The 143,835-nt window shown below is 40.5% G+C and overlaps 5 protein-coding genes and 1 pseudogene across 10 annotated transcripts in view; 3 read left to right on the top strand and 3 right to left on the bottom strand.

The window, feature by feature from the left end:
• Window positions 1-15,360, top strand: part of NMT2 (N-myristoyltransferase 2) — a 35,143-nt gene extending 19,783 nt beyond the window's left edge. The window contains exons 5-12 of the mRNA XM_076331608.1: window positions 99-190; window positions 297-413; window positions 1,077-1,247; window positions 2,596-2,704; window positions 6,334-6,504; window positions 9,142-9,309; window positions 13,512-13,649; window positions 13,852-15,360. Of these exons, the coding sequence (XP_076187723.1) occupies window positions 99-190; window positions 297-413; window positions 1,077-1,247; window positions 2,596-2,704; window positions 6,334-6,504; window positions 9,142-9,309; window positions 13,512-13,649; window positions 13,852-13,872 (987 nt within the window). The 3' untranslated portion in view covers window positions 13,873-15,360. The remainder of the gene's footprint in view (window positions 1-98; window positions 191-296; window positions 414-1,076; window positions 1,248-2,595; window positions 2,705-6,333; window positions 6,505-9,141; window positions 9,310-13,511; window positions 13,650-13,851) is intronic.
• A 3,631-nt stretch (window positions 15,361-18,991) lies between these two features.
• RPP38 (ribonuclease P/MRP subunit p38) lies at window positions 18,992-22,436 on the bottom strand. 3 transcript variants are annotated; one of them, XM_076331600.1, is made up of 3 exons: window positions 22,385-22,436; window positions 21,918-22,063; window positions 18,992-20,043 (listed from the first exon to the last, which is right to left on the bottom strand). In XM_076331600.1, the coding sequence occupies exon 3, from the start codon at window positions 20,010-20,012 to the stop codon at window positions 19,161-19,163; it is 852 nt and encodes a 283-aa protein (XP_076187715.1). In that variant the 5' UTR covers window positions 20,013-20,043; window positions 21,918-22,063; window positions 22,385-22,436; the 3' UTR covers window positions 18,992-19,160. The 3 variants fall into 3 exon arrangements, with proteins under 3 accessions (XP_076187715.1, XP_076187717.1, XP_076187716.1); XM_076331602.1 differs by lacking the exon at window positions 21,918-22,063 and having other exon boundaries at window positions 22,385-22,406; XM_076331601.1 differs by lacking the exon at window positions 22,385-22,436 and having other exon boundaries at window positions 21,918-22,098.
• A 107-nt stretch (window positions 22,437-22,543) lies between these two features.
• On the top strand, window positions 22,544-33,278 carry ACBD7 (acyl-CoA binding domain containing 7). 2 transcript variants are annotated; one of them, XM_076331605.1, is made up of 5 exons: window positions 22,544-22,697; window positions 24,069-24,293; window positions 32,621-32,738; window positions 32,848-32,910; window positions 32,997-33,278. In XM_076331605.1, exons 2-5 carry the CDS (start codon window positions 24,282-24,284, stop codon window positions 33,068-33,070), a joined length of 267 nt encoding a protein of 88 aa, XP_076187720.1. In that variant the 5' UTR covers window positions 22,544-22,697; window positions 24,069-24,281; the 3' UTR covers window positions 33,071-33,278. The 2 variants fall into 2 exon arrangements, with proteins under 2 accessions (XP_076187720.1, XP_076187721.1); XM_076331606.1 differs by lacking the exon at window positions 22,544-22,697 and adding an exon at window positions 22,970-23,145.
• Window positions 33,279-33,459: 181 nt separating this feature from the next.
• OLAH (oleoyl-ACP hydrolase) lies at window positions 33,460-41,006 on the bottom strand. Its single transcript, XM_076331604.1, has 7 exons — window positions 40,854-41,006; window positions 38,640-38,771; window positions 37,197-37,335; window positions 36,490-36,589; window positions 35,025-35,200; window positions 34,034-34,119; window positions 33,460-33,787 (listed from the first exon to the last, which is right to left on the bottom strand). Exons 2-7 carry the CDS (start codon window positions 38,767-38,769, stop codon window positions 33,654-33,656), a joined length of 765 nt encoding a protein of 254 aa, XP_076187719.1. The 5' UTR covers window positions 38,770-38,771; window positions 40,854-41,006; the 3' UTR covers window positions 33,460-33,653.
• Window positions 41,007-63,618: 22,612 nt separating this feature from the next.
• On the top strand, window positions 63,619-85,841 carry CROT (carnitine O-octanoyltransferase). Of its 3 annotated transcripts, none has more exons than XM_076331597.1 (17): window positions 63,619-63,680; window positions 64,454-64,577; window positions 70,510-70,634; window positions 71,489-71,670; window positions 71,849-71,973; window positions 74,692-74,800; window positions 76,757-76,850; window positions 76,944-77,069; window positions 77,512-77,613; window positions 78,259-78,342; window positions 78,443-78,550; window positions 78,810-78,940; window positions 80,300-80,423; window positions 82,520-82,598; window positions 83,419-83,512; window positions 83,689-83,808; window positions 84,898-85,841. In XM_076331597.1, the coding sequence occupies exons 2-17, from the start codon at window positions 64,463-64,465 to the stop codon at window positions 85,016-85,018; spliced, it is 1,839 nt and encodes a 612-aa protein (XP_076187712.1). In that variant the 5' UTR covers window positions 63,619-63,680; window positions 64,454-64,462; the 3' UTR covers window positions 85,019-85,841. The 3 variants fall into 3 exon arrangements, with proteins under 3 accessions (XP_076187712.1, XP_076187713.1, XP_076187714.1); XM_076331598.1 differs by having other exon boundaries at window positions 64,441-64,577; XM_076331599.1 differs by lacking the exon at window positions 64,454-64,577.
• A 2,890-nt stretch (window positions 85,842-88,731) lies between these two features.
• On the bottom strand, window positions 88,732-139,722 carry LOC143157296 (phosphatidylcholine translocator ABCB4-like; annotated as a pseudogene).
• Window positions 139,723-143,835: the final 4,113 nt, after the last annotated feature.

Raw genomic sequence — 143,835 nt, 5'->3', positions numbered from 1 at the left:
GTAAGTAAAACAATTTTTGTATGTATCTAAAATCATTGAAGTTTATTCTGATTGATTTGTGTGGATAAATCTTTGGATTTTTTTGTGTGTGTTTTCAGCTGAAGGAGTTATACACACTGTTAAATGAGAATTACGTAGAAGATGATGATAATATGTTTAGGTTTGATTATTCACCTGAATTTCTTCTGTGGTGAGTAGCAAGTTCCGCATTCTACTCTGGCTGGAGTGCAAAGAAGGGTGTTTTTATTACATCTTCTTAGGCAGTAATTTGTAATTATTTCTGTCATCAATTCTAGGGCACTACGTCCTCCAGGCTGGTTACCCCAATGGCACTGTGGGGTTAGAGTGTCTTCAAACAAAAAACTGGTAGGATTCATAAGTGCCATCCCTGCAAATATTCGTATTTATGACAGGTAAAATGCACAATTACTTTTGTATTTGTAAAAGAATAACACCATGAAACAAATCTTAAACTGGTATCCATTGCCGTAGAGAACTGGCAACGAGAGAAGGAGGCTCACTGACCATAAAGAGTCAGAAGAATCCTGTGTATGTAGCAGAGACTTTTTTTTTCCACTCTTCCCCACACACACAAAAAGCTTGTGGGCTCCTTACAATGAAGACCAGTAGTAGACATTTAAGGAATTTTCTTATTGATGGATGATACAGATAATGACAGAATTTTCTGACCCTACTGGAAAGTATTTAAAGGATAGTCAGTCAGCTGGACTTCCTTGGCCAGGTCTTCATACACTGACAATCATAAAGTATTATGACACCACGTAGCATGTGCTTGGATGCCATTCTGCATCTTAAAGTAAGGCAATTGGTTAAGTCTCGATAGAGCTCTGAAAAAGGAATGTTGCAAACACCTTACACACAGCTTGCATATTGCACAATTTGCCATTGCAGTCTCTGTATCATAGATTAGTATTTGTTGCAGACGTACTTTGTCGTGGGCCAATTCATTTTTACCTTAAATTCTTCTGTCACAACATGGAAAACTACAATTATGCAAATGAAAATATGCAGTGTGCAACTCTCTTTAACTTTTCCACTATTTAATGTCCTTTTAGCATGAAGAAAATGGTAGAAATCAATTTTCTGTGTGTCCATAAGAAACTGAGATCTAAACGGGTAGCACCTGTACTGATTCGGGAAATAACCAGAAGAGTAAACCTGGAAGGAATTTTTCAGGCTGTTTACACTGCTGGAGTGGTACTCCCCAAACCTGTGGCCACTTGCAGGTAACCTAGGTGATGTTCATAATAATATCAGTTCCTATAGCAGTCATTTTAAAGAACATTTTATGTAAGTGGCTAGAAACAATAAAAGCATAAAATTCAAAGAAATTAAATGTTGTGGCCTTGACTAACATGAAGGCCTGAGTGTTTGTCAGGGTGGCTTCCTCCCTCCCCTTCCTCCCTCCCCCTCTTTTTTTTTTTCCTTTCTTTTGTTCTCTCTTTCTCTCTCCCCCCCCTTTCTTTCTCTCTTTCTCTCCCCCCCCCCCCCTTCTTTCTCTCTTTCTCTCCCCCCCCCCCTTTCTTTCTCTCTTTCTCTCTCTCTCCCCCCCCCCCCCCCCCCCCTTCCCTCACGCGCTCTTTCTCTTCTCCTTTCTCTTGCTCTGTCTTTCCATCCCTCCCAGTGCCTTGGATAGAACAGCTTCTCAGACTAAAATCTAATTTGGGGTTTGTTTATCATACCTTAAATAGACTAATAGATGTTTCTGTCAACCTTCTGGTGGAAGCCATGCTAGCAATGACAACATTGTATACCTGTGTTTTTCATGTGGCCTGTTTCCCTGCTGGGACACTTCCCTGCTGACCTGGTTGCTCGCCAAAGATGGCAGAGCATTTCTGGGAATTGTATGATTTGCTTTTTTGAAATATTTTCATCTTTCCTGGAGAAAGGAGGTCTTGATCGGCATTTGGTAAAGATGGGAAAACTATCATGTGAGAAGAGTTGTATGTAATCAAGTATAATTTCGTTTGCTTGGAATGGATTATATTTCTACTGGGAAAAGTTCAGTTCCAGCAGTATTAGTTCAGCTGTCTGTCCTTCTGGAGGACAGGGTACTTTTTGATTTGAAATTGTGTTTGTACCTATCAACACCAAAGATCCTGTAAGTTTCTATAAAGAAGGATGGGGGAAAAAAAAAAAGCCATGCTGTGTTAGAGTAACCAGGGATGTTCTGCTGCACAATGATCTCCTAGGAAGAGATCTACTTCAACAAACTACTTAGACATGAGCAGAGGGTCCTGTCTGTACAAGAAAATAAATGTTACCGTGTAAGTATGGTGAGATTGTCCGGGCTATGGCAAGTACTAAAATGTTTAGCCCTGTGATTACTCATTCTGTAATAAAAAGCATTGGCTTAGATTCAAAATATGGTGATAGCAGGCCTGTTTAAAAGCTGTTGCTTGGATATACCTTTTCCTTATCTTTTGTTGCTCAAGCTTCTTACAGACATAGTACAGGCTTGCTTAGAAACAAATTTGGAGAGGAGAAGGAGCAATGTGAGAAAGTAGGGAAATGGATGCAAGTAAGGCTGACATTTAAAATACTATTTAATTTCATTATTAATTTTATTTCCAGGTATTGGCATCGATCACTGAATCCCAGAAAATTGGTGGAGGTGAAATTTTCGCATTTGAGTAGAAACATGACTCTACAAAGAACAATGAAGCTCTACAGACTTCCTGATGTAAGCAGTATGACTTCTAGAGAATCCCCACAGTTATTGTGAGGCCCAAAATAACCTTCCATCTGTCTCTGACAGCACAGGCTTTTCTGTGCAAAGGCAGTGCGTGCAGGACATTAAAAAAAAAAAAAATCTCTGGTTGATGAAAAAGACCTTAAGGGCTATACTAAACAGAAGAGGCTATTGCTAGAAATGCAGATCTGTATATGGAGAAAATATAAATTTTGACCTAAAAGCCTTAAACAAACAAAGAAAAAAGCAGAAACCTTGACTTCATAAACATGTGGGATTGAGTTGAAGATGCATAAGGCTATTCTCGATATGATTAATCTGATAAAAGATTACTGGAACAGAAAATTAACAGTTCGTGTCTTAAAATTCTCAGAGTAGTCCATCAGAAAGTTAGCTGAGTACAGCGGGATTGTTGATTCCACTCTAATTCACAGTTTTTTCTGTTCTGTCAGAGAATGTTGTTCTGCAATGAGCAGGCTCAGCAAAAGCGACCTCAGTATGTTGTGTACTGTTTATTTGCATGGTCTAGCAAAAAAAAAAAAAAAGTGTTCTGGCATAGCTAGGTTAGTTAAAAATATTTTTTCTCATGTTTGCAGCTAATAGTTAGGCTGGCAAAAAGCCTTAGGATGCGTTTCCGTGACAGGGCAAGTCACTGTAAGTAGTCTGAGATGTACTATTAAAAAAATCTCATTGCTGTAATTAATAGCCTATAGAAGCTAGTCTAAGCTTTACAATTGAAAACAATTTCTTTGCTTGTAAAAGCTACCTTTCTATTTGGAAGGATTGCAGAATATTGTTTACCCATACCATATCAGTAAACCTTTTTTTATTTAAACAAACCCTTCCTTTTGGTTAAAAAAAGTACTTTTTTCGTCATTCGTAGTCCTTTGTAATGATTTATTTGACTTTGGAGAATTCTGTCTGTTGGTTATATTTAGCTTGATGCTGCAGGTTCTCTTGCTACTTACATATTTGAGTAATACGCTAAGCACTCCTTGGTATAAAGCACGTGCCGTGGCTTGATCTGAACTCCTGCTGCTGTCAGAGAGACTCTTCCTGTGCTACCTGTGCCTGCACATGCAGGTTCTCCCTTGTGTGCAGGGCAGCAGTTTTCAGAGCATAAGAATTAATAACCAAATTAATTAGGTTTTAATCTTGGAGAGCTAAATATAGCTTCCATTAAATCTTGAAGACGTTTTTAGTAGTCTAAAAAAGTGCAGTAGACAATTTCAAATAAAGGTTTTGGTGGCAATTCTAGTACTGTTTCTCATGGAAACAATACAGGAAAAGAATAGTTTAAAGAATAAGGATCTTACTTACAGTACAAAAAGTGTAACTACAGAGAATCATTAGAAACTACAGCAGTTGTACCCTGATCATCTTCCTTTATGATAAAACCCAGATTTCAACAGAAAAATAAATTATGTAAAACAAAGAATACATCATATCTCATTCATAAAACATAGTTAAGGCAAACATGCTGTACAGAGATGTGCAAAGAGAAAACGGGTGCTTTGAAAATCAACTTTTAAAACTAAGTGATGTAGGAGTCCATATGCCTCAGCTGTTTGTTTATTTTTTAGATTGGACTTGGGAGCTTCTCCCATGGAAAATAAAGATTTAATCTCTGTGCTAATGTTTTCTCTTTAGGTCTTATGCTTTGGGTTTTTTGGAGTTTTTTTCCTAAGAAAGGGCTTAAGTGCTGTTGAGGATCTTTATCCTCAGTTTCAGGCTGTTATCGTGAACAGTACTGTCACACAAATTTGTTCATCTGCTCAGGCCACGCTGTCCTGTCCCTCAGCACCAAACACTGTTTTTTGCATTTTAACCTCTTTTCTTAGTGTCCTTGGAATATCATTGCCACTGGGAGCTCGTCTCCCTTTAAGAGGAATTAATCATTCCTAATCACTTGGAACAGTCTGAATTAAAAAGGTTTTCAGAAATAATAAATACTGTAATTAATAAATACCACCCTCACTGAAGGCTGTGTTTGTGCGTGTACCTATAGATATTAAAAATAAAGGTTTTTTTCCCCTAAGTGTTTAATCTCTTGTGCAAAGAGTTTTCTGAAAGAGAGACATTTTGGCTGTGTTTAGAATAAGGACAGGACTATGTTTGTGTCTGTATGTCTTTTCCTGACTGATTGAGATCCTGAGCCAGGATACTCGCATGAATATATGCCCAGTGCAGCTTGATATGTGGAGCAGAGAAACAAATTTTAGCCCAGTTCTGTACACTTGCCCTCACTTCTGGGGCTGCAAATTTTGAGCCATTCTGAGCGTTGCTGGGGGATAAAGATGTTCCAGCCCAGCTGCTTTTCCTCCCATCCTGCTCCAGTGTATGGCTTTAGAAGAGGGACAAAGGCTTGGAGGGAGCTGAAATTAACCTTTCATATTGTAGTTCATAAGGAGGTTATGAATGAAATACAGCATAGGAAGCATCATGTTGATGAGTCAGGTGAATACCTTTATGGATTCAGGGCATTTAAAAATCTAGATGATGCGCTGATGTGGAGGCAAACCAGGCTGCTCAGGAAAGCAGGAAGACTAAAATGTAGTACGCAGGCCAGAGCTGTGGCAAAACGTGCATTGATTTTTCATCTGGCTGCTGACTCCCAGAGTATGTGAATAAATACCTCCCCCAGAATAATGCCTTTTGAGCAGAGCATAATCAGCTACACTAATTTCAGGCTTCCAGTAATCAAGTCTTTACCTGGCTGCTCTTGCAATTGACTTTGCTATGATTAAGGTGATATGTGCCCAAGTATGTAACTCAGACAGATGAAGCAGGGATAAATGAGCTCTGAGGAGAACAAGCCTTAGCCTCCCTAAAAGGAAATATTCAGGAAAGCTAACAAAAGCTGGGGAGAAAACTTTAATCACCTTTGCTTGTTTAAACATTAATTGCATAGTACTGGAAAACAATTTTTTCCTCTTCTGATGTTTAAAGTCAAATAACTTTATTTGTTAAAATACTGTAGGTTTTTAATTTCAGGCAGCTGTAAGTTATGAGATGCTTTCTTGTTAACAGAACAGCAGTTGTGTGGGTATAGAAAGTTGAGTTAGCAAGAGAGTTTGCAAATGTTAAGAATAGGTGGAATTTTTATGTTAAATAATTTCTAATTAAACTTTATCAGCTGACTTTGGTTTATAGCTTGACTGTAACCTTCGTAAGTTTGACTCGCAAGTGTTCTTGTCTTCAGATTAACTTCTGATATGCAAGTTGTTTGTGTTTTGTTTCTGTGTCTGGGCCCTAGGTAGTTTAGAAAAAGATAAGAAATAAAGACTGACCTAAAAAAAAAAAAAAACCCCAAAACCCCAAAATGCGTGAAGTCTAGGCTGTTGGCACTGGTATCTCTTTCTCTGGAGAAATGAAGTTGTTTCAATAATCAAATATAAAGATTGAAGTGCCCCAGACTGTCTCAATAATTAGAAGAGAGGGAATTCTGATTGAAAGCTATTTGTAAAATAGCATAATGAATTAGGTGGCTGGGGTAAAGTAGGCTAATAATGAATGCATTATAGCAAGTGGAGTGACTCTGCAACCTACTTTCAGCCTTTGCTGCGTATGCAGTTTTCCTTTCAACATCTTAACATTTATTTTTCTTTTGTTACAATAAGGCCACAAAGACTTCAGGTTTGAGACCAATGGAACAAAAAGATACTAAAGCAGTACAAGAATTAATCAACACTTACTTGAAACAGTTTAATCTTGCTCCTGTGATGGATGAAGAAGAGGTAGCCCACTGGTTCCTGCCTCGGGATCATATTATTGACACTTATGTAGTAGAGGTAAAACGTGCCCTAACTACTTCATGAATGTATATGTGAATGCTACTTACAAAAGTTCATATCAGCATCAAGTTTTTGAAATGCGGACAGTATGAAAAATGTGTGCCATAAGTAGAATTCAATATCATGATTCCAAGCTTTGTTCTTTGTATTGCATTCTGTTAATGAGAAAATGGTTGTGATAAACTGCAGTGCTCTTATATTTTTATTTTTAAAGAAGAATTTTGAAATCTCAAAATATCACTATCTTGGAAATATTACAGCAAAGAACCAATATATATTTTAAAAACAACCCTTCCACCTGCATTCCTCCATTTTTTTCCATAGAGATATGACATGATAATAAGCAGTGGTCTTCAAGTCTCCTTTTCTAGGAAAAAGGAAAAATGATACAATGACTGAGATAAGAATTTGGTTTGAATTCAGTATCATTCTCTCAGGTGTCTTAAGTTTCTGCCATACACCAGTTCAAAATTCTTTATTTTTAAAACCAATTTTAGGGGCACCTGCTGGGGGAATTACGTTTTCTGATGGTCTGCTGCAGTAAAATATATTTTTTCCAGTAAAAGAGTGTGTGTATATATGTGTATGAATTTGTGTATGTGTGTGTATATATATACACATATGTATATGCCTCAATATGTGTAAAATAGAGAAGTAAAAGTTAACATCCCTTGGTGCTGTCATGAGTTGCTGTCAGCTAGGAGTTCAATTATCTTGAAAATTATAATCTTTGTCCACTAACAAGATGGAGAGCATCATCTGTTCCTACCACTTACTCTTTTCCTGCCACCCTACCACCCCCACCCTCCAACCTGTTGGTCACAACGCTTCTCACAAAATAAGCAGTGCAGGAATAGATTATAATTTGGATTGGAAATCTCCAAGGCATGGTTGGCATAGCTGCGATAAAGCTAGTGGAGAAAGATACACTCTTCCTTTTGAGTCCATGCTAAATCAGTTGTAGACGTTGTATTTAGGTAGTGTATTACTTTGTTTAAAGTGATAAGGTTATTTGAAAATGATCAGCGCTAACATCCTTAAACCTACCAGCTCCTCACAGAAGCGGCAGGTTGTGAAGCTCGGTGTTCCCACACTGCAACCTGAATTTGTGCAGGAGTCTCGGCTGAATTTAGAAGCTTAGTGCTGCTGGAGATGAGAGATCCTCCTCACTGGTTGTCATTGTCCAAGCTTAGCTTTCTGCTTACTTTGTAGTGGGTCTAGTGCTCATTGGAGTCTTCCGTGGTCTAATTTAATTTATTGACTGTCCTTCTTTCTCCACCCCCTCTTCTTCCCCCCTCCCCGGGTTGGTTTTTGGCTTTGTTGGTGAGTTGAAGCCTACAGAAGAGTCCACAAGCACCAGGATCAGCATAAGTGTGCCATTGACAGTGCCATTTTAATGGAACAGCGCAGTCTTCACTTGCTTGTTTTACACTGTCTCTTGAACTAATTTTTCACTATACAAAATGTAGGTTTGTTAGTGCTTAAAATCTTTTTAAGACCTGTGTGGCCTGGAGAAGTTAGTGTCAGATTTTTAAGTCATCTTTGTAATGTGCAGAGCTAAAACCTTAAAATACTCTGTATAATTCCTGAATTAATATTTTCATTGTCCTTACTGAATTTAGTGAGTGACTTAACTTTTCTGTTATTTGTTGTTAGTTTATCTCTACTACAGAATCTGTACCTGCTCTAAGGCAATAGCTTTTTTGCATGTGATGGGTTCAACTCTTACTTTTTACTGTAGAAGTACTGTCAATTTAAGGATCCATGTGAGGTCCTTCATGCAAACAAGCAAGAACAAGCATTTGTGTGTCTCCTTTGCCTTATCTTCTTAAGGATATCAGGAGACCCAATCGGAATAGGAGTGAAAATCTGGGTAGTATTTTTGTGCTCAGCATGTCAGTTATAACCCATGTAATAATTATTTCCCATTTCCTACTAATCTACACTCTCGAAGATGGTTAAACTTCATTAGGTGTGTGAAATATTAAGAAAGTTTATGTAGGATACTTGAGATTTCTGTATAAGTACCTTTTTTGATGACTACTGGTCTTATTAGAATTTCAATGCGATTTAGCACTGTTGTCTAGCAAATGGATTGTGGTTGTTGATTAGTAATCACTAGAGCTGATTTAAATATGCTTTGTATACCAGCACAGTATATTTTTTTTCTGTTTTTAGAAAGTTGAGAAAATTATTCCTCAATGTGAACTTGGTCAGATTTAAAAGATATTCTTTTAAAAATAAGTTCAATCGGAAAAAGAATTTCTATACTTTTTTTGGAAGTGTGCTTTGTTAGCTTTGTTTATGGCAGGCTGAGCTTGGGAAACAAACTGAAATGCTTTGGCAATTGGTTGTCAAAATGTTATTGGTGTAATAGACTTAGAAAAATCTAAATGTTTGTTTCCTTTTCTGAAGTGACCATTTCAGGCTTCAGTCTCGCTTTGATGTATAGATACATCCTTGGCAAGAATTCAGTGTCTTCAAATCTTAGCCAAGATTACCTGTTGTATCATAATACTTATGGTGTGCAAAACTGTGCTACATTTATTACTTACTTTCTGTAGAACTGCCATGTTAGCCTAACCAATAACTGAGCAGTTACTTCTTATTAATTGACTTTTTTTTTTTTTGTAGGGCTCAAATGGTATTTTAACAGACTTCCTGAGTTTCTACACATTACCTTCAACAGTGATGCACCATCCTGTTCATAAAAGCCTCAAAGCTGCCTATTCCTTTTACAATATTCATACAGAGACCCCCCTCTTGGACTTAATGAATGATGCACTCATTATAGCTAAATTGGTAAGTTGTGGGGTTTTGTTGTTTTTTTTTTTTTTTTTTTTTCCTATTTCTTTCACAAAAATATTCTTGGGAGCAGTGGCAAGGTGAGAACTGGCAGCAATTTGTCTATGCCATTGCATTCTGTTTTCTTTTACTGTCTCGAGCACAGAGTGCAGTTGATGAGACATATACAATATATATATATTAAAACATAAAACACTATGCTTGTTTTTCCTTTTTCTTTGAGTGATGCTAAGGAATGACAAGTGCATGAAGATCAAGTGTTTGCAATAGTTTGAACTGTGTAAACATCCAAGAGCACACTGTTGACCGTATTCACTAAGTACCAGAAGAATGGAAAGCATCACTAAAATAGTTTCCCTTGGAGATGAGTTAATAAGTTCTATTAAATACATTTTGTTTGTTTGTTTAAACTATTTTTAATTCTAGAAAATATAAAAGTTTATTTATGCAAGCTTTATCATTTTATCTTGTTAAAATTGCTGCCTGTAAAGCTCTGTAGATGATGTCTTGTAGCTTTTAAGCACACCTTCATGCATTAGAATTACACTGATAGATGATTTAGTTGAATGGAGGGGAAGAGACTATAAATGACATTTTTAAACGTAAGAATTGTAAGAGTTTAGTGCTGTCTGACGAAAAACTAACACTCAGCCCTTAATCATCAGGGTTTCATGGGAGTGCAGTGCAAATACCAATGGCAATGTAGTCTGTGGCATGGAGCTGTGCAGGTGATGCACATCACAGTACTCTGAATGAATTCTCAGAGACCTGTGTAGCCCTGGCAATTCACAGCACTGCACAGGCTTCATCCAGTCCACGGTATCCATTCTAGCAACCATTCCCCACACGCTGCAGCGCACAGGCATGTTTTCTGCTCCTCATGCTTGAAGCTTGCCCCTCCCAGCTGAAGTGTTGCTGCCACACTGCTTGTGGTATTACACCTACCAGATGAGTGCTCAATGCAAGCAAATGCTAGCTGTGCTCCAGCTGACCATGTTCAGAGCCATCTGCACTGCATGTGGCACAGGGGTTTCTGTGTTGATCCTGTATGAAGCCAGTGATGGTCTGCAAAGGCTGTATCTGCTCAGACTTCAGGCTCCATGAAAGCAGCCACATAGTCTTCAACTTGTCTGCCTCAGCCATGCTTGTGCAGCACTGCAGCTGAGCTGATATCTGTGATGCGAACTGCTTGCTGAGGCTTGTTGACCTATAAGCGGTATTGAGTTGAAGAACTATTTGGCAAGGAAAACTCCTGGACAGTCATGGGGAATATAGAACCCCATTATTCAGGCTCCAGAATAATACCAAAGGAAGTTCAGAGACAGACTTTGAAAGGTATTAAGATATATGAAGATACAGGAAGGTGGCTAGTATAATTTTCAGAAGTGGCTAAAAATACTAGTACTACTTATTCTTAAAAGTCAAAGTGGAAAAAGGAATAAACGTTGGTCTCCATTCGAAGTGTGGCATAGGGAGCTGAGTGGCTGGCCATTCACTAGGCCATGGATGGAACAGGTAAGGAAGCAGTTACGTGGTCTAACCGCAAGGCTTTGCACCTTCCCCTGTCTACATTTCTCTCTGAATGTGACGTGCGATTCTTTTCTTTTAAATGGATCATCATATAATTAGAATACTGGGATTTAGACACCTGTGAATACCTGCTGGGCCTGTCTGCATCATTAGATGCCTAATTACATTTGCAGATCTGGCACTTGGGCTTTCAGATGAGGAGAGGTGAGGCAAGGGAGGAGAAACGATAAATGCACTCCTATTCACAGCTTTTTGTTTACAAACGTACTGGGTCTGGCTGGGATGGAGTTAACTTTCTTCCTAGCAGCCCATATGGTGCTGGGCTTTGTATTTGTGACTAAAACAGGGCTGATAACACACCAGTGTTTTGGCTGTTGCTGAACAGTGCTTGCACAGCCTCAAGGCTTTCTCTTTTTCACCCCCAGTGAGTAGGCTGAGGGTGGGCAAGAAGTTGGGAGGGGACACAGCCAGGACAGCTGACCCCAACTGACCAAAGGGATATTCCACACCATATGATGTTGTGCTCTGCAATAACGGCTGAAGGAAAGGAGGAGGAAGCGGGGATGCTCCTGGTTATGGCATTTATCTTCCCAAACAACCATTATGCATGCTGAGACCTTGCTTTCCAGGAAGTGGCTTGACATCTGCCTGCCAATGGGAAGTAGTGAATGAGTTTCTCTTTTTGCTTTGCTTGTGCATGCAGCTTTTGCTTTCTCTATTAAACTGTTATTATTTCAATTCACAAGTCGTCTTGCCTTCCTGAGCGAGCAAAAGGCTGGGTGGGTGTTTGGCTCTTGGCTGGGGACAACCCATCACAGTCCTTTCTGTACTTTTGCTCCCAAAGAATGCATTTTGGAGGTACAAATTCAACTCAGCAAACTGCTTTCAGGGTTTGCACATCAGTTTAATGTTGATTTTATCTTCATATTACACTACATAAAATTAGCTTAGAACTAAGTCTAGTAAAATCTTGGCAATTACAGGACAAAATGCCTGACCTCCAAAGCAAAACCCAAAATTTGGAGTTATGCACTTAGGTTCCATGTATTCTGCATGGAGAGAGTGGGATTTTGTAGCAGGATAATCCCCTCAAAACCCTGCATATTTTATTGTTGAAGCTGACACTAACTTTCTAGATCTAGAACAGGAGAGAGCTTATAAACAGGGAAGAAGTTCACTTCTGAGTCTGCTCTAATGGTCTGGCAGAGCTGTGGAGCAAGTATCTTTGAACAGGAACTTTTTTTATACCTCTCAGAAGATAATTAACCTGAACTTAATCTGATGATGTTTAGATACTGAATTAAAACTACATCTGTAGACTTTATAGTTTATTTGAATTTCATAGTTTCATTAGTGTGTCTGTACCTACAGTGTGTCTCTATTCTCCCCCGCTTCCCTTCCTGCCTTCTGAGATTTCTGTTATTGTCTATTACTAACTTGGAATACTTCAAAATTTACTCGTTTAGATGCCAAGTGTCAAATCCTTGCCACCTTATTTGTTTTGTTTCTGTGTGTTTTTCACAGCACATTTAACTTAGCATAGCTTTGTCTGCACACAGAATGATCTTTGTGTAAGGTAGTGAGGAACCTTACTAAACTCACTGTCTGTGCTTTGTGACTTTTTTTTAAATAGTCCTAAACTGATGGAGAGCTTAAAATGCTCTTTTTCTTCAACCCCCTTTTTTCCTAATACTGGGGGGCTTATTTAAAAGAAAAAAAATACATCTAGTTTTTATACTGAGTAATGAATGTTCCTTACCATCTTCTTCTGCTTAAGTAACTAAGCATTATTGTTTTGTAACTTATTTTTATCTTAGAGTATAGAAAGGCCTGCTGGCGCACTGCCTTTGTGCTGTTAAGACTCCAAGATCTTAGGTCAGACTCCCTTGTAGTTAACTGCAAATAAATGGACTTTTATATCCAGACCCCCAAGCAAATTCAGCTATTCGTACATGATGATTGTTACTGTGATGGCTTAACTGACCTTGTTTTTATGTTGCTTGTTAAGAGTTCACAGTGAGTTGGGATTTGAGTATGTTTGTGTTGCTGCACAAAATCATGAGACTAATTTGGCTACGTGGCTGTTCTGAGAGCAAAACGGCACTTTTGAGTGGTGAATTCAGGAGGCTGATGAAAAGAGGAGTTGGTAGAGGGTGCATGAGTAGGGGAGGGAGAGTAACGTGTGAAAGATGGAGTTCTAAAGACAATGGCATTTCAGAAAAGGACCAAATCACAAAAATATGTTTATCATTAACAGAATGATAAATGGCTGAAAAACACCATAAGCTGTATTTATGCAGCTTTAGCTGGAATAGGCCATGTGTGTCAAAACACTGTATGTGACTGTAAAAAATGCCTATCTGTATGCATGGATAAAATAATGGATAAAGCTTTAGGGACTTTTCAGACCTTTACCCCTGAAAGTGGGTTTAAAAATCTTACCCTTTTGGAGATAATCTTCAAGCAAAGTTGTGCCTTTTACTTCATTTTTTATTGGGAAAACTTCTTTGTGTGTCTACCTAATTGAAAGGCAAGATTTATTCCCTTGTCTTTTTTCCCACATAATTAGCCTAGTCTCTTGGATATTGTATGCTATTGTGTAAAGTATCACTTGTGCATAATTTGAAACTTTAAAAAGTAAAATTTAAAAAATGTTTTGCTATTGCCAGAAAGGATTTGATGTATTCAATGCACTAGACTTAATGGAAAACAAAACATTCCTGGAAAAACTCAAGTTTGGGATTGGAGATGGAAATTTGCAGTATTATTTGTACAACTGGAGGTGTCCTGGCATGGAATCCGAAAAGGTAAGGGAGAAAAAAAGAGCTTCTGAATTCTGTTGGGTATAATGGTACATTAATCTACACTGGCCAAAATGGGCAGAAGTTTTAAAATAACTTTTTTTAATGGGTCATATTTAAGATCCATAATTGAGGTGCAGAAAACTAATGATGTTTAGATTTATTTCCATACTTGAACTAAAATACTGTATTTTTCTTCTTCCTTCAGGTTGGTCTTGTATTACAATGAGGACACTTACGTTTCTAGAACTCTGAGGTCATTGTTTGAGTTAATTTGATCTCCATAACTCTTGGAACGGTATTGTTCAAGAGGAGTAAAAGCACAACGTCAGTGATACTGAAAATAGTCCATTAAACCTGAACAATGAAGACATCCACATGTGACCAAATTTATGCATTTTCAGATAGATCAGAAGGCCCATGAAACTCTTTTATTGTCCATGAAAAGAATAAAAGCACATTCATTTAAGTTTCAAAGCTTAGCTTGCACCTTGATGAGAAGAAGGTATTTTTTTTCCACTCTGTAGAAAAGACTGTTTTGTACAAACTGAACTTCAGTGGTGGATTAGGGTACAAAAATATTTGCTATTATGTGGATGAACTGCTGCATTTCTATTTATTAAGTGGTGGTGTATGTTTGTCAGTGTAACAGAATGAAGGATACAAACTTGAGTATCTTTTGCTTATTTACTTCACGTGGATATCATCATTTGAGGGAAAAATCATGAAGTACAATACGTTTGTAGCTCTATGAAAGTCCTGGATGTTTTTGTAACTGGAGCAGTACGACAATGTACTGGTTTAACTAGTGCATTTGTTTCTCCATAAGCAACGCTGCCAAATCAATAAAAATACAGATTTGTACTTTGATCTTCAATAGATCAGTGGATTGATTTAACAGTATCGCACTGTTCAGTGCAGACGTTATCTATGTTGCCGGAATGATAATACATTACTGTACTTAATTTACAGTTGTGGCACAAAACCTTAGTTTTTCCTCAGTAGAATAACATCAGCCTGTGTGTAAAACTAAGAATTTTAGTAGTGCTATCAGGATATTTATAGTTTGAATGTTTTCAATGCTTCTGCGAAATTGCACATATTCCTTTGTCTACTTCGATTTCCTATGAAGTCTGTAATTCTAATGAAAAGTATCTTGTGTAAATACGTATTCATAAATTGTTCCTGGTAGTGTTTTTATCCTGACTTTGGAACAAGAAGTTTTGCTATATATGTGGCTGGTAAGCAGAAGAGAAATGCTCTACCCTCAGTCCTTGGAAGTCTGTGTACTCCGCTTCCTGAATTGTAGGAGGGCTGATCTTTGTTGTTGGAGGAGCTGTTTTAGTTCCCTCATGAATGCTCGGCAACCAGAGTGGCTTCTGAAGCACTTTATATGCATTCCAGCGTAGCGTCATAGCTAGATATGATAGCAGTTCTTTCAGCTCATGGATGCTGCAGTAACATGAGCACCGAGAAAATCTGCAGTAAGAAACTGTTCTAGCTGAAAGTGCCAAATTGTGGTAGTGAAGCCTCTGTGCTGTGAGCATCTTTTGAATGTGACTTGACTATCTCATGAAATGCAAATGTCTAAACTTTCCTTTTAAACATGCCTGTAATTCTGACAGCAGATTTTGCTGAAAGTTGAATTCTGTACCTGAAAACATCAATTTAGACAAAGATAAATTTGTCTGTTCTTCATAACTGCTAGCCCTACCCACCTCCTTATGGCAGCACGGTTTTTCTTTTCTTCCCGCTCCTCTTCCAATGTGTGAATGGTTTGTGGTTTGGTTTCTTTTTCTTGTTGAATTGTGGTGAGAGGATTCTGCCCTAGAGACAGTGATAAATACTTTCCCTTACTGTGTTACAGCTCTGTTTTTAAAGCATTTGACCTCCCTCAAACAAAGGAAGGGATTGAATGTGGTTTGTCTGACCCCTGGCTGTGCACCAGCTCGGGACCTCATGAATTTAAAAGGGCTTCAAAAGAGACCTTTCAGACATCTAATGGTGTAGTTGGGCTTTACAACTTTGGCCACTCTGATACCTGTCTGCTAGTAGCAGTCATGAGAGATGGTGCAGAAGGAGCTTTGACTCTCTGTGTGAGGCCTGAGCAGAATTAAGTGCCTGAAAATGTAATCGATGGTAGTGATATCTGAGGTACAAGAAGGATTTAATCTCAACTCCATTGAAGACTTAAATTCTTAACTCCCAAAAGACAGGAAGGTGCCTTCCTGGCTGGGCATTTGCATTGGAGCCCACTGGGATGAGGAGGAGGTTCACCAATGGGCTTGGTGCGTTCTGCTTCGGCTCTAAAGGCAGAGCCTTGGCAATCCTTGCTCAGCTGCTGCCTAACGTGAGGTGGGACAGCAGGGCATAGCTCTGTCCTCCTGGCTAAGGTACTTCCTTGCTAAGAAATGGTCATGGCCCAGCTCTCTCTAATCCGGATGAGTGGTCTTGAATGCTAGGTGAAAGATATGCTCATGTTCTCTGCCTTCCCTCCCCTCAAAAAAATGCAAGTGGAAGAAATGGTAGGCAGACATTTTCTTTTCGCCTCTCTTCTCCAAAATCAGAAGGCAAAACCTCCCCAGTACTATTGTTTGGAAAAGCGTTGAGGCCGTGATGGGACCAAATATGTCCAGGCAGAAGACAGACTTGAACCTGGGTTTACTGCAGCCTGGCTTTCTGCCCTAATCTTGGGGTAATTGCACATGAAGGAAGGATTGTGGCCACTCTTCTGCTGTCTTCTGGGAAAACAGTGCTGTTTGCTTCTGAACCCGGGGTGTAAACTTCTCTGCCTTGTTTTCTGGCTCACGCTGCATGTTAACCGAGGGGAAGGAGGGCAGAGCCATGCTCCTGTAGAAGCTGTGCAGTGCTGTAGCTGAGAGAAAAAACTTCCAGGGCCAGAGATCATGAGGGAGGCGAGCACCTGAGCCTAAGTGTTGGGGCAGTTCCTAGAGAGTCCTGTTCATGAACCCATGTGTGTTAACCTTTTGGCTAGCTGTGCTCTTCACCTCAAGTGCTTTCCTGAAGTATTACAGCATCAAGAGGATGTGAATCTTGAAGGTGTCCCAGCCTGCACCCATGCAATAGGACAGTTGCTCAGGAGGTGGAAATTGTGGCAACTCAGTCTTGCTTCCTAAGCAGGTACTTAACAAAAGGGTATTATCAGTGTGGGGTCAGCAGCTCAACAGGAGAGGCTCTTCTGTTGTTTCCAAAGTTGAACCTGTCTGTGCATTAGGCTTGCTATGAACAGCTACCAGGTAAGACTCCTCAAAACCTAGTAGATGGTTTCACAAAGATTGGCAAACTTAAGGCTCACTCCACCACCTTTCCCACCAGTCTTCTGAAACATCTTCTATAATTTCTTTTCTAGAGTAACTATCTGCAGAGGGGACGCAAATCCCTGAAGAGAGCTATAGACCTGGGCAGGCAGCAAAGTGCTTGAAAGATGATTGCTGCGCTTATGCTCTTTACCAAAGCTAATCTTCATGCTCTGTTTAAAGATCTAAATGTTACAGTTAGCCAACATGAGAATTAAATACACTATTCTAGCATAACTTCAAAATTTTATGCATCCAAAAAGCCAAAGCACGTGACATGTATGAAGGACTATGAAGCAAGGCAAAAAACTTCCATCTCCCTCCTTGCCACCCGCAGCCAGGGAGGGGAAAAAATTTAGCATTAGATGTCTTTGTTTTGTTTAAACTTCAGGGAGCATCATGACTACAGAATCACTGCTATTGCCTCCCTTCGTAGTTGGTATCATGAACTAAAGTAACTTCTAAAGGAATCCAAAACACAGATTAGCTAGCTGATGGCACTAGAAGTCTGGATTAGCAAATCTCTGAGAACTACAACACTTAAATTCCATCTTTAAGGAACAACAGAGTAACTCAGTTAAGGTATTTTACGCTTTCTTGTACAGTACCATACTGACTTTTGCTTAAAATATAGAGTGCCAAGTAAATTCCTAGGCTGTTGATTTTGGTTGTCTGAATTTCAGCACTTTTTGTATCAGAAATAGTGTGGCCAGCAGGAGTAGGGAAGTGATCGTGCCTCTGTACTCGGCACTGGTGAGGCCGCACCTCAAATACTGTGTTCAGTTTTGGGCCCCTCACTACAAGAAGGACGTTGAGGTGCTGGAGCGTGTCCAGAGAAGGGCAACGAGGCTGGTGAGGGGTCTGGAGAACAAGTCTTATAAGAAGCAGCTGAGGGAACTGGGGTTGTTTAGCCTGGAGAAAAGGAGGCTGAGGGGAGACCTCATCGCTCTCTACAACTACCTGAAAGGAGGCTGTAGCGAGGTGGGTGTCGGTCTCTTCTCCCAAGTAACAAGCAATAGGAGAAGAGGAAATGGCCTCAAGTTGCGCCAGGGGAGGTTTAGACTGGATATTAGGAAAAATTCTTCACTGAAAGGGTTGTCAAGCATTGGAACAGGCTGCCCAGGGAAGTGGTGGAGCCACCATCCCTGGAGGTATTTAAAAGACATGTAGACGTGGTGCTTAGGGTCATGGTTTAGTGGTGGACTTGGCAGTCTTACATTAATGGTTGGACTCGATGATCTTAAAGGTCCTTTCCAACCTAAACGGTTCTATGATTCTATTCCCTTTCCTTCCTAGAACACAACTGTCTCATTAGGAAACTGTTAGTCCTCAGTAAAACTAAAGGAAACTCAAAAGTTATGATGTGGTATGTTTTCAGTCTTGTAGTGGTTATAGCTGTCATCTACTTTACATGCAACAGTACATGGCTTATCTCAGCTTCCTGGGAAATAATTTTAGACACCATTTAGAAATCAAATTGAGTTCAGGTTAGTTTACATTTTCTCACGGGATATGTGTGTTAACAGTTTGCATACGGAAGTCTTTTTTCAAAATGCAGCAGTAGTAATTTGGTTTTGTTCTGTATTTGAAAATAAAGGTTTTTTTTCCTTCAGCATATCAGACACCAGGTATTAGATGCAACCCAAGTCTGCATACATTCTTGACCAAAACAGGTTTATTGTTCAGCAGAGCAAACTATGAAAGTTCAAAAGGGAAGTCTGCCTGTGCTGTTACAGCTGTTTACTTGAAACAAGCATTGAACCAGCTTTAAAAGAGTTATACTGGCATGGACCTTTGTTTAAATAAACTTTCACTTTTGGTATTGATTTGTTTGTATAATTATACTTAAATCCATTTTGCTTGAAGCATGTTCATCTGTACAAAAATACAAAGTTTGTTTAATGCTTTGCATTAATTCCAAAGATGTACTTATGTCTTAAATTACTTCAGCATATTCACTGCTGATTTTAACTCTCTTGATCTCCAGCTGCAAATGAAATATTTACCCCCAGGTAAAGACTCACACACAAGTTTGAGCAATATTCTTTATTAGAGCAGAAAGTACCTCAACTGAGTGCAACACAAAGTTTACCTTGTGTTCAAGTGCTTTACACTGTAAAGCCAAACAAAATACTTGTTAGAGCTGTACTCCATAATGCATTAAAAAAATCATTTAATATGAAGACTAAACTAAAATTAGTTACGCTGAAAAAGCTTTTTTCTTTTTGCGAGGTGGTTTCTTTATCTTATTTGGATTTGGAACAAGTTTCTTGATTTTCAAAGGCTGCAAAGTTATATTTGAAAGATCGAGCTGATTGCTTTCCGTACGCTTCCGCTTCTGGCTTGTGAGCTCATCCCCCAGCGCCTCTGCAAGCTGCTCGGGTTCCTGATTTTCTGAAGAATCTGTATGTGCATAAGCCACAGATTCTTCAGTTCTGTACTGAAACCACGGCACTTCCAAAGCTGGTATCTTTGGAATTATTGCTTCTATTGCTTCGGTAAATTTATCGGACTGCTTTTTAAAGCCTAGTGCTAAAATGGATGTTAAGCCAAGAAGTGGTGCAACTGTTTCACTGAGACGGGGAACCTGGCCTGCTGGTGTGGCTCGACTTGCGCTCAGCTGAATAAGATGTGATGTGATCATGGCAGGTTTTGCAGACTTGCACACCAGCAAGAGAAGAAGGTCATTTTTTTCCAATGCTTTTGTAACTTCATTAACTCCAATAGCAAGCTGTCTTCTGATACTTATGTCAGTCCATCCTGGTTTTTGTTGATGGCCTTCTGTTTCCTCTTCTTTAGGGAGTTCATTGGTGCTAGCATCACACTGTCTTTCCATTTGTGCTTTTGTAAGGGAACGTTTTTTCTTTCTTGGAGTCTCAATCTTTTTAAGTCCAATATGTTTAATCCTTTCTTCTAAGGTCTCTAGTATAAAATGCATATCTTCTCCATCTATGGTTTTCCACTGAAAAACAAAGGGGTTATCTAGACATGTTTTTACAGTGATTTTCTTTGCTTTACGAAGTGTTGCCGTCCCTCGCTGAATGACAGACATCCTGAGGTTCTTTTGTGTTTTGCCACCCTAGCTGCAAAGGGAAGAAAGGGGTAAACATTAGTTCAAATACTGTACTGTACTGTTTGATGTGGACATCATTACCATAAGCTTCTCTTGGGAATGCAGAAGAGAGAGATATCAAAGTGATACTGGCAACTATCACCCTCCTCACATTAGCTCAGTGCTAATCCTTAACAAATCTTGCACAAGGCACATGCTGTGCTGCCCTTTTTTTTTTTTTTAAAAATAATTTAAAAAAACCCAGCAGACTGGACAGCAAGGCAACACCAGTGATGAGACCCTTCTGAAGCTGAACGAAAGCAGCTGGAGGTATTACAGATTAAAACAGAACAAAACAAAAACCCCCAGAACCACAAGTTGAAGGACCACTCAATTTTCACTGTTGCGCAGCTGCATGGTGGCAGTATTATGACATGAAAAAAAAAACCCACCAAAACAGAATCACAACATGAAACAAGCTCCAAGTTCCTGAATTTATTTAGGATTTTTAAAACTTTAATTTGCCTTTTCATTCTTTAATCCGTCTTGTGTTTGTCTGCATTTAGAAGGTATGATAGAAATCTGCAGACTCTATTAATTTATACTTTCAGTGAAGGAAGCAATCCTCTACAGTCCTCCAGAAAGTTCAGAAAGGGTCTTTTACTCGTGTCACCTAGGCCATGCCCTTAGGGATGAGAAAAATGAAACGGGAGCAGAGAAAGTATAATTGTTCTAGCTCTGGTTGCTCTGGTCCAGAGCAACGGTGAAGACATGAAGGCAGGCCCGATTACAGGCCCTGGTAACTCAGTAAGTCCCCATACTCCTGCTTGGGTTACTATTCACCATCTCCTTGCTAAACTGGTAGTATCTTCAGTTGCACAGCCAAGCTTACAGAATAAGAGCAGCTCAAGTTTCAAATCAGGAGAAATTTGACATGACTCTCTCCTAGGTTTCCTAGTTACCCAAGTAGGCATATGGATAGCATTTATGTACATCTCTTGAGTGGCAGCCTTTAGATATTCACAAGATACCATTTTGCTAGTCATACCAGTTCTCTGTGTACTGGTAAGACAAACCCTGTCTTCACTGAAATTCCCCCAACAGTATGTACTGCCATAAAGCATCATCTGTCTGGAGGGATTTTCCCTCAGTTAAACCCACGTCTGGAAGCCAGTAGGGGAAATGCATCGAACAGAGTTGTATCGATGCAATGCGAACTGTGAAGCTGTTATCCACAGAGAGTCAAAGACACAGCAGTAGTTTTCAGAGAACAGTAAAACTGAGTAAGTATTTCAAAATACAACAAAGCACTGTGTCCCCCTTCGGTACTCTCAGAAGAACCTATGAAATGCCCTGCAGGGCCACCCAGGCGATGGCCCACCCAGCCCAGTTGTCTGCCTCCAACACTGGGAACCGGAGAAACTGTTGGGGAGGGCAGAGCCGCCATTCCCCTCTGCTCCCAGGCACCCAGAATGGTTGAACTGGGGATGTAAGATGGAAGATCTGCCGACTTGTTTTATTAGTCCTTTATGGAGCTATCGTCCATGCAGTTATCTAATCCCTTTTGCTTACCATCACAGTGGCAACAACCAAAAAGTGGAAACAACTAGAAATCTTACATGTGACTGAGTTAGAAATGGAAGCTTATGATAGGTTTAAAAAAAAAAAAAAAAAAGAGCTCTGGATTGTCGTTTTTAAAAGCTTTCGATTAGGGATGCTCTGATGACATTTTACAGGGGGTATCAAGCAAAGTCAGCAACAGACTTGTATATGAGAAAGGAGCAAAGCCTGAGATATTTCACAGTTGAAAGACTGCATTTTTCTTTTCAAAATGGGCACTACTGAGGAAAACAAGCATGCAGGAATAGGAAATAGGGCAACGAGGCGAAAAAAAGAAACACTAACCTCCTCCACCTCGCACCACTGTCACGACCCCCTCGCTTCCTGCGGAAGGGACACACGGGGAAACGCCGCCCACGTGTACCGCCGCCAGAAACCCTTCGCCAAACGCTTCCTCTCCAAAACGCCCCGTGAGCGCCGTCAGCCAGCTCCTGACAACAAGGAAACGCGGGCTGAAACACGGCTCCAGCAGAACGCGCTGCAAACGCACCGGCGGGTCCCTGAGGCGGGGGCTCCACCCGCCCACCTCGGCCCCACCACCTCACCGCCCGGCCCGCAGGAGCCGCCTCCCCGGCGCCGCCGCGCCTCTACCCGCCCGCCTGCCCGCGGAGCAGCTGCAGGCCAGGCCGGGCCGGGCCCACACTGCCGCCGCCGCCGGAGCGGGCCGGCCTACCCCGCCCGCCCGCCCGCCGGGCCGCAGCACGGCCCGGGCCGCAATCGCCCCGCTCCCGCCTGCGGCGAGCGAGCCCTACCTCCGCCGCGGCCTCCGCCTGCCGCCCCGGTCCCTGGTCCCACGCCGTCGGCCGCAGCACGTCGGCGCCCAGCGCGGCCCCGCTCCGCCCCTCGGCCCGCCTCTGCGCCAGCACGGCGGGCTCTCCCCGGCGCCGCTGACCCCTTTCAGCCGCCAGCGCCCGGCAGGGCGGGGGTGGTCCTCCCGCCCTGGGGGGCCGTGTCCGGAGCGGGCTGAGGAGGAGCAGCGCGGAAGCGGCCCGGCGGAAGACGGCGACGGAGGGGAGAGCGTAGCTCGGCCGGCCGGGCCGAGAAATGCCCGGCTAGTCACGGGCGGTGGGTGCAGAGCGGAGCCACCGACGCCCGAGTCCCGGCTGGGGTGGCTCGGTGGGCAGCGGGGGCGGTGCGAGGCGGGCCCGGCTGCGCGGGAGGCCGCCCGCTGCCGGTCCCTGGGCTGCGGTCAGCACCGCGTAGAGAAATAGCACGTTGCCGTCTGATTAAAGGCGGCATTAAAATGCTGGTGCTGGGAGCCTGCACTTGGCGGGTCTCACCGCAGGCCTGGCACTGGCGTTTTCTGATTTTGAGTGCTACCATAGATTGCTTTGTAGGTGATGGTGGATCTGCTTTGTCGTACGTATGTACGTACGTCATCTAATGAAATCATGGCCAAGTCAACAGGTGCTTCACAGGGACTTTACAGCAACAGGGGCGTCTCTCACTGCCGTTTAATATGCGATGTATTGTGCGCATACACCGTATTCTGTAACTAACAGTAAGATGACAGGTAAGAACTGGTTATGTTCAGTGTTTCGCACAATCCGCTGTGAGCCATTAACAAATCTTTACAAACACGTTCAGTTTCTTGATTCACCTCAGTGCACTACATGGTTGCGTGCAGCCTCTTGTACCTGAAAGAGCAGAGCATCGTCACTTCGTGGTGTTGGAGACGAGAGTTGATGGAGTTGTTTTCAAATTTTTTTTTAGTCTCCTGTTATTTACTGAAATTTACTTGGTTTGTTTTCTTGTTAAGTCCTGGCTTAATTTAACCTGGACTTAAGTTGAGGGAAAACAGTCTTTTTACATGGGTTTATGGAAGTTAGTGGATTTAAAAATGCTGAAGCATATAGTATTGTGATTAAACCATGCTCAAGGAATGATGAATATAAATGTGTAGAGGTGTGAACATAAATAATTTATGAATTGCTATAATAGATAAGCAGGGATGGATTTTTTTTTTCCTTTAGTGGTTACAGTTGTAGGCTAGTTTATTCAGTTAATTCAGTTAATACTCATTTTTTTATCCTGCACTTAGTAGAGCAAAGAAAAAACCAGCATTCTCAAGGTATTTTGTGTGTGTAACTGCTCGTGTGTGGTATCCCCAGGATGACCTGCGTGTTTTTCAGAGTTGCAGCTGGAGGATGCGAGGTCCCAGGCAGGGCTGGGCACAGGCACAGGCACGGGCAGGGGTTGCGGCAGAGGGAACAATAGCAATAACTGGGCTGGTTGCGGTTCAAATCACTCAAGAAATTTCCTTTTTCAAACAAATGGCTTGGAAATCTTGCTGTATCTCTGCTTTCAGGCTGGTGGCCTAATCCTCAGGGGTATGGAAACAAGCTCAGGCTTTCTGAAGAAACTAGTGTGGGCTTAATGCTTATTGCCCTCACCGTCCCTTCCCCGGCATTCGTAGCCGCTCGGTTGTCCCCGCAGGTCCCAACAGACGCAGTGGGAGCGAGCCCCCGTGTCCTGCCCCAGCGTGGCTCTGCTGTGGCGGGCGAGCTGAGGTCACTTGTATCCAGCCCAACGCCCTCCGTGGAGCACGGCCCCTGCCGCCACGCTCGCGCCACAGGAGCCGAGAGGCAGAAGCGCCGCGTCCCCGCCGGAGAAGGAGCGAGGCCGTTCCCTGGGCATCCTCGCAGCATCATGACTCTCCAGGTAAGCAATTCGGCATCTGGTGAGGCAGAGATGCAAGGAGAGGAGAGGGAGGGATGCATTGTCCATCTGTGCAGTGCCGTGTCGGAGACAGCGATATTTCTTCAGCATAAGGATTATTACTGCAAAATCAAGGTTACCTTTCCGAACAGGAAATTTGCCTAAGCCTTTGGAGGTTAAATAATGCATTACTTTTCGCAAATGGAGAGTGAGACACATGCTGCTTATTTTGAACTATTCATAGGTCATGTAATTTTTTGGAGCCTTAACCTGTTTAGAGCATGCGTGAATTATTTTTCTTTACGTGTGTATCTGAGTTTGCTAGGACTGGATTATGCATTGAAAGGTAGGTACATATTTATTTTTTTAGGATCTGGCTAGTTACTTGGAACTATAAGAAGAGGAGGGAAACTTCTAACACTGAAGCGGTGGTATATGTGCATTTGGGAAGCATGAATAATTTTTAAGGGAGTTGTGCATATTTTTTTAGGGTGTGTGCATCTTTGGAGTGGTACATTTTGATGGGCTTGTGTTTTGGTAGGAAAGCTTCTACTTTCTACCTTCTGGCTAGAGAGAGCTTCCTTCTACCTTCTCTCTGACTATAGATTTAAATAGTTCTTGAGGAAATTATCTTCATTGCTGGCATTTAGCCTCCTACCTTTGTAGTAAACTATGCATACTTCCCTTGTCTTGCCCATGCCCTGGTGGATTAGGCTGTTTTTCTTCATTAGGCTTTCTATTATCCCTTTCACTTCAAGATTTGCAAGCCCTTTTATCCTGGTCTCATTATAATGTCTGTCTCAGCTTGTTCAGCGTGCGTGTTTTGCAAAGAGCGAGCAACATAATGCACTGACCTAGATGCAGGGAGTGTATTGCCAGTAGCTCAGCAATTTTCTTCTGAGCTGTAATTATGTCGAACGGCACAGAGGTTTCATTGTGGTATTCTACAGCTAAGAGGAAGAATCCTATTTCTTCAGTGGGTCGGAATTGCCAAATCCCAAACATAACACCACCTTTGTTTAATTAGCGATCACTGAAATTATAGGGGTTTTTTAATTCTGCCTTGAATTCACTCTAGACAATAAATTTATTAGCCTGATGATTAAGCAATGAGCCATAAATAATTATTAGAAAGAGCTGAGTGCAGTATGATATGTCATTCCATTGCTGTATACAGTTATACTTTCACGTAAAAATCAGTGGTTGAAATATCACGATATCCTACGCATTCTGCATTAGACATAATAGAGTTTTTCTATCCACTGTTGCTTTGGTTGACAGCTACCATCCATATCCATAAAAATATATTGAATCAAGCTGGGAATGAGGACAAAATGAATAAAATACTGTTTTCATCAGGGAGGCTGTAAAAGATTTGTAAGTTTTGCAAACTAGTAAAATATTCTGCTGTAAATGAAGAATTCATTCAAGCTTTTTTCTTTGCAAAAAGGGAGTATGTGATAATAGTCTGATGATTTGTGCATTTATCTTTAATGCATGTGTGTATGTGTATGTTTATGTCTGTATATACACTTATGCTTTTAATTTGAGGAATTAAAGGGAATTTTATCATACATGATTAAAAGGAAATTATATTTTTATAGGCTGCTCCTAAGCATGTTGTGTAAGCAAGCAAATCCTAAGCAACAGTCTGTGCACAGTGATTGCCTAGAGGGAGATGAAGAAAGAAATGTTCAGTATTTAAATTTCATTTCTGCATATTTCTTGCTGTGTAAGATACACATTTGCATACTTTTAGAACAGTATCTTGTGATACTTGCCTATAGATCCAAATAGAATAAAAGTATATGAAGATAAGAAGCTTATTAACTTAATGGTTTCTTTTCTTAATTTATTTTTTTGAGTTATCTTTTGTCTTGTACAAGTCTAACAACGCTTCTAGTTCATTCTTACTGTGAAGTTTAGATCAGAAAATTATTCAAGGCACGCGGAAGATTTCCACTGACTTGAATGGTCCTTGTACGTCAGCGCTGGCAGAGGCTCACATGCAGTAGTGGCCACAGTATAAAGATGAAGATAAAACTTATTTAAACTTTAATCAATTGTGGCAACTCAGTTATTTTTTATTGTTGATACCACTTCTTAATCTTACTGTTAACAGCGCATGAATGCTGCTTTTGTTTGTACGTGTATGGATAATATTAAAAGATGTCTGTGATGTAGGAGTCAGTGATAGGTATAGTCAGGAATATCACTGGTGTTTGGATTAAGAATGAAATATTTATTTTAATAAAATTTTACCTATAAAATAAATCTTGAGTGGTGGGCCATCACATTTATTTTCATAAGTAAACGTACATCCCTTTTATACATCTGTACCAACAGTGTGAGTGGAAATGCTTTGCTTTTAGGAGTGTCAAAGATACACAGTTCCAGTTTCTTTGGGACGCTGTTTTTAATTCAGTGATAAGTTAGTTGCGTTGCTGATTTTGTTTCCCTTTGTTGAGCACTTCTCCATAATAAATGCTATACATCTATTAAAAATACTGTTGTTAGTGCATATGTGGACATGTGTTTTTGCATAATTAGACTACAGTTTTGATACCAGAGTACAAAACTCCTTCGTATCCTAATGCTGCGGTGTCTGAAGCGCTGCGCAGCAGCGTGGCGTGTCTGCAGTGACTCTGGGGTAAGCCGGGATGTAAATTCACAGCATGTAAGTTCCTCCGCAGTAAGTGCCCATGTCCTTGCTCCTGCCCTGAGGTAAGCACAAAGTGGACCAGGCCTATTCTCATGGAGGGATAAGCTACCTATCTGTCAAGGTATATAGTGAGGTGAAAAGTCATACAAACGGTCTCACAAGTACTGTGAGTTCAGACTCCTGTTTAGCGTACAGCGACGTGTCCGTCCACCCCCGTGCTCCCAGGCTGGCGGTGCCCATGCGATGTCTAAGGCACAGGGCAGTGCACTCGTGCCCCAAAGCCCTGTATTCTCTCCCTGTGGTGTTGGTGACTTGCTGGCCTCAAATGTATGTGTTCACCTTTCTGGTTTTGCTTCTGAAAGGAAGGATAGTGATATTTCCTTACTTTCTATGGCCCTCGGCAATTTTTGGTGAAAAATTAAAAATTAGTTTAACATTGAATTTGCTGAAGCATTTCAGGTGGTTGTAGGAAATTCAGGTACAGTACCCTACAGAAGGAGAACGAGAGAAAATACCACATAAGAATAAAAATAAAGATTGTAAGGCTTTCATGAAAGCAAATATTAATATTACAAATACTAGGAATTCATCACAGGGAGGACTTTATTACATTGCTTACAAGAAGCACACATGAGCTATGGATGGTGATTAATAACTAAAGCACTATTTTTTTTCTTTTATGGCCAAAGGTACTTGTCTTCTGAACATCTAAGTTAAGCCAAGGATTGAATGATGCATGATTCAAAATGTTTTTGTTTGCACCTAAGCTAGAAGTTATCAAAACTATCATTTCTTGAGAAAGAATTGACTTCTCTAATCAAATTTGAGATTAGGGTTTTCTTGTTTGTACTGATTTTTCTTCTGTGGCATCAAGAACAAGTAGATGTAGAGAATATACAGTTTTCACATTAGTCTAACAACTGATCCTAAGGGAAATACTATTACAACTTGTACTGTAAACTTCATAAAGTCCAATGAAATTCTAATGCCAAAGCTTACAGAGTAGTTAGAGGTAGTTTCTTTGTACTGTTCTTTACTTAATTGCTGTTCAGCAGATTCAGTATTTAAAGAAGAAATTAAATTATCTGAAATACCTGTCTGTAGCCACAGCTATTGCAACCGTGGCAGTCCAGCCATGATTACAAAGATTTTGCAGCAAGAATTCCTTAGGGATCAGGTCGTACTGCTGTGTGCATCATGAAAACTTGGCCAGCTGATAGAAGATTTCTAAAGGCTTATAATTTACTGATTTGACCTGAAATATAAAGATTTTCATTCTTGTATAATTACGTTCATAAAATGTTTCTATATTTAACTATTTCCTTTTAACATCTGCAATTTAAAGGGGTTTTAGAAGAACAAAAATTAATCAACTTGCACTTTGTGGCAAATGCTAAAACTGTCTCCTGACCTATACATTGAGATATTTCACCACCAGTATAGACAGCAAAACCGTCCATTCGTGAATATACATATCTGAAGTTCTTATTTATAAGTACTGAATCTACATCAATATTAATGTCACTATTGCTAATTTAAAACATTAAATAGCTAAATTGCCAGAAATATTTGTTGTTCAGACCTGTCAGAAGATACAACTCCTGCTCCACAGAGCTTATTACTTTAAGATAATTTCAAAATGCTTGTTTTATGGCAGTGAGGAGATACACCCTTGCTTTCAGACTACAAAATGCCACTCTGTACAGGTTAGAAAAGGCCTCTCGATACTAGCATAACTTTACAAAAAGGTCACTACGTATTGTGAAGGTTGAGGACTCTATGCACAATATTGTATACCTCCTAACCCTCACACAGTCCTGAAAAGCGTTTGCTATTAAGTGTCGTTTTCTCTTCCTGAGTTTCTTTCCTGTGGTAGGGGTCCCTCCCATTAATAAGCAAAAGGTGATCAGAGGTAAGGTGCAGTTATGGAAAGAACAGAGGAAATCCGTAGACTTAGTTAGCTGGTAACAACTAGATGCCTTAATGATGCTTGAAGTGGTTTTGGGGAAACATTTGCTTTTATTATTATTTAATTTAAATCATTAAGCTGCTAATATGGCTACTTTTTAAATGGGACCCTCCACAGACTTTCCAAGATGTATTTACTTATACCAGTGTGACTATTTGTAGGGTACCACCTGTGGAATTTGTACTTTGTCAGGCTTCTGAGGGGAACATCAGGCAACTATTACTGTCTGTATCATTAAAGTATTTGGGAGACGTAGCCAAGAGCGCTCGATTCTGCAAACAGGAGAAAGGTGGTATTGACTCCGACAGCTTGCAGCTGTCAGAAAAGCTGAGTTTTACTTCAATGCAAAGAACAGGTTCTGCTCACATAGCATGTATGTAATTTGTGCAGTAATTGTGTATTACTGCAACTTCTGCCTGAAAGTTCAAGGATTTATTATCATGTAGACCACTTCCCCCCGCCCCCCCCCCTTCAGTTTAGCTGCAACTCAGAGTGAAGATTTTAGTTTGTGTTTAAAACAGAGCCAAACAAGCCCCTCAAATGTTACTTAAACTCTTTGATGAATTGGAACAGAAGACACTTTATGAAACGTTTAACAATTTACTCTTTCAGCTGAGGTGAGAAAGCTTGTATTCCAGTTTTCTAGACTTTCAGGAAAACAAATAATCAGGTTTCATATTTCTGACATTAAACTTTGCACAAGAAAATATTTACATTTTCTTTATCCAGAACAAAGAAGCAAAAGAGCTTTTGTTGTCTATATAATCCATTTTTAATTCTGATCCAAGCTGACTAAATCCAGTTACTTCAATTAAAGTAGTTCTCATGATCAGTTTAATTCCTGCTAGAACGCTGATTTATTTTTTTTTTAAAGTAAACAATAGAGTACATGGAAACAAAAAAAATGCTGAGAAAAGATGCTGTAATGTCATTTCAACATTATTGATTCAGCTTTTATATGTAGTCTGGAGCACATGATTTTGGTTTATCTAAATCACGTATGTAACATATTCTGTACGTTTTGGGTTTTAATTCTAGAAAAATCCTGTATTTGTCTTGCAGCACTCCCAAATATTGGGCTGGTTTAAAAAAAAAAAATCCAGTGTTTAGTTGTTCTTAAAAGAAATCAGACACAAAAAGTTGGACTTAAAACTTCATGTTTTTCTATGATTCTATGGTATAGTTGCATTTTATTAATATCGAGAATTATTTTTATTAAAACAGGAACAAATTGCATAAGCATTGTTACATGTTTCCAGTCTATAAAGTTTTAGATTTAAGAATATAATTTGGAAGTTATTTGATTTAGAATCTAATGCAGTAACTCTGCCAAATTGTATACTTTATCCAATGACCAAGTTTCAGAGCTTTAAGCGGACAAATGGCACTTGGAATCTGGTTAATTCTCAGTATGGTACTGAGTAAAGAATGATGGATCATTATATTCAAAATATCTCCACGTAACAGTAGCATTTCTCAAACTTAAAACTAATAAAGACTGTTTTAACACCCTAGCTGTTCTCTGTACTCCTGCATCCACTACTGGGCATTTGGTTCTGGGAGGCCTTGGTGGGAATCTCCTGGAAACTTCTGTTTGTCAGTTATGCAAACACTGAGGTTCTTGCTGAGTTGGAAGATTATTTGTTAATAAGCATCTGCATTGCTGCAGGATTTTTGTCTAAAGAGCTTTCCTCCCATTGCATTTTAAGGGTGCTGTAAGCTGGCCTAACTAGAGATGTGGATTATCATCATGAACCCTTCTCACGTTTTGTGAATTTATAACTGCAGTTTAAAGAAAAGTCAAGATTTATTTTTTAATTGCTGTTTTGCAGGGAGCATTCATTTGCTAGAACACCCTTTTAATCATACATCATGATTTTTTTTAAAACATCCCTTTTAAATACACCTGTCCGTCTGCTGCACCTTGTTTCAACTCTGGTGTTACAGATGTACATCCTCCTGTGCTGAGCACTTTTGTTCTTAGAAGTCTTGTGCTTTCTCTTTATGGGTTTCAAATAGCAATTCAAAATTTTGCAAAAAATTAGAAATTCCTCAGAAGTTTGTATCTGGGAACTTAACTCACTGGCCAAACTCAATTTCCAGGCCAAAAAAAAAAAGTGAATTCCATCTCAGGAGGCAGAGGTGACTCATTTGGTGGGAGAGTGGCCAGGTTTCTGTGCAGGAATGCTGCAGTGCACTCAGCTACCTGTCCTTACCCTCTTTCACCTGCTGCTGCCGCCGTAACACGGTCACCAGCTGGTGTGTCCTTACATCAGTGAATGTGTAGTTTTGTGATTCCATGAAGGGGCCTTTCTTTGAAGAAAGCTACTTGAGCATCAGTCTCTAATTAAATTCTTTTTCATTTTTCCTTCTTGAATTTAAATACAGAAATAACCTTTCTCTTGTACTTTCTCTCTGTTTAAGTACAGAACACTATAGTGAACCCAGCTCTCATGTGTTCTTGCTTATTTCTATCACCCAGTTCACCCAGCGCAGTTGCTTGCCAAGGAGAAAGGCATCAATTAAGGAGACAAATATGCATTAGGTTTTCTTGCTTTAAAAAAAAAAAAAAAAAAATTCCTGTAACTAGAGAAAGGAAAAAGTGGTCTAAAGAAGCACAGTACAGACTGTTGAGGTAATGCCAGGGTCTCAGTTATTTAAACAGAGCCACAGCACTGATGCTGAAACCGTTGTTGAATACATCTCTGGTTTTAGCACAGAGTTGTCGGCTGGTTTTGTACATATTAAATATATGTGTAATAGCACATCTTGCAGGATATACTGCGCTTCTGCAAATGCAGATCCAACTCAAAAGCTAAAATAATGATTGAAACCAGCATATAGCGTATTAAAGTGCCTGTACCTTTTTTGCATTATAGTAGTGCAGTGACCTGGCGGGTCTGTGGTCACTGTACAAAATCTAGCTCTCTCTGAAATGTCCTGGGCATGAAACAGGACTCCAAACTCTATGCTAAAGTCTAGCCTGAGACCTAGTATACAGGGAGAGTAACAGCTATAGCCTTGGGTTGATGTGAATGTGGGGTGCATGATGATGAAAGGAGTAAGTTTATACTTCGCTCTCGTGCTCCACTGTGTTTGAGAGTTGGGTGTTAAAGGTGGTCCTGGCAGCGGCACTGCTTATCTCCGTGAGGTACGTCTGTGCCAACTGTTGGTCACCTACTGCACTGTCAGCAGAGAAGTGGAAATGAAGGGGGAAGTGGGCAGTACCCCTCAGAGGGTATTCGAGCTCTGCCGCTCGAGTCAACACCGTGCAGTCAGGGCCAAAAGGATTCAGAGATTACTGCTGGGGTGTAAAGTTCAACGAACGCCTTCATACCCCCAGTATGACTGTGAAAGACATATACACTACATTCATTGTATAGGCTGCTTGCATGAATATATCTGTAGATATTCTGACATTAGACAGTCTGTAATGGTTCCAAGCGTTTAGATGTAAAACTGTTGGAAAAAAGAGATGTACTTATTTTAGCAGTGCTGACCCTATCAGCTAAGTAGGCTTAGTTCCCTTTCTAATAATTTACGGTTTTATTAAGCTTCTTTCATGGGAAAATGCCTAGACTTACCATTAAAGCCAAGTGAGTAATTGAGAGTATCTAATGATACTACTGTGCGTGCTATACTTAATGTTTTAAGCACACCCCTTGAGAGGAAAACTAACACTTTCTTTTCTTTCATCAGGCTGATTTTGATGGTGCTGCAGAAAATGTAAAAAAACTAAAAACAAGACCAACTGATGAAGAACTAAAGGAACTATATGGATTCTACAAACAGGCTACTGTTGGAGATATTAATATCGGTATTCCTATTCTTATATATACTTCACATTTACTCCCATATCTTGATGAAATCAAGCAAATGTTATGTAAATTTGCATGATAATTAAAGGTATGCATTTATTTTGGCAGAATGTCCAGGAACGCTAGATTTGAAAGGCAAAGCCAAATGGGAGGCATGGAACCTGAAAAAAGGTGTTACACCAATTAAATTTACATCATGTAGTCATGCGTATAGGATGACAACTGAGGAAAGATAATGACTCCTACTTTCTTTTCAGGTTTATCAAAGGAGGATGCCATGAATGCCTATATCTCTAAAGCAAAAGCAATGGTAGAAAAATATGGGATCTAGAATACTCAAAATAATTCCCACTAATAACTAACTCTTCAGTAGCTAATGAACTAACTCTGTTGAGAAAAATGCAATACTAACTCCTTATTGTGTAGTCTGACAGTAAAATCTTTTAAACATAAGCTGTTTGACTGTAAAGGGTATTTACATACATACTCTATTTTTAGATTGTATCTTACTCTAAATAAATTTGAACCTAATAAATTAAGATTTCCATAAGAATTGTGGATTTTTGTGGGTATTAAATTATATTTAGCGTTTTTACAGGAGCAGACAAATGGAAGCTCTAAAAGTAAAATAATACAACTGTCATTTTTTGCAAACGGGGTTGTGGAATGAAGTGAAGGGTTTGTGCACATGGAAGATGAGAAGAGGGAAAAGATGAAAACTTTTTTAAGACCCAAAGCCAATGTTTATTTTCAAAAAATCAGAAAAACTCCCCTTTTAAAGGATTACAATAAAGATCTGGAGGAACAGAACAACTCTTAGGCATAACTGCATGTAATTGTACAGAAAGAATGACTTATTATGAAGTGCTGTAGACTAATGTTACACCTTCTGCCATTAAAATAGAAGGAAATACTCATAGACCAGCATTTTCTATACATCTTGTTATGTGTTTTGTCAAGAAAATTTCATTGGAGGGTTCCAGCAGATAAAAGTGACCTCCAGGAAGCTTGTAAAAGGAAATATCTCCACTTGTTAGATCATGCCAGGCTGAAAAAGATATTTAAAGTGTCAGAGAAATGTCAACTATTGTGGTCATTTTACATAACTATTTCAAAGTTATTATTTAATAATTATTTAAAAGCCCGTATCAACTGTTTTGGTTCGAACATTGAGACTGCTCTGTTGATCTGTTTCATTTAAGAAGGAGATGAAAGACTCTGGAAAACTCATTAACTGATTTGATACAACAGGAAAACGCTTAAGCATAAGAGGAAAACCATTTAAACGAGGTACCTTCTAAATCATGTGGTTTATCTTCAGAGCCATCGAAGCAGGTAATATCACAAGAGAAGGGGATATTCCTTTCTGCCTTCTCAAAACTGTGAACATAAAAAGTAGTAATAAAACTTTCCATGAGATACCTATATTTGGGGTTTGCTTCCACGCACAAAATAGCTTTTTCTTTCTCCTCCAAAATGTAACAAACTTCAGGAATTAGATTGTGCAGAACATAGGAATTACTGTATCTGTACGATTCTTAGCTCCTTACCCTACTACAATTAGGTCTAAAAGTTTAAAGAAAGAATGACCCAATAGTTAGGAAAAAAAGAGCTTCAACCTGCAATTAAAATTCTCATCTACAACAAACAATTATGTCATCTGCTTATATTCGAGTTCTAATGTTTCAGGGCCTTATCAGCGTCAGGTTCCTGTGGCCAAAATGGGTCCCACGTCTAAGCGTGTCCTTGTCTTTGCCAGGGTAAGAAACCTTAACCGCTCAGTTACGTGAGCTGTTGTGTTACGTCCAGCGGGGACAGCAGCTAGGACAGGAGAAGCTGATTGCTCCCTAGATGCCTAGAACACAGGGATTCTTTGCTTCTGGTTGGGCTAGGGGGCCTTGGATCAGGAGGCTGAATGCAGTGATCCTGAAGCATGATCAGTTGAGCTTATTAGCCTCAGAAAACAATAAAAGTTGTGAGAATGTTCCTTTAAGTGGCTACTAACTTTGGATCCTAAGTAGAACTGTAATTCTACCGTGACATGTTCACTACTGTAATAGCAGTAGTGGTTGCTACAGTAAGCAGTGTTTTCACCTAGGGCTTAAATACTAGAATATAAATGGAAAAGCACACAAAGGAGAAAACTATGTTTACTGTTTCATATTATTTTTATAACAGAAACGAGAACAAATTACAGAGAAAGAAAAAAGAAAACCTGAAATGATCAGACAGAAGTAAAACTGTAAAATACAAATATAAATGTAATACAAAATTGTAAAACTTACGAAAATGTCTGAAGAACTCTAAGGTCTTCTCTGAAAGTAAGTATCAGACGTTTCTTAATGTCTTCATTTTGCAGAAGCTCAGAAGGAGTTCCTCCTAAAATTTGTATATATGTAAGAATGTCTTCATCTTCTGCATCATATATGGGTATGCTTTTGATTGGAAGAAATGCTTCAGACTGTCAGCACCAGACAAAACAGATCAGGTGTTGTAGATAATATTCTTTAAATAATATTTTCATTAAGAATTGTTTTAGTAAAAAAGTACAATGATTCTCTGTCTCCAAAATACAATGGCTGATTAGTTTAACATCCACAGAGAATACTTCTTGGAAAGGGTTAGTAGACTGTGTTTGCTGAAAATACAGATTATGAGTGAGCCAAGTACCCTCAAGGTCTGAAACTTCCGCAGACAAATAACCATTAAGTTAATTTTGTTCAAAGTTTGACTCTCACTATTGAAATCCAACTAATAAAATAATCTATTTAAGAGAACGAAAAGCCTAGCAGTGGACACAAATCCAACTAATGTAGGACTGGAGAGACCAACCGATTATGGAAATTTGCAGGAATAATAATTGCTTCTATGAAGTACTAGCTCGTACTCAGGATGGCTGAGAAGCCCCAAAAAAGAAGAATGGAAATAGCAAATGCTGACTGAGGACAGGAGGACTGGGAAAAAGCCACTTCACTGTTGTTTTCCTGAGAAAGACTAGCGGAACCACCAGAACCTCAGAAGGAACTGAGGACAGATTAAAAAGCCAACAAAGAATGAGGAGGGAAAGAAATAAACAGACAAATCATAGAATCATTGAGGTTGGAAAAGACCTCTAAGATCATCGAGTCCAACCGCCGACCCAACACCACCATGCCCACTAAACCATGTCCCTAAGCGCCTCATCTACACGTCTTTTAAATACCTCCAGGGATGGGGACTCAACCACTTCCCTGGGCAGCCTGTTCCAATGTTTAACCACTCTTTCAGTAAAGAAATTTTTCCTTACATCCAATCTAAACCTCCCCTGCCGCAACTTGAGGCCATTTCCTCTTGTCCTGTCACTTGTTACTGAGGGCTGGTGCAGGAGGTTTATGAAAAACTGGACTAAGACAGTTATTTCACATGTTACAGAGTAGGGAGTGGCACTTCATATTTTGTTTTGATTACTTTTAAATATTAAGCCAAAGGCCATAGTAAATAATACAGTATTCAAAAAAGGTAGCATTAGCCTAAGGAGACTGTTCTCCCTAGGCTAAGGTTAGTAGCAGTGAATATTCTGTAACGTGAAATTCTCTGTCCGCCTCAGAATTAATTTCCCCCAAGAAAACAGAACATTTTTCTGCATGCATTCAGAAGCAATGCTTGTTCCGTATTAAAGCCACTCTGCATACCATACTGTAAAATGTTATTTTTACTCTTGGTAGCTAATACACTGTTTTGTTTCGTATTATTAATGATTCTGTAACTTACGTGTGGGGCATGTGCCCCTGATACAAAAAGATGGATCGGCTCTAGTCCATACTTTTCTTTCAAGTGTAGCGCAACTGCAAAACTAATATAAGATCCAAAACTGCAGCAAAAAGAGAAATTAAAGCGAAGTAAGCAAAAACATATGTAAAAACAGGAAAATTTAAACATAATTTGAATTTCAGTGCTAACTGGCTATCTTGAACAGTTACTGAAACTATATATGACATGTGAATTATAGTGATATTAGCTAATTGACACAAAATGTATTCCTATACAGTCTAGTTTTACAAATCAGACCTTTTTTTAATCTCTCTTTCTTTTAGTAGTCTCCTTAATTTGCAGTAAGAACAGTTGTTTTGAATACTTGGGACTAAGTGATCTTCAAAATCTATGTGTTTTATGAATGGTTTACCCCCGCATTCATATAGAGCAAGCACTGACACAAATATTAACAGTAAACACAATTATAATTTATCAGTGTAAAAAAAAAAAAAACCACAACACTGCCATTTTTCAAAGACATTGTGCCTGCAGTAATAAACAAATAACCAGAGTCTTTGAGATCAACAGCATGTTTTAGGACAAAAGACCTTTGCAGAAGTGTATTTTCCTAAAGTTTTTGCAAATACAGGCAAGTAACTATCTACTCCTAGAGTTCAAAGAGAAAGCTCCTTCACCAGGGTATCTAAAAATGTATATATTTTTACCTGTGACCAAAAAATGCAAATGGTTTTTCTTGCAATTCTTTTAACAAAACACTTGTAATTTCATTAACTACGGTTGTCATGTCTTTCGCAAAAGGCTCCTTAAGACGAGATTCTCTTCCAGGAAGCCTTACAGAGGACACTGCAGAAGAGGTGGTGGAAGGGAGGGAAAAGAATTATAGTTATTTCAAATAGAAACAGTAAAAGAATTTTAATTAAATTTTTTTAATCTATTCTGCAGAATATATAGATTATTTAAATTAATCCTTCTTACAGTTGATACAGTGTATTTGCTATTGCTACTACTGTCTTTTAATCCTGTGAGAGATTAAGTTTCCATCCCTTCCTTTACTCACAAATGTTGCCTCTCCAATTGATCTGATTGATAAATGCCTTGGGTCATATATCCACAAGGTCCTGATATCAGCTGAGGTTTCAAAGCAACTTTATTACAGTTAGTATTTATAACAACCATAAATTCATTAATTTCAATAATACCAAGTTTGAGGGTTGTGTAAAATATATACTTTCAAGGGCAGCATTAGAAAGTTAAACTATATTAGAATCGTACGGTCCCTGTTTTCTTCTTTGCAGGCTCTTCAGCACTGTACGAAGTAAAACATGGAATCATAGTATAAATTGATGGCAATTTATATTTACATGGAAGGGCATATTACATGCTTTTATTATATTCCTTTCAAAATTGGGGATGTTCCTCTCACTGTTTAGAGAAAGTAAGGAATGAATAGATCAGAAAAAAATGTTGATTTTCTAAAATCTCCTTGACATCACACATACTGCCAAACTTATATGGAAGTAATGGGTCAGACGCAAAGTATTTTAGAAGAGAGAGAATAAACCACTACCTAATACGATAGATAGCAGTACATATACTTCCTTTCTGCACAAAACATCTCTGAAAGAGCATGCTGCACCCTGATTTTATTCATCTGTTTCTGCTAGTTGCTCCTAGGCCATCTCCTTAGTAACTTTGCTGGAAGTAGTTCCAGTGGACAAAAGATTTTTTTTTCAGAAATTCATTCTGTGCAGTCTCTCAACATTAAAAATAGTTCTCATATCTTCACTGTTAACCTTGCTGATGCTGATGCCTTTTTTTTAACATATTAACAATATGCCAGTGTATTGCTGTTTCTGAATCATACCAATAGTTTCTGAAGCAGTCAAGCATACTATAATCTTGTGAAATTTAGCTCTGAGGATATAACTTTTTAACCTAGTCAAATATAATTTGATCCAAGGTGGTACAGAAACTTAGTAAACTCGGCACCCTAATGGAATGCTAATTCCTAATGGAATTCCTTTCTGGATAACACCCATTGGAAAAAGATTGCAGTGCTCTCAAGAACACTGTATTCCATTCAAAAACTTGGCTACCGTGTATTTCAAACTTGCTTAACTTCTGCTTTAACTACACAAATGACTAACCTTCAATTGAGCTGCTGAAGAGTTTGCCCCATTGAGCAAGCTGAGAAGTTCCACCTCCAGCCCACGGAAAACAAATCAGCCTACAGAGAGCATTTGGCCTTTGGTATAGACAAGCAACCAGCTTCTCCATTCCTAAAAAAAACCCCATGAAAACAACACATCATTCTAAAACAAGATTCTTCAGGTATAGGAAAATTAGAGTGAATTAAGTCTAATTTGAAACAATGGGCTGCAATATTTTCTGTCATCAGAACTGCTTGTGCTACAACAACCTGTTAGATACGAGATAATGATCATGCAACAGTGGAAACCAGTTCTGCTTTTATAAACGGTGATGGAATAGTACTGGGCAACACCCTTGGTTAATATTTTCTCCTATTTGAGTCGCTGACCACAAAGAACGTAACAAGCAGCAAAATAAATTGATATGGGATTTCAGGATGGCTATTTAAAAACACAGGCTTTTACACCATCCGCAAAAATATAAGGTCCATCTAAAGACCTAGAAAACATAAGGACCACCTACTTCAATATTCTCTCTACTACAGTGGATGTCTAGGGATGCAGTTTCTTTATATACAGGAAACATCTATGAATTTCTCTTTCATGTATTTATCCTGTCTCCTCTTAAATTCCTATGAACAGGTAGCATCTACAACATCCTCTTGCAACGAGTTGCACAGCTCTACTATCTGTTGCATAAAGAATTATCTCCTTTTTTGATTTTAATCCAACTCCTACAACTTCATTTGATGGCCACAGGGTAGTATGGTAAAGAAAGTGAATGGCGCATCTCTCAGGATTTGCCACTGAGCATTTATGAGATCTTCTCTCATATTCTCTCTGTCCTCAGTCAGCTCTTTTTCTTGAATGAAAAGGCCTGGTTTGCTAACGTATCCCTCATATGGCAGTGCTTTCATACTCATGACCATCATTGCTGCCCATTTCTGGGCTTTTTCTAATTTTGTTATATCCTTTTTGAGATGGTGGAGTAACCAGAGCCACATTCAGCTTTATCACAGCAGCTTTAGTATTTTTGTTTACTGAGTGACAGAAGTAACAGCTGAAGCAAGATTTATAACTACTCCTTCCTTTTTGCTGAGAAGGAAAAAATAGCGTCAAAGATACCAACTGCATTGTCTCTAGCATCAGATACTGTCTTTACTATCTGAAGAAAAAAGCAATTCTCAACCATTTTTATTCTTCTTTCTCAATTTTCTTGTCCTTTATTTTTGCTGATTACATTTGTGGACATAAGCACTGAAGTGACATCCTACGACTTATAGCATATCAGGCTGTGTTCTGTCAAAAGAACCTGGGAACACCATGTGCAACAGAAATACCTGGTAAAGATAAATTAATTAGAAGCAATAGTGATACAGAATTAAGAAAAAAATGTTTTCTGCAACCATTAGAATAAAGTCACATGTTCTTGTTAAAAAGACTGAAAAAGTAGTTAATTAGGAGATAACAAGCAGCAAAATTCCATTTCCAAAATGCTGAAACTTGTTACAGGTATTATTTCTCGGTGTGAATATAGCTCAGTGTATGCAAGGGCTGATTCATCATAAAATACACCTATATACCTAGATGCAGTCTTTTTCACCTGCACAAAAAGCTTGAGAAATGCAACCGGATCAGAATAGGCAGCAATTCATACCTGTTTTAAAACAACGTAATGCAAGCAAGATGGAAGAAAATCTACCCAAATGTTGCTGTGGCTAAAATTTTCTTGATTTTCACGTATGTTTAAACTAGAAAGTTTGTCAACATTTGTTAAGAATCAGTTCAAAGAAACTATAAGAACAGCAAGCCAAACAAACTTCTATCAAAAATCAATGGGCAGATGATGTGAGCTTAAAAATAGCTGAAGGATAGTGGAACCAGTGCTGCAGAAGACGTAATTCTTCTGGTAGGGTCATTTAGCATCAGTGCCATAAGTCCCATTTACACAGTCACTTCTTCCACAAAAAGGCACAAAAACTCAAACATTTCTGAAGCTGGTGTTTTAACTTAACAGTCAAGTAAGAAAAGAAAAATCTCTTCTCAAACTGATTCCAAAGGTGATACAAAAATTTCAAGCATGATAAAGAAGCGCATTTAGTCAAAGTCCTTAAACTATTTAAAGATACATTACCAGTCACTGAGACTCTCACACTTTCTACTCGTACAGGTTTATTCCATCACCATCCAGCTTACTTTAGATGCAAATACCTGAACAGTTGGGAAGACCACCGGTGCCAGGAAATGACAGCTCGAGGGTGGAATCCACCTCTCAGCGCTGCACAGCAAGAAGCAGGAATCAGAATTTGTACGTATCAGCAGATATGGGAGCAAAGCCAGCCTTGCAGGAGAGGAGGGGATGTGCATCCAGGTGGCACAGCCGCCTGCTTTAAGTCTTTTCTAGGCTTAAGGGGAGGAGCCCACACCCCAGAAAAAAGGCAGGGACTGTGGCACACAGCATCCCAAAAGGGAGGCAGAAGCATCATGTGTTGGGCATGACACACAGCATTTGGCAGCAATATAAGGAAGGTGCGCCACATCAAGCCCAGCGATTTAAGAAGCACAGGTTAACATGCCCATGGCAGTATGGAAGTTGTAGCAGTTTTAATACAAGGAGGCCCACAACCTCGCTGAAGAAAAAGCCTGCATAAAGTAACCAAGAAAAGCAAGCCTTTTGTAAGAACTATATTCAAAAGCACAGTGCTCACACCTCTGCTAGACAGTTTTGTAGGGGTCTGAAAATGTTAACGTAGAAGACCATCACCTGATTTGAATAAAACACTGCATTTAGTTAGTAGGCCAGCTATAATTTCTACAAGCTGGAAGACATAGCAGTGCATGAACAACACACTGTGGTTACATATGATGATTTTATATTATCTGCTATGTTGTGCTCCTGGGGACCAGATGCTATCAGCAACCTAAAAACACCAGTATATTTTGTAACTGCATTTGTAGTACTAGGAATATTGGCTTCTTTTTTTTTTTTTAGCGTTACTCTACCAAAAATATTGGTAACAGTAAATAAAAAATAAAAATACTCAAAATCAGTGACCAAAACTAAGGAACCTGAGTGCCAAAATGGGTTCTGATGCTTAACCTGAGACACATAAGCTGGACTACTTTGTTCTTCGTTCTTCTACATTTCTCTTCATCATTTCTAGGAAACTGAAAAATCTGTGGTGTTAAGAGAAAAGCCTGCCTGTTGACCTAGCCAGTCAGTAAGCACTGCTCCTTTCCCAAATGAGGTCTGCAGTCTTCTTACCCACTTCTGATTTCTGCTTTCCTGGGGAACCCTAAATCAACCCTTCTGACTGCAGCAGTTTCCGTGGGAAGCCGCGGGCTCCACAGTGAAGGCTGGTCCCGGGCCCTGCAGCTACCACTTCCATATGGTGGCAAAAGTGGAAACTGTTGCTAAGGCTTCTTTCACAGTACTTTTATGTTGTAATTATTATGAAGTAAGATGAGGCACACCTATGTTTGGAAGGTGCACAATTTAAAGCAGCTTATACTGGCTAGTCCTGACCTGTACTATTGTGCCCAATAGTGCTTCTCCACATGATGTATCTGCTATGTATTTGATTCTAAGGTACAATTTATAATAAAGCACCTAATATGCTTTATTTATTCCTACCTCAAATTGTGCCAACTATAAAATCTGACACCCAATGTTAATGTTATGAAAGCCAGCTGTTATAAACATCAGGCCCACAAATAATGTTCCTAAAAGCAATAAAATACTACCAGAAACAATTATTTCCTAACTAAGGCTGAAAATAAAGTAGGTTAAGAATAAGATTTTGAAAGTATAGCATTAATCAAATAGCATGGTATTTCCTTAAAAATAATGAATTATAAATTGTGTGTGTTGGTTGTTTTTGTTTGCCTTCTAATTTTTTTCTCGGTATGAAAGGACTAGAAATTTATTGGTTTTCATATGAAAAATCAATATTTTCACAAATTAAGAGTTCAAGGAGATGCCACTCTCAACCAAAATTATGTTTGCCATTTCCAGGGCTGAAGGTAAAGGAGGGCTTTACAGAACCAACTTTGCCAACTCAGTACTAGTATAGAATAGAATAGAATAGAATAGAATACAATACAATACAATACAATACAATACAATACAATAGACTATTTCAGTTGGAAGGGACCTACAATGATCACCTAGTCCAACTGCCTGACCACCTCAGGGCTGACCAAAAGTTAAAGCATGTTGTTAAGGGCATTGTCCAAATGCCTCTTAAACACTGACAGGCTTGGGGCCTCGACCATCTCTCTAGGAAGCCTCTTCCAGCATTTGACCACCCTCTCAGTAAAGAAATGCTTCCTAATGTCCAGTCTAAACCTCCCCTGGCACAGCTTTGAACCATTCCCACGTGTTCCATCACTGGATACCAGGGAGAAGAGATCAGCACCTCCCTCTCCACTTCCCCTCCTCAGGAGGCTGTAGAGAGCAATGAGGTCACCCCTCAGCCTCCTTCTCTCCAAACTAGACAAGCCCAAAGTCTGTAGCCGCTCCTCACAGGACATGCCTTCCAGCCCTGTCACCAGCTTTGTTGCCCTCCTCTGGACGCATTCAAGGACCTTCACATCCTTCTTAAATTGTGGGCCCCAGAACTGCACACAGCACTCCAGGTGAGGCTGCACTAACACTGAATACAGCAGGACAATCACCTCTTTTGACCAGCTGGTTGTGCTGTGTTTGATGCACCCCAGGATGCGGTTTGCCCTCTTGGCTGCCAGGGCACGCTGCTGACTCACACTGAGCCTGCTGTTGACCAGCACCCCCAGATCCCTCTCTGCAGGGCTGCTCTCCAGCCACTCCTCTCCCAATTTATACTTGTGCCCGGCATTACTCTGTCCTAGGTGCAGAATCCAGCATTTAGACTTGTTAAATTTCATCCCATTAATCATAGCCCAATGCTCCAACCTACCTAGATCCCTCTGCAAGGCCTCCTGTCCCTCAAGAGAGTCAACAGCACCTCCCAGTTTGGTATCATCAGCAAACTTGCTAATGGTGCATTCAACTCCTGCATCCAGATCATTGCTAAATATATTGAACAGAACTGGTCCTAGAAGTGAGCCCTGAGGAATATCCATCCCAGCACTCCAATCGTGGGACTCATTCCACCACATCTCACTAATGCCAATGATATCGTAGCTCTGGGAGCTGAGCAACGGTTCCAGTTCATCCTGTTTCTTTCTCATACTGTGTGCGTTGGTGTACAAGCATTTCAGATACGCTCCTGAGCCCTCCGTGCTCCCAGGAGCAGTGTAAATGTTCCCACTAGCGTTGCCGCCCTCAGGCGACGCCATGCCAACCCTTGGCTTACCTGCTGCAATCCTGTTGGTATCCCCTTCCCTCCATCGATTCTAGTTTAAAGCTCTCTTGACCAATCCCACCAGCTTACACCCAAAGACATGTTTCCCCATCGGGACAGGTGGATCCCGTCACGCCCCAGCATATCTTGTCTCTTGAAAGCTCTTCCATGGTTTAAAGATCCAAAGTTTTGGCAGAGGTGCCAGTCCTAGAGCCAGGTGTTGATATCCTGGGCTCGCCTGTTTCTTCCAACGTCTCCCCCCATTACTGGGAGAATTGAGGAAAACACTACCTGTGCTCCCAAATTTTTTAGCATTCTTCCCAGGGCTCTGAAATCTCTTTTCATTGACCTCAGACTTTTTGTTGCGACATCATTTGTTCCCATGTGAAAGCGCAGGAATGGATAGCAGTCTGAAGGTTGTACTAAGCTCTTCAGTCTTGTGGTGACGTCCCTAATTCGGGCCCCAGGGAGGCAGCAAACTTCCCTGAAAAGAGGGTCCAGTCTGCAAAGGGGTGTTTCCGCTCTGCACAGGAGGGAATCACCAATGGCCATAACTCGCGGTTGTTTCTTCTCGGCGCTGGTCTTAATGCAGGTTTTGTTGCAAGGGGTTAGTGTCTCTGACCTTGTCAAGACTGCCTGCGCAGGTTCCTCCTCTATCTCATTATACACTTCATCTATCATACCCATGGCCTCATACCTGTTCTAAAAGGGTATCTTAGAGGGAAACGTAAAGGGTAAGTAGGGGTTTCTCTTACCACTCCGTGCTGTAATCTTCTTCCACCCCTCCTTATCCCTTGTGACGCTGCCTTCCTCCTGGCAGAAAGCAGATCCAGGACCTGCCTCCATAGTGGCCATGCTGAGTTGGTTTCCGTGCATCACAGATGGCAGAGTATGGGTCCACTGATCAATCTCCTGCTCAGACTCCCAAATACTCCTCAGAAGTTTCTCATCCTTAAAGATTTCTTAGCTGCTGTTCTATGGCAATTTTCAGTCTCTTTTGGACCACAATACTAATACAAATGGACCTAATGGTAAGTCAGGTAATGTCCTCATTCTCTAAAAACTGAAACTTATTTACTATCTGTGGATGGCAAATGACAACATCTGCTATGCTATATAAACAGTGTGCACTCTGCAGATCATAGCAACTGAAATGCATGAAGTAAACTGTCACTTCTAGCAATTTGCAAGATTAAAAGTGGGCGAAACACTTATAGGATGACTAGTAAGTTTGATTCTTTCAGAAATGATAATGAAATAGTGCAAGAATAATTTTTTATCCAGTAGTTACTAATACTGAAAACTCACCAATGTAATTCTTCTTTAAGAATAGAAACATTGCTGGGGCAGCTGCAATTCACTAATAGTAATTCAATGTGACTCATTCTGAGCAGTAAAACGAGCACATACAGATCCCTGAAGTAAAGCAACAAAGAAGCATGTGTTTCTCAGTTGCACGCGTAAGATTCAAAAAACTAAGTTGTGTATGTTGCTTAATAAAGGTTGACTTTTAATACTGACAGTTGTGAAATACATTGGATTATATGTACTGTGAGCAGTTTAATTTGTTTTCTCCTCTGTCAGTCATTATTTATTGTCAATAATTATTTATTATTTTAACAAATCTGCACCATTTTTAGCACCTTTACTGCAATTTGTATTGGGTTTCCGTGGCAAGGTTTTGATAGCGGGGGAGGGGGGCTACAGGGGTGGCTTCTGTGAGAAGCTGCTAGAAGCTTCCCCCATGTCCGACAGAGCCAATGCCAGCCGGCTCCAAGACAGACCTGCCGCTGGCCAAGGCTGAGCCAATCAGCAACGGTGGTAGCGCCTCTGTGAGAACATATTTAAGAAGGGGAAAAAAAACAAACCTGCACAACAGCAATTGCAGCTGGAGAGAGGAGTGAGAATATGTGAGAGAAACAACTCCGCAGACACCAAGGGCAGTGAAGAAGGAGGGGGAGGAGGTGCTCCGGGCGCCAGAGCAGAGATTCCCCTGCAGCCCCTGGAGAAGACCATGGTGAGGCAGGCTGTGCCCCTGCAGCCCATGGAGGTTAATGATGGAGCAGATATCCACCTGCAGCCTGTGGAGGATCCCACGCCGGAGCAGGTGGATGCCTGAAGGAGGCTGTGACCCCGTGGGAAGGCCACGCTGGAGCAGGCTCCTGGCAGGACCTGTGACCCCGCGGGGGACCCAAACTGGAGCAGTCTGTTCCTGAAGGACTGCACCCCATGGGAGGGACCCACACTTGAGCAGTTTATGAAGAACTGCAGCCCGTGGGACGGACTCACGTTGGAGAAGTTCATGGAGAACTGTCTCCCGTGGGAGGGACCCCACGCTGGAGCAGGGGAAGAGTGTGAGGAGTCCTCCCCCTGAGGAGGAAGGAGCGGCAGAGACAACGTGTGATGAACTGACCCCAACCCCCATTCCCCGTCCCCCTGCGCTGCTGGGGGGGGAGGAGGGAGAGAAAATCAGGAGTGAATTTAAGCCCGGGAAGAAGGGAGGGGTGGGGGGAAGGTGTTTTTAAGATTTGATTTTATTTCTCATTATCCTACTCTGATTTGATCGGTAATAAATTGAACTAATTTCCCCAAGTTGAGTCTGTTTTGCCCATGACGGTAGTTGCTGAGTGATCTCTCCCTGTCCTTATCTCAACCCACGAGCCTTTCGTTATATTTTCTCTCCCCTCTCCAGCTGAGGAGGGGAGTGATAGAGTGGCTTTGGTGGGCACCTGGCATCCAGACAGGGTCAACCCACCAGAGTCATTCAGAGCTTGACCTACTCTATCTGCCGCAGAAATTAGGGCAAAAATGGGTTTATCCCAGTATTTCCACTATCATGCACAAAACTGTGTCCTGGAAAAAAGTGGGAAGATGACCACAAGCAACAGAATAGTGCATTGTATCTTCAGATGCTCAAAACCAGACAAGGCTTGTTTTTCTTTCCTCCACAGATGCTGATGATGTATCTGTCAGCAATTCTTGATGCCAAACTGACAACAGTTTGTAGAACTAGTACTTTGGAGAACTGCTACTCTGGAGAAGCAGCAGCTTCTGCGGAGGTCCCTCCATCTCCCACCAGGGCTGATCTCGGCCCTTGGACAGCAAGTGGTGGGCCTTGGAAGCACCAGTCAAAACCAAAAGATATGGAGGAAAAGTGAAAGGACATAGCAGGTTAGGGAAGCAAGAGTTTTGCTTGCCCAAAAGTAATGGTGGATGAAGTAGCATCAGGACTGACAATAATAAAGCATGCAAACATTAGGAAACCTAGTAGGGTACAGAGAGACCCTGCTCAGGTGGAGATGCATAAATGTCATAGAGAATGGGAATCTGCTCCTTTCTAACCTTTGCACAGAAGGTACACATAGTACAGAGAACACTGGCACTACACTTGTCCCACAGCAATCCAGATCTTGCACTGGGATGACAACATGCACACTACACTTCCACCCTACAAGAAATAAGGACATGGTTAAAATAGGCATGGGGTTTATCACTGTCAAGGTTTGGCCTCATAATCCAGTGGTACAGAAGGTATTCAGTGTACCCCACAATGCAGAGAGTTAACCAAATGCCATGAATGAGCTTGTCCCTGTACAGAAAGAAAAATATCACCTTCCTCTTTCTGAAGCTTGTAGAAGACACAGGCATCTTTCATGACCATATGCTGAAGTCTACAAAGTTGTTCAGAATTCTACCTTGTTGTCCATCAAGACCTCCCTATAAAGGGGCTCATAGTCCTTGCAGTTTATGATTGTTGTATTTGCCCTGAGCTGGTCACTGGATTGGAATGTGGACCCCATTAAAAGCCTTGGGACAGCTCAGAATCTCATAGAGAGCAAAGGCCTGGAAGATTCTGCCAAGAACTCCAGTCCAAGCTATTCAAAAAAAGATGGTTTGGAAGATGGTCTTGGAGACCTCAGTCATGACTCTGCCTCAGTGGAATTGTCCATTCCAAATTGATTACCCAGTGTCCTGGTTTCGGCTGGGATAGAGTTCATTTTCTTCCTAGTAGCTGGTACAGTGCTGTGTTTTGGATTTAGCATGAGAACAATGCTGATAACACACTGATGTTTTAGTTGTTGCTAAGTAGTGCTTACACTAGTCAAGGACTTTTCAGCTTCCCATGCCCTGCCAGCGAGAAGCTGGGAGGGGGCACAGCCAGGACAGCTGACCCAAACTGGCCAGAGGGATATTCCATACCATGTGACGTCATGCTCAGTATATAAACTGGGGGGAGTTAGCCAGGGGAGGGGTGACCACTGCTCAGGAACTGGCTGAGCATCGGTCGGTGGGTGGTGAACATTTGCATTGTGCATCACTTGCTTTGTATATTCTTTTCTCATTATTATTATTATTATTATCCCTTCCTTTTCTGTCCTATTAAACTGTCTTTATCTCAACCCATGAATTTTACTTTTTTTTTTTCTCGATTCTCCCCCATCCCACTGCGGGGGGAGGGGGGAGTGAGTGAACGACTGTGTGGGGTTTAGCTGCCTGCCGGGTTAAACCACAACAGTCCTTTTTGGTGCCCAATGTGAGGCACCAAGGGTTGAGATAACGACAGATCTGACCAGAGCGTGTTAAGGCAAATTTGTTACAAGCATTCATCATATTGGTTTAACAGTCGCTGGTCACAATGTTGATTAATTTACTCTCAAAGTTGTCAAGCTTGCTCTCAAAGTTGTGTTATGTAACACCTTACTTGCTGTATATGTTCCCTGTTGTGCTGTCTATCTGGCAGCTGGATCAAGGATACCATTTTGCTGCACTGTGTAACACTACTGGTTTATGATGTGATAAAATTTTTGGTTGTGAGACTAATTTTTGTATTTATACTTTTGTATTTATACTCAGTATTGCCATCATCTCCATACCTTGGGAGTCACTTTTCGGAAACTATTAATAATTACATGTTCTACCTTTTCTCCTCAGGGAACCAACCTATGGGGGAGATGGGGGAGGACACTTTCCCCAGCTCCTTCACCTTCCCTTTCTCCTTCAGGTGAGTTACAACAGCTCTTGAGAATTTTGAATATCCTTGGGATGTTCACCAGCATGGTCCTATTGCTCTGTCTCCTGAATGTGGTTCAGGTCGTGATCTTGTTTAAGGTTAAACAATTATTTAAGAATACCATCCAGAGATCAATCCCGGTGACAGGCACTGTGGCTACTCAAACCCTGCTGACAGGCACTGCGGCTACTCCAACCCCCACAACAGGCATTGTGGCTACTCAAACCCCCACGACAGGCACTGCGGCTACTCCAACCCTGGCGACAGGCCCTGCGGCTACTCAAACCCCAGTGACAGGCATTGTGGCTGAATCAGAAAACCAACCCATGCCGATATCAGTCGCCCCTATACACAAGAAGAAATACACAAGAAAATTAACTTGTTTAGTAAGGGATGAAGATGAACCAGGGCCATCACGAGAACGGGAGCAGGAAGAGGCAGAACCCATAAATGAGATGGTAACCACCCGATCCCTATCCCTGAGTGAGCTGCGAGATATGCGAAAAGATTTCAGCCGTCGTCCAGGCGAGCATGTTGTCACCTGGCTGCTCCAGTGCTGGGATAATGGGGCCAGTAGCCTGGAATTAGAGGGTAAAGAAGCCAAGCAGCTGGGATCCCTTTCCAGGGAAGGGGGCATTGACAAAGCAGTTGGAAAAGGGACACAAGTCCTCAGCCTCTGGAAGCGACTCCTGTCAGGCATGAAGGAAAGGTATCCCTTCAAGGAAGATGTTATATATCACCCAGGCAAGTGGACCACCATGGAGAGAGGTATCCAGTACCTGAGGGAATTAGCCATGCTGGAGGTGATTTATGATAACCTAGACAACGAGCAGTTATCCAAAGATCCAGATGAAGTCAAGTGCACACGACCCATGTGGTGGAAGTTTGTACGGAGTGTACCATCGTCATATGCCAACTCATTGGCAGTGATGACTTGGAAAGACGGAGAGGAACAAACAGGGGATGAATTGGCTGTCCATCTCCGGCAATACGAGGAAAGTCTCTCTTCCTCCCTTGTCTCGGCTGTGGAGAAACTGTCTTGGAAGGTCCAGCAACTCAAAGAGGATAGGTCCTACTCCCCACCTGTACGGACCAGTATCTCGGCTATTTGGAGTCAGTGTTCCTCTGCTCAAGAGAGAGGATATAGTGGGTACACACCCCAGGCCACCCTGTGGCTTTATCTGTGTGACCATGGAGAAGATATGAAGTAGTAGGATGGAAAATCTACCTCAGCCCTAGAGACACGGGTACATGAGTTGCAAGGAAAAACAATCACAAAAGGGGGTTCTTCCAGGAAAATTGCTGCTCCAGTTTCCAGTGGGCAGTTCCCCAGACAGAGTAGAAGGGCTGGTTTTACTTCCGAACTTAATAAAGGGACTTCTGACTCGTATTTACAAGAAGTGAGTAATGAATACTATGACCAGAACTAGAGGTGCCCTGCCTCCAGCCAGGTGGAGGAAAGGGACAACCGGGTTTACTGGACTGTGTGGATTCGGTGGCCTGGCACATCAGACCCACAGGAGTATAAGGCTCTAGTAGACACCGGTGCACAGTGTACCCTAATGGCATCAAGCTATATAGGGGCAGAACCCACCTGTATTTCTGGCGTGACAGGGGGATCCCAACAGCTAACTGTATTGGAGGCTGAACTGAGCCTAACTGGGAATGGGTGGCAGAAGCACCCCATTGTGACTGGCCCAGAGGCTCCGTGCATCCTTGGCATAGGCTGCCTCAGGAGAGGATATTTCAAGGACCCAGAAGGGTACCGGTGGGCTTTTGGTATAGCTGCCTTGGAGATGGAAGAAATTAAATAGCTGTCCACCTTGCCCGGTCTCTCGGAGGACCCCTCTGTTGTGGGGTTGCTGAGGGTCAAAGAACAACAGGTGCTGATCGCCACCACAACGGTGCACTGGTGGCAATATTGCACCAACCAAGACTCCCTGATTCCCATCCATAAGCTGATTCGTCGACTGGAGAGCCAAGGAGTGATCAGCAAGACTCACTCACCCTTTAACAGTCCCATGTGGCCAGTGTGAAAGTCTAATGGAGAGTGGAGACGAACAGTAGGGTATTGTGGCCTGAATGAAGTCACGCCACCGCTGAGTGCTGCTGTGCTGGACATGCTAGAACTTTGATATGAACTGGAGTCAAAGGCAGCCAAGTGGTATGCCACAACTGATACCGCTAATGCGTTTTTCTCAATCCCTTTGGCAGCAGAGTGCAGGCCACAATTTGCTTTCACTTGGAGGGGCATCCAGTACACCTGGAACCGACTACCCCAGGGGTGGAAACGCAGCCCTACCATTTGCCATGGACTAATCCAGACTGCTCTGGAACAGGGTGAGGCTCCAGAACACCTGCAATACATTGATGACATCATCGTGTGGGGCAACACAGCAGAAGAGATTTGTGAGAAAGGGAAGAAAATAGTCCAAAGCCTGCTGAAGGCCAGTTTTGCCATAAAACAAAGTAAGGTCAAGGGACCTGCACAGGAGATCCAGTTTTTAGGAATAAAATGGCAAGATGGACATCGTCAGATCCCAATGGATGTGATCAACAAAATAACAGCCATGTGTCCACCAACTAGCAAAAAGGAAACACAAGCTTTCTTGGGTGTTGTGGGTTTTTGGAGAATGCATATTCCAAATTACAGTCTGATCATAAACCCCCTCTATCAAGTGACCCAGAAGAAGAACAATGATTTCAAACGGGGCCCTGAGCAACGACAAGCCTTTGAACAAATTAAAGAGGAGATAGTTCCTGCAGTAGTCCTGGAGCCAGTCCGGGCATGACAAGATGTAAAAAATGTGCTCTACACCGCAGCTGGGGAGAACGGCCCTACCTGGAGCCTCTGGCAGAAAGCAACAGAGGAGGCTCGAGGTCGACCCCTAGGGTTTTGGAGTTGGGGATACAGAGGATCCGAGGCCCGCTATACTCCAACTGAAAAAGAGATATTGGCAGCACATGAAGGGGTTCAAGCTGCTTCAGAAGTCATTGGTACTGAAGCAAAACTCCTCCTGGCACCCCGACTGCCGGTGCTGGGCTGGATGTTCAAAGGGAGGATCCCCTCTACACATCATGCAATGGATGCTACGTGGAGTAAGTGGATCGCACTGATCACACAACAGGCTCGAATAGGAAACCCCAGTCGCCCAGGAATCTTGGAAGTGATCATGGGCTGGCCAGAAGGCAAAGATTTTGGAATATCGCCAGAGGAGGAGGTGACACGTGCTGAGGAAGCCCCAATGTATAATAAACTACCAGAAAATGAGAAGCAATATGCCCTGTTCACTGATGGGTCCCGTCGTATTGTAGGAAAGCATTGGAGGTGGAGGGCTGCTGTATGGAGTCCTATACGACAAGCCGCAGAAACTGCTAAAGGAAAAGGTGAATTGAGTCAGTTTGCAGAAGTAAAGGCCATCCAGCTGGCTTTAGACATTGCTGACCGAGAAAAGTGGCCAGTGCTCTATCTCTGTACTGACTCATGGATGGTGCCAAATGCCCTGTGGGGGTGGTTGCGGCAATGGAAGCGGAGCAGCTGGCAGCGCAGAGGCAAACCCATCTGGGCTGCCGCATTGTGGCAAGATATTGCTGCCCGGGTGGAGAACCTGGTTGTAAAAGTACATCACGTAGATGCTCACGTACCCAAGAGTCGGGCCACTGAAGAACATCAAAACAACCAGCAGGTGGGTCAGGCTGCTAAGATTGAAGTGGCTCAGGTGGATCTGGACTGGCAACACAAGGGTGAATTATTTATAGCTTGGTGGGCCCATGACACCTCAGGCCATCAAGGAAGAGATGCAACATACAGATGGGCTTGTGATCGAGGGGTGGACTTGACCATGGACACCATTGCGCAGGTTATCCATGAATGTGAAACATGTGCTGCAATCAAGCAAGCCAAGCGGTTAAAGCCTCTCTGGTATGGAGGACGATGGCTGAAATATAAATATGGGGAGGCCTGGCAGATTGATTATATCACACTCCCACAAACCCGCCAAGGCAAGCACCATGTGCTTACAATGGTGGAGGCAACCACCAGATGGCTGGAAACATATCCCGTGCCCCATGCCACCGCCCAGAACACTATCCTGGGCCTTGAAAAGCAAGTCCTATGGCGACATGGCACCCCAGAAAGAATTGAGTCAGACAACGGGACTCATTTCTGAAACAACCTCATAGACACCTGGGCCAAAGAGCACGGCATTGAGTGGGTGTATCACATCCGCCATCATGCACCAGCCTCTGGGAAAATTGAACGATACAAGGGACTGTTAAAGACCACATTGAGAGCAATGGGTGGTGGGACATTCAAACATTGGGATACACATTTAGCAAAGGCCACCTGGTTAGTCAACACGAGGGGATCTGCCAATCGAGTTGGCCCTGCCCAGTCAAAACATTTACGTACTGTAGGTGGGTATAAAGTCCCTGTAGTGCACATAAAAAATATGCTGGGGAAGACAGTCTGGGTTATTCCTGCCTCGGGCAAAGGAAAACCCATCTGTGTGATTGCTTTTGCTCAAGGACCTGGGTGCACTTGGTGGGTAATGTCGGAGGATGGGGAATTCTGATGTGTACCTCAAGGGGATTTGATTTTGGGTGAGAATAGCCAATGAATTAAATTGTATGATGTTAATTACTATGTAATACTGTGTATCATCACTTATGTGGTGGCTATATGCCATATCAACGGTATCACAGTAAGAATCACCCAGATGAAGAATGAACTTTGATGAAACTGAGCAAAGTGCAGCGATGATAGAACCGAACAAGTGCAGCGGTGATGGGACCAAAACTGGCTTCAGCATGCAAAAAAAAAAAAATCCAACACCACACACCATCTCTCCTGCCCTGAAGGACTGTTATGACAGATGGAGCCCAAAGTCATGGACTAAATGAACTCAACAGACATTTTAGAGGGATGGCCCATAGACTAAGGGAATGATATCTGTGTGTATATATCAAAGGACAGGAAAAGGGGTGGTGATTAATTGGAATGTATTGGAAAGTGTGGGGACCTGGGCATGATGTAGATGGTGTAGAATAAGGGGTGGATACTGTCCTGGTTTCAGCTGGGATAGAGTTAATTTCCTTCCTAGTAGCTGGTACAGTGCTGTGTTTTGGATTTAGCATGAGAATAACGTGATAACACACTGATGTTTTAGTTGCTGCTAAGCAGTGTTTGTACTAAGTCAAGGACTTTTCAGCTTCCCATGCTCTACCGACTGAGAAGGCTGGAGGTGCACAAGAAGCAGGGAGGGGGCACAGCCAGGACAGCTGACCCAAACTGGCCAAAGGGACATTCCATACCATGTGACGTCATGCTCAGTACATAAACTGGGGGGGAGTTAGCCAGGGGAGGGGTGACCGCTGCTCCGGAACTGGCTGGGCGTTGGTTGGCAGGTGGTGAGCATTTTCATTGTGCATCACTTATTTTGCATATTCTTTTATCATTATTATTATTATTGTTATTATTATTATTATCCCTTCCTTTTCTGTCCTATTAAACTGTCTTTATCTCAACCCATGAATTTTACTTTTTTTTTTTTTCTGATTCTCTCCCCCATCCCACTGCAGGGGGTGGGGGGAGTGAGCGAATGGCTGTGTGGGGTTTAGTTGCCTGCCAGGTTAAACTACAACACTCAGTGACAAGCAGTAGGTGCAAGACTCCAACACAAGTATTTTTGTGTGATGATAGTGAAATCCCCATGCCTGCTTACAACCAAGAGCCTCAACTCTGTCTCTTTCAATCTGAAAGTTCTGCATTTGTTACTGGCCATCCAACATCCTGTGGGTGATGTTGTCCCATCAGTTTGAGCTCAACTCCTGTGTCCATAACTATTGGCTCCCCATGGGAAGAGCAGATTCAGTAGCAAGGACTCCAAGAAAACCATTCTGAGTGCTTTTTTCCTTCCAAAACAGCTGGATCAGGAAGGCAGGCATCTCTTCATGGAAGGAGAAGGAGTCCCTTCCAGAATAGCTGCTCCAGTTGCAGCTGCAAGATTAAGTCTACTATTCCCTCCACTACAGAGCCTTGCAGTGGACAGTTTGGGATGGCACAAAAATATGTAAGACAGTGCAATGCTTGACCTGCAGTCAAGGAAGAAAAGATTTGTGAGACGGCTTTCTTTTGCACAACTTTGAACTACATGTATGGGGTACATGGGGTGTCCAATCCAGGAAGCCAGAATAAACTAGTCAAAAAAACCCCAACAAAAAGTCTTACTTGGATATACTGGAGATGTAAGTAGCCTCAGAACATGCTCCTTCAATATACTAACCTGTTCTTACTTTGGAAAAGTACTTGGCAATGTAGATACAACATATATGATTCAGTGAGATGCCTCAGAGAAACAGATGATCCAGAGACTCAGATGCATAAGCTGAAATTAATATGAGCATGTATTCATTCTATATTCATCCTAAAAAAAAAAAAATCCATCTTTATTAGCTCACACCAGTTCTGAGGAATAGGAACAAATCTCACAAGGATAGATTGAGCTCCCTTGCACCCAGCCTTGATGTACCAAAAATTAACAAGTGATACACTGAATAACTAATGATTTTTTATGATGATTATTTTTCATGAAAATATTTTTGTTTTATAGGCAATGACGTTAACGAGGATGCATGAACCTTTAGTCCCTGCTGTTGCCAGGAAGCAGACAAAGTGTCTTACCTCTACTAGGTCAGTGACCAAGCAAGGCACAAGCAATTCTGCAAACAGCTAAATGAGCACACTTGCATAAGTATTAACTGATCATACACTGTTGTTTGTTAGATATTGGACAATCAGGTCACAGCATTGAAATTTTGATAGGTATATGATGAAATGAGGAACAAAGTTGCAAAACAAAAAGAAATGCTAGGAATATTCTTGCCAACGTCCTGGTGAAATAATTCAGTGTGGATGCAGTTTAGTACCAGGATCCTTAACACAGGGGCTTTTCCTTGAGAGGCTGTACTCAGGAGGAAATTGAGTTGGTTGTCACCCATGACGAGATCACATGAGAGCAAATATGCTGAGAGGCCTTGTGCTAAGACCTGTGGATATTTTTATTTGGTATCTGATACCTTTCTCTTTGTAAAAGGGTTGAGTTTATTCAGGTGTTACCATCATTACTAGTTGCCATTAGTAGTTATTGCTCCATGGCACCACCTACAGCTTTCCCAGCATCACAAACAGGCCTCATTTTCCCACTTGCCTTCCAGCTCTCATACTCCTAAAGCAAACACATGGGACCAAAGGAGAATTTGGTAACACATATTTACACAAGTTAATGAGCAGCCCATACTGTAGGCATGAATTCACTGATGGATGGATATAACAAGATGGCCATAAAGCAGAGTCAGATCCTTCATGTCATCTTTGCCCCATACTTGATACTTTCTTGGAATGACTGCCTCCTTAAAAAGGCAAAAATAGAGGGATTGTAAACTTTGCTGATGTACTGGTAGGTCCACAAATTGTTCATACAGACCCTCCACTCAAGCATTTGCTAAAGCAGGCCTCAAACTGTGACAAACTGCTGTGGTTTAACCCGGTGGGCAGCTAAACACCACACAGCCATTTGCTCACTCCACCCCCCTCAGCGGGATGGGAGAGAGAATTGGGGAAAAAAAAAGTAAAATTCATGGGTTGAGGTAAAGACAGTTTAATAGGACAGAAAAGGAAGGGAAAATAATAATAATAATAATAATAATAATAGTAGTAGTAATAATAATAATGATAAAAGAATATGCAAAATAAGTGATGCACAATGCAATTACCACCCACTGACTGATGCCCAGCCAGTTCCCAAGCAGTGGTCACCCCTCCCCTGGCTAACTCCCCCCAGTTTATGTACTGAGCATGACGTCACATGGTATGGAATGTTCCTGTGGCCAGTTTGGGTCAGCTGTCCTGGCTGTGCCCCCTCCCTGCTTCTTGTGCACCTCCAGCCTTCTCAGTCGGTAGAGCATGGGAAGCTGAAAAGTCCTTGACTAGTGTAAGCACTGCTTAGCAACAACTAAAACATCGGTGTGTTATCAACATTGTTCTCACACTAAATCCAACACACAGCACGATACCAGCTACTACGAAGGAAATAACTCTGTCCCAGCCGAAACCAGGACACCAACACAGGTCACTCACACAAGCAGAAATATGCTAATAAGGTATGGAAAGAAATACAAGATTCCTGTCAAAAATCAGTAAGGGGGGGGGGCAGATTTGTTAGTCACAGGATGACCTACAGTAGTATTTGATGACAATAATAGTATAACAGTATTCAAAATCAATGTTGTCTTTGCTGCAAAGTTCTCATCAAAATGTTTAATGCCTTTGTATGAATAAAGGCAAGGAAGTCTGTATTTCCTCCTACAGAGCTGGGGAGTCTGCTACAACTTTTTTTTGCTGAATAGAGTATAATCTACAGAAAAAGGAACTGGAGAGGGTATCAAAGCTTCGCACACAGTGTCCAGAGGGACTTCCAGTTGGCAATCACAGTGGTTAGGATGCTTATGAAGTCCAAAGCTAGCAGAAGTAGTAAGGCAGCTATTGCTGCAACAGTGGTCACAAATCAAACCAAACTGCAAAATCTGTGGGGAAGGCATGTATGGGGAGCAGAGAAACTGCGCAGTTCAGAGAGTAACCTAAGCAAAGCTGTAACTGAGATGCAGATTTATCATCAGCTTTGTTTGATCTTGCTGATGAAAGAGATCCTGCCCTTCCCAGCTTCTCGGAGCATAAATTTCTACCCCAATCTTTTTGTCAACACTAGCAACTACATAGCTGTGTAGTAAGAGCACATTGTTTATCAAGCTGAAAACTAATACTTATCCTGTAGGCTACTTTTCACCTACATCAGTCAGCTGATCCCATACAGTCTCACCATCCTCCTGTTGATAGGGAAAGGGTCCTTTCACGACCTTTTTGCAAGCTTTGACCCACTTAAATCAGCTGGAAAGGTGCATGCTGAGATTACACATCCAAACCTTGGGGCTGTATATAAAAGACACATCTGTGCTAATCTAATGGAGTAATTTGCCCTTAAGAACTATTTTACAACTCCTACTGAAACAAAAAACCTGCAGAGTCTGTCTTACTGGTTTGAAAGACACATTCAGCTGATCTAATTTTCATTCAGAAACAAAAAAATATAAGGCACACACAAGAAAGAATTATTGCATGAATAAATAATCTTTGGCATACATTCAGCTGAATCTGGATTTATTTGAAATCTAAGCATATCTGGTTAGGGAAATTTTTTTTTCTTTTTTTTTTTTTTTTTTTAGAACTGCTGTCTTGTAAAAAAGAAAAAAGATTATTTCTAAATTGTCTTTATCTTTCCACTACTTCCATCTATTTGCCTTATACCTAAGATCTGACTTAGACCCTATTACAATGAAGAAAGGACACATAAGAATTCCTCTGCATAATCAAGATTTTCCTGGATTGTAAAGTTTTCAAGAGAAACAAGCTTTTATTTTATTACCTATAAATTTTAAGTTAGATATGTGATCTGATGAATTAATGGCAGACAAAATCTGCTTGCGAGTGTTCACAGTCAAAAAGAATGTTTCTTTGTCGAACTATTGGCAAAGAAATGGCTCAGTGTGAGAAAAAAAACACACTGAATTTTGTTTTAAGAAAGTATTCCCTGCGGAAGTGCATAGTCTTTTATTCTCTTCACATTTAGAATAAGCTGAAAATAAAATTCTAGTTCTATAAAGAGCTGTATAAAAGATTAAAAGAGCAATCAGGTAAATCACAGAATAATTTAGGTTGAAGGGGACCTCTAGAGATCATATAGTCCAAGCCCTGCCTTGTTGAGTTTTGAGTATCCCCAAGGATGAAGACTCCACAACCTCCCTAGGTAACCCTGTTCCAGTGTTTGACCATGCTCGTGGTGAGGATATTTTTCTTTCTACCTAATCCCTTGTTGTGCCTGTGTATCTTTAAGTCTTTTGTCTTTTTGCTGAGTACACCCAAGAAGAGTCTGGCTCTGTCCGTCCTCTTCATACCCTTCCATTAGGTAGGTGAAGACATAATAAAATCCTCATTTAGCACTCTCCTCTTAAGACAAAACCATTTCTCTCAGCCTCTCCTTGTACACCACCCACTCCAGTCACAATCACTGGGGCCCCCGCCACACTCACTTCAGTATTTCAACATCTGTCTAGCACAGCAGAATCCAAAATGGACACAGATGTGGTATACTAAAGAAACTTTGGATTATTTTTCAATCATGCTTTTGAGACATAGGCTTTCAGGGCATGATGAGCTTTTACATTTGCTTTATTCATTGTCATGGCATCACCTTATAGTAGGTGAACAAATACTAATTGAAAAGTACAACTGAAAACACAAGCAACAACAAAACTGCTTTTGCACTGACCAGCCACTAGGACGTAGAAACAGACCCAACAGCCTCACTCTGCAGAGAACATAAAAGCCAAAGGTAAAGAAACACTGAGCGCTTGCAGCACAGAGCTGTTTTGGTATTTCTCAAATGAAAATATATTCTACAGCACACAGTGTAGAAATCTATGAAATGAGTCTCTGTGAACTGCAGGAGCGTGGTATTTGCCAGTTGGGCAGTCCAGGACCAGAGAGGCTTCTCAGATAACTAGGCACTTGTAAATCTTACATACTAGACACATCCCGTTCACGCATCCATGGGTTAACTGCTTGCCTGCAGATTCTGGAAGCCAGGCAAAAAGCAACCCTATGCCCAGACGGCTGTCTACTCACTGAATTTAGATTTAAGGTAGGCCATTCACCAGCCCACCAATACACGCAGAAGAGGACTTAGGGAGCCTGGGAGTCAAATGATCCACTTCACTGGTAGGTACAGAGCCTGCTATTAAAGCCGCTGGATTGCTTACAGCCAGGCAGGCCTCTGAGACACCTGGCTGGGAACATGGAAGCCTTAACAAGTCAGGGCATCGACAACTTGATATCTGCAAACGTGTAATAGCAGAGCTGGCGGGCTGTAGGACCGTTAGGCAATGTCATTCTCTACTGATTTTATCTTCACAACAGAAAGGCAGTTTGTGCAGCCTATGGATACCAGCATGTCTCAGTGTCCTAAACACTGTGATCCAGTTGGAATTTCGTATTTCTGCAGCTGTATCAGTACCTTACACATTACTACATCACACACATGCTTGTTCACATTCATAATTCACATCATCATTAATAAAAGTAAAAAAAAAAAAGTATTTTCCAGGGTAGGTACTTAGGCTTTTTGGAAAATAATAGGGTCATAAAAAGAAGTGTCCAGTTAGAGAGAAAGCACATCTATAACATGCATCATAATATTCATTACAGTTTTTTCAGGAATATGGACTCATAACCCTAAAAGTTTTCCTACTCAGGGAAAAGCAATGGTGTGATCTTGCATTTAGGAGACAGCAAAATGAATAAACCATAGGAAAAAACTCTGTAGGAAACCATGTCTCAGTAGCTCCTGAGTTCAGGAAACTACTGGTCTTTGCTTCTTAAAAAATTAAGACTAAGGTAATCTTTTGTCATTGTATCTAGACACTATAAAGTAATGGAGAAAAGTACGGCATATACTCAAGTTTTTTCACCATTGGTCATATTTTTCCCAGCAACATATGGGAACTTTTTCCCAGCAACTCATGGCTACATTTTTAGCAGATTATACTCCAAATAGGTTAATGTTATTGCTAACATCTAAAAGCTGGTGATGAAAAATATATGTATGTCTTTACCAACTGAAACTCTTCTCTCCAGAAAGCTGTCTACCCATCCCTTTACTTAGACTTGAAAAAAATTTAGGAAATTATAGAGAAACTTATTTGTGGAAGACTTGTAGCTGATGTGCTCACAGCATCACTAATGCAAAATTACTGAAATAAATATTGAAGTCACACAACACGCATTGCCAGTTTTACTACCTGGACCTTCCAGGGCGTTGAAACTGCAAATATAAAGGCCATGTGGATGCCTCAAAAATGAACGTGAAAAGGAGCAACATAACTTCCACCCCTTTCCTACTGTTTCTGCTATCAGCCTAGTTCTGCTATGGCACAGCTGCATAACCTTTGCTCAGATTTTTGAGGAAATCGTTAAATTGAGAGAAAGAGCTATGAGGAAGTCCATAGAGTAGAGCCATGAAATGTAAGAAAGGTAAAATTGGAGATGAAGGTAAAGACTGCTGAGATGGGGCCAGGCAGCAGCTCAAGGGGCAAGAGGAAGGACATCAACGTGGAAAGATAATAACATCTCAAGGGAAAAAATGAGGTGGAAGATTGCAACATCAAGCACCTGTCACAGGGAGCAGTGAAAGCTGACCCTTTTCCATCCGACTAGCAAAGACTCTATAGGTGGTTAACATACTAATACTAATTTAGTAGGTCATTAATCCTGGCTATCTTTTGTGTGTGTTAACCACAAAGTAACTGCTTTACATATAACTACATGTAGCAAAAGGTGACTGAACAAAGTGGCCCAGAGAAGAAGAGATAGTGAGATAGGTAATGGAAAGCCATTTTGGCAGCAAAGGCGTATAGCAACAGGGAAGCAACCAGAAGGTGCCACTGCTGCAGATGGAAAGTGGAAAGAAGTCAAGGAACAAAGCCCTGTTCACATAAGCTGTGAGTGATAATGCAGTATAGCAACGCTGACATTTTGCTCTGAGCACGGCAGGTTATGTCACAGAAAATATTTCAAAATTGATGCCAAGGCCATGAAGACAGTGAAGAAAGGAGACGAGGCGATCCCTGTTATGCCATCTTCTGTCCTTAATCTTCCTACTCTAAAAATGTAGAGATTTAGATAATAACCTTTCTTTTTAGGAACAGCAGAAGAGTAGGATTAAGTAGCAATTCAGCAGATGAACAGTTTTTTATCTACTTTGCTTTCACAGCACCTATGCTAGGTGTGCTCCTATGCAAGTACAATAGCGAAGAATGATGCAAAAAAACCCCCAAAACTTTGTATTTCCATCTCTACAGACTGAACAGGGTATTAGAATGTCTTGGTGTTATCTAAAATGTGAGGACGGAAAATTTTTGGCTAGGGCCCTACTTAGATAACGTCATAGCAATTCCCATAGCTACAACTAAAGACTTTAAGGCAACATTTAAAAAACTTGCCATTTGTGATACAGAATATGAAATAGTAGTCTTTCTTATTTCCCAATTACCAATGCTTCAGTGGCAAAAATAATCGAGAGATTGTAGGATTGCACATTTGATGGTGTTTTCTATCACATGCTGACTTTGCTATGCTCATTCAAAGCCAGACTTACAGCTACGAACAGAAACCTGAACTAAACCTTAAATCCACTTAGAAATAGCAACTATTACTACAAACCCCTTGTTAAACTGCATTTTTTTGGAAGAATCATATTATACCTTTGCTCCTTTGCACAGGCTACTAATTAGATTTTTAGATGAACATGTGATTGCTCTTGATTTTAATCTCTGAGCTGCCTTTGGACCTACCTGGGAATCAGCGAGAAGGATCAAGCAAACATTTACCATTAAAAAACAATGTGTGATGGGAACCTTTCATGAAAGGGAGGGCCACAGGGATCTGAAGTCTACAGTCCCCACAAGGGAAGAGGGAGCCATAGGAGGCTGCAGTCCTCATACGGCCTATATTAGCAAAGGCATCTGGAGCCTCATAGGGATGGAAGCGAGCAATAGGGTCTGCAATGTGGTGAGGGTTATACAGGGTTTCTGTAGAGGTCCTGAGTCTCTGCCTGGAGGCAGTGATGGCAGGCATCAGGCTACATCCTCAGCCTGGTCCAAACCTTCTACCTCAGGTAGAGACTCTTGCGTAATGCAAATAGCCTGACATGCACCTCCCTCTCCTGCCCTGATGGCTATGTCACATCAAACTGCTTCTATTACTACTTCAAGACCTATCTGAGCTGCCAGTCTTTCATCAGGAACTCCTCAGGGCTTCAGAGCTCTTCAGAGCAGCCAGGTCCCCCAGCAACAGTGGCACAAGGGAAAATCTCTGGGCTGAGCCATAGCTGTCCATCACACATCACCCACGTATACACACAGGTGGCAGAAAACCCTTCAGCATGCCAAAGGGCAGTACTGGCAGGCGTCTCTGAAAGTAGAGACCTCATTAACCACAGCAAGTGGGACTAGGTAGGCCCCACAGGTCTTTCCCAGTACAAGCAGTGCTTCACCATGTGGTGAAGCGCTTGCTGCGGGACACGAGGACTGCTCCAAATCCCAGTCTCACTGCTGGTGGTTTGTGCTTACCCTACTCCTGTGGAGCTGCAAGTCACACCCCACAAGCCTCTCTCCCCCACACCATTTTAACAGGTGGCACTGAAACCCACCGGTCTGGCCACAGAAATGGCCCAGGGCCATCCGGGGCTCGCAGCTGGGCTCAGGCCCGCTGGGGATGCCGCCGAGGAGGGCCCTTACCCTCGCAGGGCCCAAGGACACACGCCGAGGGAAGCTCTCAGCGCGGCTCTGGCTGCGCTTTCTCCCCTTGTCCTTTTATTCACACACCCGTCCCTGGTCCCGCGGCCCGTCCAGAACCCAGGGGACTGCGAGGCCTCCTTCTGCTCCCGCCCCGGCGCCCCCGCAGAGACATGGACCCCTCCGGCCACCGCCTCCCTACGGCCGCCCCGCCCAGCTTCCGGGCCCGCTTGGAAGTGGGGCAGAGGTGAAGGCAGGCAGCGAGGCGGCTGAGGCGGCGGCGGGCCCGTCCAGGCCAGGGTAAGCGGTCCCTCGCGGGGCGAGCGGTGACCTCCGCCCGTCTCTTTCCTCGGCGGGGGGGTGCGCGGCGGTGGGGCAGAGGGTCATGCGGACGGCTGAGCTCGACTCGACTGTCTTCTTACCCCCAGGTCCCGGCCCCAGCCCCGTCCACTCGGGCCTCTCCGGGGCAGCTCCCCGGCGCGGGCCCTGAGCTGCCGTAAACACCGCTGTGGCGCGGCGACGGCCCCGGGCTCTGGTCGGCCCTGTCCCGCCCCGGGCCGCCGTTCCGCCGGGCGGGGAGCGCTGGGGTAGGGCGGGGCACGGCCGGGGACTCGGGCCGTCGTTGATGGGGCCGCTCCCTTTCGGCGTTACTGCGGCTGTGGGGGCCCGGGGGGCGGCGAGCTGTGTGATGGCGGCCGCCAGCCGGGCCGGGCGGGGGTCGCCGTGCGAGTGATTTCCCCCTTCACCAGTTCTCCGGCGTCAGTTTGGTGGGTGTCCCTGGGCTGGCTACTCCTCGGGAAAGACAGCAACAGTCCTCGAGTTTGTTAATCGGGACATATCCGGAGAAAGCATCAGTAGCCGCCTGGTCATGGTTTCCCCCTGTTGTGTGTATGCCTCTTGCGGCCTCAGGCCAACAAGAAATCCTCGATCCTGGTTTTGTCAGGGGACACTTCCCTGATATGTGTCTTTTTCCCCAGTCATTTACACGGTAAAAAAGAAAACAGTATGGGGAGATAACATCATCTGTCTCAAACTTAGGCTTTGTTAATAGACTTGTTAGTGTTGTGCTACAGGTCTGCATCATGGAAAAGCAAGTGCTTGAATCCTCCGAGGAGCGAACGTTTCAGTACCAAGATTCTCTGCCTTCCCTCCCTGTACCCCCTCTCGATGAATCTTTAAGTAAATACCTTGATGCAGGTAATGACTTAATATTGTAATAGTAGCATGGTGTGTGCTGTTGTAACCAGGCTAATCTGAAGATGTTTGTGAAGTGATTTGTAGAGACAGCTTGTATCAACTGATATAATTGGGATGGGGGATCCAGACAAGTTTAGAGTGCAAAAGGTCTTTTTCAGCTTCAAAATGGGAAACTAAGTGCCCAGAGAAACCTGAGTAAAAGTTTCCGTTTTATCCCTATTTCCCTTTCTCCAGCATGGAAGGGAATTGGGCATGTGGGAAGGTTAACTTTTTGATTTGGGGTTTTTTCCCCCTAAGGTCTTGTTTTCGTTTTTCAGCTATATCAGCTGGTCTAATGAAAGATGCTTCTTCACCTACGAATTTTGTTTTGCATAATGACTACTTTGCTTGTTTATGACTGTGTTTGTCCAGGATCCTTGTTTAAAAAAAAAGTTATTTCAAACTTTTTCATACTTAAATGTTCTTCTTTCTCACCAATACTATTAACTATACGGTAGTAGGAAAAGGCAGTGGTGGGCATTTTTGGATAATTTCTGCCCTGAAATGTTTACTTTCTAAAGCAGGTCACATAAGAGAAAAGTTTTGAAAACAACATCGATGCATATGTACCTAGCATTGTTTATAAAGCAGCGAGGACTGGTTAGTTCTTTATTACCATATCAGGCTTTGATATGTCGGGGATGACAAAGATACATTACCTAGTATCTTGAGATTATTAAAGAAACATAAGAAAGTAATTTTCAGAACGTTGAGCTTTTTTTTGGAACATCTGCTTTGTGTCTTACAATCTTATCTGTAATACAGGAATGCTATCAGAGTAAGATCTAGAGTTCTGTCCTTAGCAGAAACGTATTACACCAAAATTTCCCTTTCCCAAAATAGAAATCCTTAAGTTCACTCTTAAGTTCCCTTTTATTCTGAGTGTAGTGGAAATGGCCCAGTAGATGGTAATAGGTTTTCGTTGTTGTTCCTTACGTCATCATGTTTCGATGCAGCATGTTGAAATGGTGGTTTTAGAGAAAAAATGTTGTGTGTATGTGTGTCAGAGAAAGTTTTCTTTCTGTTGTAATGCAGATTAACTAAATGTTGTGATTTGTGTAAGTTGTGCTGCGACAGTAGTGAACCTGCAATAACAGAATTGCCCTTTAGAACTTAGTTTTGTAAACCCAGCTGGCTCTCCAAGTTAATAAATAACTCTCTCGTGCAGTGATAAAATCTGACAGTGAATTTGTTTGCTCTCATTTTCTGATTCTGATTGATGTTTTCATAAATACCTTATCACATGTCCCTTTTTTTTTCATGCTGAAGTTACTTCCTATTTACTGTTCTTGTAGTCATTCTATAACTTTGACCATCATTTTTGATCTCCTTTAGTCTCACTGGAGGTTGGAGGAAAGTTAGTCCAGTATTTTTTGTTCTGCCACAGTCTTCCCCTGTTCAAATTACTTAAAGCCAGAACGCGCAGTGCACAATTCTAGACACTAGCTTGGTGATTCTCATTGCTTAAGCTCTTCATTTGTTTAGTCTGTGAAGGTGAGTGAAGGAAGGGAGGTGCTTCTGAAGAACAATTCAGAAGCTCCAAATGACCCTCCATAGATGCTGTGAATCATTCCTTGGAACCTCCTGTCTTTTGTTGGCTGGAGGAGGATCCCAGGCACTTAACATGAGTTGCGCGCCTGTTGGTAAAGCACTTTTCCAGTTGACTGGCTTTAAACAGACAAGCTGGACAGAGTATGTCTCAGAAAGTGCCTTATTTAGGGCTTTACAGTAGCTGCCTCTGCTTTGGATTCAGGATGACTAACCTTGTTTTGAAGGTATGCCTCAAGCAGAGAAGGTGGCCGTAGCCATGTTATTTAGCCTTTCAGCTCACCCCAGAGGTTGAGACTCAGAAGCTTGGACTCAGCCTGAGAGTATGAAAACCCAAAGCTCCAGCTTTCCAGAGAGTTCCTTAACTGTGCAACTGAAGATGTTTTTCATGGGATAGTTCTGGTTCATGGATGGAGCTGAGATCTATGCAGAAAGAAAGACAAGATCTGTGGGCCTGGAGAAAGTGGCAAGAGAGAAGTTTCACCGAACTGTAGTGAGAAAGGGGATGAGTTCTGCTCCTTCCTAATAGTGCTGCTTCTACATCTGATCAAATAGTTTTTAAGTGGACAGAGGCCCTGTCACCAAAGAATCACGTAGGTTGGGAAGGGTTCATCTAGACCAGATCCCTGCTCAAAGCTGGTCCAACTACAGCAGGTTGCTCAGGCTTGCTTAGCTGGGTTTTGTGTATCTGCAAGGGTGGAGATTCCACAGCCTCTCTGGGCGACCTGTTCTGGTGTTTGATCACCCTCATGATTGTGGGAGAGCGAACAAAAAACAAACCAAACCAACAACAAAAAAACAAACGCTCGCATTTTCCTTGTCAGAAATTTTCTGTGTTCCAACTTCAGTCCATTTTCTCTTGTACATCTCTGAGAGGAGCCGTGCTTTATCTTCGCTATGCCTTTCCATTCAGTTTTTATAGAATGCAACAAGGTCTTCCCTTTGCATTCTCTTCTTAAGCTGAACAAACTCAGTTCTCAGCCTTGTCCCATCATCATGTGCTCCAGTCCCTTAGCAATCTTGGTCACCCCTTGAATAGGGACCAGAACCCAGCAATTTTGCTTATTTTCTTTCTTGTGTGCATGTGCATATTGCTCGGTAATGACTTTGTAACTTGAATAACAGAGGATAATTACTCTCTCTCACAATATTGTGTGGTAATAAGGTCATTCGCTGGGAAACCTGAGTGCCGGACTACCCTCAGTCTGGGGAGGCTTTCAACTCCAGGTTTCCTGGGTGAAAACTGTAGGCTGCTATATGGTATAGGAGGATGGCTTTGTCTCTATTTCTTTTTTTCATCTGTGTTCACAACTGATGGTGGTTCAGTTCAAGCTGCATCTGGATATTGTTTATATTGACTTTAACAAGGCTTTTGGCACATCAAAAGTTTGTTTTTTTTTTTTTTCTTTTTTTTTAAACTGCCTCATAGACGAACTGATGAAGTATGGACTAGGTAGTGGACAGTCAGGTGGACTGAAAACTGTCTCAGCTGCTGGGCTCAAAGGTTTGTGATCAGCAGCACATATTCCAGATGTAGACCAGTCTCTGATGGTGTACCCCAGGGGTCCAATATTGTTTAACATCTTCATTAATGACCTGGATGATGGGACAGAGTGCACTCTGAGTTTGCAAATGATACAAAGCTGGAAGGAGTGGCTGATGCTCCAGATGGTTGTACTGCCATCAGAGGGAGCTTGACAGGCTGGAGGAACAGGCTGACAGGAGCCTCATGAAGTTCAACAAACAAAGGGAAATGCCAAGTCATGCACCCAGGGAGGAATAACCCCACACATCAGCACAATCTGGGGCCGCCTGGCTGAAAGCAGCTTTGCAGAAAAGCTCCTGGGGTCCTGGTGGACATGAAGTTGAACATGAGTGTCACAGATGGAGTGAGACTGCGCTTCACTCATAAGAGAGAAGCAACAATACTTTATTGATAGAAAACAGTGAGTTAAAGTGTGAATTAACAAAGTTCAATGGTAAATGCGACAATGAACAAGATTCGACGGCAAGGCACACTTGATTATTTACTGCACAGAGGACAGGGTCAGACAAAACTCTCGGGGAGACCCTCCTGTTGAGTCATGAGGTTCAGAAAGGACCCCCTTGCTTTCTAAACTTCTCAGAGAGGAGTCTAGGTGCGGCTGGATCCAATCCTAGTCCCAGACTTGGTCAACGGTTTATGTCTAAAGGATTATATGTGCACAATCAATCCTTTATATCACTTAGCTAAGACTTCAAAGTTTAGCATGCTATTAGTCACTTACCGAGTATCTGTTGCGGCAAGGAATCTCTCAACCTCAAGGAGTAACCTTGAGAGGCATCCCTACTCAAGGGGAGATCCTGGCATGCAGCCCGCTGCTGTGCAGGAGAGCTCAACGGGTCCTGGGCTGTCCACTATTTATAGAGTAAGATGGTTGACTTATAGTCATATTTGCATATCAGCAAGTCATTTGACTCACTGCTCTAGGCAGCCCTTGGCTACTATGTTGCCATCCATCCCCAGAGTCCAGCATAACCTGGATGCAGTCACAACGACCACCACTGGTGGTCATTTCTTACGCAGTGCAGGGGGAGCACACCGCCACAAGGAGCCAGCAATGTGCCCTTGCAGCAAGGCAGGCCAGCAACTTTCAGGGCTCCATTAGGAGTGTTGCCAGCAGGTAGAGGGAGGTGATCCTTCCCCTCTGTTCAGCACTGGAGAGGCCACATCTGGAGTGCTGTGTCCATTTCTGGGCTCCCCAGTACAAGCAAGACATGGACATACTTCACTGGACCATACACGGTCCAGTGAAGGTCCGTGAGGGCGATAAAGGGCTTGGATTATCTGACATATGAGAAGAGACTGAGAGAGCTGGGACTGTTCAGCCTGGGGAAGAAAAGGCTCCAGGGGGGATCTTTGCAATGCATGTAAATACTTGATGGGGAGGAGTAAACAAGACAGCCAAACATCTCAGTGGTATCCAGTAACAGAACAAGAGGTGATGGGCACAAATTGAAATACAAGAAATTCCTTTTAAACGTAAGAAAACTCTTTTTATTGTGAGGGTGGTTAAGCACTGGAACAGGTTGCTACCAGGGAGGTTGTAGAGTCTCCATCCTTGGAGATACTCAAAACGCAACACAGTCCTGAGCAGCCTGCTGTAGCTGACCCTGCTGGGATGAGGTGTTGGACTAGATGATCTCTAGATCTGTGAAGAAGAAAAAAGTAGTGGTTGCAGGGAAGCAGTCATAATTGCAGCAAGACACAGTTGTGAGGAAGTAAGATTTTAATTCTACAAGGATAGGTAAGTATTTGAGACCTTGCCCAGCTGCAACTCCATTGTTACTTGCAAAAGCTAGATTAGAGATGATACAGATACATGATTACTAAAAATTAAACAAGTATCCTTCCTTGTTTCTTAACAGCTGTAAGTAGATCACAGTGTTAGTACTAGCAAGGCAGGCAAGAAATTAACTGACAGTAGTGTCCAGCAGCCTCAAAAATGAACCAGACCTCATTGCGTAGGCATTGAATCGGCAGAACCTCTCCCCCCATTCTGTTTGCCGCTGACTTTACAATCTAAGTATAAAGGTAACAGAAAACATGTTATACACAAGATGAATATAAGAAGAAATGAGATGTGCCTGTATGGAAACTGACAGCAGTGCCTGTTACTGACCATAGATTTCATGGTAAAAAGGCTTTAAGGAGGGTTTTAGATTAAAATAATGACTAGTTTTGCAAATGTTTACAGAGAACTTTGGCCAGTATGGCACATGATCTGAGAGAAATCCAAAAGTATTTTAAAATATAAAAATTGGGTGGTAGTAACTGCCATCAGTGTCATTCAAAGGCAGGCATAACGTGGGGACAGTGAATGAGAATTGATGGGCAAGGTGCTTGTAGACCTTGAATGGACTTTTGAAAGTAAAGGCAAGTAGCGTATGGTTGGTTCAGTAGGGTGGCAGACATGTATGGCTCAATGTATTAATTTACAAAGTTCCTGTAAATCTAATTATTCAGTGAGTTCTGTAACAGCTGATGGAGTTGCAGAACTCCATAGTATTTCCAGCTACAGTTTTAAATATATTGGATTTAGTTATCTGTTAGGTATTTCAGGTTTTCAGCAATTGCTTTCATCTGCTAACATCTGTATTTATTTAAAAGTATGTTATTTATATTTTATTAGAACACACTGTGATTTATTTACAGATTTTTAAAAGGTGTTTTCCCTTCAAATATTTGTTTTAGAAAAATAAATATTGAGTATTTTCATCCACTCCCTTGCCTGTGGATATCTGAATCTTGGAATAAATCTCTGTATGCAGTTGTCTTTAAAATAGAAACACTTCCTTTTTACAGTGAAGCCATTTCTAAATCAAGAAGAATATCAAAGAACCGAGGATATAGTTAAAAATTTCAAAAAAGGGATTGGGAAAGAGTTGCATCAGAAATTACTGGAAAGAGCTAAAACAAGAAGGAATTGGGTACGTATTTTGAATTATGATTTCTTACATATCTACTTACAGAAAGTTGGCTGTTCAGGATGTAATTTAGCCATTTAGCTTTTTTTAATGTTAGGATCTTCCTTATATCTGTCACTTGGCCTATGGATATGAACACATTCACTTACATACGTGTGATTTGTTTTTTTTCAAAGCTGGGTGGCTAAGAGGGTTCACTAACTGAAATGTTGTTACCTACCAGCTTTTGAATGCTTTGTCTGTCAGTCTCTTCTGTCACCTCCATCCCCCCTCTCTCCACCCTTGCCCCCTCCCCCCCCCCCAAAAAAAAAAAAAGACAAAGTTGTTTTAAAGTTGTCTTTCAACAGAGAAAGGGATACAAGGGGGGTCGTTACCAAGTGGAATTCATGAGAACTTTGTAAATCTTAACATGACACGCTCTGGAGTGGGGATTTTCAGATGATGATAGAAAAAATACATTATGAACTGTCCGTCCCAGATCCTCTCTCACACAAATCTCCTTTCCTTCCATTCTTCGTGGAGTAATCTGTCTGATATTCACAGCAGCCACAGCTGACGTCTGCAGGAGTTTAAGATGATTAATATCAGGGAAGAACTCTTCTTCATAATTTACAGTTTAATAGTCTTAAGCAGTGTTGAATTTTATTTCAAGCTTGAAAATAGAAGAGCTGGATCTGTTGTTACCCTCAGCAGTTAGTTTTGAACCACTGTTCTGCTTTCTGTTATATAGGGACTGCTATTCAAAATATATATTAAAAAAAAAAAAGTAAAAAAAGCAGGCAGTTGAACAATCTGGTGATTATTAATGAATTAATGACTAAAACTTAATTCTGATGCTAAACACTTTTCATTTTCAGCTGGAGGACTGGTGGCTGAATGTGGCTTATCTTGATCTTCGCATATCAACGCAAATACACTGTAATATGGCAGGCCCCGGTCCCTATATTGAACACTGCTGGCCACCCAAAGAGGGCACTCAGATAGAAAGAGCAAGTGTAAATATATGGCACACCCTGAAATACTGGGATCTCTTACGAACGTAAGACTTCAAGAAAAAATAATTGATTCTAAATATTAATCATCTTTGTGTACTTTAGTCGCAAAAATGTTTTTGTTCATTGGCATGGGTTCTTTGCAGTAGAAGATGGGTTTCTTACCTTGATTTACTTGCATAATTATCATCTCTTGTTTAATTTTGGTGTATTTGTTTACTACAGAGAGAAGGTGGCTATAGAGAGATCTGGGAATGCTGTTCTGGACATGAACCAATTTCGAATGCTCTTCTGCACTTGCAAAATTCCTGGAGTTACCAGAGACTCGATTGGCAGTTATTTTAAAACTGGTAAACAAATGCAAATTGTGGGTTAATACAAGCAAATGATTTTGTATTAATGGGCTAATGGAGTGGTCATTTTAACCATAAAATACTTGCTTCCTCAAGCACTAAATCAGATACAGGTTGTTGAGTGCTTACATAAGGAAGCAAAGAAGATACCTAATCTACAAATGCCCTTTTTGGTCCAATATTTAGTCCTTTCTAAATAAGATTAAAAGAAAGCTCTGCTTCAAATTGTATTTTATCAGCCTGATGCCTATAATAAGTGTGCCAGCATTAAGAACTGAAAAAAGACAAATTCCATGTGTTATAAATGTGGGTGAATTCCGTGTATTATATAGACAGAATTTCAGCATCATTACTAATTGCATCTTTTTTCCACAGAATGCGTTTCTTGAGTGTGTTCCCATACATTCTGTTGGGATAATTCTTACTTATTTTCTATCATTGTGCTGTTTCTTGGCTTGGTCAGCTTCTTCTATTTTCAGTCTTGAAAGTACTCCATAATGCTTTTTGAAGCCATTCTCTTAAACTCCTAACAGTTTTCTGGGGTGCAGGATCAAAAGCTGGGATAAAAGTGTAATGTTGTTATTCATCCTCCACTAACAAATACTGTAGTATTAGTAATCAACTAACTGAAATCATAACACCCCTCCCACACACATTCTGATGCATCCAGAGTTGTTCAGCAGTTCTAGATAATCATGTTCACTGCTCTAGATAATCATGAGAGATGTGAATTCCTGTAAGACTCAGGAACCAGGAAGAAGGAGGTATTGCCTTGCTCCATAGAGAATATATAAGGAAATCTCCATACCACAGGATATGATGAGAAAATGCAAAGTTGAAGGCAAGTTTCAAGGGTTTTATCTTAGCATTACAGTTGAAGAGTCAGTTTAAATACCAAAACATAGAAGAAACATTCAAATGGTGGAAATTCAATGTTCTGTTTTGATCACACTTAATAAACAAAGCTGTTATCCTCTGGAGATGCAATTTGTCATTCATGTCCCTTTTCTGCCTTAAAATATTGTAAGAACTTTATTGAACAACTTTATTAAACAATCTCGCTTATATCATTTTTTCATGTCATACATGGCAGGTGATATCCATTTCCATGTAGATTGCCTGCCTCCAGATGAAATATTTAGTCCAGTTAGTTGTCTTGGTTCTCTGTGCTTCATGGAGAAATATGAATACCTCCAGAGAAGGATTTGGGCCATCAAGATATGCAGGTATCCAAGATAGGCAGAAGGAATTGCCATCTGGAGAGGGATCTGTTTTTCCCCTTTGGCTATCGAGGGAACTGACATGGTCTAAACACCTGAAGTAGTATTCAGATTGCAGAGTAGGGCACCTAAAATTTGGCAGCTAATGTCAGCTTGGAGTCAAAGACTACACTAAAAGCCAAGAGAGCCTGATCAGTGGAACCTGGAAAGCTATTTGGTTCAGCCTGCAGCAGACACCTTAAGGAGCACAGGTGAAGAGCTCATTAGATGTCATAAGTGTATTGGGTAGATCTCTACCAACTGTAGTGGGATCTCAGACGCTTAATTCTAGGTCTGTTAACTTCCAAACTTAATTCTACCCCTTGCTTTAGACAGCTAAAGTTAGGAGGATGCTACCTAAAGTAACTGAATTTCATGTCATCCCTTCTGACTTTTGTTATGTTAGAAATTAATTTCATGATCTGTGAAGGTGAGGTTTGCATGAAATGACAAATTCCCCACCCTAGAGTGTCTTTAATCAGGTATGTATTGAATTGTATTATTTGATTTAGAAAGTAGGACCATAAAGATAGATGTAAAAGACTTATTAAAAGTTAAGATTAAGATGTCTGTGGATGCCCATTCTGTTAAATACTTGTGAGTAAAGTAGCATACCTTTCTTCTTTTTCCCAGGGTGGAGTACTGGACTAGAAGAGATACAGCACAGTGGCTCAGTTTGAGAAAAATGTAGACGTGTTTCTTGGGGTTTTAACATCTGTGTTTTGTCAGAATCTTTTCCAACTTTATTTGGTCTTATTTCCAGATAGATGGATTCAATAATGCAATGCTATGCAAGTGTACCTGGCCTAGTGTGGGCCAGTACCATCTGCATTTCTGTATAGTGGCCAAATGGTGTGTCAGTGCTCCCTTCTTACAGATTTGCAGATTACAGATCAGGTCTGATTGACGTGGTAGTGCATCTCGGATCTTGAGCTGCATAACTGAAAGTGGTCGCATAAACACTCTGACAACTGAAGGACTCAATCATCTGCAAAGTGTCTTAGCAGCAGGCTTGCTGCGCTATATTCATCCCTTTAAAAAAAAAAACAAACAAAACTCATGCAAGAGAGAAATGTTGCTAGATCAACTTTCAGCAAGCAGCGCTCATTTTGGCAGAGGTTGTTCCTGCCTACAAGATACACAAATAAATAACATTTGCTACTAGATAATGACAATGACTTGAAGTAGTTAGTAACAGTGAAAGTTATGTTCTGTAATATATACTTCTGTATATTTTCTGACAGTTTTAAAAATATCTTCAAATTTGCAATAAGATCATGCAGTTGGACTTCAAAAGTTACTCTTTTTTCTTTTCTCCTGTTTTTAACTGTATGAAGTCTGCCTTATTCGGAACAAAAAATGGGTCTGCAGGACTTGCAGAGTGTTTTTCCTGTATCTGTCACTCACTTTATCCCCACAGTTTGATTTTCATGTTTTATGTGTTGTTTCATTTCAGAGACTGAAGGTGAATGCCCATCTCACTTAATAGTCCTGTGTCGAGGTCGAGTGTTTGCATTTGATGCTATACATGAAGGCAGTATGGTGACTCCTCCAGAGATTTTCAGGTTTTCAAACTACCTTGTTTCAAATGAGCTGTCCTATTTAAGCTACATACCAAAGAGAGTCTTTCTTTTCCTATCCCATTCACCCCAAAGGATTAGGTGTGAGAGAGGCTACAGCTTCTCCTCTAGCTGAGCGTTCAGATTTGAGTAAATTCGTTTAGGGGATGGCATCTTCTTGCTATGAACCATGATGATCATGTACTGTTGTAATACACCCATAGAACATCACGCAAAAGGGCTGAATGAACATGTTTCAGTAGGAAACATCATTTATGTGTGAAGTTTCTTGACATGGAATTATTAGGATTATAAGTAACATCGTTCCTTTCAGGACCCATCCACATTGATAATTGTCTCATTGCTACTTAATCATTATCAAAGATGAAGCACCACTATCATGTTGATTCAAATCTAATACACTTGTGGTCAATTTTTTCAAGAATAGAGGGGCTGGAATTCCTCAACAGGAATGGTGAGTGCACCAGAGTCCAAAATTGCAGTATACACTGACTGACTTTCTGCTAGCTACAGGTACAGCAGCATTTCACTTGCATTTCTTGTCTTTGTGCCAGACCTGTGACAACCGGCCATATTTGTGGCTCTTTTCATATTCCTGAGCTGCTGCAAAGGAACAGAGAGAAAGAATTTGGTTCATTAAATAGTAAATTTCAGTACTAGTGCAACTGGCAGTGTTTAAAGCTTTTCCGTGCTGTATCTCCTATCTCCCAGTAGAATGCAGAGGTGCCAGCTTTTCAAATTGGCAATACAGTTGTGGCCACAAGGTTTTCTACTCTGTTGGTCGAACTCTGATGTCACATACAGAGGTAGTTTCAGCATAAGTCTTTTGTGATTGATTTGGGATCTATATGCATCTACTTACTAAAGAGGGGTTGTGTGTTTCGTCTAGGAATAACAGCATTTGTCAAAGTGCTGTTTATAGAGCACAACAGAAGACTTTTGTAATTAAAATTGGCAAAAGGTGGATGGCCAAATTCCTTAGGCAAGACAAAAACTAGTTAGAGAAGCTCAAAAATAACTTTTTTTGAAAACCTGGTACTTTAATACTTAATATATTTCAACATATGTATTTCTAATTTCTGTAGTTGTACCTGTTAGATCAAGCAAGTAACAAAGAAATGAACGCCTGGAATACAGACAAAAAAACCCTAAAGCTTGTCTATAGAAAGGGTTGGTTTTGGTTTGGTGGTTGGATTTTTTTGTTTTGTTTTTGTTTTTTTAATAGCTTCATCATGGGTGTCTTATACTTTTGACAGCTGTGTAAATAATGATTAGTAATGAAGTTTAATGGGCAAGAGTGCCAGAACAAAGGACAAGTGAGATTAAATGCCTGCAATTTGTGGAGTTTCTTTAACACCTAGAACAGGATGTGAAAAAACTGAATTTGCAAACTAAAAGTTAGCTCTCTGTTAACAGCTCTTCAAAGGGAAAATGCAAGGAAAAGGTAGGAAGAGAAGTATTCTTGTGTAGTTCAGTCTCTATGTTTAGGATGTACTGTAGCTACTGTTCTGCTTTAAATTTCAGGGTTAATCCTGAGTGGAAGTTTCGCCCTTGTATCTGATTAGTTGCTATAAAAGCTGCAAAGCTGCAGTATTACAGATGTCTGCTGCTTGGGAAAGTTTGATCTGCACTGCTGAAGTCTTAAATCTAGTTTTAAATTAAGTGCATAATAACACTTTAGGATTATGGCTGTTTATGTGTAAGTTTGTACTGGGTTGGTAACTGCAATTTGAATTAATCATTAGTGACCGAAAACAGAGCAGGTCTTCAGCTGCCTTTAGAGTCTGAGGGAGCTGATTCATGCTTCCTGAAAATTTACATTAGCTTGTAAATGTGGAACCAAAATTCCAGCTTGGCAAAAGAGAGACAGATAAAAAGGGTTACTTTTATCTTCTTTCCATATGTTATTTGTTAACTTCAGTTTTTGAAATCTTCTTAAAGGCAACTTACTTATATACAGAAAAGATGCCATAGTGAACCAGATGGACCAGGACTGGCAGCCTTAACAAGCAACGAAAGGACAAAGTGGGCAGAGGTGAGAATACTTCAACAGTTGATTCCTGAGAAAAGCATTGTGATGACTGGAAATACGTCATTTCATTTAGCTTTGTCTTTTTATGCTTTCTAGTTACGTGAATATTTGATTGATCTTGATCCAAAGAACTTGACTCTTCTGGAAAAAATTCAGAGAAGTTTGTTTGTAGTCTGCCTTGATGATTCTAGTCCCCATGCAACTCCTGAGGACTACAGTGAGGTAGCTCAGAATTTTTGATAATTCATATCTGGTCATCTTTATATAAAAGTTTCTTCTGCGTATATGCAGAAGTAACACTTCTTGCTCTTTCAGAACAGACAAAATGAAGCAGATAAATATGCAGATAATGCTTCTTGTTGATCCATAGGAATACTTAAATAGTTTGAATTGTTAGGGCACTGGAAGTGGGAATGGCTGAAATCTACCATCATAATCTTTTAGCCCTTTATCCTTCAGGGTCCTCAGAAATATAGTAATCAACTTGTTATCACTCTAATTTAAAAACTTAGGCTTATAATCATGTTTCATCTTCAACTGGATGAAAATGTCTTATCTCATGGGGAGGTCTCACCATCTTAATGTAGGCTTGATTTAGCTGACAGAGGTTGGCAGTGTACTCAGTGTTTTTTTTAAAACCCACGGTGTGTAACTTTTGCTTTAGGTTACAAGGCTGGGGCTAACAGGTGACCCAACAGTACGCTGGGGAGATAAATCCTACAATAGCATATTCTTTTCGAATGGAACCTGTAGCGCATTCTGTGATGTAAGTTGAAAATTTTTTCCCCCCCTTATAAACCTTTCAAGTATTTATTTCCTAAGTTTTCCCTTTCAGAGTATTATTTTAAATGTTTAATGTGTTCCTCTTTAGTGTAGCCTTGTTTACCAGGCACCTTGTCTGGCAAGTTTCCAAAAGAAGTCTGCTTTCACAGTGCTTGATATTACACCATACTTGAATTAAGAACGTGAGATCTGAAATCGTAATCTCATTTCTGAAAGTATTTAATGAGGGAGTTCCAAAGACAAAAATACATTGCACAAGAAGGCTTAAAATTAACTCTTTGTATTATGTTGCTATTTGTATTATGTTGCTATTTGAACAGCTGTGTTTTTTTTTAAACTTGGGTTTTTTAGAAATTTGTTGTTGAATGGCCAGAAGGGCCTACATCTTGCCTGAAATCTGCTTTTCCACAGCAGTGGTATATTGTGCCTCCTTATCTGGCTGCAGAGCAGTCAAAACAGCAGGTGGATTTACAGTAGTTCTATATGTATTGTAGAACTAGAAAAACAAGTCCAACACTGTGCAGTAAAACTGTTGGTCTGCAGGAAAAAGAGTGGGGTAGGGAAAAAAGCAATTTGATCCTTTTGCAGTTATGCAAATAATGTGATATCTTGTCTTACATGATTCTAGCATTCTCCTTTTGATGCCATGGCTTTAATTACCATGTTATCTTATGCTGAAAAGAAGATTATTGAAAATGAGGGAAGATGGAAGGTAGCTATCCTTTAAACTTTCAAATGTATTAGTTAATGTGTCTTTTCTTATGGATAACATTTTCTGTTTTCTCTCTTTCTTTCTGTTCGCATCCTCCCAGGGATCAGATAAAGTGAGGGATATTCCATGGCCAGAGGAACTTGTATTCACAGTGGATCAAAAAATTATAAATGAAATTGGACGTACTAAAGAATTGTATTACAAAAAGGTGGAATTTCTTGCTGCTTCTCTTAATTGTCACTGATTTTTTTTTTTTTTTTTTTTTCCTCCCATTCTATTTGCACGTTCTCCATGCTGGAGAACAGGGATGAATGTTATTGATGAATTGATGTATCAGGGGACTTAACATGATGGTTTAGTTTGTTACATTGTTGGTTTATGTTGAATGTGTTTTATTTGAAGTGAACCAACTTGTGATGTTTGCAGTTTCTTGACTTCTGGTTTTTTTCCCTCCTATGGTTTGACAGGTATCTGACTTGCAGCTAGTAAATTATGCCTTCACATCCTTTGGCAAAGCATTGATTAAAAAGAAGAAACTTCATCCTGATACATTTGTGCAGCTTGCCCTTCAGCTGGCTTATTACAAATGCCATGGACGGTAAGAAAATCTCATTACCCAGATTAGGAATAAAAAAACTAGTTTCTTGAGTAAAGGGGTGGATCTGGAGCATAATGCAGTGCCCTTGCAATACCAGTGTGTATTTTGCTATGGTGATAAAAGAATGAAGCAGTAAGGTTTTTTTAAATTAACAGTTGCGTAGGGCCTTATTTTGCGCCATTGAATTCCATGGGGCTTGTGCTCTTGGCTTCAGAAGAATTGTGTCGTTGTGCCTATAGGGATCACGCGTGTACATATTGTGGAATGGAGGGCAGAAGACAATCCATGGAAATGTGGATTTGGGCTGTACAAAGTAAATATTTGGGCAAACACCAAATACGGAATGAGTCAGGATTCTTTAATGTCAAATAGTTGCTCAGAAGGAGAAGAAAGCTTTATCTGTAGCAAGTAACAACCATTGGTAAAAGCCTCACAAACCTCAGTGTCTCACTTTCTTTAGCAATGTTAGATGTGAAGGTTTGGGCAGAATAATAGAGATACAGATAGTGACCCTCCAAATGCCCGACTCTACGTTTTTGGGTGTGTCATTTTATTTTGTATTATTGGTAAAAGGCGGCATTCTTCCTGGTATTGGTGTTACCAAATTTCTGTTTGCTAACTAGCACTGATTGTGGCTTGTATAAGTCATTACTGACCTGGCAAGTATTGCTTCCTTCAGAAAAAGGAGGGTTTTGTCATAGGAGCATGACGTTTAGTCACTGGAGATGCCTGTCTCATCATAAGAAAGGTCGGTAGATCTCAGTTTGCTGAATATTGGAATGAATTAACTGTCTGACTAAAATAGCCTGTTAAGTCTGTTCTAAACATACAAGTATGTTTCATGTAAGTTGTATATTAAATGGTAGACTGTCATAGTGCTGGGGATGCTGCAGGTAAAAGCTGGATGGGTGTCAGTATGCAACAGAGAAGGATTTGAGCCTTTTCCTTATAAACACATTGGGACATGCTACTTATTTCAAGTGTGTCTCAATTTTTGAGTTTTTGGACAGTATAGATGGTTTCTTTAATGGAAATATATAGTGAAACTGAAGCTTGCATAATTTCGGCTTATCTATACTAGAGGCTGGTAGATCTGTAGTCTGCAGAAAATAGCCATGACAACCCAGTCTTTTCAAGGTATGATTATAGCACTGGCACTTTACAAGCTTTTATGAGACTGACTGAAAGAGTTCCTTTGTGGCTCTTTTTCAGACACAAAATTTAAGGAAAACTAGTGGCTTACTGATACTTGTAACTGAGCTAGATGTGTAAGGTACTTGGCAGGACTTTTTTATTCCTTGAGAGAGCATATAGTTTTGTTCAGTTAATGAGATACTCTTCCCTAATTTTTCTTTTTAGCCCGGGCTGCTGTTATGAAACTGCCATGACCAGGCGTTTCTATCATGGCCGCACAGAGACCATAAGACCATGTTCTATGGAAGCAGTGGAGTGGTGCAAGTCCATGCTGGATCCTTCTGACAGTGTAAATACTGAAATCCAACTTTAATCATAATGTATTTAGAAGGCCTGTCATTTGAACTGCTTAAAACTCCTTTTTCTATCATCTCATTAATGGGAATTGGCCTGTTTCCAGTGAGACAGATTTCAAATGTTGGCTTGCTCGAAGTCTGGCTCTGGTCATTGTGACTGAGGTGAGCTGTCACGTGCAGGCTTGTTTGGTTTTCTATTCTATTTACCTTTTGGTTTCAAGAAGGTAAGTGTCTTGAGTTACATTCACACTGATTTTTTTCCACACCTCAAAAAGTAACTGGGTTGGAACCAATGTATTCTGCTGTAGAGTGGTTCTGTTGTTGTTTTAATTTTTACGTGAAATCAGGAAATGTTAATCTAATTGCTGAGTCTGAGAGCAAGATTGAAATCTGTGTCCTAGTGGCAACAGGATTGTATTCCAGAGTTTGTCTCTGAATAGCTGAACTGGTGACCTTTTCTTTTCCCGGCAACTACCCTCTGGTGCTTGGCTGGCAGAGCATTTCATGCCTTTCTTGCCAAGTGAGAGCTGTACTAAAGCTCTTTCTGTTGTCCTCGCTCCACATTTCTCAGAGCCTGAGAAATGAAGCAAGGAGAAGATTTTTGAGACAAAGGGCTACGTATCTTTAGGAAATTCAAAGGTTCTATATTATTAATGCATCTGAGAAACATACAGGAATATGGCTGTTGGGAAGTATGTGTGATTGGTAATTATAGTCTTCAAAAGCATATTTTCCTGGTCTTCACTGGCTTCTTTTGGCAGGTGCTGCAGCTTTAAAACTCAATTTTCTGGCCATTATTCAAATCTGCTTTCCTATTGCAAATATGGATTCCTGTTACTTCCCTGCTCTTCAGTTATCGTCTAACCAGTTAGCAGGCTTCTATGGGTAATACACATAGAAGTTTTGTTACTTCCAACTAACTGTAGCCTTTTCTCTTTTTGTCTTTGTAATTTTAAATAGCATCTCCAAATATCTTCCTATTGCTATTTTTTTGTGATGAACTCTTGGGGCTTAAAAAAGCATTGAATCTGTTCAGTAGTATTGAAATTAAGATGCTTAAAAGTCTACTTTTAAGGTACTAGAAAATACCTAAAGTTAGGTACTTTGGAAAAAATCCTTTTGTCTCAACTTTTCTTTTGCCCCTTGTGAGCTTAGTAGCTTGATTTTTATCCAAGTTGAGTGGCTACTGCCCTTTTTTCACATGCTCTGCTGCAGCCTCTCGCATAATGAATAAAAGGACAAAGGGTGCTTCTTAAGTAGTTAAAAAGCTAGTAAGATCTGAGATCTTAGAAGCCAAGATCTCTGGTGTCTAGAGATGTTTCTCTAGGCCTCCTTTACCAAAACATGTATTTGTATTCTGATCTCTCTGGTTTTAATATGTAGGTTGCAGTATAAAATTGAAAAAAACATAATGTTGGGCAGAACTACTGTCATGCAAGTAATACTTCAGTCACCAGAGAAAATTTGGGAATGCAGTTGGCATCTGTGTATATTTTAATTAGGGTCTTTTTTGTTTTGTTTTCTGCTTTTACTTCACAGATTTTTTTAATCTGTTTTTTTCTGGTTTTTTTTTTTTTTGCATGAAAAATGGTGGAATAGAATATTTCAGTTGGAAGGGACCTACAATAATCATCTAGTCCAACAGCCTGACCAATTCAGGGCATGGTGATCATGTAAATGCAACTGCACCTGCTAAAAGCCAGTGTGTTTCTAAATAAGTGGTACTGTAGGAAGTTTTTGGTTTCGGTTACTGTTATTTCACAGTGGCTACTTTCCATTGTTTCAGCTCGTTTGGGAAGGAACATGAGGTTTAGAATATTGTTCAGTGCAAAAGTGATCCAAGTAACAGATCAGAGATACAGGAAACAAATGAGTAAGTTCTCCTGAAAAAGGAGTTTGGATTTGGGAGAAGGAGTTTCAGAGAGGTTCTAATGTACCTTTCAAGATCTCCATTTTCTTCTATCTAAAATTGCTAGAAACTGTGAAAGAGGAAAACTTGCTGATCTGTGATTCCTGATGTGTTACTCATCTGGATTGTTTTTTTCTTTTCCTTTTTTTTTTTTAATTCTGTCTCCCCTACTTTACACAGACTTATCGACGACTACAGCTGATGCATAAGGCGTTTGCAAAGCACAATAAAATGAGGAAAGAATGTGAGAATGGAAAAGGTACTCTGGGTTCAAAAGTTTTTTTTGTTTTGTTTTTTCTTGTGGGTGAAAAGGGAATATTGCTGTATCCTGATAACACTTTCTCTGTCTCCTTGTTTTCAACCTGAGTGAAAACTACCCCTTAACATTTTATACTTTAATTTTGGGGAGAGGAACTAAAACCTAGTCCTTGCACCCTTCCTTGTGCCCCGAAGACACGCTCACTTTGAATATTAAGTCACTTTTTCTGCCCAGCTAAACATTATTTCAGAATACCTTCTGATCAAATACATGCTTGGCTGGAAAGTGGGAAATGCGGTCTTTGAAGGCAGAAGAGAGATTTGGGTGAAATTGTAACCCAACTGCGTTAGCATGGCAAGCTATTCTATGAATGAGAAAGAGTAGCTGGGAAATAATCACCTGATGAACCTTCATACTCCATCCTACTTGGTGAGTTATCTAGGCAGTTGTGGCCCTGAAAGCCTTTTCACCTTGTCCACGTAATTGCCAGTGGGCCAGTTTCACTGTGTGGAACTCCTTCTCCTTGGCTGAAATGGAAGTTTTCTTGGTTTTTGTTTTCCACAGGAGCTGTGCTGCGTTTATATTACTTAGTTCATTTGCATTTGGGCTCAGTGTCGCAAGCTCAAAGTGATGAAGGCCTCTTAGATCAAATATTTGGGAAATGTTTTTGTATGCTGCAATATGAATCTTGTTTTTTAGTAGACTCTCTCATTTATCTGTCCTTCAGCTGCTATTTGAGCTTCCAGCTATCCAGACCAGAAGAAGCAGAAAAACAGGAAATGCTGTCGTTAATGATGCAGTATTTGCATTTATTTGACAGGATTTGATCGTCATCTTCTGGGTCTCCTACTCATAGCACAGGAGCAAGGACTGCCGGTGCCAGAACTTTATATGGATAATGCCTTCACAGTTAGGTAATTCATGTTCTTGTCCTGTGGGGAGGTTGCATCCCTTGATACTGAGGACTTTGTTACATTGGCCTTATCCGTGCTGATTTCTTGATCTCTAGCACAAAATAATTTTTCTGTAAAACTCACTTTGTTTTAAATTATCTTTAAAAGTGCTGGTTTTGTTTTGTTTTGTTTTACAGTGGAGGAGGTGGGAATTTTATTCTTTCAACTAGTCTGACTGGCTACACTAGGTTTAGTGGATCTGTGCTCCCTATGGTACATCATGGCTATGGCTTTTTTTATGCAATCAGAGATGACAGGTATGGGTATAACTTAATTTTGGGCATGGTTCTGTCTCTGTCACAAAGGGAAAGGTGGCTAACAACTAGAATGAGGAAAGGAAAAGACATGGCTGAACATGTCAGAAAAGGTTGAGAAGTGAGGTACACGAGAATAGAGGCATTAACATTCTGGGAGAGCATGTGTGGGAGGGAGGATGAACGGTGGAGGTAAAGTGAGCACCAAGATACTGACAATAGGCAGAAAGAAAAGAGTGGGGAAGGTGAAAGAAGGGAGGAACAAAAGAAGTTAACTTACTTTAAAATAAGCTTTTGTTTTAGAGATCATTAAATGTAACATGCAAAGGCGTTTTTTAAAAAGTAGCAATTGACTGAGATAGACCAGATAGAGTACAAGTGAGCACACTGTCCATCATTCTTGGCAGTGACACAGACATCTCTTGACGCAAACCAGGCCTCTTTGAGTAACAAGGAGAAGCTAAAACATTTGGCTTCACTTCTCATAAAATGGTAGGATTTGAAAAGATCCGCTTTTAGTTTATTGGTCTCATGGACAAAAAATATTGCTTCTTTACGAAATCTAATAAACTACTTTCATTATAATGTGTTGCGATAACTTGCTATTTTGTGATTTAGGTGTAATTTGAATGACTTCTTCCCAAAGCTAAATATGGATTGTGTGCAGCTTTGATTCAATTTGAGAATACAAACCATTTCTACTTTGATCTATGGCTCTGTTAAGATAAATAGAACTAGATAAAGATCTACCTTTTATTGGGTAAATAGAAAAAAAAGTACTTTAAACCTTAAACTAGTTGCAGAGAAGAAATATAATTCACAGTATTTTCAAATATAAGTGGAATACATCACTGTGTATGTAGAAATGGGTATTTAAATCAAAGTATTTAGTTTCGAGATCTGTCAACATTATTGCTTAGTGAAGGCACTAGGGATCTGAGTCCTTTTTGAATGTTGAGACAGTATGTTTATGTGACAATTTTTGCTTCAGAACTTATGTCAATAATTTCATGTTTCAGTGCAATTTGTATGACATTTATCCTAGATCATGACAATGAAGAGTGGTAACTTCATTGTTTTCTATATTGATAGGATCGTTACTACCTGTTCTTCTTGGAAATCATGTCCAGAGACTGATGCAGAAGTGCTGTGTAGGGCTGTGTTCCAGTGCTTTCAGGACATGCTACAATTAACAGTTGCAGCTCAGCTGTAAGGTTGATAATGATGTAAAAGCCTTTGCAAGCTCATGAGTTATATGTAGTACTTATAAATGAAATGCTACTCGAGTACTGTTATATTCAAGTTAAGATGTTTAATGATCTCAGTGAAGTCTACCTATTTTTATGGGATTTACTGTGGTAACAGTACCCATTTAAGAGTAATGTAGCAACAATTTGCAACAACAATGCAAGCAGTAGTACCTTATCTATGTAGAACTATGCAATATTAAAATATGCCTCAACAATGCAAACAAATTTGAGAGACGGGGTGTTGGAAGTGGAGAATTTATGGGAGATTTGTATTTATGATCTTAGTAGTAACACGTAGAATACTTTGTAGTCTACTGATATTGTTTATGCCAGTGGAGCACTTAACTGCGTACTTAAGAGTAACCACACTATCCTCTTAGGTGATTATGCTTCCTTTTCATAGTGATTTATGAAATAGAAGGGCTGCCTCCATCAGGCTATATGTTATTTTATAAGTTATCTTTCATTTTTGCTATTGGGATTATACCGAATAAATGTTGTATCCGTGAATGGGGATGTTCCCACTACATTTGTAGTATGAGGGCACTACAATCTGAAGTATTTTGAAAAAGGAGCTCTCAATAATAAAGACAGACAGCAGCATATGAGTTCCAAATTCCTCAGAGTTTTCATCTTTGAGTGAACTGCTGCTAGTCTGCTGCTTAACACAATAAAAGTAAGCGCTGAATGCAGTTTGATACAATTCTCAGGATTTTAAGACTTGATTCCTCTGTTTGAGCAGCTTTGTATTTTCCTGTCATAGAAATAAAATTCTTCTAAAAATCAGCTTTGTATTGACTGATTTACAGGTGGACTGTTTAATGTGTAGCAACTAAACTTTGTGAAAGAGAGATGATCTTGGGGACAGATGAACTTGAAATAGAGGTTGTAAAGTACCCATTGTTTTCTCTTTTCTCTAGGTTTTGGAGTTTTGAGAGAGATCAAAGATTATTATTTGTTTTACAGAAACAACTGTGTTCTCAGCTAACACTGAACCAGTCTCTTTGCCTTCTGGAAGCTCTGTTGTGTATTTTTTTCCACAGTAGCAAGAACAGAGTTTCCTTTTTCATTTCCTTCCTCAAAGCCTGACACTTCTCTGAGTAACAGGCCAGAGTGTGTTATACTGTGTCTTGTTGCCTCAGAAAATGGTCTCATTATTACAGCCTTTGTCTTCCCTGCTTTTATTGGGCTACTTGTACGTCCTGTCTCAATTAAATCTGACAACCATTCATTGTTTAATGGTTGATTTGAGGTCTTCCAAAACTCATACAGAGTAAGAATCCATTCCTGGATTGCTGGAACTCCATTCCTGGAGTGCTTATAATAACCCACTCTCTTTCTCGGAGGTAAATGACTTTCTGAAACCTCTTGGTTAGTGAAGCATGTGTTTTTATGATGCTGTGATTTCTGTGAGATAGATTAGGATTTTGGATCAAGCTATGCCTGGTGATTTTTATTACTATTTTTTTTTATAAGTTCTGTCTGACAGTCACAACTTTTCACCCCATAATTGGGTTAGTAAACCTGGTTGCAACAGCGACAGCGATAGTTTGCTTTGAACACTCATTTGAAACAGCCTGAAATCTGATGAAGGGTGTAATTTTGCATTTATTTGCATTTGTTTTACACACATCTACCCCTGCCTCTCTGGGGATTTCTGGGGGCATAGAAATCCTGGCAGAAATACAGAAAAAGGAAAACTATTTCAGCAAGTGTATCATTGAGAAAATGTCATTCAATCACCACTGTAAGCAGAATTTCCTGTTCAGCTGGGACAGTCTGTCTTGCCTAGAGGAACTGAAGACAGGAGTGTATCCAGAGAGAACAAAATTAAATTCTGTGAGTTGCTAGACTTACTTGTTATGTGCTGTGGACACATGAATTCATGAGCGTAGTGTTAATTTCCTTGTTATAAGGAGTAAAGCAATTTTGATTCAAAGTTGTTGTACTAAGTTTATGCTCTATGGACCATGTGGGACTAAAGCATAAAGTGTTAAACAGAGTTGTGTGGTTTTTTTTTTTTTTGTCTGTGTGGATTTGGAAAAACGTGTTATCAGTGCAGAAGTAGCATAATGCAGTAGGGGCTCTGATTTCAGGTCAGGGTGGTTAAGCTGTGCAGTCTTGTTGTCGTAGGATAGGCACCATTTGCTTTGAAGACGCTGAGGCTAAAGCAGGGGGTTGCAGAAATTGGCTGGACCCATTAGTGCATAGGCAAGCTGAGAATAGGAGCCAGGTTTCTGCATTGGTGGGAGTGAGCCAGTTGCCAATCCCAGCAGGCTTCCTTTTTTCCCCTGCTCCAGGTTGCATGTGCATTTATTTAGAAAGAGTCATACCTGGATGTCCTGGTTTCGGTTGGGATAGAGTTAATTTCCTTCCTAGTAGCTGGTACAGTGCTGTGTTTTGGATTTAGGGTGAGAACAATGTTGATAACACACCGATGTTTTAGTTGTTGCTAGGTAATGCTTACACTAGTCAAGGACTTTCTAGCTTCCCATGCTCTACCGACTGAGAAGGCTGGAGGTGCACAAGAAGCTGGGAGGGGGCACAGCCAAACTGGCCAAAGGGACATTCCATACCATGTGACGTCATGCTCAGTACATAAACTGGGGGGAGTTGGCCAGGGGAGGGGTGACCGCTGCTCGGGAACTGGCTGGGCATCGGTCGGCAGGTGGTGAGCATTTTCATTGTGCATCACTTATTTTGCATATTCTTTTATCATTATTATTATTATTGTTATTATTATTATTATCCCTTCCTTTTCTGTCCTATTAAACTGTCTTTATCTCAACCTACAAATTTTACTTCTTTTTCCCGATTCCCCCATCGCACTGGGGGTGGGGGAGAGGGAGTGAGCAAACAGCTGTGTGGTGTTTAGCTGCCTGCCAGGTTAAACCACAACACTGGAATGGTGCTTTGGGCCCATCTGCTTTGAGAAACACATCACTACCTTCCTTCTGCCTTTGAGTGCTGGCATCTTTATGTGTTAAGCAATAGCTACTCTTTCTTTCCAGAGACTGCTTTTCTGAAAACTTCTTTGGTGTCTTGCTGGTGTACATCTCGCTGCCTTAATCCTCATCGCTTACTGGAGTTTAGAGAGAATGCAAAGTTAGAACATGTAGTTACAATCAACATGTAAAAACACAACCCCCGAAACCTGAACAGATGAACGAGCTCTCATCCCTTTTTCACTAGTGCTCTACCTAACAGCTTGCTGCTGTCCCTAGGCTGGACACTGTGCTTTTCCCTACCCCCAAAGACCAGCCTGTTCCGTCTCCAGTGCCTCTGCCCTCAAACCTTCTCCCTGTTTTTGTACATGCATCCCTCCTCTGTGAGCACCTGTGCTAGGTGCTTCAGAGCTGATCCTCTCAGTGCCTGAAGGACAGAAGGGGCCCTCTACACCCAGAGTCCCTCGCTTTGCAATTTGGCAAGTCAGTGGGGCTTTTTCAAGACTGCTGTGTAATCTTTAATTTAAACAACTATGAATTTTTGTGCTGGTGAAAGAAGAGGGTTGAGTGCTTAAAGCAAATGTACCTCAGTTATTTATTAGTTACGGGGTTTAAGAAAACTATTTACAAAATTTTACCAAAACCAGAAGTAGTGAAACATCCTTAATAGTCTCATACAAAAGACTGAACCAGCTGTACAGCTGCACTTCAGCAACAGGTACTGCCCACTATCACACACTGCATGGCCCACTTCGAACATTGACCAGAGAACAGTAGATGCCTTTGTCAGCCAGGAGCTGCTGATGGGTCCCTTGCTCTACAACCTTGCTGTTCTGGACCATGGCAATCTTATCAGCATTTTGGATGGTGGAGAAGCAGTGAGCTATCACAATGCAGGTGCGATCTCCTCTGGCTTTATCCAGCGCTTCCTGGACAATCTGCACAATGAACAAACCAAAAGGTGAATTAAAAACAAGTACAGCAGCTGTTTCTACCTGTGGTGCCCCTAGTCTGTCATCTGTTAAGTTATCTGTGATAGAGCAATGACAGAGGTGATGTTTCTATGGCCTTGGAGGTGAAAAACTGTTACCCCTGGTGACTCGTTCACATCCCTGTTTGTACATCTGGGGTGGGGGACAGGGGACAGACTGTGCTTGCTGGTGTGCATGTGTTCATATTTTCACTTGCCCCACAAGTCAGGTCAAGCAGACTTTTCCAGAGTCGCAGCCTGGCCCTTCCTTAATGCCGCGGGCAGGTCTTAGTTGGTCAGTTTTAGAAATTGACCCCAACAAATTGGTCTGGCTCCTTCGATGAGCCACGCACTTTCTCACTCACTTTCAGCAACATGGAAAACTACTCCAAATTTCAGTCCCCCTCATTAGATAATTACAACTTAATCCCCCAAATAATTCCATTGTAAAATCATGGCGTAATCAAATAACATGCTGGATAATTTTGTATTCTAGTTTCTAAGCCCTAAGTATGGTGTACTTAGTACACACACTTTTATCCCCCCCTTTTTTTTTTTAATACTCTGAAGGTTATGAATTCTTTAATGTCACCTGATGTTCTGGGCTCTTTGGCCACAAAGATGCCAAACGTTGCAATAAAATTATTTTGAAAATTGATAATAATTGCTTTTGGGATGGGGGGTGGTTAAGTTTGTTTTCTACAAAAAAAGAGCCTTCTGCTGGCATGACCAGCCAACTTGCAAATTCCCATTCCTGTTTGCAAAGCCAAGGTACCTTTTCCCTTTCTGTATCGAGTGCAGAGGTAGCTTCATCTAACAGCAGGATTCGGGGCTGCCGTACAAGAGCTCGGGCAATAGCAATGTGTTGCTTCTGACCACCAGAGAGCTGGGTTCCTTTGTCTCCCACGTGTGCTGTATTTCTAGGTACAGAAAGTAAGCACAAGTGTAAACCTGGATTTGGACCTAATCCTGTGGAGCATGACATTTGAGCTGCATTTCCACTGAGTGATGAGTCTGGGGCAGCCCCTTTCCCAGTCACCGAGGCAGGTGTGGGTGAGGAGCCTACATACAGCGGCTGAGCTGAGAAACACATTTCTGAGCATATTTAACTGCAGAGCAAACCCCATGATGCTGAGCAAGAGCAGCGTCATTTGTTTTGGGGTAGGGGACCAAGGTGCAGAGAAGCTGAGTGCAGGGTGCGAGAGGAAGGTTGTGATGTTGCTGGGTGTGAACCCAAGACTCAGTTTAGCACCAAGCAGCCTGAGCAGTCAGCTCTTCTTTCCCCACCCCAGTTCTCTGTAAGAAAAAAAACTCAGCCTGAGAGGCATTGAGAGTGATTTAGGATGAGTAAGAAGCCAGTCAAATTCAAAATCTCATCTGCCTTGCACCTTATCTTAAAGCTGACACAAATTTACTCAAGAAATTTGATGCCAGCTCTCTGCTTCCCCGTTTGTTACCTGCTGTGTGAGCAAAAGTACATCTCTCATCTAAGGGATGAGGCTTTGCAGGGAAAAGCCACCAACCTCCTAAGCCGGTGGGAATTTATTGACTGAGAAATATTTGTCCTAGCCCATATTTTCCACAAAAGCAAGCTGACAAGCAGGTGTTAGCTTCAGCCGCTCAGTTCAGACAGCAGGTAGGAAGAGCCCTTGCTTGCATTCACCTGCCAGCAGCTGCTCAGCGGGACATGAGCAGATCAACTTCTGGGATTATTTTTTTTTTAATCTCTAGCATAATTATTCACAACCAATGTAGAAAACCTGAAACTGCTTTTCCCTCCAAGGTGCTATTTATTTTGCAGCAAAAAGATCCACTGTACCGGAGACTCAGCTTGTCACATCAGATGCAACCAGGAGGTAACAACAGGTTAGGGAAAGGTAACAACGTAGGGAAAGGGAGAGAAGGAAGCAGGAACAAGACGGTGGGTTTCTGCCTGTTTTTCCAAGCCAGCTCTGTGTGTGACTTTACACACCTGGCTAATGAGATGTTGAAAAAAGGAGGGTGAGACCGGTGCTCCTCGGACTGCCTTAGCACTTTCCTTTTGCTTTCACTTAACTGAAGGGAAGTATCCAGCCTCTTTTTCAGTACTCTCTGCGTGTCCGTTGCTCCATGCTCTTCCATCTAGAATGGCTTGCCTGAGTACCAATATCACCCAGGTTATTTTATTAACAGACACTTCTCCTGCAGAGATGAAGACCCCTCCCATTCAGGCATTTGCAGCAGTGGAACTGAGCAAATGCCTGCAGCCACTGACACCTCCTAGCTCTCTGCTTGTCTGTTGGGTCTTCTGGGGGGGAGAACCCCCCCAAATTTCAATGTCTATTCAGTAGTCACGGAAATATAAATGCTTTTAACCCCTATTTACTTAGGAAAGCATGAATAGATGCTGTGTTTTTTTTCCCCAGTTGCAAGTTGGAAATGAGGGTCTGATTATTTTTGGTAGTGTTTCAATGAAGGAATGAATATTGGCTTCTTTTGCTGCACTGACAATCTCCTCATGTGACACCTCCCGCCTGTTATCCCCATATGCAACGTTTTCAGCAACAGCGCAGTCAAACAGCATTGGTACTCATGAGATGATACCAATCTGAGCTCTCAGCCACTGGATATTTAGCATCATTGCATTTTGGCCATCCAGGAGCTAAAAAGAAATAATATATTTTAGTCTGTTAACTTAGGCGCTTATGTGTGGCAGCAGAGATGGGGAGATGAGTGTTAAAGCCTAGTTATGTTTGCAGTCAATACAATAACATCAGACTCTCTATGAACCTTGAAGAACTCCAGCTGTGTGAAGCCACTGTATTGCACCTCACTTGTCTATCACTGTAACTAAAAGAGCTAATACAGATCTACTTTCTCTGCCATCTTGCTATCAGTACTAGAGACATTTGGTACTATGCTGATGACAGAAGATCTATTTCAGAAACCAGTAGAAGATCTATACCACGAAGTATTTCCACAGCCACTTCCTTTATTAGCAGCTTTATCCCATCTCTATTACACTGATCTGGGAGCCAGATGTCCTCGCCTCTCAAATGACAGTAATGGGGGACAGTAATGGACAGTAGTCCCTAATCCCATAACTGAATATCATCCTTGTACATCAGTGAGAAAAATTCATCTACCGCCACTTGCTCATGTAAGATGGGATACAAATGTAAAACTATATATCAGCACTTGAACTCCTCCTCTTCTCCCACTGTACCTTATCTGGACATTAGCATGCACAATTATAAGTTTAACTGTCTCCGTTATGCAGAGATTTATTTTGTCTAAAATAAAACATCAGTCCATATTTCTGCTTTATCCTCATGACTTCTATCCAAAGCAGAACAAATGAGCTGTGGACTAAATCACCGTCCTGTGCCTGGGACGTGCACTGGGACATTGGACTCTTGGAGCCCAGATCATCTTTTCATTCTGTTTATACAGCACCTGGCATTGCAGAGAGCCCTAACCCAAGGTTTGGATTCCTCAGCACAATGATCAACTAAAAAATAATAGACTAAATGTTTCTATCTTTACAAGAAAAATTGTATTTTTGTGCACATGAGACTAGGGACATCTTTGTAAAGAATAACTTGACTTGCCAGCTGTTTTCTGTGTGGGTTGATGAGATGAATCTGTCTTCTTATTCTCAGAATGTAATAGAAGCAGTTAAATGATTAAGCACTGAATAAGTATTTTTTCCAGTCTCAGAAAAAGATATCTCACAGTTCGAGGCCACTCTCATTGACAAGCATCAGGAACTAAATAAAAACTCCAGGGAGAAGAAGCCAAAAGGTCACTCTGGCATCTCCATCTGTCAAGGAGGCTATCCATACTTCAGATAGCTACAGATGACAGTTTTGCCTTTCACAGAGTCAGGACTATGGTGGGAGGCAGATATCTGGGTTTGGGAAGTCCGGTGGTCACATTTTTCTCTGGCTTCTAGAGGAAGGATCCAAATCCTCTGAACTGAAGCCCTGACTATGGATGAAATATGGATGTAAGTGAAGAAACAGATGAAACATGAGATCACTTTATTTGGCAAGTACAAAATTGTCCTAGGAATGCACAGACATCTACCTGCAGCCTCCAGATGCTTCAAGATCCAAGAAGAGCTTTTCAGGTTTTTTTCATCTTCCCTTAGTTTTTACATGCTAGGTGACGATGCAATGATGTTCAGTGGCTACCCTAAGCAGTGCTGCTGTTAAATTTCCAACGGTTCGTCCTTACTGTAATTAAACTAAACCTCAGTGATACCAGTAGGCTCTGGTCAGGCCAATGTAGCAACTTCTCTCCACTGGATCTTGTTCTAGTAACTTGAAATGGCATGGGAAATTCAGAAATTTTACTTTTCTTCTACTTTTCCCATGATTGCATAGAGAATATTGAAAATCCATGTGTTCCTGCCCTTAATTTTCAAAAATATTACAAAAAAATTATATTAGAAACATTGACAAAAGTGAGTAGCAAACATGTGAGAGGAAAAATAAAAGCAAATATATTATATTAATAAAATAGAGTAAGCATGTATCATGTACCCGCAACTTACACTTTGATGTGGAACACTTACCATTTCTCCACTGAGTGGATCATAACATTTCTCAAGCAACTGGACAACAGTGCTCTTTCCACAGCCAGTGCTACCAACAAGAGCCAGAGTTTGTCCTTTTTCATGTTCATGTTCAAACCTCGGAGCACTTTGGCCTCTGGTCGCGTTGGGTAGTTAAATGCCACGTCGTTGCATGTTATGTTTCCACCAAATATTTTCTGATTGGAACAGTAGAGTTAGGTCAATTTTTTGGGCTAAGGTAACAGATCATAAAAGACTATGAAGAGTGTTCATAAAGGAGATCAGTGGGAGTTTTTCCAAAGGATCAGACTTCTTTTTTTTCCCTGGAATTAATATGTAGTGAGAAGCTATTGTGAAAACGTGAATTCTATCCTAAATATTCTACTCTGTGGGCATATTTTAATTAAAATTCTGCTCCGTAAATACAAATTCTGACAGCTTCTCTTACACCATCTGTTAAACAAGATTACATTTTCAAAAGTAACAATAACTCTAGGTGGCTGACTTCTGTCTGCTTTGCAAGGACCTCGTTCAGATTCTTGGCATGGTCTTTGCTGATTCTTTTTTCATTTTTGTCCTTAAAGATACTGAAAATAATCCACTATTTTTGATTTGTGCACAGAATCAATCCTTCTACTTAAATATCTTTTCTAATTAATTTGCTATAAAATGTAATATGATCTATGTAATATGGATATATGCCATTTCTTCTACACAAGAAGAAATATAGTTCATGTGAATCAGTATATATAAAATGTAAATATAGACATATGCAAATGACCAATCAACATAACAGCTCAAATGTATGATACTTCATAAGACTTCATAGCTATTTTCCTTTTTTATGTGTGTATATGTATATATGCATATATACACATATATATACATAATAAACACAAGGTTTATAATACATATGTGATAGTTTTCTGGAACGTTCTGTCCTCTGTTATATGACAGGCCACATGCACCCATATGTTTATATACATTGTTGGTTATTAAAGTATGTGACAGTCTATTATGGACAACTTGCAAATAAGTTGTCCCTCAGAAATTTCTGGTTAAATATTAGAGGCCTAGTTATATGTTCAAGATCCATACTCAGGTAGCTTCATGCAAGAAAGTCTTGAAAAATGATCTCTGCTGCATTAACCCTATTTCCACTGGCTCTTAAAGGTGTTTCACCAAGAGACAGGTGAGGTTTTGGCAGGAGAAGACACAAAGCAAAGCTTAACCCCAATTCGGTTGGATGAGTCAGATGTGAATGGGCTCACACAGTACTTGTTCTCAGTAGCTATGATGTGGGTGGGAGAAAAAAAAGAAAAACAGGCTTGAAATAAGTTAGAGGAGTATGCTATGCTGTGCGTAACACCGTGCTTACTTACAGGCTTCTCTCCTTCCTTGCTGTAGCTATCTATGGAGGGTACTCTTTCAAACAGCATGAACAAGTGGGCAGCTGACATCTTGGCTTTGGCATAGTCTGGAGTGAAAGAAGTGCTTTGTCCTAATGCCATTGCGCCAAATACAATAGTTGAAAAAACTCTGTAAAGTTAAAAAGGGGAAAAATATATTTACATTGATGTAGCAAAGGCAAGAAAAGCTTTTATGGGCAGATAGGGCCTTCAGATAAATACTCATTAATAAGGCTGAGGTAGGGTAAGAGCTGTCTACTGCAAACTCTGTGACTTTTTTTCTTACTGAGAAAATCCATAATTTGTTTGTGGGGAGGAGAGCAGCACTCTAAGCTTCCCTTCCTTGCCCACCTGCCTGGATTTATTAGAAATGGATGTGTTGATTTCTGTTTCTGTTCTTAATGCATGTTCTTAATGTGGTGGGATGTATAGTTCCTTGCAGCTCAGTTTCTTCATCTATAAAACTGAAGGTATTAGTTACAGAGCAGTCTGAGGATTATGGAGAAATTTGCCATTCCACATTTTCTTTGAATGGCCCAGTCTTCCAGGCACAATCAAATCCTTGAGTTCAGGAGAGAAAGGCAAAAGGCAAATGGGAGATGAGAAAGAGGCATGAAATCGGGGATGAGCAAAGGGCAGTAGGAGAGGAGATACACAAAGAGAAGGGATTCACCTGAATGTGTAGGGGAAGGGAAGGTAATGCTGGTATTTGAGAAGGGGTTGGTGTAATCAGGGTAAGAAGCAGCTTTAACTTCAGTGGCATTTTTTGCCAGGCAAGTGTGGCAAGTGCTGAAAGCAAGCATGGGATGTGCATGGGAGACAAGGTGGCTACTGACAAATATGGACAGGGTTTTCAGCTGCAGGGAGAAAAGCAAAAGACTTGGTTAGATGCTGGAGATAGGGAGGGAGGAAAGAGAAGGTTGAAAAGGTGCCAATTGGTGTGAACAACTCACTGGAGACACTCGGAGAAGCTTTTTCAGCTCTGGCTGGGCATTTTCCAGACTGGGTGTTTGCCGAAACTTTCTCCTGCTCTCCTCCTCTCTTGTCCCAGGGCTTATAATTTCCTCAACTCAATTTCCCTTGTTACTTACTCCACTCACCTTTTAATCTTTTCCACCTACACTCCCTACAGCTAAGCTGTGTGATTCTGTTGTTAAGGAAACCTTGTTGGCCATGAAAACAAGGAATGGCTTTGCTTTGCCTGTCTTCATGTTGCCTTCCTTTTACCCTGGGCAACCTGATTACAAGGGGAATTGTATGTAGACAGTTAAACACAGTCTAAAGGCATCACTTATTTTGGATTCGTAATAGTGTAAGGAAGGAAGGGGAATGTAATGTTGAAGAATGTAAGACAGAAGTATTCATTGATTTTTTCAGTTCTATACTCCATGATTTCATTATACCTACAGAAAAATGAAACATATTCTCCCACAGGGACAAAAAAAGAACCTGACAAAGAGATACTTACAAAAGCACATCTTTAAACCGCATATGTCCATTTCTCACTAGATAGGCACCAAACCTAAAACACCCAGCTTAAGTAAAGTACATAACAGCTTGTGTAAGGGCAAAAGTAAATCCGAAGATATGTGCCTTCTTTACAGAATTTCTGTAACAGAAAAAACATACAATCATGATCATATTGTACATTCACTTGTAGCAGTCAAGAACGTGAAGAGTATCCTATAATTCAAAGGAAACCACAAGTCCTTAAAGTAAAATAATATCCAGCTCTTTGTAAGATTCTAACCTAAGACACCATCATTCCTGTACGCTTCAGTTTGCTTTCTGTCTGCAAAAGCTGATGAGACTATTGGGATAGAAGAAGAAATTGCTCTAACTCTAAATATTTTGAGCATGTACAATTTGTATTGTCTTCACCTCATACATTCATTAAAATTATTTTCAAAATTATAATACAGTTGCAATTCAAAATTTCAACTAACTGACACATGAGGACAACTTTAGAATTTCTACAAAGCAGAAACGACTTCAATAGAACAAATCCTCGTGCTTAGAATCATAGAATCATTAAGGTCGGAAAAGACCTCTAAGATCATTGAGTCCAACCGTCGACCCAACACCACCATGCCCACTAAACCATGTCCCTAAGCGCCGCATCTACACGTCTTTTAAATACTTCCAGGGATGGGGACTCAACCACTTCCCTGGGCAGCCTGTCCCAATGTTTAACCACTCTTTCAGTAAAGACATTTTTCCTCATGTCCAATCTAAACCTCCCCTGGCGCAACTTGAGGCCATTTCCTCTCGTCTTATCGCTAGTTACTTGCTTTATCTACATTGAACTAAAGCAAGTGACAATTCATGAGGTTTCACATGATATGCAATAGTACTTCAATAAAATAGCAGAACGAGCAAATACAGAAACTGCTATGCAAGTCTACCCTTCTGGTTCCTTCCTCGGGAAAATCCCACTGATTTTTATAGCAATCTTACCTAAACATACAGGTAAAAACTGACTTTTGGTTTGTTAGACAATAGATTCCCTTAGAAGAAAGGGCTTGTGATTATAAGTATTAATAAATGCTTCCATTTCCAGAATTACAGGAGCCAATAACAACATCATAGAGAATTTCTGGGGAAAAAAAAAAAAAGTAATTTAGAACATTACCTTTAGAACATTACCTAAAATGTCAAGAACATTACCTTAAAGGGAAAGATAATCTATATTTTTTATGTCAGAGCTGAGTTTGGAATGAAAGATTTTATGATGCACTGACAGAGATAAATTGTGATTCAGTTTATTGGTGTGAATTTATGTTCATTTTAAAAAGGAATATTTCAATAACTTTTTTTTAAGAAGCATTCTTTTACCTATATGATGCTTGCAAACTTTGTCCATACATAAGCTCAAATTTTCTTTCCTGAGTCAAAGTAACAACAGTTCAAATATTTTCTATGGCTTCTGAAGCAATCTGTATCAGACAGCAGATATTCATCAGCAGAAAAACAAGATTGTATGGAAACTTTTAAACATAATCCGATAAATAGAATAACTGCAATACAAGTACGTCTACAGTACTGTTGAAAGCATGGTTGCAACATTTGTAGATATGCTGCTGTTAAATATATCCAATTAGCATGGATTATAGCACAGGCCAGCAATGGGATTTTATTTTCCAGTGGGCTTGTGTAACCTGTCATGAGGATGATGCCATACAGCTGTCATCGCTGCGGGAGCCCAGTCAGGATAAACTGAACAAGCCTACATCACCTGCAAATGCATTTGGAACTGCAGGGAAAACATATGTCCACATTTTCAAAAGCAACTAGTGATTTTGAGCTCACCCATCTTTCCCAGGGTGCATTCTCAGCATTTTTGGAATATCAGGAGTCTTTCAAAACTCCTAAAGGAGAAACTCAAAACCCCATGCCACTTAAAACTCCTAAAGGGGAAACTCAAACCCACTGGGCATTCCTAAAAATGTAGAGAGAGATTTTCCTGGCCCATATGGCAGCTTGGCATCTAATTCTTATTAATTTTATATCTTTGAAAATCTTCCTGTTTTGCCACAGAAGAAAAAATAGTAGAAGTTTTCCAAAATGATTAATGATGCTAGGTACCCAATCTTGATTGAAAACTAGTGGAAGCTCATGTCTTAATTTCCTTAATGCTCCCCAAATATTAAGGGGATTTACTTGTAGTTAAGTAATATCATCAGCAAATCTTTTAATGACAACAGTTGATTTAGCCTTGGTCAAGAATCCAGCAAATCAAAACTCAAAATGTAAAGCACCTTGGAAAGCAATTTTGTAACGTATATTCATGGACCACTATACTCATTCCAGCCTATAATTTACTTCCGATGTACTCATTTTATGGGAAAGGAAAATTAAAAATTATCCACTGTCTAGAAAGCCACCTAGGTCCTGGGACTCAAGCTCAATTCTTTGTCACGTATTGTCGCCTGTGTAACATTTGTACACTCTGGAATCCCACTACCTTCACAGAAGCCAGCCGTAGTGTCTGTACCACTCCAAATTGTGTGCTCGTGGATTGTACCAGGAGCTAATTCACTCCATTAAAGAAGTGTATGATGAATTCTGCTGCTTATAAGGAAAGCATGAAATACATTTACTGTCTTTTAGCTATGTTGTTTCTGCACTACCTTTCAATGAGAGTAGTTTATTTTTCTCTCTCATGTGTGAAGATGGCATTTCTCCATAGGCAGTTTTCCAGGAAGAACCCCTCTTTGAAAGAGTAGATTTTTACCTAGAGCTAAAAAGGTGCTTGGGACTTGTTTTCCTTCAGGTTTGCTTGACATGTTGAGGGTGAAACATTTTGCTGAATTGCTGTGGAAATACATATGTTTTAAATTTTGCCAGAAACTGGGGATCTGCAAAAAATTGTTTTGATTAATATAGTCTGCCAAAACCAGATATTCAGGTCACCACCTAACAATCATGTAGTGATAGGACAAGGGGTAATTGCTTTAAACTGAAGGAGGGTAGATTTAGATTAGATATAAGGAAGAAATTCTTCACTATGAGGGTGGTGAGGCACTGGCACAGGTTGCCCAGAGAAGTTATGGATGCCCCCTCCCTGGAAGTGTTCAAAGCCAGGTTGGATGGGGCTTTGAGCAACCTGATCTAGTGGAAGGTGTCCCTGCCCATGGCAGGAAGGTTGGAACTAGATGATCTTTAAGGTCCCTTCCAACCCAAACCATTCTATGATTCTATGATTCTACGTAACTGTTCTTACAAATAGTCTCCAAGGAAGTTGGCATGAGATAATGATAATCAGCTGTAAACAGCTTGACTATGAGATAACTTTAAAATATTTCAGTGGATAAGAATGCACTCAACAAGGTTACATGTTTGGCAAAACTTTATGAAAAATTAGTGACAGTATTTTGAATTTTTTCTGGATTACCCTATCATGTAAAGAAGAACAGGTTTCTCTTTTTCAACACATATATTCTTTTAAAAATAAATCTCTTTTAACTTCTTATTTTAATGTGTAAGAAAACATCTCTAGGCTTGTGAATCATCAGCCTTTACTATAAGTGTAGAAAACAGCTTGGAAGCAAACATGACTCTCAGCCTTCAACTCCGTAAAAAAAATAAGATTTGCTGTGCCCAGACTCCTCTGCACAACTGATCATGATGTAATGGCAGGGAGGGAAAAGGCAGAAGAGAAGATCACACAGGTGCTGTGCTGCTTGAGGTGTGTCAGAAAACCAGTCCCCACAAAGCACGGTCTGTCCTGAGACAGCACGTCTTGGGAAGTGAGAAAACAGTTCTCCTGAAAGCTATGAAATGAAGTAACACCCTCCATCTTTGCTGCCACATTCACATTTCCCTTTGAAGCAGATTCCTAGGCTCCTGCTTCCCTTCCCAGCTGAGAGGGGAAGGAATGAAAATCAGAGCAAGGGATTGCAGGGCACAGTCAGCTACACTGTCACCGTGTGTTTTCATGCATCCTTGTTACTGATGGTTTCTGTACTGTGCCTTTTTATACTAAGCCCACAGACAACTGCAAGGTGAGAGAAAGAGAAGGTATGTGGCAGGTAGAAGAGAGGGGCTCTGAAAGAAAATAAGCTGGAAAGAAATGAAGAAAAGGAAAAAAAGTAGAGTGCTGGGAAAGAATAGGGAACCCGAATGCAGACTTGGGACAGGCGTGAGGGACCCAGGACTTTTAAAATGCTTAGTATGCTCTGAATGCTACAAACTATTTGAGAACATAAATTAATAACGCACGTTTTCAATTTTCAGCTTCATATTTGCTATATCACCATTTTGTCAGAACAATATAACAATGCAGACTTTTACTTCTTTGAGGAGTATATTCTTGATCCATCGCCAATGTCCCTATTAAGCAACACTGTGTAGTCCAACATAAAAATAGATAAAAACATCACTGAACCCACCTTTCCGGCAATTTCCAGTTCCTTCTTATCTTTTTTTTGCATGTCCAGCAAGCATCTTCATTTGAATCATTCCTGTTACAGCAATAATTGGCACAATGGCTAAAAGCAGAAGAGTCAGCTGCCAGCCATGGATCAATGACAAAACAATCCCAGTCCCAAGATTAGCTACATTTTGGGCAATTAGTGCGAGTCTGGAACCCGTAGCCTGCAAAAGAATGAAACCATTGTAAATTACCCTGTTTTATTTGAAAACTAGACAGGAATTATTTGTTACCTAGACAATTGAGAATTATTCACCAGAGGACATCTGAAAGTGCTTAATTTGGTCTAAATATTCTGCAGAACTGGATGTTTGATCTTTCGAAAAACCATTCTATTGAACAGATATTTCCCTCAAGTCTTCTGTATCTCATTGAGTCTTCGTCCTCTATTTCCATCTATTCACTCAGACTTACAGTCCTTGTTTGCAGATTTTGCCCAAGAAAACACAATGACATTTCATAAATCTCATATTTTTTATACGTAGAACCATGACTTCAAACTTGCCAGGCCTCCTGAAATGTGACATTTCCTAACTTGCAGTCCAAGATGACCATTTTTTCTCTCTGACGACTTTTAACTTTAAGCATGTGAACAAACACAGTGCTGCAATGAGAGCAATCCTCATTTTGAGCCATACACTTAAGCATCTTGTTAATATTTGCAACATTTAGCATGGGAACACAACGCTGGCTAGACATCTATGCAGGTTGGATGAAGAACTTTAAATAAATGGACTCCTTGGATGACTCATTTATACTAGTGATAACAGGACTGAACATTAGTATGAGCTAAAAGCAAAGATAGATATATATATATATAAAATACATCTTACCTACTATTCTGATATTGAATTTTTGTGTGACACCAAAATAAATAGTATTTAATAAATAATAACAGCTTCCAGATGACTGTGTGTGCAGGATTTCCACCTATCGAATCCAGTCTGTAACTTACTCCATGTTAAACCAGATATGAAAAATGCCAGTGCTTGTTACTTACTCCTTTCACTTGTGAAGCATCATTAGCAAGTCCTGTAATTAATGCTCCAGTGCTATTTTTGGGATCATCAAACCAGCCGACCTCCTACAACATGAAATAGAGTTATTATAATCTTAAAAACTTTAGTCTGCACATCACCTAATTAGGCTACATAAGAGAACTTAATCACTTTGGATTACAATGGGATGACACACACGATATGGTGTTCTTTACACGTAACCATAAATGCAATAGACCTAGAAGTTTGATAAAGATACGGGAACACAAAACTCAAACCTAGGTTGTGTTAACAATCCGTATATCCTTTTTGCAATAGCACAAACACCACCACATTATTTCATACTAAATGTAGCTTTACAAGAAATTTTTGCTTGTGAATTTAACATGTTTTTGATGATCAGATTCTCACTAAATAACAATACCAAGGAATCTGCCATTTAGGGACAATTACTTGGATGTATACCATGCATCTGCGAAGACTACTAACTAAACAATATACTTTCTCCTGTTATAAAGCTAAAAAATACATCTTAATTCTCTGCCAGTTACAAGTACTGTGAAATCTGTAAAGTCTTGCTGTGAAGTGTTTTGAAAGTCTGAGTGTCACTGCAAAAATCTCTGTGGTGTCTGAGAAGACATATGTAAAATGATATGCAGTGCTGGGAGATTACTTAAGACTACCTCTTCCTCATCTGGAAGACACTATTTTCAGGGAAAAAAATCTTGTCAATCATATACTTTTGTATCTCATTAACCATTCAGATTAAGTGGTCAGAGAGAGCAGTGACTCTAAAGCACTTAGTTCAAAACTAAAATGTCTGAATTAAATGCAAAACATTTGTCTTATTTAAGCCCAGGAAGTAAAAATAGAATAGTCACTCTCTCTTTCCTCCAGATTTGCCAAATATCAAAACCAAAAGATCATTATAATGAAACAATCTAAGTCTTTGTGTTACTTTATACACACATAATTCTTATCAACAGTATAGTATTTTTGTGTAATAACTGTTCATAAGGTTACTGTAAGAGCTTTTATATTTCCTACCATTAGTGTATAAATGCGTAACTTTTAGACATCAACAACCATGCTACATTTTGATTTCTTGGGGTTTTACTGTGGGCGAGGGATTATTTTTAAGTGCAATAAAGTACTGTATTCTTAAATACAGTAAGAAAAAAAGATGTAAAACAAACAGCTTCAATGTGGCTGTAAGCTCACATAGCCAGATGGCTGCTCTGGTGTTACATGATATGGAGAACACACCACGTGTTGGTGCTAATACACAAAATCCTCCCAGGTCCCACTGCTGTAGTGCCTGATACTTGAACATGATGCCAGGTGGACGCTACCTTCACACCAGAGTGAGAAAAGTGAATATAATGACATTACTTGACTCCTGAGACCATGAAAACCTCTCTGTTACCTTTAGGGTCTTTCAAGCCCTTCCTCCAGGGATCTGTTGAGGTTCAGCATGGTCTTAGAGACGTCACTTTCCTCCTCGGCTAGTCAAAAAAGTCCCATGGGACTTAATTTCCAAGGAGGTGACCTATAATCCCTTCCCATATAAACCAGAAAGAAGGGGCATCTGGGCCTCCAGTGAAAGGGGTTAATGAAAGGGAAGCTGATGCGGCTCAGGTTGGCTCTGGGAACTTCTCAAGGAGGAAATGACCCTCTGTGGAGACCAGGAAAACTTCACTCAGCTGTATGGGCTGAAGAAGTGGTACGGTTGTGCCTGTTTGGAAACCTCCTCTTTGGTCCAGACTTGCCGATGTATCAGACTAGCGTGGTTGGGATAGGCCACTGTTTGTAGCGAGTGAAAGGCAAGGAAGCAATGTGTCTGGTCTCACGTTGCTCTGCTTTCTACTGCCTCCGGGATCACATGCACACCTACAGCTGGGTCAGCTGGGAGTAAAATTTTATAAAAATTCAGGGAAGGATTGAATTTATGCTGTGGATTGACAATAAGATACTAAATACCAACATTTCCTTAAAATACTTGGTGTATTTAAAAAAATTACTCTGTAGGAAAAGCAACTAACTGGTAAGGGTAGAAATGGCAGCAAAAGAGGGGCAAAAATACCTGAGTCAGTTGTAGCTGTGCTGAAATACAAACTGGAAGTGCTGGCAAGCCTACAGGGCAGGTACCAGTGCAGGCTGTGCCTCCCAGGTAGGGCTTACCAGTTTGGGCTGGTACATTACACACCCTGCAGCAGAGTAGGGATGCTGAGCAGCTCGCCACGGCACTACCTCCAGGAAGCAGCTAATGCCAACCATCAAACGATGGTGGTAAGGCTGGTTATGCACACAGTTAGGATCCTTGCCATCCTCCTCACTGCTCAGCAACTAGAGACTGCTGTGCTTGGATTTCAGGCTGATTATTTTAAAAAGTTTTCACTGTGCTGCTGAACGTAGTTTTATTGACAGCAGAGCCCTGTTCCTACCCCTGACCACTACCATGGCTGTCTTTGGCTCTGTGCCTGCCACGTAGGAACAGCCACCAGTTTAGTGAGTGCAGCTAGTCAGATAGCCAGGTCCTATAACCTTCACTAGTAATTATCTGTGGATCCTAGCCTATACATGGAGTTAGCTGACCATGAAGGCTGATCTGATTTTCAGATTCAGCTTCTTAGAGTACAGCCTACTTTTTCTAGGTGCTTTGATTTTATTAAATAAGCTAAATAAACACTACCATCACCTTTGAGCTTTCTTACACTGGTTTTAAGATGACCTTTATTAGTTATATTAATAAAAAGGTTTTAAAACCATGTAAAATATTTACTTGGACCTGTTATGAAGATTTAGTCCAGTCAGTTTCTAAACTGAGCTAAAGAAATCAGTGTGGTATCTTTATGGATATGATCACAGCATAAATAAACACAAAGACAATTTATGGCATGTAAACAAACAAGCATTTCTAAAGCTCCAGAAAACTAGATATATATAATGCTTTTACCTGTCTCAGAATTGCTCTGAATGCCATGGATCGAAGCCTCATTGTAAGGATTTCTCCAGCTTTGCCAAATGTGAAATGCTGTTTGAGAAAAAAAAAACCCAACACCACCTTTTTATTACCTAATCACAGTTTTTGTCTTTTTCATATAAATAGTTGTGACCACCTGCATATAATATTAAAAAGAATATTATTAAGTAAAAAATATTCTACATGTAACTGAGGTAATCAAAGTTTTTAAAAGCTAAATTTAGAACCTATAAGAGTAGAGCACAGAATGAGACTTTTTTTTTTTAAGAAACAAGTGTATACTATGTAGCAATCTTCAAGCCCCACCAAACAATGATTTATTGCAGGAATTTTTTTATTGCACCTGTTCTCAAACTGAAACTGTTCACTTCAAAGTAACAGGCTCAGTGGTATCACAAGCAAGACCCTATATTTGTTTTAGGCACTGTACAAATACCAGGGATTTCCCTCTCTTTCTCTAAGAGCTTACAATCAAAAAAACGGTAGTGCTACTGGTTATTTTCTAGGGGAAGCCTCTGAACCTGCACAGAGACTCACTCACTACAACACAACTCGGTGTGCACAAAGATGTACTGGTGAATCTGTCACTCCTGGGCCAGGGCCATGCAGGGTCAGACTACGCAGGGATGAGATGAGGGAGACAGGCAGACACGTTTGAGTGGAGAAATATCCATAACAGCTATACCACCAATTTCTTTTCTTTTCCAAGAGCATCACAGAAGTAGGAATTTTGAGGTTGGTTCTGCCTGAAGAGAGGGCAAGGGCTGGAGGTCATTTCAGACAAGGCACCCTGTTGTCAGGGGCATCAGGCAGAAGGTAGCAAGGTGGCATTCAGAAGTCTACAGATGATTGGGCGAGGCCAACACAATTAGCTGAGCAATAACGAAAGGGATTTGTGCATGTAAATGAGATGCACATCAAGTCACGTAACAAGTGAACTGATTTATATATGAACTTGGCAGTTTTCCTGCAATATACGTAATTCCATGCATTGCCAAATACACATGTCCTTGTGAACAATTATGTGTACATGGGAATTTAGACTCTGCTTCAGAAAAAGTGGTCAAAACTATTTGATCCTGTACAAACAGAAGGATACATCCCATAGATTGAAGAGGTGATTTGAAACATTATTTAACTTTCATGGTATGGAGCTGTGAGTAATCTTAAATTAGAATCATAGAATCATAGAATCATTAAGGTTGGAAAAGACCTCTAAGATCATCGAGTCCAACCGTCAACCCAACACCACCATGCCCACTAAACCATGTCCCTAAGCGCCTCATCTACACGTCTTTTAAATACTTCCAGGGATGGGGACTCCACCACTTCCCTGGGCAGCCTGTTCCAATGTTTAACCACTCTTTCAGTAAAGAAGTTTTTCCTCACGTCCAATCTAAACCTCCCTTGGCGCAGCTTGAGGCCATTTCCTCTCGTCCTATCGCTTGTTACTTGGGAGAAGAGACCGACACCCACCTCGCTACAACCTCCTGTCAGGTAGTTGTAGAGAGCGATGAGGTCTCCCCTCAGCCTCCTTTTCTCCAGGCTAAACAACCCCAGTTCCCTCAGCCGCTCCTCATCAGACTTGTTCTCCAGACCCCTCACCAGCCTCGTTGCCCTTCTCTGGACACGCTCCAGCACCTCAACGTCCTTCTTGTAGCGAGGGGCCCAAAACTGAACACAATATTTGAGGTGCGGCCTCACCAGGGCCGAGTACAGGGGCACGATCACTTCCCTACTCCTGCTGGCCACACTATTTCTGATACAGGCCAGGATGCCATTGGCCTTCTTGGCCACCTGGGCACACTGCCGGCTCATGTTCAGCCGGCTGTCGACCAACACCCCCACGTCCTTTTCCGCCAGGCAGCTTTCCAGCCACTCTTCCCCAAGCCTGTAGTGCTGCATGGGGTTGTTGTGGCTGAAGTGCAGGACCCGGCACTTGGCCTTGTTGAACCTCATACAGTTGGCCTCGGCCCATCGATCCAGCCTGTCCAGGTCCCTCTGCAGAGCCTTCCTACCCTCGAGCAGATCAACACTCCTGCCCAACTTGGTGTCGTCTGCAAACTTACTGAGGGTGCACTCCATCCCCTCATCCACATCATTGATAAAGATCATTAAGCATATGATGTGGTCTTTCTCAGTTACTTTTGGTATGTTTTCTTAGAAATCCAAAGGGTTGAGTTCATGTAGGTACATGCAGAGTAGTTTCAGTGCAACCGGATCAGATGCTGACAGGAGTGTTGCACAGAGCTCAGAGCAAGTGTTGGGGCAACCATTTACTCAAGACAGAAGAATCAAAACCTGATCTAAACCTTGCTACCAACGTTGCTATCAGTACTATCAGTGCTGTCAGTATTGGGTTTTCCTACACAGGCTGTGGTGTAGGGTAGGTCTTACACCCAAATGTTCCTTTGCTGGGGAGATGGGGGTCAGCTTACAGCACAGAGAACATTTGAAACCTCTTATGATATTTTGAACCTATGTGATAGTGAAAGTTCTTAATCATTTTTCTTGTGTACTGCTTGACACTAAGGTGCTGAGAACTTAGCACAGTTGAGATATAGTGCCTCAAATACCACGAACAATTGCAGTAACAAAAACCTGAAGAAAAAAAGTGACAAAAAAATTGGTTCAAAACCTAGGAACAGCAGTGCATACATGCTATTTGTCTCCCTGATGGCAGCCTCTCCTTTTTCTACAAACATCTACATGAGAAAATTTTGAAAACTAATTTACTTATGTTACAGTGCAACCATTTCCCCTGTTATCATTACATGCATGCTATATGCATTACATACACTTAAAGTGATAAGAAGTCCATTTCTTGTTGAACTAAGATTTTTTTTCTTTGAAGCTTATAGATCTGAAGTGATTTTAAATGCCTTGTGAATCAAGGCTTCACTGGTATTTTGGCAAGATAAAATCAGTAACACACGTCAGTGAACAACCTACATGAGCAAATTATTATTGCAATTTACAACTGCAAAGTGCTGAGGCATGTCTTAAGACTCTAGAATAACATTGCTGGAGTCACTGGCTGAAGATTATTGCATGTTAAACAATGACTAGTTAGTGAGAGAGAAATAAGGAAATTGTTCTTAATATGATGTTATATTTTACAGACCCTTTATTTTTTTAGGCTAAGACTCAGCAATAAACAGACTTCTATTGTTTGTTTTCTGTATGCTATCAAAAGAAAAAAAAAATTATGTTGTATGGAGAGTTTGCTCTGTTATGGAAATAATTTTCCATTTAAAGCTTCCATGCACCTATTTATCTCAACAGTGGATAAATGAATATTAAAGATGTAGTATCTTCAAGCCATCATCATACTTCTATATATGGTAAAAAAATCATAGTTCATGAAGCAAGGAGATCATATAGTTTTGGTTTCACCAAGTTCGTAGAGCAATGACGATAATGCTCCTAAGTTTGGATAACACAAATATGTTTTATAAGGTTTGAGGTCTTCAAGGTCTCTAAGTCTTTTAAATAGATCTTTGAGGATGTTGTATATTGTTTGTTGTTGCATTGTGTTTGCATGTTTTGGATGTTGAGTAACTGTCATGTATTTTTAATTTTTTAATGAAATTTAATTTGCCTTAGCAAAAATTTATTTATTGTTTGCTCAGAGTGACTCCAGTTTACCTTGTTTTATACCTTGGTCCATAGCAATAAAATTTACAGTGCAATTATTTAAATTTTCTAATATAGATTTGTTATAAATCCTATCACACCTGAAAATATTTTTTAAAGTTTTTAGGGCAAATTAATGTTTCAGAAAGGAAGGACCTTAATTCTATTTTTTCCCAATATATATCTTCTGCCCTTTGTCAGATTATTTTCCATGTTGGACTGATCTGGGGACAATTGCTGAAAGATTGCAACTGCATAGCATGCTCCCCTTCCTTCAGGGACGTTTCCTGTTACTCTTTGCATTAAAAGCTGAAGAATAACACCAACATAATACTCTTTTCCCAAACAGTTGTTTGGAAGGTAACACCTCATGTATTATTAGAAAAAAATTAAGATAGGCTATTTCAGTATCTTTCATGTTATATACTACAGCTTGACTGGCTGTAAAAAATGCTCCAGTAAATGCAGATGTTGCTACGTGTTCATTTTTTTACTTTTTCTTGTTTTGTCGTGAAACTGTGAAAAACATAAGAAAACAAGACTGAGAGCCTCACCCCAAAACACTCAAAACATGAACCTGAGGTTCAGCTTCCAGGGCTGTATTTGTTTCTAAACTGATTCAGGTTCCTGTAGCAGACAGATAAGATAATCTTTGTCTTCTACAACTCACGCAAGTAACATGACCATATATTCTTTCTTGGTATGGCATATGAGTACCTTATGGCATACGGGTACATAAGCGCACATAAACACATATACTTGTACTCTCACACTCAGTTTGTCTCTCTCCTGCACTGCCAAAACCATAATAATATCCTGTACTGTATCAATATTAATACCTTTCCAACAAAATAGTGTGTTCTGACAGACAGTGTTAGAAAATTCCCACCAGTACAAATAAAGTGTTGCTTGCTTGTAAATGTAACTTCATTTTCTGACACCATAAATTCAGGTTTACAGAAATTCTCTCTATAATGAAAAGTCTACTCAGAAGTGTTATCTCACATCCCTTTTGTCTTGTCGTTTTTGCATTGCTTTGTGTCACATCATATCTTCTGAAAGGCTATGGCTGAGCACACGTGGGCAAGACAGCGCAAGGATCACCTTTCAGGCCTGCACTGCTCATGCTGACATACTGCCTTCTCTAAAGGGGTAAGGGCGAAGCAGATTCAGAGACGTCGCAGGAGAACCTCTCCTCATTCAGCGTCGGTGAGCTGATCTACTTGAGGATGTGCAATTTGCATCACTGCTCTGTGAGATGTTGAGCAGACATTTTGCATTCTCCATAGCAAGGAGCTTTGCCTGTTCCTCACATTTGCAGTGCAAATTAAAAAAAATGTATTATTTTATTGGTTTATCATAAAGGTAAGTAGGAAATAATGACAAAAGGTAAAGCATACAATGAAGATTTTTACTTCTTTGTTTTATACTCACCGCTGTAATGTCTGAAATGATGATTGAAAATATGGGTTGCAAGGCCCCACTGATAATTGCACATAAAGTTCCAATAACAAAGTACGGCCATTAAGTTTTATTCAACTCCATAATTTTAAAATATGAAACTGGAGGTGCGCTTTTATCCTAAAATGATTCCATCAGGATAAATATAATAAATTAATGGAGGGAAATGAGGGACATGTGTATTCTTTGTAATATGCTCTTTATCCCATATTCCATGTTGGGAAACCCCAAACTAACTGATCTTTAAAAAATGTATTAATTAACTGCAGAAATTCTTACTGTTATTCAGTACCCAATATTAATAACATAAAAGAAGAAGGAAAAGACCAGTGAATGCTATATAAGCTCTCATTTCTTCCAACAATAACAATTTGAGCCTTTCCCTGAAAGGATTAGTCATAAATCCTACTTACCCTTCATAGAACTATCCAGAAAAAGTTGTGAATTTAAACCACATTTTGCATTTGATGGTATCGAATGTTAAAAGAATTGCTCCTTACTCATTGCTGAATATGATCTCTTGCAAGTTGAGGTCATTAGCCAGCTTGATAATTATATCTTAATTTTCAGGAATTTATTTGCTAACACAGACATTTTAGACAATAGATAGCAAAACATTTAGACAAATATAGTAATTATTCTCTATTCAGTGTGTGTTATTTGAGTTAAATGACTAATTACCTGGTTTTGTTTTTGTTCTATAATTAAATGAATTAACTTGCTACTCAAGCTGTTCCCATACTCAAGTAATTTTGTTTCATAATATTACTCAAATAAAATATTTCAAGTATCACAACAAAAAATTAAGTATAGCTTCAGGGGAAAAGACTCTTTCCATAGAATTCTTGTGTGATTTTGTTAATTTATGAGTCTTTAACCAGACATGTGGACTGCCTTCGCACATTTTGTTAAAAAGTTACTCCCTCTTGAGTGGGATCATGTTTTCTTTCTTATCCCATTAGTTATGGAAAACACATGCAAGTAAGAATCCAGAGACACAAGCTGAATTGCTTTTACATCAGGTTCATCATTCTGTATTCTGAATCTTTTTATGCTTTTCTGAGTGGATTGTCTTTTCTCTCCAGTCAGTATTGATCCCTTCCGTGCTTCCTCTGAGACAGCTGGTGCATTACCTTCTTCCTGTAACTGATCCTCAGTTCCTGATGCCTGAAATGAAACACAGCATGTTGCTAAAAATTGTTTACGGCCACCCAGAGGGACCTTGACAGGCTAGAGAGGTGGGCCTGTGTGAACCTCATGAAGTTCAACAAGGCCAAGTGCAAGGTCCTGCACCTCGGTTGGGGCAATCCAACACAGGCACAGGCTGGGTGATGAGTGGATTGAGAGCAGCCCTACAGAGAAGAACTTGTGGGTATTGGTGGATGAAAAGCTGGACATGAGCCAGCAATGTGTGCTTGCAGCCCAGAAAGCTGATCGCATCCTGGGCTGCATCAAAAGAAGTGTGGCCAGGAGGTCGAGGGAGGTGATCCTCCCCCTCTACTCTCCTATCATGAGACCCCACCTGGAGTACTGTGTTCAGCTCTGGAGTCCTCAGTACAGGAAAGACATGGACCTGCTCGAGGGTGTCCAGAGGAGGGCCACGAAGATGATCGGGGGGCTGGAGCTCCTCCCCTATGAGGACAGGCTGAGAAAGTTGAGGTTGTTTAGCCTGGAGAAGAGAAGGCTCTGGGGAGACCTTGTTGCAGCCTATCAGTACTTAAAGGGGGCCTACAGGAAAGATGAGGAGGGGCTCTTTATCAGGGAGTGTAGTGATAGGTTGAGGGGTAGTGGTTTTAAACTGAAAGAGGATAGATTTAATGTAGATATTAGGAAGAAATTCTTTACTGTGAGGGTGGTGAGACACTGGAACAGGTTGCCCAGAGAAGTCGTAGATGTCCCCTCCCTGGAAGTGTTCATGGCCCGGTTGGATAAGGCTTTGAGCAATCTGATCTAGCTGAAGATGTCCCTGCCCGTGGCAGGGGGGGTTAGAACTAGATGATCTTTAAGGTCCCTTCCAACCCAAACCATTCTATGATTCTATATTATCTGGTACTTTCAAATGATGATCAATTCTAAATAAAAACAACAACAATTCCTGTTAAATTAATGGAAGATTGATAAGAACTGAGTAATTTTACAAAGACCAACCAAGTACTGAAGTTTCATTAAGTCCTCTCTATACTCAGTGAAAAATTTGCCAATACACTAACACTTGGGGGGGGGAGTTTTAGCCACAGAGATTTTTTTTTTCTTTTTTTTTGTCATGTTAAACTGTTCTGAAAACATTCAGGAAAGTTAACTAAGTTAACTGAAGAGACCAACCAGAAAGCCTCTTTAAAATGCAAAAATTATATAAAAGGGCCTTAAAGAAAAAAGAATCAGAAAGTCAACAAGAGGGACTTTCAACATGAGGAGGGAGACATGAAGAATAGGAGCAAGACTTCCACTTGCTTCGAAGTTAAGGCCTGAGAGAAACTGCTTGAGAAGTTCAGGAGACAGCTTGCGAGATAAAAAAAATATTCAAGATAGACCATGTCTGAATGACAAAACTTCAGGAGCCTGAGTCACTAAAGTGCTGGTGATTTGCAAAAGTACTTGTGTAGAAGAGTTTGAGTTTTCACAATGAGGGTGGGAGGCACTGGAGCAGGTGACTTGAGGTGGGTGTAGAGTCTCCATCCTTGGAGGTATATCCAAACCCAACAGGACACGGCTGAGCAACCCGCTCTGACCTCAGAGTGCACCCTGCGTTCAGCAGGGGTTGGACTAGATGAGCCACCGAGGTCCCCTCCAACCTGAGCTATTTTATAATTTTATGATTTGGAAAAATAGTCTGAGAATTGCTCAGCACCAGAACTTCATTTTTGCCACAATCTTCATTTTTAGCTTCTCACATACCTTATTTTTAATGTTGTACTTTTAAAGAAACTTTTTTGCTTAGAATTCCTGTAATTCACAAATTTGATTAACACTTATATGTTTTACTTAATATGAAGTTTTCTTAATATGAAGTTTAGTACTCTTCAGGGAAGCTTTTTTTTCCCCTAGAGTTTCTCTACTGAGAAAACACTGCAAAGCTGGAGGTACCTTTGGGAGCAATTCAGTCCGGTTAGGTCAATAGCACACAATATGATAAAAACTATGAAAAAATTTTTGTGAAAAAGCTACCTGCATATTAACAAGCTTGTAGTAAATTCCATTCTGTTCTATTAATTCATTATGGGTCCCTTGTTCTGTGATGACACCATTTTCAAGTGCAGCTATAAGATCTGCATTTTGAACCATTGAGAAATGATGAGTGATAACAAGTGTAGTGTGTCCTTTCCTGATCGGGAAACAGCGTAATGATGGCTCCACATTAGCATTGTCAGGTACATATAATATTTCCCGTCTTCATATTAGAGTTGAACAGAATATTTTAACTGAAAATTTTTCTTTGGAAATGGTGTTCTAATAAAGATGAAATTTGTCAACTGAGAAATTTTGAATTTCACAATATTTTTCAGTTCCTCCGAGGTAAACGAATGCAAAAATGTAACTTAAATCACATACCGCAAAACATATTTTATTTGAAAATATAAATTCAGGTACTCTGTTTTTTTCATGTCAGACTTTCTAAACAAAAATACCTAAAGACTCTTTTTTCGAAACTGCCCCTTCAGTATCCTCCCAGGGTTTGTATCCAGTTTCCACTGAAAAAAGACTATCTACCATTAAGCACGTGAGTGACAATTCTATTTCAGAGCATTTCACAAATATTAAAAATTAATCACTTAGCAATTTTACTTGCTTTAAATTACTCGTTTGACTTAGCTGAAAATATTTATTTAAAACTGTACTTAAAATCATATTTCTATTACATCATTTTTCCATCTTTTTAATTACTCATGAATAACAAAATAAATCCTATAAGTATGTAGTTTGACACAACAAAGATGTTTTTACAGGCACATTGTGACAGTATGCACTGGGATAAATAGGTATTAATATCTAATGACCCAAAAAGTGAATCCAAGCTTTATATAATTCAGTTTAAAAATCTTCACTTAACATTTTGAACTGCTAGAATAATGGCTTAATAAGTGTTTTAGAATTAGGAAATAAAAGAGAAAACTGTAATGTGTGGAATATTCTCAATGAATTTCCAGCTAAACCTGATATCTTAATATTGTCACATGTTTTTAAGAACTGAAAATGACAGCCATTCAAACCGTCCTATAAAAAATGGTATACATTTTCTTGGTAGTCTGAAAGCTTCACTATGTCTGAGATGATCTTAAAAAGTTAAAATCACATCAAAGAAGAAGAAGAAAATCAAGTTAAGGTCCTTCATTATAAAAAGCAGAATGCCCCATCCACATAAACAGTAAAGAGAGATTTAGCAGAGGTTTGGTGAAGCCTGCAGGGAAAAGTGGTCTACTCTAGATGTGATGTAAACCTTCTATAGAGGTACATGCTCAGCACAGCGAGGAAGAGAAAAAGTAAAAGACAAATGAATGCTTGGCACACAACAGCTTAGCTTAAGATCAGCAATCAGAGCTAGTCTAGTCTGAGCAAGTCTTTCTGGCATGCTCTGCCAGAAACGTCAACAGGGAGGTTCATCTCACCATACGACATATTTTAAAGATAGGTGGGGGAGGTGAGAGGCTACGTAACTTGTTTAAACTAGCTGTGTAAGTTTTATATTGCAGCAGTTGGGATCCCACCAAATATGTCTCGATCAGCAGTTCTCTGCCCTCCTGTCTCTGGGATTCACTTTAGAGGTCATGGGTTGGGAGAAAGATCCCTGAGTGTGCCAGCTAGCGTAGTTTCACAGAGTGGTGTGAATTATCAGGAATTAGGACTAGTGGACACAGAGTCTAACTTTTACTGAAATTAGTGGCACATAGGTGTCCAAGGCAAAATTAGGGACTAAAATATCTTTGAAGATGAGAAGGTAGATTCTGTTGCCTGATTCTTCCAGACACAACCCTGGGCAGTGGGTGGAGTAGGGTACTTCTCCTGAGGCAGAATAGCATATGAAGGCAAAATGCGTTCTGAAGATATTGTCCATAGATAACTGTGATCATTGCTGAAAATGTTTATGCAATGGAGGTAATTTGTGTTCACCCAGAGGATAAGCATAGATGCATAGTGAGAGGGAGAAACAGAGGGAGGAAAAAACCCAAAGAATATGATTGATTCAGCCGTAGGAATAGGTGGAACTATTTTGTAAATGGTTCATACACTTGCTTAGAGAAGACAACAAGAAATACAGGATTAACTATTTTTTTTAATTGTCTAGGTGGTTTAGAAGTTATGTCTAGACAGCAGTCAACATGTAGCAGCTGCTCTTGAAGACACCCCCGAGTTGGTTTTGAATTACTTTGTTGGGTGTTAATGAGAACATAGCGCACATGGATCCCCAAACCTGCTTGGGAATATTAAGTTCTTAGCCCATGTTGAACTCTCCACTGCTCCAAAGACTAAAGCTTGTTTGGAAAAGCCTGCTACAGTTCAGTCCTACCCATAATGTCATTAACTAAATTCCATGGGCACTTACAAAAGCACTTCACCACTGGGAAGTCTGCCTGACCTCACAGAGCTAGTGTTGGCAAATTTCAAAACAGACTGTTAATGTATTTATTTTTTAAAGCATCTCATTATTCATTCCCATTTAGAGTTCCCAATCTTTGTATGAACAGAGAGTATTTGCCAAATTCAGGCTTACCTTAGACTTTTTAGGGGTCTCTCTTTCTTGCAGTTCTTTAAACGAACGAGCAATACTGACCTTGTCCAGTGCTGCCTGCACAACTGATTCAGTATCCATAGCTGATGTTGCCTCATCAAGCACAGGAATTTTAGGATTGCGAACCAGAGCTCGGGCAACTGCTATTCTTTGCTTCTGGCCTCCACTCAGCTGTGCCCCTCTTTCTCCAACCATGGTTTCAAACTTCTACAAGACAGCCTGTGCTGGTTTTGGCTGGGGTGGGGAGTGAGCAAGCGGGCTGTGTGGTGCTTAGTTGCTGGCTGGCATTAAACCACGACACAACCGCACATGTTTCCAAAACGCTCAGTGGCACAGTCCTTTCACCAAAGAAAGGCAGCGTAAAGAAAAGGCACATCAGCGTTAGTTACCCCAGCACCATCTTCTCCTTCCTGTAAAACACTACAGGATAAACACCCACTTGGATATACCTGCCTAATCATTTGTGTCCCTGGAATTCTCATAGTTCTTCAAATGCCCACCAAGTCATGACCTAAAGATTTAAAATTAACATTATTCTCAAAAGTTATGAGGAAGCTCTGCACAACTCTGCTTATTCACAGCTCCAGGGATAGCTTCCTCTGTTTACAAGAATCCCTTCAAAGGAACTATTTGGCACAAGAAGGTTTAGGAGAAATTACTTCAGCAGGACAGCTGGTTTGCTTACGTTGGGTAGCTTCATGATGAAGTCATAAGCATTTGCCTCCTTGGTAGCTTTTTCAATCTCTTCCATGGTGACGTCCTCACGGCCATAACGAATATTTGCAGCAATGGTAGTAGCAAAGAGCATGGGCTCCTGATTCACCACACCAATAATGTCCCGCAGATATCTTACGTTTAGGGTCTTAATATCCTGCCCATCAATGGTAACCTAAACAAAAGGAAGCAGACAAAAATTGTGTACTAAGTGTTTTGGTCAAGGAACCTTCTCCCCAGGTTGGCACATGCCTTTTTAGGGGAGACTTTACCATGTCATTGGAACAAGGGCAGTGAGACCAGAACTAGACTTCCAACAACTGTGACACACAGAGCAGTCATCTCACTTGAGGTATCTTACCGTGCCTTTCTTGGGATCGTAAAATCTCTGGATGAGCTGAACAGTTGTACTTTTCCCACAGCCACTGCCACCAACCAGGGCCACTGTCTGGCCACAACTAACCTCGAGATTCAAGCCCTTCAGTACCTGTGCATGTAAGAAAGGTAACCAAAAAGGTAACAGTATGTAAAAATGTCAGTGTAAATTTGAAGAAACTCTAAAGACTACAATAAAATAAAGCGGAAGAACTACATGTGAAGTTGTGGAAGGGCTGACATGGAGTTCATGGAGTTTTACTGCACTATGAAGAGGTTCTTCCTTCTGCTCATCCCTTCAAAATGTGGCATTTCACACCTATTGCAAAAGTGAAGGTCTGCTTTCCATGCAAACTTACTGCTTGGTCTCAGAGAGGTGGTGAAGATGCCACACAGCAATTACAGCAGTTGTAGAGGAAAAGAACTACTTTTCTTTCCCTCTTACACTGCTGTTGGCCTATTGGAGCTTTTCTCTGTAGGTTTCTCTAAAACTTCAAGAAGCAGAGAGACAATTGTAAACCTCTGTGTAATGAGATGAAAGGGAACCTTTTCTCGGATATTTCTTTTTCAGTTACTAAGGAGAAACAATTTATAGCTTTATTTTTGCATATTTATATAAAACATCTTATTATTTCATTACGAGTAACCCAGTAGGAAGCCATCATGCAGAAGTTCTTCGCTTAAAATAAGTGGGAGAGCTGATATTCCATTAAACATTTGTCAAGACTATTCTTGTTTCAGAACAACAGGGTAAAGAAAGCATTTTTTTGTTTTAGTAATACTAAAACCTCTGAAAAATTGCCATTTTTATCAAGAATATTTTGAATTGTGAGATTCAGGTGATGTCAAAATGAGCAAGTATGAACTGAGACAACCTAGTTTAAACCCTTAAGCTACCTTAGAACTCAATCAAAAGTCTTTGTTTTGCAAGTTTTTACATGGTAGTATACTTATTACAGTGTTAGACATTTACATGGAATAGCTAGCCGTGGGAATAAGATAAAAGCTAAGAGCCTGATCTAAAACCTGAAGATGCAAATGGAAACTTTTCACTGATTTCAGTCAGCTTTGGGCCAAATACTTTGTCGTCCACTGAAGTGAGAAGTATAAAGTATCTTCACAGTATTTTCTTACACATAAACATGCAAGATAAAAAGTGCTAAAAGGTAGAACGGGCCTATCTGAGGGCATTATTTAGGTTTTTATCTCCATCCTACCACAAGCTAATATTAGAGAAGAAGCCTAGGTAGTCTGAACCTTGCTAAAATGTAGCTGTGGCAACAGCAAGCCTGGCACAGTCGTCACGCACAGGGACCTGCTCCGCGTCTTGGGTAGGTTATGCAGCCCTTGCTGGGGAAGTGTTCCTGCAGCTGTCACATGGGATGAATTCGCAGCCATTGATGTCACATATATCTGCACAAGTTTACGAATGCAGGGTGAGGTCTTCTGTTATGCGCTACCGTCTTAGACCTTACTGATGTCAGTAGGCAAAGACAACTTAGCAGTATGCAATGGTGTTTCCATTAATACATTATGTTCCCTTGCATCCTCTGGCTTGCTCATCATTCTTGTTTTCCTTTGTTATGCAACATCCTTCACCCTTTCTCACCAGGATTAAGTGCTAAAAATGTGACCTCTGTAATAGATAGAGGAAGAAGTAAAAAACCAAAGCCCTTCTCTAATACTAGATAATCTGACAAACATTTTAGAAAGCTGATGCAGAATTCACTGAGAATAGTAGTCTTCATAGTCTTTGTATGGATTCTAATGGCAGCTAATATAAGTGCCAAATGATTTCAACTGATCTCTTTAGAAACTGGAGAGCTGGAATATTTTCTTTGTCTGTTTCTTTAAAAGTTGACTAAGAAATTCTCATTCTTCCCTGTCTTGATATTCTACCTGAACAAAATGGAAACAGGTCCACTTTTATAGATTAGTGAAAGTGGACTTCCTTCACATTGGAAAACAAAATGATTTTCCAAGACATTCTTAATAAACATATTTTCAGAAATCATTCAGACCTCTTCCCCAGTTAATTGCATCAAGACTTACCTTAGTGAGAACTCTCAAACAAAACAATCTCTTCCTTCAAAGGGGCAGGTTTTGCATTGTAAATGCAATAAACTAGGTGTTGGATCTGCTGCCAGTTTCTCAGACAAATGCTTTTACCAGACTTACAGTGTGGACAGTTTGAGAGATCAGTATACTGCTATAACATTTTTACTGGGTTAAAATGAGTATTATTACAATTAGCATTTTCCATTATATTTGTGACTTACAAGGATCTCCAACCTTTTAGCTTTTAGTGGAATTTTCAGGTAGTTACATTTCATTTTAAAAGGTTGGCTCTTAATTTAGTTAACTAACCAGTTCTGGCTAAAATGTGTTATCAGTTCTGGATAAAAGCAAAGGTTTCCATTATTTCTAGGACTTTTTTTTAAATTATAGCAATTATTTTTCTCTAAGGCAATCAAGTTATCTTAAATGGAATCTGTATCACCTCCATGCGTAATACCTTAGTATCTGGCCTAGCAGGATAATTGAAGTAAACATTTTGGAATTCCAAATTTCCCTTAGTGTATTTTGGTTTATAGCCAGCATTGAATGCACTGTCAATTTGAGGTTCCTGTGCAGAATAACATGTCAAGAAAAGGGAAAAAACCATTGTTTAGATTCTTAATGGCATTTTAGCATGATACAGGGCTGTGAAATCTTAGGCGTTAATGTTACCATATAATGAGGCATAGCAAGCCTCATTGCAAAATAGCTGCAACTACTCATAGATGCATGAAGCTGCCAGTCCAGGTCACTGGCAGATCTGCTGTCAGGGGTGAGTAACCAAGGCAAATGCTCAGGGCCTTAAGTCTTCACTGGAGTAAATTAAGGAATAGAGGAAAAAGTCTAAAACATCAGTGAAAGGAAGGAGTAACCTACACATTTGCATCCAGCCATTGCATACTAACAGTAACTTGTGTTCATGATTACACCCCTTCCTTTAATATACTGTAGGAGACAGCAGCTGTGCCGTATTAACACAGACAGGGAACTAGGTTTTCATGCACTTGTTTTCATTCCTCCCAGAACAGTCTAGAATCAAGAATAGCGCACCAATATTCACAGGCAGAAATATAGCTTGTGCAGACAACCCAAGATCAGTTTTGAAATAGCATTGTAGTCACTATGATACTATAGTAGCAAGGCTACAGTCCCTGCCAGCCATCTAGTATGTAGCAGCTTACAGCCCCAGCTAGCCAGTATGTACCGTAAGTCTGGTAAGTAAATATTATAGCTCAAACCCATCCTTGTCAGGCATGGTGCTGCTGTTACTCGTATCTCAGCTAGTTACTTGAGTTAGCATGGGTATTATTACAACAGCTGCACTCATCTCTGAACTACAAGATAGGTGTGATCTCAGAGGTAAAAATGTCAGCAGACACTTCAGCATTGTTTCATAACTGTTATCTGACGCAGTAAAAATTGGAAACACAGCCCTAAGTTTAGTTATATTTTATATATAGTATTTGAATAACTCATAAAATATTTGTAAACTATACAAATATTTTAATATTGTTTGGTATAGGACTTGAAAGTAGAAGTTACATTGCCAAATTGCTACAGATGTAGTCACTAAGCCATGTCCCTAAGCACCACGTCTACACTACCTCCAGGGATGGTGACTCCACCACTTCCCTGGGCAGCCTGTTCCAATGCTTGACAACCCTTTCAGTGAAGAAATTTTTCCTAATACCCAATCTAAACCTCCCCTGGCACAGCTTGAGGCCATTTCCTCTTGTCCTATTGCTTATTATTTGGGAGAAGAGACCAACACCCACCTCGCTACAACCTCCTTTCAGGGAGTTGTAGAGAGCGATGAGGTCTCCCCTCAGCCTCCTTTTCTCCAGGCTAAACAACCCCAGTTCCCTCAGCCGCTCCTCATAAGACTTGTTCTCCAGACCCCTCACTAGCTTCATTGCTCTTCTTTGGACACGCTCCAGCACCTCAACGTCCTTCTTGTAGTGAGGGGCCCAAAACTGAACACAGTATTTGAAGTGTGGCCTCACCACTGCCGAGTACAAAGGGATGATCACTTCCCTACTCCTGCTGGCCACAAAATGGACTTACCCACCTGGTCACAAGTGGGAACAATTAAATGAACTGCTCCTCAAAAACTCTTAGGTCTTGCTAGAGACCCTGGTGCCTCAGCAAAATGGAGAGGATGACTTCAAGAGCTGCTGACCTATCACTGGTGTAAACTCATTAGCAGGCAGGCTGTGACTGGGGTCAAACCTTCAACCACACTGTCATACCCCAAGCCCTCCAACAAAAGGTCCAACCTGATATCTGTGTAGATAAAGACTGTAGGTAAATGAACTGTGTCTAGGACAGGAGCTAACGTTACAAAGGGAATGTTACCTGGCGCCCGGTCTTTCTCTCTTGAATGCAACCACCTGGCATGAATCATGATTCCTAGAAGTTATAGCTCAGTCCTTTAGCAAAGATCTGGTGTGACTGAATAAAAAATTAACAGCTAATTATTATTGATCCAAGCTGGCTTTTTAGCAAGGGACTTTGAAGTAGGTGATTTTTATGTTGCTACCCAGCTTACAGAGATATCAGTGGTATGCAGAACTGTACTGTTTTTGTTTTTGTTAGCAGGGGTGAAAAAGTGAAAAATGTAGTTTGAAAAGCTAACTTCAACCTCACTTAAAAATTTAAAGTCACATACTCCAATAAGACTATACAGGATCCGTTCAGCATTTTTCATAAACATTGTTCAGATACTGGTGAATACTTACTGTAAAGCCTTTTCCAATTGTATACTGATTGGAGAGTATCAAAGTGGTTCCATACTAGAAGGCCAAGGCATATGATGCATATATCAAAAAGAAAACAATACCCGTAGAAATATTGGCTGAAAGAGCCTTTTTGATACCAATGCGTTTGGCATCTTCTAATTTTTTTTGATATCTGAAAGAAAAAAACCAAAAAAACAGAACATACAGGAAATTACACTTTCTTTCATTGTGTATATTCATAAGTTTCCCATAAAATACATCAAAGATATATAAAATATTTTTGTAAACAGTAATCCAATCCTGAGAAAGATCTTGCTAAGAGTAGAAGGAAGTGCATTGATTGTCTTTCATGTTGTGACAGACTGAGCTGATCAATTTTATCTGGAACAAGTACTGGATGAGTGGAAAAGGCTGTGGCAATCTGTTAAACAGCTTTAATCTTGTGATTTTCAGTGGAATCTTCCAACTGTGAGTGAATATTACTGATGTGATGAAAAAAGGTAAGCAGTGCCTAGCCATGGGAAGAACTGGCTGAAAGATGTCTCCTCTTAACGTGCAGACTTCATGTGAGTAGGTTGTAGTAGGTGTCTAGGATTGAGGATAAACTTTCTGAGGGAATAAAGTGTAAAAGTTGGGAGAGACCCATATAAATTCTAAAACCAGTTCTGATCGATAGGAGGATTAATGAAAGTACAGCATGTTAAACGAGTAGAAGAATCAATAACAGGAGAAAGAAAATACTGGTATCGGATCAGAAATAAAGGTAACAAGGATGAGATAACTGTTGCCTGAGTGTTGAAGTACATTGTAAAGAAAGGAGAAATGGTGATATGGAGAAAATGGGATCAATTTATGTCAAAATCTCTTTGGTGATGAATGTAAAAGATATTGGGATGGTGCTTGTGTCTGATAGTCTAGATTGGATTTGGACATGGACAGAGAGAACAATTCAGTCAGAAGTGTGTGACTGTGAGAGACACATCATAAATACAGACTAAAGAATCAAATGCCAGCAATAGCGGTGTGACCCATGTGCTCTGGGAAGTGATAGCTGAGAAGTTTCTTTTTTAAATAGTCACTGAACAAACAAAAGGACTTTTTTTTAGAATTAGTTTAAGGCTATTAAGGTAAAGCTGGCTATAGATAAAAATCAAGGTTAAAATGTTGCAGGTTGAATCAGTTAAAGTAATTACAGATGAACACACACACAAAAGGTCTGCAACAAAGGTTTTCCATTTCATGGGTCTTAGAAATTAAAAAGCATTGAGATGATAATTGCACTGAGGATAGCACCAAAACTGTAGTTCAGCCTCAACTTTCAGTACAAAAATACCCCACAAATGTGCATGGTGCCAAAAGCAGGATGACCAATGTGAATTAGAGTATTTTAATTACCACAACTGAATTTTAATTATCCAAACCGAAAGGGAAAGCAGTAAGGAAGGAAAGCACCTCTCATGGTGATCATGGAGTCTTTATTCCAGAGTATTGAATAAACTGGCAACCATAACAGTGGTCCAGTAGTAAAGACTTTCAGTTATTATTTTCAAATTGTGGATAGAGCCACAGGACGGAAGTATTACAAAAGAAACAGTAACCTGAGAAATTACAAGCTTGTAGCCTGACAAAAACAGCTTGCAAACAAATCCTGAAGAAAATAATAAAATCAGAAATAAATGGAAATAAAATAAAATCATACAAAATGACAAGAAATTAAATGTCATGGCTTAGGAAAGCAAAGGATTAACCCAATTACTTTTCTTTAATACTGTCTTTTCTAGAGAGGTGAGACACAGTAAAACTAATCCATTGGGGCTTCATTAATACCATCTAATGCCAATTTATCCTAAAGCCACAGGATAAATTATTAATTAAACAGTAGTTGTGAAGAAGAATAAAAGAACGGTAAGGTAAGGAACTGTTTGAAGCAAGACAGAGGTGTTCAGCGGGGAGCTATAATACCCAAGGGAATTGACAACATGAATTCTTCAGTCAGTCTTGGGATTTATTGTTTTTACTTATTTTAGTGACCTGGGCATGCAAACAATACTCAGGATAATGAAATTTCCTGATGGTACAAAACTGAGAGGATCAGTACAGAGGTCCAGTGAGAGGACCAGGACAAAAGAATACCAAAATGTCTTACAGAATTAGATACATGACGTTGGAGCGTAGTAATGAGAGAAGTAGATGAACCATAATTATGTAAAATAAAAGATGACCAGTGAAATGGCAAACCTATACTGTATGACAAAACTAAAAGAACTTAATTTGGTTGTCCTAGCAAAATGTCACCTGAGAGAGTGTATGATTTATTTCTACAATAAACAGCACAGGAACATAAACCCATGGGAGGGAACTACTAAAACAAATGTTCAGCACTGGTACAGTAACAAATTAATATATAGGAACTATGCATACAGTTTGTTGGAAAGAGATGTCCCGTCTTCAGACAGTCAAGCAGTAGAATAGCCTCCCTACAGCATTAGAGTTAGAAAGCCTACCTGGTTTTAGGATGGAGCTTTTATGCTTATTAGCAAGGGAATTAGATGATACATTTGCTTACTACAATAGCAGGACCTGGTCCCAGTAACATAGAAGGTCCTTCCCACTTCTGGGTCATGGGGACAGACCTACATCCCTTTTAGTGCACTTATGGCAGGAAGCAGCTGGCAAACAGTGCTTTAAGGATGAGTAGGAAAAAGAGGTGATGAGAGGTATGAGGGTGATGAACAGCATGGGGTAACCAAAGAAAGATGCTGGGGTGAACTGGGAAGTGAGGTGTAGATACCCAAAGGACTTCCTTCAGCTGCCTGCGCCAGGCAGCAGTGGCGGCTGGAGCATAAAGGGAGAAGCAGGTGTGTGTTTTCCGTGGATGACACAATTGTTATTGAACTTTGAGTTTGAAAAACTGATGCCAGTATTTGTGGTCACGCCGGTTATCTTTAGATAAAAGATCAAAAAGATGGCAAGAATGATGTTCCATAGTATAATACAAATAAATACACGTGCATGACCTTGGTTTGTGATCTTAGTGTTATACTTGTCTTTTTTTGCCACATGCCTGTCTTTTTGCTTACAACTCTCACTGGCTTTATGAGGCCTGTAAGACCATATTCTCTTTGGGAAAGGGACTGCATCTCTGCATGTTTTGTGATGCTTTTTGAAGCTAATAAAAAAGTAGAGAAAAGAAAAAAAATCAGGAGCAAAGATATAAAAAAATTCAAAATCTCTTTAGTCACTATTATAAAAACAGCCAACGTATGGAAACTTTATTCTCACCTTTCAATTTCTTCTCTTTGTCCTCCAAATGCTACCACAGTTCGAATTGCTGCCAGAACTTCCCCTGCAACAGCTCCTGCTCTTGCATATGCAGTTAGCTCTTTGTTAGTGAATGCAGAAATTATCTGTGTAGAAGCAAACTATTTTAACTCTCCCATTCAAACAAAACCAGAATGAGCTCAAGTGTTGTTCTGATGTCTAAGAATTCTTAATTTATTGTACCGAATTTCCTATCATCTACTTTGTTTTATTATAAGGATTTATAAAAGAATCCACATTTGACTTCCAAGGCAGAAATTTGATGAAGGGCATCATGACAATGTTTGCATTGCATAAAATATATTAACTAGAAAAATGCATGTTATCTTCTGCCAAAAAATGAGGTTGGATTTTCAGTTCTTCTATACTTTCATCATTTTGGAAAGCCAGAGGAGCTGACTAAGATCCCTTACACTTAGAAATACTTGCACCACCACCATCAGGCAGTTCAGGTTTGTGTCAGGACACTTAGTTGCCCGACAAGCATGGCAACATTCATGCTCCCAACACACAGTAGACTGCAGATGAAGTTATAGCAGAGTACTCATGTGCTATGAAGTATTAGGGACTACACATTTTAAATAGAGTTTGGATTTTCATCTTAGCTGAAAGGGCAAGGCTGGCAAGTGTCACTGAATCTCAGTAGCCAGTTGGTACTCGACACCCTGATGCCCCTTTGAAAGTCCTAGCCAAAAGCAATTATATTTCCATAGATGAAGTCTACTTCTCTCTCAGAGTGGCCTGCATTCACTTCTCGTGTGCTGTTTTCAGCAAGTTATTGGGAGCTGAGCAAATGTCGAAGGGACGGTCTGGAGCAGAGTTCACAGTGTGCCGGCTGCCCGGCTGTGTCTGCCCGTGTCCCCGTGCTGTCCCCGGTGGTAATGCCCTCCTCGCCTTGCGGTCAGAGCCCACAGATGGGCCTTATCACAGGAAACCTGATTCACTGCGGGTTCATGCCAGAACTTACTGTCAGTTACCTGCGATGACCTCAGCTGTGCCATTTTACTTCATTTCTGTATTTATTTATTTTTACTGACAGTACTCGGTTATTTTGCTGTAGTTGTCATGGAGTCCAGTGAAGAAGGCAAAGGTACTGCTTATTTACCCTTCCATATGAGGGTATGTTATACTTACGTAAACTTTGCAGCAGGATAGCTGTGTCCATGGTGGAGGCACTGCACTTCTTCAGCTGTACCAGTGTCATCATGCACATATCCACACCTTTCTGCATGTGAGCAAGGTCTAAATTCACTAATAGCCAGATTGCATTTTCAAGTCTTACAAATACCAAATGGGATTATAGAAGATAGAGCTGACCAGTTTATTGAAAACTCACGCTTTTTGCCTACCTTTGCCCAGAAAGCTGATGAGAATCCCAGAACAGGACTGAGTACCAGGATCACAAGTGTTAATTTCCAGCCTTTTGTAAAACCAACCATAAATCCAGTGAAAAAGGTAACCACTGCCTGAAAGAACATTGCCATTTTTCCCCCTATTCCTTCATTAGTCTTGGAGATATCACTGAAAAAAACAACTTATGTCCAAACAAATAAGAAGGTGTGGAAAAGACAGGAATGAACTCTTTGGATACAGTACACTTTGCCAGTGCTCCATCATGTTTCTAACACTTGCAATTCAACACAGCTACAAGTTTGCAGCCACACAGGGCGTGGAGCGACATTCTCCAACATCTCTGTTCCTCAGGCTCCATTTAAATGATCCATACACATCTCAGGATTCGGATAAATAGTAGCATAGCTTACAGAGGAGTTTAATAAGATAAAATAACATTGCTCTGAGGCAAGTATTACAACTGATTTCAGTAATTAGAATTAATACTCAGTTGGCAGTTAACTGATATTTAATACTTACTCCACAAGTCTAGTGTTGAGTTTGCTCACATCATTTACATCAAGCCATCCAATCTCCTGTCTCATTACAGCATGAAAAAATTCTTGTCTGATTCTTTTTGTTTGCTGGCCAGCAACCAGTGTCCAAAATGAAACTTGAATGTAGGCAGCAAAAAGAACACCAGCTCCTATTCCAGAATAAGAATATGCATATCTGAAAGAAAACAAAATGATTGGAAACTGAATTAATTCTACTCCAAACAGGGCTAGCTGCCATTTCTCTTTCGTCAGTATAATGAATATTTTTTAAGTTCTTCCAGAATCAAATTTCAGTTGTTATCTTTTGCTAACTTATTATACAATTTCCACAAAGTAACACAAAATTTTTGTTTTAAAAAGTAATGGCTCAAAATCCATGAAGACATAGACTAAAAAACCAAGCTTATAATGACATATTTACTCTTAGAAATACTTTCTACAATGAATGAAATTTAAGACAGGAATTTTAAAAATACTTAAGTGATGTAAAAGCAAAAGTAAGTTATATTTCACAGGATATCCACTTTAGTTTAATGAAGTAAAGATAGAGACATTGAATTTTAATTGTTTGCATGCTATCATAATTTGACTGTTTTGTTTAGTCATCTTTGAGAAATGGTAGTTTGGTTTTAAAAAATATGTACATTCCTAGGGAAAAATAAAACAAATTAATGTACAGGTACTGTTCATGCTATTACAACAGAATAAGGCTCCACACATACAAAAAAAGAAAAAGCAATAAGGAAAGTTATTCTAAGTACTTTTGTTACACATGAATGCCAAAGATGTTTAATTCATGACTGCAATTAAACAAAATATATCATATTTAAACGGAAAAATATTAGTACATTAATGAATAACTTAAAATCAAATGAGTAGCTGAATGTTGTTCTTAATACTTGCCAGTATAATAGAAAAGCTACAAAAAGCAGCAAAACTGGGGAAAAAACCAGAATTTATGCATTTGTTCAAATGTTTAGTTTATACTAAAACACAATGGAATGAATTTAATTTTGGTTCAAAATCCCTATTAATTATGGCTATTTTATAATATCATTAATAACAACTAATTGGAAAATAAAAATATATGACTGTGAATTATTTTTTCGATGACCATTGTTAAGAAAGGTATAGCTCTGACAAATATACCCAATGTTTATGTTTAGATTTCAGTTCCAGAATTGAGCCACATCATTTTTATATCAATAATTCTTAATTTTTACCCTATGCAGTGGGGTTTGTGCAACAAGAGCAGAATTTGCCATCTGTGATTTCATACTCCCTTCAAGGAGCAGGCCACCCCGGCTTACTTACAAAACAAATACCCTTCTCTGAGGTTGAACAAAAAGACTAGGGTTTTCTTTCCATTTCAGAAAGGGGCATGAAGAAAGAGGAGCTAGGACTTACTTAAAAGAAGTGGAAACAGAAGGAAAACCTGAAAAGGGCAAAGGATGACAAAAGAAGAGACAGGGTATAGGTAGACAGGGAGAGAAAAAGGAACAACCCCCCTCCAACCATAAACCTGCAAACTGCTCAGACGATGACACCACGTGTCCCTACAGCCTGTCTCTGAAAATAACTGGTGCTTAACACCTTAGAAGACTGTGAAAAAACATTATTAAGCTAACATGAAACAGCTTGTCAGTGAGATAGTGTTATCGGACCAACTGTTGCATCTTAGTCCCTATTTCAATTTTATCCAATCAGAAAATGTTAAAAATACATGACCATAGTAAGTTCTTGACCTAATTTATATTTTTTAGCTATGAGCTCTGCAGATTTGTTGGGCATATAAAAAGTATTTATTTTATAATTTTTAAATTTGGTGTCTCTCAACTTCACTGCCTGTTCTTTGTCCTTATAGAAGAAAAGGGTACCAAAGAGTACTTGATTTACCTTCCCAATGGCAATCATTATTATTACTTGGGTGACCTTTAGGTGGCTATTCCCCGAAAACCTGGAAATTTAATGGAAACTCCATCAGGCATGACTTCACAATCATCTCATTTTGTTGTATTCCTGGTAGAGTACAAAGTGTTTGTCTTTAAGGGATGTCTTTCAGAATTTCACTTATTATCAACAAATTTTTTAATGTATGAACCTGTGCAGTAAGAACATGGAGCGAATAAATGGCTTGCCTAAGAAGTTATCATGAGCTTTTGATGCTGAGGGTTTTGCATGGGGGAGGAAGAAAGGGAGTAGGTTGTCTGAGTCACAAGAACTTCATTTCAGTTTCTTTCATAAAACTGGATCCAAACCTCACTAGCTGATGGAGTTATGTAAAAACAGTATCCACAGTTTTCATACAGCTACTAGGGTCTCCTAGGTACTGCCTTTTAAAAAGTTCATAAACTAATAGAAAAAATGTGGTTCAGAGATTGTAAGTAATTAGTTGACTTTGCTAACTGATTTGGTATCCTTTAATTATGGAGAACACAAAGTAGTTTTGGGGCTTTGCATGTGATCAGTTCCAACATTTTAGGGAATTTGTTAGGCATCAGTCAAAACGTTTGCAGTTTTGATGAAAATGAGAAAGCCAAAGAGCAGGAAATGGGGAATCTCTGTAGAAACCCTTGCAGAGCTGGCACAGCACTTGTTCAACCGCAAGAGATCCCACTCCCAGGGCCTCCCTCAGGACCAGGTGAGTGGCAGCAATTGATGTGTTGGACTGTGCCTTACTCTCTTATGGTGGTTACCTATGGAGAGAGGAAGGAAAGCAGCAGAGAAAAGGAAAAACGACGAACAGGAAAGTTGTGTCAGGAAGAGGAAAAGCCAGCTTGCCAGGCAGGCAGGGCTGGTGGCAAAATGGGAGCCGGAGAGTGCAAGGGGAGGACGAGGAGGGAAGGATGTGGGCAAGGAGGAAGAGCAAGAGCAGGAGCACATATTGAGAGAAAGGCATGAGAACTGGCATGGGAGGAGAACAAACTATCCTGACACACAAGAAAAGGAGGAATAACCCTCCCTCTGAGCTTCTGGCAGAAAGGTTGTAGGTTTGCTGGAGCCATCTGGCACAGATTGGGATTAGAGTGGGAAAATACAAAATGCCCCTGACTCATACAATGGCATTAGCCTAAAGACATAACAAAAACTTAATTCCTTCAGTTGCATTAAATATTTATAGCGAGATTAATCTTGGGCTAAATATTAGAATAATCTTTCGAGGACAATTCCTTGAGTTGTCTATTACAAGAAAAGAATAGACATGAAATGAATGACAATTTTCCTATTACCTGGTCATTTCTTCCTCCAATTCTCCCGTCAGAGTGTAAGAAAAAACTTCTATAGAAAAGTTCCCTGGCGGATGGTTCAATAAAGAAACATCTGCTAAAGAGAAAATTAGAGAAAAGCCTGTTAATTATTTTTATTAAATCACGTGACAATAACTTCCTTCTGTAAACTCCTATCACAACAATGCTGAATGAAGATTAAGAGCAGTCACCTACCTAGCACCCTACCTAGCCCCTGACCATGTTTAAGGGAACTATGCAACACATTACAAAGCATTTTCTGAAGCCAGAAGTGAACATTCTAGCTGTAATATAATAAACAGTTAAAAAAATAGTTAAATTCAACTACTTTACAATCACTAGGCTGAATTTCACATTTCAGATACAATATTTTCTCTGGAATGTGTGCTGATTTTATGAATACTTATAAAAACAACACACTGGAGCTATAAAACTCACCTTACTTAATAGTGCTCCGAAGTACTTTACAAATGTCGGTTCATAAGTAAATAAAGTTCAGAAAATTAATTAATATGGTATTAGGCGCTTCCTTCCAGTTGTTCAGGGGCCACGTTTTTATTTAATTCTTGTGGCTAGAGGTTAAAGGTGTAATTAAATTGTATAAGGATTCATCTACATTTCAAGCTAATCAGGAATGAGCAATTCTGGAATGTGCATATTGCACTTTAATTTCAGAATAAATGTGCCTCGTTCTGGTTTGGCTCTGCAGTAAGAAGTGATTGTAACAACTTTTCAGACTCAGATACTGCACTTTATATTTACACTTGATTTAAACCTAGATTAGATTTCCACTGCACATACTGGTTAGTAGAAATCAAATGATGAGACAGAGGTGGCAACACTTAAGAGTTTGACTCTTCTGGGGATGCTTTGAAGAATATCATTATACCTCTGTGCACCAGCAACAGTGATTCTTGTCCAAATATTCAGAGGGAGTGATTAACTCCTTTTGAAATCAATGCTTGACAGGTAAGTTAGGCGTTTAAAATAAGCATAATGCTTTTTAACGAAGAGCATTTGGCTGAATCATACAACTATATGAATACAGTGTTCAGCTCTTTGTATCTTGTCTACTCTGTCAAGGAACAAAGTGGTGTTAGAGAAGTTGTGGGAAATAGCATGGAGGTCTTTGGAGAACTTTAGGAAATTCCACATTCAGGTAACGTGAACAAGGCTCCCACTGGTTTAGAAGAAAAGGAGAAAGGTGATGATAAAGGACTGTTGTGGTTTAACCTCAGTCGGCAACTGAGCACCACACAGCCGCTCGCTCACTACCCCCCACCCCCCGGTGGGATGGGGGAGAGAATTGGAAGAGCACAAGTGAGAAAAACTCGTGGGTTTAATAATTGAAATAAAATTATAATAACAATAATACACAAAGCAAGTGAGGCACAGTGCAATTGCTCACCACCCACTGACCGATGCCCAGCCAGTCCCCGAGCAGCGGCCCCCCCGGCCAGCTTTCCCCAGTTTATGTACTGAGCATGACGTCACATGGTATGGAATGTCCCTTTGGCCAGTTTGGCTGTGCCCTCTCCCGGTTTCTTGTGCCCCTCCAGCCTTCTCAGTCGGTAGAGCATGGGAAGCTGAGAAGTCCTTGACTAGTGTAAGCATTACCTAGCAACAACTAAAACATCGGTGCGTTATCAACTTTGTTCTCATCCTAAATCCAAAACACAGCACTGTACCAGCTACTAGGAAGGAAATTAACTGCCGAAACCAGGACAGGAGAAAAGGGACTCTCTAGTGCATCTTTCTGAAGTCGGATAGTTTATATGCTCAAACTCAGCAGCAGAAAAGCAATTTTTCTGATAATCTCATCCTTCTATTAGTCTGAAAGTGATTTGCTAATCTCAGGAGAAATAAAGCCATGTAACATAGGATCATCTTCTTTTACCTCATAAAACATTTCTCTAAGAACTACATTTTTTTGTAATTCAAGAGTAGAATTTTACATTTAAGTCACACAAGCGGAATAAATGTGCATTCCTTGGAAGAACTTTCTCTACTCTATGGGGAAGAAGAGAAAGCTTTCCTTAGTGAAAGAAAACTCATGTTCAAATGAGAAGATTTCTTGTTCAAATGACAGAAGTAGGCTTGTACTAGGAGCTTTTTTCTTTTTTTCTAGTTCAAGTGGACCTATAATCATAGTCTTTGGGACACTTCTAATATCCTTCTAAAATACACACCAGTTAGTAAATATTGAAATACCTAATAACTTTTGTGCTGGGTTATATATTTATTGCACCTGATTTTTTTCTTATAACTGGGGCTTTATTACATATTTTTGTTTACATATTTAGTTTTGTTTAAGAACAGCTGCTGATTTCAAGGCATAGCACAACACATTTTACCTTTGTGTTGTGGTTTAACCCCAGCCAGCAACTGGGCACCACACAGCCGCTCTCTCACTCCCCCACAGTGGGATGGGGGAGAGAATCAGAACAGTAAAAGCGAGAAAACTTGTGGGTTGAGATAAGAACAGTTTAATAGGTAAAGCAAAAGCTGCACATGCAAGCAAAGCAAAACAAGGAATTCATTCACTACTTCCCATGGGCAGGCAGGTGTTCAGCCATCTCCAGGAAAGCAGGGCTCCATCACGTGTAACGGTTACTTGGGAAGACAAACACCATCACTCCAAACGTCCCCCCTTCCTTCTTCTTCCCCCAGCTTTATATCATAGAATCATAGAATAGTTTGGGTTGGAAGGGACCTCTAAAGGTCATCTAGTCCAACCCCCCTGCCGTGGGCAGGGACATCTTCAACCAGATCAGGTTGCTCAGAGCCCCGTCCAACCTGAACCGAAATGTTTCCAGGGATGGGGCATCCACCACCTCTCTGGGCAACCTGTGCCAGTGCTTCACCACCCTCAGTGTAAAAATTTCTTCCTCAGATCTAGTCTAAATCTACCCCCCTTTAGTTTAAAGCCATTCCCCCTTGTCCTCTCGCAACAGGCCCTGCCAAAAAGTTTGCCCCCATCTTTTTTATAAGCCCCCTTTAAGTACCGATGGGCTGCAATAAGGTCTCCCCGAAGCCTTCTCTTCTCTAGGCTGAACAACCCCAACTCTCTCAGCCTTTCTTCACAGGAGAGCTGTTCCATCCCCCTGATCATTTTCATGGCCCTTCTCTGGACCTGCTCCAACAGGTCCGTGTCTTCCTTGTGCTGAGGGCTCCAGAGCTGGATGCAGTACTCCAGGTGGGGTCTCAGCAGAGCAGAGTAGAGGGGCAGAATCACCTCCCTCGACCTATGCTGAGCATGACGTCATATGGTACGGAATATCCCTTTGGTCAGTTGGGGTCAGCTGTCCCGGCTGTGTCCCCTCCCAACTTCTTGTGCACCTCCAGCCTGCTCGCTGGTGACATGGTGTGAGAAGCAGGAAAGGCCTTGACTCTGTGTAAGCACTGCTCAGCAGTAACGAAAACATCCTTGTGTTATCAAGACTGTTTTCATCACAAATCCAAAACATAGCCCCATACTAGCTACTATGAAGAAAATTAACTCTATCCCAGCTAAAACCAGCAGACTTTGTTTCTTTTACCATTTTTCATTCATCCATTTATTTCATTTCTTAACCCCAATTATAATTCTTTCAAATGTTTCCTTGAAACCTGGCGTTTCTGTTAATTAGTGAACCGTTTGTAACAGCACAGGAGACTGGTTGGAGGAAATACAGAACTGGTCAAATCAAAGCCCTGTCGCTTCTCACAGTAGTGAGTGGACCAGTGACACATCTGGCCCACAGCATAGAAGCAAACTGCTTCCCTGGGAATAAACAGCTTGAAGTGAGCCACTATTCTGCCCTTTATTTTTTCCAAATAAAACTCATTTTTTATTGCATAAAAGCCATATTTCAATGACACCAGCTAGGAGTTACAACAGTTCTTACCTGAATAAGTAATGTTTTCTGCAGTAAAAAAGCTATCTGTCATGTCACCAAAGGTGATCATCATAAGGGGGGAGACCTGCTCCATGGAGAATTGCCATGGTAGTGCCCAGCACCATGAGGAGTTTATCCCACCAGTCAGAGTATTGAAACTGAAAGTGGAAACAGAACTGTGCTGAAAACTTCTCTAATTACAGCAAATGCATCTGGGTGGCAACACAGTGTTAACAGTGCAGAAGGAGGGAGTAAACAGTAAAATAGGAAAATTTTAATACATAAAATTGTAAAATCGTAACATAACCCAGTAACTTCTTAATAATTGTTTTAAGAATAAAATAATGGCTTTCATAATATAGGAATAATAATAAAATATTAAAAACATATGTTTAAACAAATTTTGCATTTAATTTAATTACATCCAATTGGAATTTAAATTTATGACTATAACTGAAATTAAAAAAAATCTAAGAATATAATATCTATAATAATTTCTCTACTTTTACGGTATCTTAGATAGGTCCACACTTGGGGCTGGTGGGTCTTTACCCCTGTAAACAGTTTCAAGGCCAATATATTTAAAGCTGTATGAAAATAATGTCTACTCTACTGTTTCTATTTTAACTTTACTAATACTTCTCATGAAACAATGGTCATAAAAAACCTAAATATGATTGTGTACTAAGGGGAGTAAGAGTTTCGTCATACATTTTATTGTACACAAGTATACAAATGGAAAATAATCAAATGGAAAATAATCACTCTGGGTTTTAGTCAGCTTGCTGAAGCAAAAAAAATTTCTTAAATTCAGTTACTGGACCTACATGGAAGCAGGTGCCATGGGCTGTCCTGTTGCCACAGTGACCTCTAAACAGGCTTTTAGTTCACAGTAACTGTGAGATACCTTATCCTCCTTGTAGGGGGGTGGTAAATCATCTCTCACGCCCTGGAAGGGTAGTGCCTAGGAACGGTTAGCTCAGGCAGCTTGGTCCTGTCCCCGTGCTCCAAATGAGGAAGAAGAGAAAGTGAAAAAGGGGCAAAAATGTCTTTCTTGTTGCATAATAACAAGTATGAGTCCTTGAGTAAAAATGTATCTGCAGGTGTGTAATGGAGTGGATGTGTTCAGCATCCTCTGGCTCTTACAAGGCACACGTGTCAGTGTGCCAGCCTGGAGTAGTCCTGGGAGACGCCAGTTTGAGCATGACATGTCTGACCCTGCTGCCAGAAGATAGGCACTAGTGCTCAGACCAGTCTGGGGATGTGATTTCCAGGGGCACCCAAACCAAGAAGAGGAGAGGATCAATGGGTTTTCCTCCCCCAGCCTGTAGTGATGGTCTGAAAGGCATGGCTGTGGAATAATCCCCTAAATGAAGGAAGCTGTGCTTTTTGGCATGTAGGTAGGGTCCACAGGGTGCACCTTTGGGTTTTGCTGTGGCTGTTAACTGAATGGAGTTGCCCTGGTCTTTCAGGTGAGTCAGAGCAGTTTAGTGCTTCTTGTCCTCTGTGTGGAGAAGCAGGAATTACCAATGTGTGCTTTTCTTTTCTCCTATGTGTGAATTTTTACCACTAGTTTCCCACAGGTTTTCAGAAAATGGGGAGGAAGATGAGAGCTCTGCTGAATGCAGTGCTAGCACTGAGAATATGGAGAGTGTGATGCTAGTTGTCATTGCTCCTATATTGTGCAGTAGTGGTTTTCTCTTGCTTCCTCTGCAGGAAGAAGTTTTGTTTCAAATGCTGGAATTATCCTTCAGGAGGTAAAGGGGCATTCATTTTCCATAGGTATTTGGGAGACTTGGGAAATCTTTTCGCTTACAAAACAAAAAATTTTTCCCTAAAGCTACCTCAGATTCTGTTAGATGCAGACTTGACTTAAACCTGAATAAATCCCAAGCCTCTACTAATTAAGCATGAAATTGAATTACTCTGTTAAAACTTAATACAGTTATCAATGAGACTGAAATAGTACAGAAGTTGTCCTGTTACTTCCTTTCCAAGCTAATTCAAATAGCTCGTGCAGTTTCATTTGAAGTCCTCAAGAGGGCAGGTAACTAAAGATGTAATAAGAGACATTCTTATAGTATGTTACGGAAACTTCTTCAGATGATTGTGGTCAAGCCCTGGAACAGGTGCCTAGACAGGCTGTGGAACTGCAGCGGCTGGAGGTTTTCCAAACTTGCCTGGACAAGGCTCTGAGCAACCTGCTCTGACTTTGTTGTTTAGTTTGACTTTGAGAAGGACATTGGGCCAGATGACCTCCAGAGGTCCCCTTTATCTATGATTGCTCTAACTATGTAAAATAGGTTGCTAAGCCACTATCCATCGTATTTGAGAAGTCGTGGCAGTCCGGTGAAGTTCCCACTGACTGGAAAACGGGAAACATAACCCCCATTTTTAAAAAGGGAAACAAGGAAGACCCGGGGAACTACAGGCCAGTCAGTCTCACGTCTGTGCCTGGGAAAGTCATGGAGCAGATCCTCCTGGAAGCTATGCTAAGGCACATGGAGGACAGGGAGGTGATTCGAGACAGCCAGCAGGGCTTCACCAAGGGCAAGTCCTGCCTGACTAACCTAGTGGCCTTCTCTGATGGAGTGACTACATCACTGGACACAGGAAGGGCTATGGATGTCGTCTATCTGGACCTCTGTAAGGCCTTTGACATGGTCCCTCACAACATCCTTCTCTCTAAACTGGAGCGGTATGGATTTGATGGGTGGACTGTCCGGTGGGTGAGAAATTGGTTAGATGGTCTCATCCAGAGGGTAGTGGTCAACAGCTCAATGTCCAGATGGAGATTGGTGATGAGTGGCATCCCGCAGGGGTCCGTATTGGGACCGGTACTGTTTAATATCTTCATCAGTGACATAGACAGTGGGATGGAGTGCACCCTCAGCAAGTTTGCAGATGACACCAAGCTGAGTGGTAGGGTCAACAGGCCAGAGGGACGGGATGCCATCCAGAGGGATCTGGACAAGCTCGAGAAGTAGGCCCGTGTGAACCTCATGAGGTTTAACAAGGCCAAGTGCAAGGTCCTGCACCTGGGTTGGGGCAACCCCCAATATCAATACAGGCTGGGGGATGAAGGGATTGAGAGCAACCCCAGAAGGCCAGTCATATCCTGGGCTGCATCAAAAGAAGTGTGGCCAGCAGGTGGAGGGAGGTGATTCTGCCCCTCTACTCTGCTCTGGTGAGACCCCACCTGGAGTACTGCGTCCAGCTTGGAGCCCTCAGCACAAGGAAGACATGGACCTGTTGGAGCAGGTCCAGAGGAGGGTCACAAAAATGATCAGGGGGATGGAACACCTCCCCTATGAAGAAAGGCTGAGAGAGTTGGGGTTGTTCAGCCTGGAGAAGAGAAGGCTTTGGGGAGACCTTATTGCAGCCCATCGGTACTTAAAGGGGGCTTATAAAAAAGATGGCGGCAAACTTTTTAGCAGGGCCTGTTGCGAGAGGACAAGGGGGAATGGCTTTAAACTAAAGGGAGGTAGATTTAGACTAGATCTAAGGAAGACATTTTTTACGCTGAGGGTGGTGAAGCACTGGCACAGGTTGCCCAGAGAGGTGGTGGATGCCCCATCCCTGGAAACATTCCGGGTCAGGTTGGACGGGGCTCTGAGCAACCTGATCTGGTTGAAGATGTCCCTGCCCACGGCAGGGGGGTTGGACTAGATGACCTTTAGAGGTCCCTTCCAACCCAAACTATTCTATGAGTCTATGATTCTAAAATGCAAAAATATTGTGGCCTGCATACAAAAGAAGAAAATTAAAACTGTGTGCTTCCAAATCACCTGTTTAAAAATAAATGCAATTGTATTGTAAAATCTGCTGTGACTCTCTCCTGTTGTTTTCTGGATATGAATTTGGGTGGCAGAGTGGCTGAGAAGAGACTAGTTAGTAATTAGTATAGTACTGATAAGTTAGAATCAATTGCAAAAGAGTAACTTGAAAATGGAAGCTAAGATTTCCTAGTTTCTGACAATGCCTTTCAAACAGTATTCCATTAGGCAGTGATGCCAGGTGCTTATGAAAGTATAGCTAGTGTGGGAGAGAAATTTTCTGGCATATGCTACCCTTATGCTGGGGATTTTCTTTTTCATTCCTTCTGTGTCTCCAAACACATTTCAGGTCCATATTACATCCCCCTTCCCACTGATCTGTTAACAGATCTATGTCAGCATCTGTTGGATGTAGCTGTGACAGTAAAAACCTCCAGCATTTTAAGCTAGCTTACTCCATCTCCTGTATCTGCCTTTTCTTTCCTTTCTCCTCCATTTTCCCTTCCCATTGCAGATCTCTGAGTACTCTATACCGTAAACAGTGAAGTGCCTCTAGTATAGCTCTGCAACATAAGTAGAGATACATATATAAAAATAATAAATTTTAAACATTATGGTAGACTGGGATTGCTAAACATGCAAATAGCATGAAACTTACTACTGTAAACAGGCTGTCCATATTCAGTTTCTCAGGTTTCTTCTTGTCTCCACTGCTAAAAAATTATTATTGTATTTTAAGTAGGAAGAGCACTTAAAACGTCAAAGCAAGCCTAATGCATCATTAATACAACTACTGTCTATTAATTGTGTTCACATGCAAGGAGGAGATACAGGAATGTAAAATAAGAGCTTTTAATGTAATCTCAGTGCATTTCTCTGAACACTGTTAAAAATACTTTCAAGAAGTCTTCTGGTTTGGTATTGTGTTAACACGGAGTCTATTTGGGAAAAAAAACCCCATAGGTTACAAGCTACCTATGTAAGACTCATTTAAAATTACAGCTCCTGTGAAAAAGTATTAAGAATGGCTGTAGCTAAATCTACAGTGGGACTTTGATAATGTAGCAAAAGTCCTCTTGCAAACTTTGCTAGTGTCCTCCTATTTATATTCCACCTTTTTTTTCTTAAAGAAGAGGGTGGGAAGTTCTTTGATGATTAAAGCTGCCTGTCTAGCCTTTCTAGCCTAGGCTAGGGCCGAGTGGTAGCTATTGGCCATATTTTTAAGTAGCTTTGGAAAATTAGGTGGGTAGGCTAATCTAACATTACTGCCAATTGCCTGTCAAAGACTTCTCATAGCTAAGTACTTTGATTTCAGATCATTAGACTGCAGTCGGGCAGACATGAAAGGGGTAGAGAGGAGAGCGTGCAGGACATCTGACCCCAATTGGCCCTCCATTCTAATAAAAAAGTTATACTTCCTTCAGAGAACTTGGGGAAGCATGTAACTTAGCTGTCCTTTAACTACTCTGACTTCAGTTCTCTCAGTATTTTGGATCAGCCTTTTAACAGAAGAGGATAGATGCAGCTGTCACTATCTTTTCTCAAAAGAATGAGTGAAGCAGCCAAATTTTCAATAACCCCGATAGAAATTCTCAATCATAGCATGAAGGTACAAGCAAAGCTTTCTGCTCCTTAGACAGGCTTCCCCTGACCTGGGGGGTTCAACTGGATTTATCCGTTAACAATTTATCTATATTTAGATATAGATATTGATACGTTTTTATATCTGCATTTGTCTATATTGTCTGAAGAGAATAATGGATATCAAAGACTTTTCCAAAAAAGGAAAACTGTCTGATTATTCTTGTATTGTTTACCAGTAAAATTTAAGCCTATGCAGTTAAAGGTAAAACATTAGTAGAATAGAATCATAGAACAGCCCAGGTTGGAAGGGACCTCCAAAGATCATCTGGTCTGACCTTTCGTGGGAATATTTTAAAATCAGCTGCTATACTTACCATTTGCCTTCAGATCCATAATCCTGATATGATACAGCAATATTATCATCCTTTCCATTTCTGTAAGACTTTGTTTCATCTTCAGAATGCATTTTAATCTGTTTGAGAAACAAAGTACCTCAGGAAAATCTACCAGTAATATTTAACTGAGAGGATGCAAAGCTAATAATCTGAAAACCTATATCCTGATGTGCTGTTTGAAACCATCATGTTTTCCATTTTTAAACAGGACCCACAGGGGTGTCCTCTGCAGAATCCTTAGTAATATGTCATTTCAAAGCATGCAAATTTCTGCAGTTTACCATAATTAATACAAAATAAACAGTAAAATGTATTTTAAAGTAGAATGAAATTTCACTGGATATTTTTGCTTGGTTTTCAGTACTCACTATTGAACATTGATAATCTGTCTTAGACAAAATAAATGTGCTGACTTCCCGGGGGTGTGTGATCTTAATCTGTTTTCACCTGTTCTGGAAGGTTATTCAACAGTCTGTAGGACTAGGTTGGTTAGGACCAAGCAGTGAGGTTGGACTTTGCTCAATTTACATAAAACTCTAATGAGGAAAAACTTTCAAAAACTGGTGCATGCCAGCGTTTTGCAGCCCCCTTGGAGCCTGCTAGGTCTGCAAAGGACTATGTGCATGCTCTGCCTCCAGAAATGAATAGTTTTGAAGAGCATGTTTTATCAGTCACTCTTGAAAGCATCTGAGAAGTCTCCTCTTAACTCCTCTCAAAGGAAGCCTCTTTGTTCATATTTTAATCATTCCTCGTAAGGTTCACAAGTAATCAGGATGACTGAAAAAAGCACCATTTCCGGGAGCAGACCATCACACTGGGCCATGAACCCACCATAAGCTGTTCAAGGGAAGGTGCTCTTGTTATCACTTTTCAGCCATCCATGATCAAACTGAATGGGAGTCAGTGTGATCCCTTTTGAATATCTTGTGCCCAGAAGATGGAGTTCATTTGCAGAAAGTCATATACTTTCCTTAATGACAAATGCTCATAAAGACTCTTTAGGCCTACTCTTACAATAGGTAACAGATAATGCTCATAAGTTTTATATTAGGATTTAAACTGTGCTATATTTTCTCTCTCGAATTAGCTCACCTCAGCGTTTTATGGATGGTTGTGTTTATACATGGAAAATTGGTGTTGTGTTTTGAGAGTTTGATAGTGTTGGTTGAGAAGGAATGGAAAGCTTAAGAAAAAATTAAATCAAAAAATTTAATGAGTCAGAATAATAAATCAGAATGAGGTTTGACGATGTGAGAGCTGTTAGGAACTTGGTGGAACTTGGTGGTTTTCTTTCATTACGAGTTCTCAGGGTGGCCTTTCCGGGCCTTACAGCAATGCAGTGGCAGGAGAAGGGTGGCAGAGGGGAAAGGAAGAGCTGCTGCAGCTCCTCTCTCATCAGGAGAGGCAGGAGAGGAGAGAGAAGCAACCACAGCAGTACCTGAACATCCACTTTTCAGCTTCCTGTGGCCGTCCTGTGAACAATTATCTGCAATTCCTAACACAAAGGTTTGCCAGTCCCTGGCTTTCACTGAGTAAAGGCATGGCTTGCTGTCGTGCTGTCAAAACAATGTTCTATTAGAAGTGATGGCTTGTTGGTAAAAGTGACAAAACACCCCTCTCTCTCCTTGGGGAGACACAATCCAAGGCTGATTCCTTGGCTCAGGCTGTCAGCCAAAACTGGGGATGAAAGCAGAGATAAAGTATTTCTAAAACATTCCTTTTGTCATATTCCAGTCATCTTTGAGGTGCAGGATACTTCTACGTACCCTTTGGACAAAAGTTTAGAAAGTGATTTTCAAGCATTATTTTTATGACTATTTTCTTCTTAATATGGCTTGTGATGTATTGAATGGTTTTGACATACTGGAAGCCACCATATGGAGTGGATCTGTTTAATTGGGTGGATCCACATGGTTGACCATGATTTTTCCTGCACAGAATCACAGGATGGCTGAGGTTGGCAGGCACCTCTGGAGACCATCTAGTCCAAACCCTAGCTCAAAGAGGGCCAAGTAGAGCAGGTTACGCAGGGCTGTGTCTAGTCTGGTTTTGAATATCTAAATGTAGACTCCACAACCTCTCTAAGCAACCTGTTCCAGTGTTCAACCACCCTCACAATAATAAACTCTTTTCTCATGTTTAGACGGAATTTGACCCATCACTTCTTGTTCTGTTACCGGATACAATTGAGAAGAGTAATGTGTATGGACATACATTGTCACCCACAATGAGAAGTTCATTGGTGTGTTATTGAGAATTATTTTAAGTCAGCTGTTCTCTGGCATGGACATCCTAGATATATATTTTATTATAATTTAAGGAAACATAACAAACCTGACGATCTGGAACATATTGGGAGGAACTGGCCACCAGCTCATTTAATCCTTCTTGATGAAACTTAGAAACAAAAGTTCACATCATTTTCAGATAGCTAGAGATGAAGAACAACTGTGCAATAGAAAATGGATTTTCTAGGTCAAATGCAATTAAGATAATAAGGTAAAGCTAAGGAATTTGCTATGACTAAATAGTATAACATAGCTACCTCTATAAACATAGAAAACATATAATTTGAGAACAAACTGATATCACAGTGTTCAAGTATCTGTTTAATATGTGAATTCCCTAATATGGACTTTTTAAGATGACAGATTTAATGACTTATTTTGTATAATGGTAAATGGATAAAAAATTATGTTCAGATGCCTAAGATATGTAACCTCAATTCATAGGCTGGAATCCAAGTAATTGGCCAGTCTGTCAGTTATTTATCATCTCTGAAACTGAAGTCGGTAGACAAAAACACTTGAAAATGTTGAAGTGATTCCCCCTGAAACAGCTATAATATTTCTTACTGATAGATGGGTATTCTGAAGCTTAACATTTGCAATACGCTCTGAGTATTTAGAAACAAAAACTGTGGATGAAAACAATAGTCCAAAACTTTTGCTGACTTAATCTGAGATAGAAGTTCCTTTTATTTGCATGAATATTCTGATGTTTTGCTTTTGGACATGATATGGGATTCCCGAGGCAAACACCTAAAAGAGGTGTTTGCTCTTCCCACAAGAAGGAGGCAGATGGTTACGGGCAGGTGGACTGCAGCTGCTATTCTGATGTTTGTAGGTGATAGTACAAGAATTGTAGTCATGGCCAGTGCTGCTACACTGCACAAGCAGCTACACACACAGAAACTCCTAAAGCTGGATGAGCAGGAGCAGCCAGAGAAGGCTGTGTTAGTGCTCCATGAGGCTTTGCAGAAATGTCAAGTCCAGTTTTGTGTCTCAAGCACCAAACTATTTACTGACTAAACTGATATACATTTCCTCTACAGCTGGGAGCTGAAAGTTTTAAATTGTGTAGTTATATTAATTTTTTTTTTTGGATGAGAGCATATTCTCATAACAGTCTTCCTTTATGATACTCATGAATATACTGACCAGACATTTCTTCTTGTGAAGTAATCTCATCCTAGAAACAGATTTTTCCTCAGTGTAGAGCAATAAACCATCTCTGTATCCTCACTGCAGCCAGTTTTACCAATTATATAACTAAATTCTTTTAAGTTTATTATTTTAAGTGACATAAAAGTGCATTGTACATCTATTTTAAAGTCTGTGGTAAATTAAATTGAATGAAACATTGAATTTCCTGTCCACAGCTGCAAAATCAAGCAATTCTGTAATGCTTTTATCCTCTATTAGCAGGAAATACTAAATCCATCTAATATAAAATACTGATGTCGGTGGTAAAATGCCTGTTGTCTTGCAGGTGAAAAATTTCACTTTAACATAAGTGTAACATTTTAATACCCTATTTTGTAAATTTCTATATCTGTTCTTTAAAAATCATAGGGCACCTGACATTCAGTGTAGATTGATAGTGGTGTTGAATGTAATATCTCTTAAAGAAGTAATTCACTCAGGAAAATGGCAGTCAAACTCCATATCTGGAATCAAATTACCCAGACTAAATGAAAACCTCTTTGCTCTTGTAATACTCAGACAGATTTTTAATACATGGGAAGACTTTTCTTTAACCACCTTCTTTATCTTAATATATTTTGCGACAAATACGATTAAATTAGGAAAAAATAAATGAAAGGCCTTTGATTTCAATGCTAAGATAAACATTATCTACCATCATTGATTGCCTCCAGTAGGACTGCTTAACGTAGTACAAGCTGG

The sequence above is a fragment of the Aptenodytes patagonicus genome, chromosome 2 (assembly GCF_965638725.1).
Source record: "Aptenodytes patagonicus chromosome 2, bAptPat1.pri.cur, whole genome shotgun sequence".
NCBI classification, from domain to species: domain Eukaryota; kingdom Metazoa; phylum Chordata; class Aves; order Sphenisciformes; family Spheniscidae; genus Aptenodytes; species Aptenodytes patagonicus.
The sequence above is the reverse complement of the archived record's forward strand: the minus strand, read 5'-3'. Positions and strand labels throughout refer to the sequence as shown.

What these genes read in the sequence shown, in the direction of transcription:
- RPP38 (XM_076331600.1), bottom strand. Translation starts at nt 20,012, where the DNA reads ATGTCTGTCATTCAGCGAGGGACGGCAACACTTCGTAAAGCAAAGAAA.
- ACBD7 (XM_076331605.1), top strand. An exon ending in TGTTGGAGATATTAATATCG is followed by an intron (nt 32,739 to 32,847) that starts GTATTCCTATTC and finishes TTATTTTGGCAG; the next exon opens with AATGTCCAGGAACGCTAGAT. An exon ending in GGCATGGAACCTGAAAAAAG is followed by an intron (nt 32,911 to 32,996) that starts GTGTTACACCAA and finishes CTTTCTTTTCAG; the next exon opens with GTTTATCAAAGGAGGATGCC.
- OLAH (XM_076331604.1), bottom strand. Translation starts at nt 38,769, where the DNA reads ATGGAGAAGCTGGTTGCTTGTCTATACCAAAGGCCAAATGCTCTCTGT. An exon ending in CTTCAGCAGCTCAATTGAAG is followed by an intron (nt 37,336 to 38,639) that starts GTTAGTCATTTG and finishes CCTCTTCTGCAG; the next exon opens with TGTCCTCTGTAAGGCTTCCT. An exon ending in TTTGCATTTTTTGGTCACAG is followed by an intron (nt 36,590 to 37,196) that starts GTAAAAATATAT and finishes TTTTTGCTGCAG; the next exon opens with TTTTGGATCTTATATTAGTT.
- CROT (XM_076331597.1), top strand. Translation starts at nt 64,463, where the DNA reads ATGGAAAAGCAAGTGCTTGAATCCTCCGAGGAGCGAACGTTTCAGTAC. An exon ending in AAAATGAGGGAAGATGGAAG is followed by an intron (nt 78,343 to 78,442) that starts GTAGCTATCCTT and finishes GCATCCTCCCAG; the next exon opens with GGATCAGATAAAGTGAGGGA. An exon ending in AGAATGTGAGAATGGAAAAG is followed by an intron (nt 82,599 to 83,418) that starts GTACTCTGGGTT and finishes TTTATTTGACAG; the next exon opens with GATTTGATCGTCATCTTCTG.